General features: G+C 42.3%; 2 protein-coding genes, 1 long non-coding RNA gene, 1 other non-coding gene and 3 pseudogenes across 6 annotated transcripts; 2 read left to right on the top strand and 5 right to left on the bottom strand.

Moving 5' to 3' along the window:
- Positions 1 to 356: 356 nt before the first annotated feature.
- On the bottom strand, positions 357 to 1,740 carry LOC105740226 (annotated as a pseudogene).
- Positions 1,741 to 3,662: 1,922 nt separating this feature from the next.
- Positions 3,663 to 19,449, top strand: LOC115830438. 2 transcript variants are annotated; one of them, XR_004031383.1, is made up of 4 exons: positions 3,663 to 3,729; positions 5,899 to 5,999; positions 17,355 to 17,473; positions 19,404 to 19,449. It is a non-coding gene; the product is annotated as an uncharacterized LOC115830438 (long non-coding RNA). The 2 variants fall into 2 exon arrangements; XR_004031384.1 differs by lacking the exon at positions 3,663 to 3,729 and adding an exon at positions 4,274 to 4,339.
- Positions 19,450 to 26,051: 6,602 nt separating this feature from the next.
- LOC100589041 lies at positions 26,052 to 27,048 on the top strand (annotated as a pseudogene).
- Positions 27,049 to 57,534: 30,486 nt separating this feature from the next.
- LOC115836361 lies at positions 57,535 to 61,431 on the bottom strand (annotated as a pseudogene). Its single transcript, XR_004031382.1, has 2 exons — positions 59,278 to 61,431; positions 57,535 to 58,531 (listed from the first exon to the last, which is right to left on the bottom strand). The product of XR_004031382.1 is annotated as an uncharacterized LOC115836361 (transcript).
- A 21,243-nt stretch (positions 61,432 to 82,674) lies between these two features.
- Positions 82,675 to 136,673, bottom strand: ANKRD18A (ankyrin repeat domain 18A). Its single transcript, XM_030817434.1, is given in 21 exon segments — positions 82,675 to 83,208; positions 83,362 to 83,457; positions 85,091 to 85,149; positions 85,152 to 85,178; positions 86,018 to 86,071; positions 86,956 to 87,001; positions 90,859 to 91,081; positions 92,439 to 92,650; positions 93,249 to 93,530; positions 101,574 to 101,703; positions 103,917 to 104,029; positions 109,391 to 109,540; positions 111,127 to 112,044; positions 116,700 to 116,770; positions 118,714 to 118,767; positions 123,002 to 123,069; positions 126,284 to 126,421; positions 127,211 to 127,317; positions 131,604 to 131,777; positions 131,940 to 132,054; positions 136,114 to 136,673. Coding segments are annotated over 21 exon segments (3,516 nt in total). The 5' UTR covers positions 136,320 to 136,673; the 3' UTR covers positions 82,675 to 82,935.
- On the bottom strand, positions 124,491 to 124,593 carry LOC115836467. Its single transcript, XR_004031549.1, has one exon. It is a non-coding gene; the product is annotated as a U6 spliceosomal RNA (small nuclear RNA).
- Positions 136,628 to 137,844, bottom strand: LOC100587726 (translation initiation factor IF-2). The gene is given in 2 exon segments (XM_012508633.2): positions 136,628 to 137,706; positions 137,709 to 137,844. Coding segments are annotated over 2 exon segments (1,215 nt in total).
- Between the last annotated feature and the right edge of the window lie 6,335 nt (positions 137,845 to 144,179).

The raw sequence follows: 144,179 nt of genomic DNA, 5'->3' as shown, positions 1-144,179 counted from the left end.
GCTCCCTGCAGTCCAAGGCAACTTGTGCAAATAGAAGGAATCAAATGAAACTAGTTTCTGTACTTTTTTTTTTTTTTTTTTGAGACGGAGTCTTGCTCTGTCGCCCAGGCTGGAGTGCAGTGGTGTGATCTCAGCTCACTGCAACCTCTGCCTTCTGGGTTCACGCCATTCTCCTGCCTCAGCCTCCCGAGGAGCTGGGACTACAGGCGCCTGCCACCACGCCTGGCTAATTTTTTGTAGTTTTCGTAGAGATGGGGTTTCGCCGTGTTAGCCAGGATGGTCTTGATCTCCTGACCTCGTGATCCGCCTGCCTCACCCTCCCAAAGTGCTGAGATTACAGGCATGAGCCACCTGTACTTTCTTAAACAAGGATGTAGGATGCTCACAGGTGCCTAGGGGCACTCTCATCATGCCAGGTACTGCTGCAGTGCCATCTTTGCCTTGTCACAAAGGTCTGAATCTGGTGGCTGACTTAGTTTATGTAGAATATCTATGATGCCCATGTCTCACAATTTATCCTGGCATTCTTGTGAACCTTCCTCTTCATTCCATAGGAGGTTTGATATACAAAACATAGCTGGAAGCTGCAGTTTGACATGTGAATGGTCCATGTAATATTTGATTTTCTGAAGGATATCATCATTGGTCATAATACATTCTTTTGCTGTTGTCTCATCTTCTATATTGGCTAAGATGCACAGTATCTACTCTTTGACCTTAAAGTTATGTTCCCCTTCCAGGATAAGGATGACAGCTTGCATAATTTGCTTTCCATGAGTACTCATTATTTTATTATATGAAGCCAGGTCAAGAGGAGATTTCTAAGAAGTCCCAGTGTCTTCATCAGCACATTCAAATCTGAATCTGATAATAACCAGAATAGCTGTTCAGTACTCAAGCTTTGTAACATGTCTGCTTTTATTTTTTGTTCAGCCTGAAATGCCATATTCATTAAAGCCCAAATTCTGCTCACTCATAAAGCAGGATTTTTCACTCCAAAGTAGCTTTACAACTCCTGATTTTAAAATTGACTCTTCCCTTGGAGAAAATTCAAGAAGATTATATACTATGGAAGATGCTCCTACTAGGATTTCATCTGGTGCATTTTGTAAAACCTTCATTAAAGGTTTTCACAGAGTGTGATCCTAGAAACTGTTTTGAAGCTGCTGCACAGATCTGGATAAACGGTGCAAACATCTGACAGCAGGTAACCAGGTAACTGCATCTTGACACTAGACTCAGACAAGCCAGTCACAATTCAGTCCATCATATTTTCAGTCTCAGGGCTTTTCTTCTGAATGTCTTCATCATTTGCTCTAAGAGAGTCGTAGAGATTGAATGCAGCCTGGCAGAGTTCATGAGCATGTTTTAAATCATGATCAAGCCTTTTGATATCAGTAATGGCACTCAATGAGTTGGGATACTCGAAATAGTCAGCAAACATGGCGATGAGGTGCTCAGTTACACTAGTGACTCTCTGTAGCTCAATATCTGGTTCAATCAGACAGGCAAGTGTCTCAGCTCCTTTAACTCTCTCCTCTAGTAATCTCTTCTTACTGCACATTTGAACCAAATAAGGCAGTGTCTTTAATACAGTTGTTATCTGTCTGAATTGCTCCAGCTGTATACGTGTAAGTTAAACATTTTGCTGATGTAAGGTGCATCTCAGTATGCTTATCCCTCTGTAACATCGTCACAAAAATCTGTGATAACAATTCTCCATCAACCAAAACATTTACCAGGGTAAAACTGAGAAACATTTCAGTGCTTGTGTTTGGACTTTGTAGAAGAATGAGGTTAGTAGGTGAGCAATATTCTTAACTGCACCACGGCTAAATAAAATTGTTTGATGATCTGGCCCCTTTACAGCAGTGTGAGACGATCCGACAGATGTACTCCTGGATATAGTGGAACCTGCTAAGTAGTGCCATGAGGTGCGGTGTCTCTGTGGCATCTGTAAACAGTAGCTCCTTTGGAGTGACAGGACTGGAGAATTCCAGTAACTTTCATTCATGGTCTGAAAGGAAGCTCATGCCGATTGGGGTCTCCAACAGGCACACCATCTTGATCCTTCCCGCTTGGCTGCTCTCATTCTTTTTTATTCTCATTTTCTTTTATTTTTTATTCTCATTTTCTTTTCTGGCTAGGTTATTTCAAAAGACCTGTCATAAAGTTTCAGAATTCTTTTTCCTCCTTCCTCTTATCCTCCTTTTCCTCCTCTTCTTCCTTCTCCTGTGGTCTGTTGCCAGCCCCATTCTACTTCCGCTTCTTGTACTGTGGGTATTGAGCACATCCTGAGTGCTCCTACAGTCTGTGGCCATGTTGGCTGATGCCTTTACTCTGATCTAGTCCCAGTTGCTCTCTATCTTTCAGGGTCTTCTGGTAATTTCCATGTCCCTGATAGAGCCCCTTCTTGCTTTCTAGTATGGTTATGCATTCTCTCTCTCTTTCTCTTTCTTTCTCCTTCCTTCCTTTCTCTTTCTTTCTTTTCTTTCTTTCTTTCTTTCTCTCTCTCTCTTTCTTTCTTTCTTTCTTTTCTTTCTTTCCTATCATTTTGAGGGTTTTATATGGGATGAGGAGACTGGTATATATACTCTGTTTACCTCCCTAAAAGCAGAAGTCTGACTTTTACAGCTCTATCACCTATCTGACAGTTTGGGTCTCATCCACCCCCCCCACCACTTACCAGATGTTTCAGATCCATGGTTAGACATAAATGTGGAGCACTGGCATTTTAAAGACTTACTGGGGAATATGCCAAGCTTGTGGAATCCCCAGAGGAGTCCTCTTCTCTGAGACGTCTGAGGGAAGAGTAGGTGCTCTCTAGGGAAAGAAGGTCAGCAGATGGCTGGCTGGCTGGTGGATGGTGTAGGAGTTGGGAAAAGCGTGAACAAAAATGTGGACATATATGATAGAGTGTGTTGTGGTGGCCTTGTGGAGATCAGAGCAGAAAGAACAAAGTGTGGTGGGAGTCCCAGAAAGGAGGCATCTCTCTGAAGAGAAGCCATAACACTACTGCCATGTGTTTTAGACATGAGACAATGACAGTCCTGTCCCGCAGATAGTGGGGGCTGGAGAGAACAGAGTCTGCAGCCTGTAGTCCAGTAATCTCTCTCTTGCCCCAACAGCCCGGCAGCGGCTCAGGTGTGAGCTGATGTTTCTTGACCTTGACCAATGCTAATTTCTTGTGAAGGATGCTTTAGTCTCAGGGCCCCTCACTCACACAGGACCCTTCCAAGGCTCTGGGAGAGTGGGAAGAACCCTGATTCGGTGTTTACGTGGTCATATGTCTCCCTTAAAATATGAAAAAGTAAGACATTTTGTAGTATTACTTTAAAAGCATCCCCAAATTATATAAGCTTTGAGCCCCACAGAACTGGATTCTGCTCCTAAATGAAGGACTTAGTTTCAGTTAGCAGAGAAGTTGGATAAATAATCAAGCTGGAGAAAAAAATATGAAAGATTATTCCACTTAGGGAAGACACACTACAGGTGAGCAGCCTGGGCTCTGAGAAAGTGAAGTTTAAAAAGATCAGATGGTCTTAGCGGATGGTCTTAGGCCAAACTTATTGACAGTGATGTTCAAGACTAAAGGGTGAATGACAACAGCAATAACTGATGATATGAATGTGATATTTTTGGCCATTTTGCAGGACCAGGCTGTTAAATGGCACTTGTACCAGCTCAGTGGACATGGAGCTCTTCCTTCATTATTCCCTCATCCCATCAGTAAGTAAAGGCAGGGGAAGGGTGAGGAGGGCAGGAAAGGGCAGCTGGGCTGCTGCCAAACACAGATTCCCAAAGAGACCTGAATAGGTCAGAGGAAAGAGATCAGCTGAGTTTCCTTCTAAAATGTCTTACATTATAAACCAAAAATATGGCAGAAGAAGGCTTTATGGGCCTGAGAATCAGGCATATGGACTTTTAGGAAAGTGAAACAGGCTTTTCCAATGAAGTAATGATGGCTCTGAGGTCAGCTGGAAGACGTAGTTAAGGATATCGCAGACAGAAGGGGAGAGCACATGCAGAGGCTCTGGGGAGGGAGGGAGAAGGCAGAGTGGGAAGAGCTGAGAAGTTCAGCCATGGATGGAGTTAGGAATTGAGGCAGAGAGGTCTGGGAAGGGGGGTGGGGCAGGCCAGGCAGAGCCCTTTGGGGCTCTGTGTTCAGTTTTGCCTTCATTCTAAGTACAGTAGGAAATAATGGAAGTGTTCCAGCATGAAGGTGGTGTGATCAGATTTATGTTTTTAAATGATCTCTCTGATTGCAATGCGGAGATCGAGTTGGAGGTGGGCAAGAGATGAGGCAGGAAGACCAACTGGGAGACTTACAGGGATCCAGGTGAGACGTGATTTTATCACATCCTAGATGATGATGTCAACTCCAGAAGTTCAGGAGGTGAAAACAATAGGACTTGTAATGGGCTGGATAGGAAGGTTAGGGAGAGGGGGAGGTTGAGGATGACTTAGGTTTCTAACTTGCACAATGAAAGGACAATGGTAGCTGCCATTTACTTATTAAGGAACATTAGGAGAGATCCAGGTTTGGGGCAGATATAAGACATACTTGGCCAGGCACAGTGGCTCCTGCCTGTAATCCCAGCACTTTGGGAGGCCGAGGCAGGCAGATCACTTGAGTCTAGGAGTTTGAGAACAGGATGGGCAACATGGCAAAACCTCATCTCTACAAAAATTAGCTGGGGGTGGTGGCACGTGCCTGTGGTCCCAGCTACCCAGGAGGCTGAGGTGGGAGGATCAGCTGAGCATGGGAGTTTGAGGCTGCAGTCAGCCACGATTGTGCTACTGCACTCCAGCGTGGGTGACAAAGTGAGACCCTGTTTCAAATAAAAAGACGCATACTGAAGCTTTTGATAAAAGCTTTGAGAAGCTTTCAATACATTAAAAAGAAATATCAACTGTGTAGTTGGCTAAATAGTTTTGGAGCTCATGGACAAGGTCGGGGCTGGAGATTCAAATTTAAGTCTTCTGCGTATTTATGGTTATTAAAACATGGACATGAGGCTAGACACAATGGCTCACACCTGTAATCCCAGTGCTTTGGGAGGCCAGGGTGGGAGGATCACCTGAGGCCGGGACTTGGAGACCAGCCTGGGCGACATAAATGAGATCACCAAGAGAAGACCAGCTAAGATGAGTAGCCCTTGGACTGAGCTATAAGGAACTCTGCAGCAAGGGCTGGGGTAAAGAGTGATCCAGCAGAGGATGCTGAGAAATAATGGGGAAAAATCAAGAAAACATGGTTGATGAAGGCCTAGGGAAGAAAGTACTCAAAGAGGAGGGAATGGTCAACACTGTAGAATGCTGCTGGGAGATCAAGCTAGATTTGGACTTCAAGTATACATGGGACCAAGCCACAAAACGGTCGTCAGTGACTTTGGCCATAGCTGTTTCAGCAGAGTGATGAGGGTAGAAGCCAGGTTCGGGGGTTGAGGAGCCAGTGAGAGGTAAGGGAATGGAGACACAAGTGTAGACAATTCTCAAGAAGTTTCTGATAAAGGCAGGAGAGAGAAAGAGCATCAAGTTTGTGAGAACATGACTGAATCCACAGAAAAGCAGCAAAGACGGCTTTGCAACCTGGCAGTTATTACTACCTTTTGACAGAAGAGGAAACTGAGGTACAGGAAAGTTAAATCTCCCTCTCAACCAGGATGTCAGAGAGACCAGATTTGAACCTACATCTGTTCAGGGAAACAAAAGGGAAGGCTCAGTACAGAACATTCTGTAGCTCAAGGGTGCATGCAGTCAGCCCCCTGGCTCTGGAGTTTGAGGTGTCACTAATGTTCTGTGCACTCTGCTAACCCACACATTTGTTTACAGGGAGGGTCAGAGGCCATGCTGAGAATGAACATGCCCACTAACTCTCATCTTCTCTTCTTACAGCTCTTCATCATTTTGATCTTGTCCTTCCTCCAAAGACGAGAGCACTGTAGACAGAGAGATGATACCTCTTACCTGCTGGGGAACCGTTTTGGCATTATCATGTGAGTTGAGTCAACCCCTAAAGCTTGGGGTACCCTGTGGTTGGAGCCAATGCCAATTATGAGGTCAGATAGCTACCAGGACCTCTCCTCCACCTCTACCCCACTGTGCACAGCCTTGCCCCTCCATGCCCCAACCCAACCAAAGCTCTCAGAGTTCAGAATTGGTTTCCAAGCCATTGCAGCTATCAGCACCCAGGGCTGCTCAAATATGCTTAAATCATCTCACAGAGACACAGCCTACTATGGAAAAGACCTTCCCATACTTGAGACTATGGCTACCTCAGGAGGCAGGAGGGAGAGAGCTCCCTGTGAATGGAGACAGCAAAGCTTCTTGTTAGGATGGCACTATGGGTCATGCACCAGGAGAGCTTTCAGAGCTTTTCTAGCTCTGCCATTTTGAGTCTCTGCAGCTCATGTCACATTCTTCCTTGAGTTCTGATTGTTCGTTTCTCTGTTTCATCACTTCTTATAATCATCTTCATCATCATGCAGTTAACATTTATTGCACACCATCTGTGACCCAAGCACTGAACCATTTGCTTTGCCTACATTATTCTGACAAATCCTCTTGCCAATCTAGCATGGTAGAAGTTGTTATCCTCATGCAATAAATGAGGAAACTCAAGCTTAGAGAGGTTAAGTGACCTACCCACAGCCACACAGCTAACAAGTGACAAGACCTTTAGCCCAGATCAGCCTTATATTCTTTTGAATCCCCCCGGTGTTATAACCTGAGCAGGCTCAAGCTGTGGACATGCTGAGGTCTCAGCCAAGGGCTCTGGAGAAGAGAGAGAAAGCACAGATGTCAGAACTGAGGCAAGGGGTGACCTGAGCTGCAGGTGAGAGATTCATTCTGGATACCACCCATTGGGGCAGTCCGCACTTTCCAAGCTGCCAGGTCTGAGACCCATTGGTTGAGGCATAGGAAGAGACTGAAGCTGGTGGATAAAGACCTTCAGTTCTGCCCTAGACATTTAGCATGTAGGGGCTGGCACAGGACTTTATAAAGTAGGAGGTCCATAGCAGTTACATTCAACTACTTTGAATTACATGGATAGTGACACAATTGACGTGCTCCCTGGCTACTTTCCCACCTAAACCCCTGCTTGTCTGATAATTTTGGCCCACTATCTTCTCCGAGCAATAACCCCTCACGTGTGTGGCACTCTGCAGGTGATAAAGCAGTTCATCATTTGCTGTCCACAATGAATGTGATAGGGGCAAAGTAGGGGATTCTGTCTCTGTTTTAAAGGTGAGGAAACTGAGTCTCACATAGCTCTTAAGTACTACAGATGGGATCTTGATTAGAATTCGATTCAATTCAACAAAATGCATGTCCACAAACCTGCACTAAGCGCCTGCTCTTTCCAAGGTCCAGTGCTAGGTCCCCACCCCTAAGGGGTTTATAGTTTACCAAACAAGTGGAGAGCCACGGTTATAGGGAAGCACAGATTCTAAGTCAGAGAGGAAATAATATGACAGAGATAGACCCTGTCTCAAAAGGGTCTGGTGTGGTGGCACCCACCTGTAGTCCCAGGTACTTGGGAGGCTAAGGTGGGAGGATCGCTTGAGCTCAGGAGGTTGAGGCTGCAGTGAGCCAAAATTACACCATTCTACTCTAGCCTGGGTGACAGAGGTATGCTCAACAGGGACATGAACTTAATGCTGAGGGGACACGGATGGGGTAGCCTCACTGGCAGTGGGTGAACAGGGAGGCTTCCTGGAAGATGTGCTCCTTCTGCTGAGCCTTAAATGTGAAGGTGAGTGAGCCAGTGGGACTCCCTGCCTGCCATACCTGGCTCTCCCTTCCCTCCTGAGTTTTCATTAAGGCCCACTTTAAATGGCCCTTTTCATTCATTCAAAGAGACTTTTTTCTTCTCCCAAATGCAACTGCTTCCTCTGACCTATACAAAGCTGTCTTGGTTAGAAGAAACAGATATTCACTCAAGCTTGTTTACATTAAAGGAAGAGAAAGGATTTTTTTTTTTTTTTTTTGAGATGGGGTCTAGCTCTGTCACCCGGGCTGGAGTATAATGATATAATTTTGGCTCACTGCAGCCTCAACCTCTTGGGCTCAGGCCATCCTCCCAGCTTAGCCTTCCGAGTACCTGGGACTACAGGTGGGCGCCACAACACCCGGCTAATTTTTGTATGTTTTGTAGAAACAGGGTTTCTTGTTGTTTCATGTTGCCCAGTCTGGTCTCAAGCTCCTGGGTTCAAGCAACTCGCCTATCTTGGCCTCCCAAAGTGCTGGGATTACAGATGTGAGCCACCGCATCTGGTGAGAAAGGATTTTTTTTTTTTTTTTTTTTTTTTTTTTTACAAAGTTAGAGGTCTCACATAAACCAACAGAACAGGCCTCATGGGAACTGGATCTCTTGAGATGGGAATCTGTGGGAGACTGATTTTTTTTCTCTCTCTTTCTGCCCCTCTGTGTTACTGGTGCCTCCTCAGCACCATTCTACCATTTTCCTCTCTGACTTAGAATCTCTGCTTCCCTATAACCTTGGCTCTCCTCTGGCACTGACTCTGATCCCAACTTTTTATGACTTTCCAGACAAGTACTTTAACAGCTAACTCGTTCATGTCCTTAGGGTCACAGATTCAAAATATAAGATCAGACATCTGATCAGCCCATCCAAAGACAGGCCCATATTCCAGTCAGCTGTGGCTAGGAAGGCATGATTATGTAGAGGGGACAAAATTATATCTCTACCCTCTTAATTTTTTCAGCTGGGCCTGATAATTAAACTGACATAAGACAATAGGAGAAAAGTGTACACATTTATTTAATATACGTTTTAGGTGACACAGGAGCCCTTATAATGAAGTGAAGACCCAAATATACAGTTAGAGTTGAATACGTACACATTGAATTGGACAAAGAATAGTTAAGTTGTGAAAAAGTAACTAAGTTGTGCCGGGAGACTAGAAGACAAGAGTTATTTAAATAAAGTCTGTACCAAATTCTCTTGGCCTCAACTTCCTGTCCCTGATGATAAGAATGTTACTTTCTTTCTGTATAGGGAGAGCATTTTTTACATAGAAATTTCATCTCCTGTTTTTCAGAAATAACATGAAGGTCAGAGTGATCTTGTACCTGCTGTTTTTTGAATGTCTTTAACTCAAAATAGTCGATATGCCAGAGTGGCATATTTTAGGGTGCCTATTATTTACTTCTTCAAGCACAGACATAGCAAATGATACCTAGACCCTCATCAGGTATATTGGAAGGAAGAGTTCTCATAGAATGTGGCTGGATGAGGGCAGCCTTCCCCAAATCTGTCTTGGACATACACCTTGTTTTGGTCCTTGGGTCATGCTGTCTGTGTCTCTTATAGATGAAACTCATCCCATTTTGCTGTCAAGGCTTCTGGTGTCCTTGCTTGTATCTCCTGCTCGTCTTGGAGCTCCTCCAGAGCAAGAGTTTTGTCCTCCTTACTTCAGTACCCTGAATTCATGCTTACCCCTAGGCCTGGCACAGAGAGCCCCACAAAATGTCCGTTGCAATGAGCAGCTGACTATTCAATAATCCCTCCTCAGGGTGGGATCACTACTTTGGTGATGATCTGTGGGAATGTCTCAGAGCCACCTTCTGGCCTCACAAACTGTTTCTGTTGTTAGCAGGCCTCTGGACTTCATGGGCACTTTCAGTAACCGATGGTCCTATGGAATCACCTTTGGGGCCACAGCTAATAAGGTCATGTTTTTGTTCTCAGAAGGCTACCAGCCCCTGCAGATCCCGCAGTGGGCCCAAGGTACTGGGGATGCCTCAGACCTGCCGGAAACTGCATCATGAAAATTCTTGCTCTCAGAGACCACATGGCACACGCTCTCTGGGATCAGGGGATAAACTCTGTGAATGATCATGTTCTTGCCAGCCTGTTGCTTGCTCAAGGTCAACACCTAGCCCACAAATCTTCAAAGCTTCTTTGTGGGGCTTTCCCCAGTTACATTCAGAGGTCCTTTAGATATGATGTAGCAAGTCTTAGGAAGTAGGTTCTTCCTCACCTACCTGCCAAAAGCTCTCCTGTGTCATAGCCATGGCTGCCTTCTTGATATTGAGGAGCCCTATTCCTCCTCAAAGAGCAATGCTTATGTTTTTGGCCATTAGTCTGAGGCGTCGTCTTTCCCCATGCCTCATGCTCCATCTGAAAGAGTGTAACTCTAAGCCACAAGTTCACTTTTCCATGATACGATCATTCTCAAACCTCTCTGTCCAGTACAGTTCCCTCTCATGGGCTCCAAGCCTATATGATCAAATGCCCGCTAACAGGTCATTAGTCTTTAAGAAAATGCAAATTAAAACCAAAATAATGCATCATTACACACCTCTTAGAAGTACACAGTTTGAGAAGTTTTGGCAAATGTTTACATCAATGAAACCATCGCCACAATCAGGTTAAGGAATCCCAGAGATTTCCTTGTTCCCCTTTGTAATCTCCCTTTTTCTGCCCTCTTCTGCCGCATGGCCACTAATCTACTTAGTTTGCATTTTCCAGAATTTTGTATAAATGGAATCATACAGAATGTACTTTTTTTTGGTCTGGCTCCTTTCAGTCAGCATAGCTATTTTGAGATTCATACACATGTAACATGTGTTAGTAGTTTATCCTTTTTTCTTGCTGAGTAGTATTCCACTATATAAATTGAATACATTTTGTTTATCCATTCACTTCTTGAGTAATATCTGATTTATTTCCACTTTTGGCCATTGCAAATAAAACTGCTGTGAACGTTTGTGTGCAAGTCTTTTCATGTACCCATGCTTCAATTTTCCTTGAGTAAATACCTATGAGTAGAATGGTTGGATTACACAGACCATATAGTAGATCATATTTTTAAAGGCTGAATTACATAGATCATATAGTAGATCATACTTTTAAAGAAACTGTCAAACTGCTTTCCAAAGTGATTGTACCACTTTAGATTATCCCCATTAGTATGAGAGTTCCAGTTTCTCCAACACTGGTACAGTCAATTTTTAAATTTTAGTTTCTAAATGTAAAAAATTTAATTTTTAAAATTAAATTCATTTTTTAATTTAATTTTTTAAATTTTAAATTTTCTAAGAAGTGTATAGTGGTTTCTTATTGTGGTTTTAATTTGCATTTTTATAGAGACTAATGCTGTTGAGCCTATTTTTATGTGCTTATTTGCTATTCCTATACCTCCTTTGATGAAGCTTCTGTTCAAATCATTTGCCTATTTTCAAAAATTGGTTTTTTTGCTTTCTTTTTAGTGAGTTTTGAGAGTTTTAAAAATATATTTTGGGTATGAGACCATTATCATACACATATATGAATTGCAAATATTTTCTCCCAATCTGTGGCTCGAATTTTCATCCTCCTAACAAACTCTTTTGAAGAGTTGACATTACTTTTGATGAAATCCAATTGACTCATTTTTTTTCTTTTATGGATCAGGCTTATGGTGTCATATAAGAAATATTTTCCTAAGATAAGATCATGTAGATATTCTCCTGTATTTTTTTTCCAGAGTTTTATAGCCTCAAATTTTGCTTTGAGGTCTACAATACATTTTGAGCTAATTTTTTTTGTATATAGTATATAGTAGGAGGTGTGGATTAAAGTTTTTTTTGCCTTTGGATTGCCATATAAAAAGTATGCTAGCACTATTTGCTACAAAAGCCTGTCCTTTGTCCACTGATATGCCTTTGCACCTTTGTTGAAAAGCAATTGGTCACATATGTATGGGTCTATTCTTAGACTCTCTGTTTTCTCCTATTGAAATGTTTGTCTGTCTTTGCACCAATACCATACTGTCTTCATTATTATAGATTTATAATTAGTCTTGAAATCAGGTGGTATTAGTCCTTCAGATACATTTTTATTTCAAAGTTATTTTTGCAATTCTAGATTCTTTGCATTTCTACATGAATTTTAGAATAAATTTGTCAACTTATATAAATAATGCTGAAATTGGGATTACATCATTTGTACATTTTTAGATCCATTTTGGGAAAATTGTTATTTTAACAATAGTGAGTCTTCTGACCCATAAACACAATATATATCTCCTTTTATTTAGAGTTCATTACTTTCTCTCAGAAATGTTTTGTAGTTTTCAGTGAATAGATCTTTCACATCTTCTGTCAGATTTATATCTGTTTTATATTTTTTGTTGTTCATTGCTAATATATAGAAATACAGTTGATTTTTGTATGTTGATCTTATGTCCTACAAACTTGCTAAACTCACTTAGTAGTTCCAGTAGCTTTTTCTGTAGATTGTATAGTATTTTGTACATACTACATCGTATTATCTGTGAATAAAGGCAGTAGTTTTATTTCTTCTTTTCCAATATGGAGGTCTTTTATTTTATTGTTATTGTTTTTCCCAACTGCAGAGGGTGAAATTTCCAGTAAAATGCTCAATACAAGCGATCAGACCAAGCATCCTTCTCTTGTTCCTCATATTAGTGAGAAAGCTTATTTTTAAAAAAAACATTGATTTTGAACAATTATATTACTATGTGTCTAATTTTCTTGATATTTCTCATGCTTGGAGTTTGTTGATTTCTGCATTTTGATTTTTCCTCAAATTTAGAAAAATTTTGGGCATGGTGAGGTGGCTCACAGCTATAATCCTAGCACTTTGGGAGGCTGAGGCTCAAAATTCTTGAGCCCAGGACTTTGGGACCAGCCTGGGCAACTTAGTGAGACCCCATCTCTACAAAAATAAAAATAAAATTAGTTGGGCATGGTGGCACATGCCTGTATTCCCCGCTACTTGGAAAGCTGAGGCAGGAGGAGAACCTGAGCCTGGGTTATCAAAGCTGCAGTGAGCCATGATTGTGCCACTGCATTCTAGCCCGGGCTACAGAGCAAGACCCTGTCTCAAAAAAAAAAGAAAAAAAAGGAAGGAAGGCCAGTCTCAGTGGCTCACATCTGTAATCCCAGCACTTTGGGAGGCTGAGGTGGGTGGATCACTTGATGTAAGGAGTTCAAGACCAGCCTGGCCCACATGGTGAAATACTGTCTCTACTAAAAATACAAAAAAAAATTAGCCAGCTGTGGTGGCATGCACCTGTAGTTCCAGCTTCTTGGGAGGCTGAGGCAGGAGAATCACTTGAACCCAGGAGGCAGAGGTTGCAGTGATCCCAGAGTGCACCACTACCCTCCAGCATGGGTGACAGAGTGAGACTCTGTCTGAAAGAAAAAAAAAGGAAGGAAGGAGAAAGAAAAAGAGAGAGAGAGAAAGAAAGAAGAAATTTTGGGCATTATTTCTTTAAATATTTTTTCTCTCTTTTCCCTCCTTGAGGACTACAATTTTAGGGCATTGGAGTTGTTGCATAGTTAATTGATGCTCTGTTCCTTTAAAAAAACTGTAGTAAAATATATGTAACATAAATTTTTCATTTCAATCATTTTTAAATATACAACTCAGTGGCATTAATTACATTCACAATTTTGTGCAACCATTACAAATATCTATTTTCAAAACTTTTCATCACTCCAAACATTATTAAGCAATAGCTCCTCTTTCCTCCTCTCCTCAGACCCTGGTGTTGCAGTCTGGTCTCATGCTGCTATAAAGAAATACCTGAGACTGGGTAATTTGTAAAGGAAAGAGGTTTAATTGACTCACAGTTCCACAGGGCTGGGGAAGCCTCAGGAAACTTACAATCATGGCAGAAGGGGAAGCAAACAGCAAACATGTCCTTCTTCACATGGTGGCAGGAGAGACAATGAGAGCCGAGCAACGGGGGAAGCCCTTTATAAAACCATCAGATCTCATGAGAACTTACGCACTATCATGAGAATAGTATGGGGGAAAATCACCCTCCAATGATTCAATTACCTTCCACTGGGTCCCTCCACCACACATGGGGACTATGGGAACTACAAATCAAGATGAGATTTGGGTGGGGACACAGCCAAACCATATCACCCTGATAAGCTCTAATATACTTTCTATCTCTGTGAATTTACCTCTTCGAGACATTTCTTTTAAACAGATTCAAACAATATTTGTATTTTTGTGTCTGGCTTTCTTTCACTTAGCATAATATTTTCAAGAATCATTCATGTTGTAGCATGGATCAGAACCTCATTCCTTTTTACGGCTGATACTGCATTATATTATGGCTGGTAATCCATTTATCTGTTGACGAGCACTTGAGTTGTTTTAATCTTTTGGCTGTTGTTAATAATGTTATAGTGAACATTGGTACACAGGTATCTGTGTCCCCATTTTAAATTCTTTTGGTTATATACCTGACAGTGGAATTGCTGGGTCACTTGCTAAGTCAAATCTATGCTTACCTTTTTGAGGAATTGGCACACTGCTTTTCACAGTGGCTGCACCATTTTATGTTTTTACTAGCAATGTGCAAGTGTTCCAGTTTCACCACATCCTAGCCAACTCTTACTGTTTTCTCTCTTTCTTCTCTCTCTCTGTGTGTGTGTGTGTGTGTGTGTTGATTATAACCATCCTAATAGGTGTGCAGTAGCGTCTCATTGTTGTCTTGATTTCGTTTCCCTAAAGACTAGTGATGCTGGGCATCTTTTTTTGTGCTTATTGGTCATTTATATATCTTGTCTGGGGACTTGTCTGTTCAAGTCCTGGCCATCTTTTTACTGAGTTGTTTATCTTTTTGATGTTGAGTTGTAGTTCTTTATATATTCTGTATATTAAATCCTTATGTGATATATGATTTGCAAATGCTTTCTTATTCTGTAGGTTTTCTTTTCACTTTCTTGATAATGTCCTTTAATACATAAAAGTTTTAAATTTTGAGGAAGTCCAAATTTTGCTTGTGCTTTTGATGTCATGAAGTTTTTCAGTCTGACTGGTGAGAACAGGCACTATCCTGGCACTGTGTGATTTGCAGACATGTTTACCTCTTATCTTTTCAAGTGGTTTTTTCCTATACAACCGTGCTGGTCAGCACTCAGCTGAAGACTCAGGGGAACCCTCTACAGATCTCTGTCTTCCAGAACTCTCTCTTTGTGCAGCTCCCTCCTCTCCAATACTATCTCCTGCGAATTCTAGCTGTCTTTGTCTTCCCGGAGTCTCAGTTCTTTCTCCTCAACTCAGGGAAACTGCAGGGCTCTGTCTGGGTTTCCCCTGCCTGTACTACATTCTGCATTAAGGTAGGGAAATTTTGGGGCTCACCTTGTTTGTTTCCTGTCCTTCAGTGATGATTTTCCTTTGCTGCCTGAAGTCCAGTGTCTTGAAAGCAGTTGTTTTATATATTTTGTCTGGTTTTTGTTTCAGGTGGAAGTGTAAATATAGTGTGTACTTTATTTTCAGGTGCTCTTCATACATTCAGGATATCAATTTTCTGTTTGTTTTACTTTGGTCTTCATTTCTGAAATGATTTTTTTCTTTTATTTATAATTTTTTTCTTGAGTTATCTAACCTGTCGTCAAATCTTTCTTTTCTTTAATCACTTCCTTTTATAGTTTTTCAAATTCTGATTTATAGATTATTTGTTCATAGATGCTATCATTTTCTTAATTTTTTAAGCTTATATTGAAATATTAGATTACAGTTTCCATCTGTCTTACAGGCCTCTTTCTGGAGTGGTTTTGTGATCTGTAGTGTTATTTTTCTGCTCCGTATCCTTTTTTGAAATAATAACTTTGAATTTTTTTTTTTTTTTGAGATGGAGTCTCACTCTGTTGCCCAGGCTGGGGCACAGTGGCATGATCGCAGCTCACTGCAACCTCTGCCTCCCAGGTTCAAGCGATTTTCCTGCTTCAGTCCCCCAATAGCTGGGACTACAGGCACCCATCTGTGCCTCACTTTTAAGTGAAATAAGTTTTCTTATAAATTCAAGAAGGAAGGTTGGGTCAGACATTATTTCTTGCTTTGTGGCTTTGGAGTTCCCTTCTTTGTTTTCACAATGTGACTATATCTCTGTTTCTTCTATCCATCCATCTCATTATCATTATTATTTATCATCTACCTAATATCTATCATCCATCCATCTACTACCATCTGTCTACCATATACCTATCTATCTGTCTATCTATCTATCCATCCATCTCCTCATATTTTCTGAGTCTGCCTCTCTTTTCCACCCTTGTCCAGACACATTATTTCCTAGCTACTCCTCATTTTTGGATTCTACTGCTAGCAATTTATGCTCAGTAAAGGGCTTTGTCCTGGGAGGAGCCTTAGGTTATTAGTATAGGAATTTCCTGGGGCTTAGACAACTCCAGCATCTTCAGATCCTACTAAGGTCTGCTTACACTCACCTATGAATTGTGGCCTTCTGCTGCATTTTCTCGTTAATATCTGCTGCAAATTTTTGAGTTCTTCAGCTCTTGGGCCTTCAGACCCAGGAGCCTTTCTTCTGCTTCCTCTTACTCAGATATTGACATCAAATGGGTCTCGTCACCTAGATTTGTTGCAGATGTTGTCTGTGAGTCTTTAGTTTTGTCTTTCTAGCTGCTCTGTTTCTGTGGGGGGAAGATTAGAATGTTTTGCTGCTGCAACTGCTATCCTCACCACAGTTATTGTTTTTGTATTGATCTTTCCCACCGGCCCTCCAGCACTCACATTCACACATGTACTGACCAGCCAATTATCTCCCATCCTTGGATGTCCTTCCTTCCCTACTTCTCTCCATTGTAGTCTCCTGCTTATGTTGCATTGCCTCCAGGAAGCCTTCCCTGATACCCGAAGTGAAGTCAGTGCCTTCATCTTTTGTGTCCTCGCAGCAGGCTGAATGTCCCTGTCTTACAGGTCATTTCATGCCACTGACTTTCCCACCTGTCTCCCCTGTTGGACTGTCAGCATCTCAAAGCAAGAACCTTGTCCATTCCTCCTGTCCTGAGTGCCTGGCCTGGGACTCAGCTCAGAGTAGACACTTGGAAAAGTATCTAATCATTATGCATGATTATATTATACTGGGTGCTGTTAGTCCATCTCAGAGCCAGTTAGTGGCAGGATTAACATGACTGTTCCCTTGTATGTAAAGTGCGCTGTAGTTGACAAGCAGCTTTGCACATACCATAGCCCCTCTCTCTAAGTCTGGTGCACTTGCAGTCACTATTTTTGCTCGTTCATTTGTCTGTTTGTTTATGTAGTCTGTCTCCATCCGTCACACTGTGAGCTTACCAAGTACAGGGACCAAGTCTCCTTCATGTCAATAGTAAGCCCAGTGCCTGGCGCCGAATAGGGACCAGGAAGGGCCTGTTGTATGAACGAATGAAAGCCATTCCTGCATTCCTGCTGGTCCTAAGCTGGGGCTGTTCCATTCTTTTCACTGGGTCCTGAGGTCCCTGACTGGAAGTCAGCATGAGGTACCACAGCTTCCCTGGGACTCCCCCGAACCCAGTGGTAAGAGAAGCTCACAGCGTCTCTGGCCCTGTCTCCCCAGCCTTTGAGCTTCTGATTGGAGGCATTGAAGTCGGCCTGTCCCACTTCCCCTTCTTTGCCTGCCTCTCGTCGGAGTTCCAGCCGGTCAGCTCCATCCTGGGCTTCTGCTACTCTGATCTGGTAAGACGGTCTCTGCCTGCCCCCACTCCCCCAACTCCTTGTGTGTGACTGAACTCTGGGCACAGGGCTGGAGGTGATCTGGGAGCTCCCCTTGGAGGATACCTTTGCCCAGAACTGAGGCCCAGGGAGGGCAGGAGTGACTTATCCAAGGTCCCATTGTGGGGACTGCGCTGGAGGCTTCAGAAGGCCAGGCTGGCATTCTGTCTGCTTCACACAAGGCTGCTTGTGATTAGAATGTTTCTAGAAGTCAGGGATTTTGGATAACTCATTTCTTTTTTTTTTTTTTTTTCAAATAAATTATAATTTTATTTTATTTATTTATATTTCAATAGCTTTTGGGGTACAAGTGGTTTTTGATTACAAGGATGAATTGTATCACGGTGAAGTCTGAGATTTTAGTGCACCTGTCAGCCTAGTAGTGGACGCTGTACTCGATCTGTGGCTTTTTATCCTTCTCCCTGCTCCCGCCCTTCCCTCTCCTGAGGCTCCATTGTCCATGATACCACTCTGTATGCTTTTGCGCACCCACAGCTTAGCTCCTACTTAGAAGTAAGAATATGGTATTTCGTTTTCCATTCCTGAGGAAAACTCATTTCTGTAAACTGCTGGGGGCCCCACTGGAAGACTCAGGAGCCCTTTTCGAGGCTTTTCATCAATGCTGCCATAGCTTCTCTCGGGAGCCTTGGAGAAAGTTCCCGTGCCTTAGCTGGGCATTCAGGGCCATCACAGTCTGGCCTCTCCTTTTCCCTCCATCCCCCAACAATGTCTAGCATACACCTCCAGCCATGCAAGACCCCTACATTCCTTCATCCATCCACTTATTCATTCAACAACCATTGCATCCCTACTACGAGCCAGGAAATACACTGGAGAACAAGACAGACTTGCGTGGACCAGGTGTTCTGGCCTCTTTGTCTGTATGTCCCCATTCCCTGTGTGGGTCATGTCTAGAGATAAGTGTTCACTCCTGCTTCGAGGACAATCACTCCCACCAGATGAAAGCTTCTTGATCTTCAGGTTGAGCTCTGTGCCCTCAGTGCCAGGCACCAGACTTAGCACAAAGCTGGCACCAGAGAACAGTTGTTGACTGAAAACCCCTCCAACAATTCTACTCTCCAGCTGTGGAGACTCATTTCCTTGTTCCCAACTCCTTTGCTGGGCTCTTTCGCCCATCCAGCATTTTCTGTGAGGCTGGGATTCTCCCACTTAGTCAGAGATGACGGGCAGGGGCCTCACAAGGAACTGATACACCAATGGCTACAATCATAAAGTTTGTAAGTGATCTGCTTTATAGAAATTTAAATGGAGGGTATCCAGGGTTAGATGTGGCATAATATCATCTCATCAGCCTCTGACAGACGTTTGCCCAGGAGAGAACAGGGTGGTGGGAATCGCTCAGCACCTTGGGCACCATGGGAGTATGGCCCAAGCTGGAACAGAACCAGGAATGCATGTGGGGGGTGGGGTGGGGTGGGGTAAAGCATCAAGGCTCATGACTTCTGAGCAGAGTCTACAAACAGGTCACATAGAGGCAGGAAGATCCTCAGCCATGGAGTCAGGAGACCTGAGTCTGCCCATGCCCATGTGTGACTTGGATAAATCCCTTGCCAGCCCTGGACTTCCAGCTCCCACCTGAATGATGAGGGGAGGGAAGATGAGCTCTCTAAGGGCCTCCTGCTCTGCCATCACGGATTCCAAGACTATGTCCTCCATGAGGGCAGGTGAATGAATGAATTTAGTGTGTGCCTACTTTGGCACAAGCAGGGTGACTGACTGGGGAGAGATGTCCATGGAGGCCCAGGAATCAGCCGTCCCAAGGGGGACAGGTAGGTGTGGGTGGGTGGGATCTGAGCCATTTTCACAGGGACTGCTCCTGGGGCTGTGCTGGGAGGGAATCCCAAGGCCCCAAACTCTGTTTCTATTCCTGCAGGTGTGCTGTCACCGTTATTCAAGTTTCACAGTGTCCCCATGGGCAGGTAAGTCTCTATTGGCCTTTTTTGGGGTTTTCAGTCCTATCACCATGGTCAACTTGCTGTGTGATCTTGAACAAGCCTCTGTCACTTCTGGGGCTCCACTTCTTCATTTGCATAAAAAGGTAGTTGTTGTCGTTTGTGATGCTTCCATTTGTAGAGCACCCCATGTTCATCAACGTGTGCATTCACAGACAGGCGTTTTCTCATTTACTCCTCAGAAGTAAAGCTTCTGTTCCATTGGCCTGTGTGTCTGTTTTTGTACCAGGGCCGTGCTGCTTTGGTCACTGTAGCCTTGTAGATGGTTTAAGTCGGGTAGTGTGACGCCATCAGCTTCATTCTTTTTGCGTAGGATTGCTTTGTCTGTCTTCCACATAGCTAGTCCATCACAAGTTGTGCTAATGTGTTCTGCCATTTCTCAAACCTGTCTCTCCTCTCAATTCTTACCACCACCCTGGTTTTCAGACCATCAACATCTCTCACCTAAGCCGTATAGTAGCCTCCTGACTGATCCCTGACGCTTCAGTGTTGCCCCTCTGCCCTCACCACTGAAACACAGACTACCTAAAACAAATTATCCTGAGACTTCCCTTCTTAAAATCCTTTTTTGACTCTCTATTTCCTATTAAATAATGTCTATACTTCTTAATGTAATGGACAGGCATCTCCTGTTCCTCTCTGCTCTAGCTTTGTTACTGTAGTAATAGGTAAATGTTTACAATTTCCCCTGAAGTCCCTCTGCTATTCAGTGCTTCCGTGTATTTGTTCATTATGATCTTTTTCTCTGAAACTCCCTCACCACTTTTCCTCCTGGTTAATTATTTACTGTCCTTCAAGCCTAAGCTCAAGCATCATCTTTTTCAGAAAACCTACTTTGAAGTTCTAGAGTGGACCAATGGCCCCTTTTAATGCTCCCCATAGTCATAGTGTTGATCTCTATCTTTTCACTTTAAACTTGCTTTTAAACCTAATTCCTGAGTATAAAGTTTGTTATAATTTTAGTATTTGTATTTTTCTATGTCTTGTTCTTCTCTTTATGGTTTCTGTTGACTCCTGCTTATGGTAGTTTGACCCTTCAACTCTTTGTTAAATTTTATAAATAGCTCATATTTGTCTAAACTTTAACTTTGGGTTTCCTGAGAGACCAAAATTGAGATGATTTGCTTGGTTTCTGCTTGGCTCTGGAAACAGGACCAATCAGGAACCATTCTAGTTAGATTTATTGGTTTGAGTTTTCTTGGACTATGAGTATGGTGTAAATTCAAATTCCAGCATAAAAGTAAAGCTGGTTAGAAATGTTAGGGAAGACTATTAAAATTATTAATGTTTTACAATCCACCGCCTGCAGAGACTGATTTGCTTATTGGTTCACTTGTCATATCCTTCCAGCTTTGCCTTTTCCACTAAATATGTAGCCCATTTTGGTGCCTGGATTTATGTGGAGGTCTCAGATTCAGTTTCCTACTTTGTCAGGTTCAAATCCTGTTAGTCAGTTAACCAGAAAAATTCTAGATTCCCAGGAATGTGTCAGAGCATTTCAGTGTCTCTTATTGACATCTCATTCCCTGATGTCCCCTATTGCCATCTCATTCCCAGCTTTTTAAGAAAGAAAGTATTTTTATTTTCCTATTGATTGCCCCAATTCCTATTTACTACCTCAGGCAGCCACAAAGCTCTAGCCTAACAAAGCTCTAGGTTTTTGGTTTTGGCACACTTCCAGGGCATCTCTGGCTTCTGTGTTGACTGATGACTTTAGTTTCATCCCTAGATTGTTTGCGTGCATGCGTGTGTGTGTGCCTGTAATCATTTTGTACTTCCTTTACATTTCTGTGAGTTCAGAAATGTATTTAAAAGTGTATTTGGGGTCGGGCGCAGTGGCTCACACCTGTGATCCCAGCACTTTGGGAGGCTGATGTGGGAGGATCACCTGAGTTCAGGAGTTCGAGACCTGCCTGGCCAACATGGCAAAACCCCATCTCTACTAAAAATACAAAAGTCAGCCGGGCATGGTGGCGTGGACCTATAATCCCAGCTACTAGGGAGACTGAAGCAGGAGAATTGCTTGAACTTGGGAGGCGGAGGTTGCAGTGAGCCGAGACCACACCATTGCACTCCAGCCTGGGCAACAGAGCGAGACTCTATCTCAAAAAAAAAAAAAAAAAAAAAAAAAGTGTATTTGGAAGTGATGTCAGTAAAAATGGCAAGCTAGGAACCTTCTAAAATTCCTGTCTTCATAAAGCAACTCAGAAAAATAGAAGCAACTTTTTCAGAACTCTGGAAAATATCCAAAGGTTTCCTGTAATCTTGGAGCATTTATTCAAGCACATAGGCTGGATTTTGGTTAGAATAGTGAGATTTGTAATGTTCTTATTTGCTCTATGCTCATCACATCCTCCCAGCTCCATGGTAGCCTTGGAAACCAACATCCTACAATCTTGGTGAAAAACAAGCTTCTGGGAGCTATAGGAAGAAACAAAAGGGGTTTGGGACTCATCCCTTTTTCCCTCTCCCTCCCACCGTCAGACAGCATGGGCTGTACCGTGCATTCCTTCCTCTGGAGAAATGATGGTAGTTTCCACATCTGTGTAGCATCTCCTGCTCTGGAGATCACCCTGAGCCCTTGCATCTCCCACCAGGTAAGCCAAGCCCAGTCCAGGCCTGGCTGTGAGCCTGGGCCTGGCACTCAATTTTCCTGAGTCATTATTTACACAACAGAAATAATGAAAGTGTCTACTATGAAGGGATGCTATGAGGACTAAATGAGCTGTATACATAAAAGGCCTGGCCCAGAATGAGCACTCAGAGATGGTGGATGTAATTTTTTGTGCGAATAAAATGTTCAGACAGGTTCCGCAGGCTTCATCTGCGTAAAGTTTTAACAAGATCTCTGGATGCTCTCAGATAATTGTCTAGATTAATCACTTGAAAAGCATTACATACACACACACACACACACACACACACACTGTTTTGTGATCTGCTTTTTTCAACAAAACAAAATACTGGAACAAAATTTCATGTTTCAATTCTTCATCTAGATCATAATTGTAAATAGCTAATTGTGTGGTGATACGCAGTGATATTAATCAATCCGCTACTCTGAAACATTGAGGTGGTTTTCCACTTGTCATCGTTTGAAAAACTTCATGCCAAATGTATTTACGATATTATTCCCCTTATAATATTATTCCCTTGCCAGATTTTCTAGAATACATATCTAGAAATTGAATTAGTGATTCGAAGAATATGCATGTTTTCAAGGTTTTGATATCTGTTACCACTAGAACTTTGCTAAAATAATTTTACTGAGAAAGTGAGGTGGTACATTTTTGTATAAGGGTCATGTTTTTTATTTTTTTTAAATTGCAGCAAAATACACCGAAGAGTGCAGTTCAGTGGTATTAGACATTTATATTGCTCTGTTACCATTACCACCGCCCATCCTCACACTCTTTTCATCTTGCAAAGCTGAGACTTCTTATTTTTAACCTCTAAGTTTTATAAAATTAAATAGATTAAATAATATTTAGGGTTGGTGTGAGTGTGGAGAAGTGGGTCCCCTCATTTACTGGTAAGTTGATATAATTTTGTTGACCAAAAAATTGGGAATATTTATGCTTTGTAAAAAAGTACATACTGTTTGCCTCAATGAATCCACTTATAGTCTACAAAAGTAGTCACACAAGCATGGATATTATATTCACATATTCAAAGATTTTTGTGTAGCATAATTTATAATATAAAGAAACTGAAAAGAATCTATAAATTTATCAATAATGAGATTTTAAATTATGGTTACATGTGATGGTTAAGCAGAATGAGTTGTATCTGTGTGTAATGAAAAGGTGTGCAGGATAACTGTAAGTACAAAAAAACAAACTTCAGAACAATGTTTATAGTATGATCCTATTAAAAAACCAAAATAATAATACATTATTTGGCAAAACTCTCCTTCATAAATAAGGGAGGGATAAAGACTTCTTCACACAAACAGAGGGAGGAAGTCCATTAACACTAGACTTGCCTTACAAGAAATACTAAAAGGAGTTCTTTAAACTGAAAATGAAAGGCTGCTAATTAATCATATGAAAACATATGAAAGTCTAAAATTCACTGGTAAAGGTACATATATAGTCAAAAGTATTAAGAGTAACTTTACAATAACTCATTAAGTGATACACAACATAAAAGATGTAAAGTGTGATATCAAAAACAGAATGTGTGTGTGTGTGCAGAGCTTTTATACAGGATCAAAGTTAAGTTGTTATTAGCTTAAAATGGACTAGTATAAGATGTTTTAATATGCCTCATAGCAATCATGAAGCAAAAACTTAGCAGATACACTAAGATTAAGAGAAAGGAATCAAAGCATACCACAACTGAAAATCCTCAAATCCCAAATAAAGACAGCAAGAGAGGAAAAAAATAGTAAAAGAGCTGCAAAGCAACCAGAAAACAATGAACAAAATGACAATAATCCTTCTTTATCAATAATTACTTTAAATGTAAGTGAACTAAATTTGCTGATCAAAAGACACAGGGTGGCTTTATGGATTTCAAAAATACAAAAACAAGGCCAGGCCTGGTGGCTCACACCTGTAATCCCAGCACTTTGGGAGGCAGATATGGGTGGACTGCTTGGGGCTGGGAGTTCGAGACCAGCCTGGCCAATGTGGCAAAACCCCATCTCTACTAAAAATACAAAAATTAGCTGGGTGTGGTGGTGAATGCCTGTGGTTGCAGCTACTAGGGAGGCTGAGGCAGGAGAATTGCTTGAACCTGGGAGGCAGAGTTGCAGTGAGTTGAGATTGCGCCACTGCACTCTAGTCTGGGAGACAGAGTGAGGCTGAGTCTCGAAAAAAAAAAAAAAGAAAAGAAAAGAAAAAACAAGACCCAACTATATGTTGCTACAAGAGACTCACTTCACCTTTAAAGCTACACACAGACTGAAAGTGAAGGGATGACAAAAGATATTCCATGCAAATGGAAAGCAAAGAGCACAGGGGTAGTTATACTAGACAAAATAGGCTTTAAGTCAAAAACTAACAGGACAAAGATGGTTATTATATAATGATAAAGGAGTCAATTCATAAAGGGGATAGAACAGTTGTAAATAATACGCGCCCAACATTGGGTACACTTAAATATATAAGGCAAATATTCACAGATCTAAAGGGAGGAATAGACAGCAATACAATAATAGCAAGAGACTTTAATACTCCACTTTCAACAATGGATAGATCATTCAGACAGGAAAACAGTGAGAAAACATTAGACTTGAACTAAACTTAAGACCAAATGGACTTAACAGACATAAATAGAACATTCCATCCAATAACAACAGAATGCACATCTTCTCAAGCACACATGGAACATTCTCCAGGACAGAGCAAATGTTGGGCCACAAAGCAAATCTTAATAAATTTGAGAAGATATAGATCATATCAAGTTTCTTTTTGGACCACAATGGTATGTAACTGGAAATCAATAACAGGAGAAAAACGGGAAAGTTCACAGATACATGGAAATTAAACAACATGCTTCTAAGCAATCAATGGGCAAAAGAAGAAATCAAAGGGGAAAATGAAACATTTTGAGACAGAGAAAAATGGAAACAAAACATACCAAAACTTATGGGATGCAGCAAAAGCAGTTCTAAGAGGGAAATTTATAGCAAGAAAAGCCTGCATTAAAAAAGAAGAGGCCAGGCATGGTGGCTCACACCTATAATCCTAGCACTTTGGGAGGCCAAGGTGGGTGGATCACTAAAGCCCAGGAGTTTGAGACCAGCCTGGGCAACATAGGGGATCCCTATCTCCACACACACACAAAGATAATAAAACATAAAATTAGCTGGGTGTTGTGGTACGAGCCTGTCATCCTAGTTACTCGGGAGGCTGAGGTGGGAGGATCACTTGAGCCTGGGAGGTCAGGGCTGCAGTAAGCCGAGATTGTGTCTCTGCACTCCAGCCTGGGCAGCAGAGCGAGACCCTGTCTCAAAAAAAAAAAAAAAAAAAGGGATTTGGACTTGATGATTCTGTGGTAAACAAAATAAGTGAGGTGATGGAGAGGTTAATTAGCTTGATTTAATCATCCCATATTTGGTGTGTGTGTGTGTGTGTGTGTGTATATATATGTGTGTATATATATGTGTGTGTATATGTGTGTGTATATATGTACATATATTTACATATATGTACATATATACACACACACACATCACATTGTACCCCATAAATGTTTATGATTTGTCAATCAAAAATAAATGTTTATGATTTGTCAGTCAAAAATAAAGAAAAGCAATGTTGAAGAGCATTGAGAGAAAAGTTAGGCATTCGAAATGCAACATTTTTCTGAACTGTAGTTTTCTTATTTGTATAAAACACAACAAAACAAAAAATCATGTTGCATATCCTAAATATATATAATTTTTATTTGTCAGTCATACTTGAGTGAAGCTGGGAAGGTGCGGAGCTGGGTTGGCGCTGCCTGGGGAGAAAGAGCCGTGGCGGGATTGGTCTAGGAGGAGGCCTAGGCCTGGCCTGCGGTGGTGGGTCTTGCAGCTCCGGGGCTGCTTCCCACTCTCTCCTCTGCTTCAGCTTCGCCCACTTCCCCTTGCCAGCGGGCTAGGCACGGAGGAGAGCTGCCGGAGCCACGGAGGATGAGGTGGCCCGCAGTGCCAAGAAGATGGACGAGATGGTGCAGGAGAAGAACACGGCCGGAGCACTGGGTTTGTTAACCGAGCTTCAGAATATTCTGGAATTACTGCGGTCCACAGGAACTGGAATGTTACTTAATGTTAGTCTCAAGCAGAGTACAGATGAAGAAGTTACATCTTTAGCAAAGTCTTTCGTCAAATCCTGGAAAAAGTTACCAGATGAGCCATCAACTGAGAAAGACCCCAATGAAAAGCGAATAGAACCTGCAACGACATTGCAGAATAGCAAAAGAAAGTAGCTCCAGCAGCAGTGTAAGCAGCAGAAAAAATAAGACAAATGCTTGAGATATTTGTTTCATCTGTTCCTTGGCACAAAGCGCTTCTGATTCTGTGCAGATGAAGTACAGGGAGATGCTTGTTGCAGCTCTTCAAACAGGAGATGACTGCATTGAAATGGGAGCTGATGAGGAAGAATTAGGATCTCGAATTGAGGAAGCTGTAGATCCAGAAAGAGGGAGTACAGGCATGAAGTACAAAAATAGTGTCCAAAGTAAGATATCAAATCTTACAGATGCAAAGAATCCAGATTTAAGGAAAAATGCACCTTGTGGGAATATTCCTCCTGACTTACTTGCTAGAATGACGGCAGAAGAAATGGCTAGCGATGAGCTCAAAGAGACGCACAAAAACTTGACGAAAGAAGCCATCAGAGAGCATCAGAAGGCCAAGACAGGTGGAACCCAGCCTGATTCGCTCACATATGGCAAATGTAAAAAGAAGAATTTTACTTCCACACAGGTACAAGCCTGCAGTGCTGGTGAACCAATGACAACGTTTGTTGACTGTAATGAACGTGGAAATCAACAGAAGTTCTGTTGAGATGGAAAAATTGGCAAAATATCTGGACCACTAAGAAAACGGATTTTGTAATTAGCTTAAACCTAGGACAAGCAACTAGTTTTCCTGCAAATCAGATTTTTAGAGCAACATACATCCCGCGGGTTAGGCTTTGTTTTTGACCCAGTATCCCTTCCTTAAGTGTCTTCTGTAGTTCCTGATCAGTAGGGAGACCACAGGATAATTGTATGGGATCTGTTTTAAAACGTTTTCTTTCATTTTTATAAATAAGTCAATATTAAACTTTTGTAAGTTAAACTTCTTGCAATTTTTTTTCTTTCTTAAAGGAAAATATACCTTAACTTTTTTTTTTTTTTTTTTGAGACAGAGTCTCACTCTGTCACCAGGCTGGAGTGCAGTGGCGCAGCTCACTGTAACCTCCACCTTCCAGATTCAAGCTATTCTCCTGCCTCAGCCTCCCGAGTAGCTAGGACTACAGGTGCACACCACCACACCCAGCTAATTTTTGTATTTTTAGTAGAGACAGGGTTTTTCCATGTTGGCCAGGATGGTCTCGATCTCTTGATCTTGTGATCCGCCTGCCTTGGCCTCCCAAAGTGCACCACCACGCCTGGCCTTTTATTTATTTATTTATTTATTTATTTATTCATTGAGATGGAGTCTCACTCTGTTGCCCAGGCTGGAGTGTAGTGACACAATCTCGGCTCACCATAACCTCTGCCTCCTGGGTTCAAGGGATTCTTCTGCCTCAGACTCCTGAGTAGCTAGGTCTACAGGTGTTCACCACCATGTCCTGCTAATTTTTGAATTTTAAGAAGAGACAGTGTTTCACTACATTGGCCAGGCTGGTCTCTAACTCCTGACCTTGTGATCCACCCGCCTCAGCCTCCCAAAGTGCTGGGATTACAGGCACGAGCCACTGTGCCCGGCCAACTTCTTTTTAACAGTGTGAAATATACACAGTAGAAATTCTGTTATTCTCTGTTATTAGTACATAAATGGAAATACTTTTTTTCCCATATTGGCGTGTATCTACAAATATTAAAGGAGGAGAAAAGGTAATATACTTTTAGGTTTACCACATACGGTGTATATTCAAATAACATGTGACCAGCTTATCAAAATTGTACATAATATTTAAACTAACTTATTAATTTGATTTTCATTATTATGTCCAAAAGCTTGGGATGCTAGCTACTACTTTGCATCTGTAACTAACTATGATCCTCATTTCTTGTAATTTCTTGTGCTTGTATATTACTTGTTCTTAATAGATTTTACTTTGGAAACAAGACTTTGTTGAGATCAGTTTGGTTTTGTTGTTAATTTACCTGTTTGACTTCATAATGTATTTTAGTTTCGCAGAATAACACCTGTAGATTAGAAGGCTTTTCATAAATTCCCTCACAGGCAAAGAGGAAAACTTCCTGCTATTCTATTTCCCTCATAGGAAGACATACTGGAAAGAAAACGTTTAGCATCTTAGTATAGTGTAGCTATTGTGAACAGTTCATGACTTGATCTTGATACGGAAATCTGTACTGACCAATGATTAAGCTTAAGGATTGTAAAATCATTAAAGCTATGGTCTTTTCATGTGGAAGTTGATAGAAAATATTTTTGTCCTAAGTCTTATTTGCTGACTTTTTCTGTCAATGAGGGAGGTTGTTGAACAAACTGAATCTGTGGGCTATAGCAAGTAGCTTTACAGCAGATCTTACCATGAAGTTTTACTTTGTGTTTAAGTGGGTACCACTTTTTCTGTTTAGAATAATTAAAAAATGATTTTCACAGGTTCCTTGGGGTACGCTTGCTCTAGCACACCCCGAAGGCCACTGTTGCAAAGTATATTTTGTCATGCTGAATCAGCGTTCTATCACATACCTGTAGAAAGACCTCAGTACATGCTTTGCACTCTCCTTTGCGCCCTCTTCCAATTTCTTATTGCAAATCATTTTGATGTAATATGGAAAACAGCATTTTAAAATGTCCACGTTAAGAACTGGCCCACCAGTACCAACTCACCTCTATTTTGTTAGTTCATAGTTGAAGCTTTTGTTTTATTGTTTTCAAAAATAAAGTATATTTTTGGAAGAATGAATTTAAGAATGAAGAAAAGCTGTGAAAAATGCCGCAAATTACTATATATGTGTATTTTGATATGCAGATGTAGCAATATGCATAGAGAGAGTGTAGTAAAGTGGTCTTCAACTTGGGGAGATTTCGGACCAGGGGACATTTGGCAATGTCAATAGACATTTTTGATTTTCATGCCTGGGTGAATAGGCCAGGGATGCTGATAAACAACTCGTAACAAAGAATTAACTGGCTTCAAAATCAATAGGACTGAGGCTGAGAAGCCCTGGCTGAAAATTGCTATACGAATATTGGCAATGATCTCTAGCATTGATAGGGACATTAGGATGCTGTGTAGGGAACAATTTTTTAATTTTTTAAATTATTATTTATTTATTTTTAAAATCTGAGACAGGGTCTCACTGTGTTGCTGAGGCTGGAGTGCAGTGGTGCAATCTCGACTCACTGCATCCTCTGCCTCCCAGGCTCAAGCGATCCTCCTGCCGCGGCCTCCTGAGTAGCTGGCATTATAGGCATACATCACCACATCTGGCTAAATTTTGTTGCCTGAGGCTCCCACAGCGCTGGGATTATGGGAGTGAGTTGCTGTGTCAGGCCTTTTTGTCGTAATTTAAACAAAGTCCTTTTTTTCAACAGGTAAGTTGCTGGTTCCACACCTCTTCAAAAAAATATAACAAATGAAAGGTTTGAAAATATCTGGGTCGCTTCTCCACCCTCACCCCTATAATATGCTTTGTTGGTTTCTTTATTCACCCTTCCAGATATATTTATGCATACCAAACCAAGCAGAAATACAGCTTCTTCTTCTCTCTTTTTCTTTCCCACCATAAGGTACAATTATATTTGGTTTAGCACTTTTTTCTTTAACAATATGCCTTACACTGTTGTATTGACAGTTGTATTGAAGTCATTTTACAATCACATATATATATGTTGAGACAGAGTCTCACTCTGTTCCTTAGGCTGGAGTGTAGTGGAGCAACATTGACTCACTGTAACCTGTGTCCCCCGGGTTCAAGTGATTCTTCTGCCTCGGCCTCTTGAGTAAGCTGGGATTACAGGCGCGCACCACCACACCCGGCTAATTTTTTGTATTTTTAGTAGCGATGGGGTTTCACCCTGTTGGCTAGGCTGGTCTCGAACTCCTGACCTCAGGTGATCTGCCCGCCTCAGCCTTCCAAAGTGCTGGGATTACAAGTGTGAGCCATGGGTGCCTGGTCTTACAATCATATATATTCCTTTGAAATTAAAACAAATGAGAAATATTGAGCCTTGGTTGGGAGGGAGTTGGAATTGTGAAGAGGGGTTAGTCATTTTCATTCGCAAAGGTAACTGTTCCACTTCTAGCAGCTGGGAAGCTAAAGAATAATTTTAAAATTGAGACAAAAATAGCTATTGCAGGCATAGAAGTAGATACCAGTAGATGATGAATTTGCCTTCTCAGTACTGATGTTGCTCTGTTGAGGACGATAATTCCATGTCTTTAGACATCAGTGCTTTTTATCCAGGAATACCTCTCCAAAGCACTCCAGTGCTCACATGTCTGCTCCTACTCACTGCACTGAACTTAGAGGATCCACGTGCCCAAAGGGCAGGGCACCGAGGGCAGCCTCTTGTCAAGAGACAGTGGAAATTGAGGCCCTCAGTCCTTCAGCCCGTGGAACTGAATTATTCTGCCAACAACAGATTCTTCCCTCGTCCAGCCTATCAGACACCCAGATTACAGCCTCAGGGGGGTCCCTGAGCAGAGGGCCTGCTAAGCTGTGCCTGGACTCCTCACTCATAAACACTGTGTGATAAGAAATGTGTGTTGTTTTGAGCCGCTAAGTTTGTTGTAATTTTTATGCAGCAATAGATAACTATCACAGTTGTGAAATCACCACTTTTCACAATGACTAAGAGCCAAAGCAGGTGCCAATCACTAAAATTTCCTTGTCAAGGAGGGCACTGTAATGTCATTCCACTGGCGAAAAGAACTTGGAGCAGACTTCCTGAGTTTTAAGGAATCACAGGAAACAAAATCACCTCCACTACAAGCTGGGACCCGCAGCGTGTGTGTGTATGTGAACGATGGAAGCTGGGACCTGCAGGGTGTGTGTGTGTGAGCGATGGAGGCTGGGGTTTACAGGGTTGTGTGTATGTGAGAGATGTGAGCTGGGACCTGCAGGGTGCGTGTGTGTGAGAGATGTGAGCTGGGACCTGCAGGGTGCATGTGTGTGAGCGATGTGAGCTGGGACCTGCAGGGTGCGTGTGTGTGAGCGATGTGAGCTGGGGTCTGCATGGTGTGTGTATATGAACAATAGAAGCTGGGGTCTGCAGTGTGTGTGTATGTGAGTGATGGAAGTGCCATCCTGATGTGTGTTTCTGCTCCAGAATAGCTTCAGATCTGGGGTGTAGTCATTCTTGAAAATATTTTGGAAATAGATAGCAGTGATGGCTGTACAACATTGTGAATGTCGTTAATGCCACTGAATTGTAACTCGAAATACTTACGGCAAATTTTACATTACATATATTTATTACGAAAAGATAAATACAAAACAGTGTAGAGTCAAATTCTCAACAGTGCACAGCACATTCTCCAACCTCTAAAGGGAAACTTGCGTGGAAAGCCTGTGTTCTTTCAAATCCTGGCAGTGGAAGAGTAAATTTGTAAACACCTGCCAGTTGGGCAAAAAACAAAAAGCCCAGGTGTTGCCTTAGGTTTCTGTTTTTCCCTCCAGGTAGGAAAAGAAGGGGCCCAAGCATTCCCAAAGGTGAATTTCAGGTGGACCTAAAATGCTAAAAGTTTGTGTTGTTCTCTTCTACAAAAAGCTAAATTAGGTACTAGGGCTGGGGCAAAGCATTAGATAAACTGGAAAAAAGAAAAGAAAAACTCCTAAAAATAAAGAAAAAAAAAAAAGAAAAACCCATTTCAGATGTTGCGAGAGCCTCCCATCCCCCATTCTAGGCATTTCTTGGCAACTGTAATGTTAACTCTCAAATGCCAATTGCACTGTTGGAGGTTTGAGTAAAGTTGCAATGGAATGGAAAATTTTAAAAACTTGAAAGGGAGTTTTTAAAAGCTGGCTTTGTGTCTTATGGTTACTGCATCTAGATATATGATAAAAAACATATTCTGTGCTTGTAATTTCATAAACATTGGAGGAATCATCCTGGTCAGGAAAGCTGCCAAAAGCAAACAAAACCCAGGATGGTATACAACTGCCTTGCTTGTTGCAGCTGGTGAGGGAATTGAAATGCAAGTTTTTGAGTATTAAAAGGAAAATAATTTCCATAACTGACAATTTTTAGTATGATTTTCATCTATGGGAGCCTCTGAGAAAAGGGAGACAATATGAAAAGACAGGCACTCTCTAATTGGAGATACACTTTTAGAATTTTAAATATTAGTTTTAGTTTTTAGTTCCTAATGAGCTCTTGTAAGATCAGATGCCTGTGCCTTAGAGGCTGATAGTTTTCTGGCTTCTGAGCATATTTTTGAGTGGGTCCATTTGGACTCAGCAAATAACAAGCCAAACAGGGCTTAGGAAAGCCTTGCCCGTCACTGGGACCAGCAACATTGCTTTCCCACTCTTCAGGGCTGTGGCTTTGCTACAGAGGAACAAAAGCTGTTGGCTTTTTGTGGGGAATCCTAACTCACAGATCCTAATTGCCTGGACCCGACTCTGAGATGAAACCTTATACTATCTGCTGCTGGCTCTTTCAGCCTCAGCACAAACCGTGCTGAACGAAAAACTCTATAAGCACAATAAACAGAACTCAGACTCTGGTATCACTGCAGATTAGGACATGCCTGCATGGGATCCCAAACTATGAAAACATCATGGATGCTGGCTAGACTGTGTGCGTCACACACAAATGCCCACAAGAAAGGGCTTGTTCTCTTATGGGACCATCTGCAATCAGGCTTCTGATCAGCCTCATATGTCAGACCCAAAAACTAATTGCATTCCTAAACTTGCGATTTGTGCCCCAAACAAGTTTGGGGTGGACACATCACAGGTACTCTGTGTACCCACTCCTGGCAGATTGGACTCTTGACCCCCTTTGGGGGTCTTGCTGCTGTCTGTTGATTATTTTGTTTGGCTTTCTGGATTACTTGCAGCTTGCAACAACAGCCTTCCTTATGTTTCTCCTGGTGTACGCACTTCAGTAAAGCAAGTTGATCTGTGTAAACCCATTTTGAATTTTTTTTTTTTTTTTTTTTTGGGATGGAGTCTCCCTCTGTCGCCCAGGCTGGAGTGCAGTGGCGCCATCTCTGCTCACTGCAAACTCCGCCTCCTGGGTTCACGCCATTCTCCTGCCTCAGCCTCCCAAGTAGCTGGTACTACATGTAGGCGCCTGCCACCATGCCCAGCTAATTTTTTGTATTTTTAGTAGAGACGGGATTTCACCACGTTAGCCAGAATGGTCTTGATCTCGTGACCTCGTGATCCACCTCGGCCTCCCAAAGTGCTGAGATTACAGGCGTGAGCCACCGCACCCAGCCTTGAATTTTTTTTAAAATTCAAGATTTCATCCTAATTTCTGAACATGGCATGTCTTTTTACTTAAATTGCATAATAATGTTTTCCTGTGACAATGTTTTTATTCCTCTTCCAGCCAATCCTTCCTGACGACATGTCTGAATGAAAGTAAGGTATGATTTCAAAAATGTAAAGTTATGATTGCTGAAAAGGACACACACTGATTTTGCAATAATGAGAGGGAAAACAAAATCCTAGTATCTGGAAGGTCCAGGAAGGGGGAAGGCATTCGTGATCTCTGTTGTTCAAGGCCGTTCCTGAAAGCTCTCTCCTCCTGTGGAAGAAAACCCCCCTGTGCTGCCTTTCCTAGCTGCGGAGAATGTTTTGAATTCAGACTGATGGCCGAGGCAAGATCATGGGGCAGGGCAGACTATTGTCAAAGAAAACCAGTGTCAGACAGAAGTTAAGGCAGCAAAGGCAAATTTTATTCAGAAACTATCTCCGTAGGGGAAAAGAGACATCAGTACAGAACTGGGCTCTTCCAAATAGAACAAGCACAAGTAGGAATTTATGGCCAAGGGACAGGGGTCACTGGACACAAAATTACTGAGAGGAAGCATCGGGGATAAGGGGGGTTCTGGTTAAACTAACTTAATAGATTCTCTCTCTCTCTCTCTCTGTCTCTCATTTTGGCTGGAGCAAAACTTTACTGTTCAGGGGCTCTGCTGGGCCACAGGTCCTCAGGATACCAGGCTGCTCTGGCCTCCTCTAAGGCATTCAATAATATTAGTAATTAAATAGCAAAGCTCATCCCCCAACTGTAATGTAAAATAGAGGTCCCATTGTGATATTCCTGAGGAGTCTGGTTCCATGAGGTCAGGAACGCAAGAGGCAGAGGGGGCCCCCTGATGCAGAGCGGGTTAAGGCCACAAACGAAAAGGAGAAGGGATAGGGTTTGGGGGCAGCCGGGCTGGTCCAGGAACCTGGCTGGCTGCATGCAAGCTCCCTTCCCCTTCCCCCCGCACCCCCAAACTCTGTGGGTCTGGAGGAACCCGGGGGAGACCCTAGGCATGGGGATGCCTGAGGGTGTGCAGTCTGGCTGTGTGTCCATCCTACCCAGTGCTCAGGTCCTCGAGTGTTCTGGACCAGTCAGGGGGCTCCCAGGTGCATCTAGTAGCCCCTCCCATGCCAGGGCAGGGCTTTCTTTCATTGGAGGAGGAGCTGGGAAGGGCTTGACAGCGGGCCGGGCAGCCCATTGGTCTTAAGGCCAGAGTCCCCAGGTTGGCCACGTTTGCCACACAAGAGAAGAAGGGATAAAGAGGAGGAACTGGAGGATCTGTAGGCCCGGTCAGGAGCTAGAGGGTCTGGGGCTGGAGCCCGGTTAGGGGCTGGTCCAGTGGGGGTCCCGCTAGCAACAGCCTTATAGGTCCCGGCATTGGCCAGAAACTCCTTGTCCAGGCGTCAGAGCAGCCGCTCTGGTGTGTGCGGAAGACGCTGGCGGGTGTGGTGCTAAACTCTAAACGGGGGTTGGACTGGGAAAGCCAGGGTGCTTTAGGGTGGTGGGCACGGAGAGCCCGGGGTGCTCCTGCCCGAGCCCCGCTGCCCCTGTCTTGTGGCTCCCACGAGTGCTGCCCATCTCCATCCTTGCGCCCACCCTGCTCCTGCGCCCACCGGGCAAGGCTGAGGGTCGCAGCTGGGCTCCCCTCTCTCCTGAAGCTCCCCGGGGCCGACCCGGATCCAGCCGGTCCCAGAACTGGCTGCGGGGGGCAGGGGGCCGTCTCGGAGAGGCCAGGTGGTGGTGGTCCCCCCGTCTGGGTCGCTTCCTCCTGGCCTAGTGCCTCATCCTCGCTGTGGGCACCAAGGGGGCGGCTCTGGGTTGAGAAAGCTGAGGAGTCACTGTCCTCGGAGTAGGAGCGGGGATGCGGCGGGCAGCTGATCCCAGGGCCTGGGAGCCTCGGCCCCTGCTTTATGCTTTGTAAGCGAATAGGGGTCACCTAGGGCCCGGAGCGCCGGCGCTCTCTCGCGGGGACCAGGCTACCAGGGCAGGGGCTGGGGGTGGGCGACACCCTCTGCGGGGACAGGGTGCGGACCCTCGACGGGGGCGGGCGGTGGGTGGTGGAGGAGCGGCGGCGCGGGTCCTGACTGTCCAGGTAGCGCTCCAGCGCGTCGCCACACCCACCCGCGCCGTCACGCGGCTCCCCCGCACCCGCACAGAGACCAACAGTCCGGAGTCTCCCACGCGGAACTTCCCCTCCGAGGCCTTTATCTTGGGGAGCTGAGCGGGTGCAGAGGCCCAGTGTCTCCCTCGCCAGCTCGCGGAGCACTTCGGGCTCGCCCAGATCCGTGCGCCACTGGCCGATGAAGGTGGCCGCACTGTCGCGGGCCACGAAGAAGCCCAGCGCCAGCCACCCTGTGGGCCTGGAAGGTCACACTTCGGGATGCGCGGACAGCCTCATGGGTTCCCATAGACAGGCCAGCCGAGCCACTGTGGGCGGGGGCACAAACCCGGATCGCTGTGAGGACCCGGCAGGCGCTCACTCAGTGCAGACTAAGCCGCAGAGCACTGCACCGGCCTGTCACTCAGGCCAAATGGCTGGTTTACCTGCTGGCTCTGAGAAACCTCAGTGCCTCAGTTTCCTCATCTGAGAAATGGGTACAGTAAATTACCTGCTTGGTAGGATTCAATGGGATAATTTTTAATAAGCAACTTAGCGTCCGTAAATACTGGCTACGCACCCTTTTGTTTTTTTGGAGAGGGGATTAGGGGCTGGCTGGAGCCTCCCTCACAGGCAGAGAGGTGGCCACTGTGAAGGCCTGGGACCTGGAGAGATGAAGACAACGGCTGGGACCCCCAGTGGATAGGAAGGGAACCCAGGTCCCGACCTCGGGGTGGGTGACCTCCATGGTTCTGGGCTGTGCCCAGCCCACCTCCTGCGGGAAGGTCCCGGCTTTTCCCTTGATCCCCCTTCCCTAAGGGCTGTGCCATCAAAAAAGGACATAGCAGCAGTAATGGTATCAGTAACAGCAATGAAGTGGCTAGGGCTGAGTGCGTGGTGATATTATCTCCATTTTACAGACGAGGAAACTGAGGCGCGGAAAGGATAAGAGCTCGCTGGAGGTCTCAGAGCTGTGGGTGGAGCCAGGGCGTCCAGGCCGCGCCACGCGGCCTATCTCGGCGATCCAGCAGCCGAGCAGCGAAAGCCAGATCCCCCTCAACCAAGAAGTTCCCCAGAACCCCAGGCCGTCGTTTGTGGGGTCAGAACTGATGGCCCAGGCCCAGAGGGGGTGCAGGGCCGCTCAAGGTCACACAGCCCCAGGGAACAGAGGCTGCTAACGCTGCTGTCTGGCCCCGGGCAGGGAGTGCTGGGGGTCTCCCCACTTTCCTGGCTCATCCACCGGCCCCGGGGAGCATGGCCCCTGCAGGGGCAGGAGCCAGGCCCAGCCCGCAGCAGGGAGGCACCTGCAAGCCACAGCTGGATCTGTCTGGCCGCTGCGGCCTCCTAACGGCGGGCCGGGATGATAAGGATATTGAGGGTAGGGGCTGAGGAATTTGATTAGGTATCAAGTGTGATCAGAGACCTTGGTAGTGGTGGGAATTTTGCCTAATTTGACTCAACAGAGTCTTGAATAAGCAGGCCAAGGTCAGAGCCCCAGGTTGGTACCTTAACGGCTTAGAGGGGCCTGACTAGCGTGAGCTTAGCACCCTTGCAGGCTTGACATCAGGGTGTCCTGTCATCAGGGCTGACTCCATACTGAACTGCTGGGGAACTCTGAGACCCACAAAGGAACTGTGAGAAACACTTCTTCACCAGCAACTGTGCTCTTAACACTATACAACACATTATACAAGGCCTCCAAGGGGCCACTGTAACTCCAAACTCTGGTTAGTGAAATTGTGTCATTTAGATAAAACGAACAAGAAGAGGGCCATCATGTTTAAACATGTAACCAGCTGGAGTCCCTGGGGAGGGGGGACTTTCAATTTGCTTGGAAGCAGAGGCTCCCATTCTCACCTTGTCGGAACTTAAAACAAAGCGAGAGCAAGCAAAAAGATGGAGAGCCCTACCCAGAAACTCAAACAAAGGCAAATACCTCCACCAAGACAGGAGTTGTTTAGCGTGAATGAAGACTTGTGGCTTCAGGTTCCAGCAGGCGCCCAGATCTCAAAGCGCAACCAGCTTTTAGTGAGTATCTCACAGATGTGGAAGAGACCACCAGAGCCACGGAGGATGAAGTCACATGGCTTCCCCACTAACAAAAAGGAGGAATTAGCCGGTCAGGCCAATAAGTGTTTACTCAGGAATGTGGGTTGCAACCTGGGTACCAATCAGAAACTGTACCACCCAAGAGAGCAAGGGCTCACATTGATAGAAACTTATTTAGATTACATAAATTGTTTGCCAGATTATTTCGTAAACAAAGAATTCTTTAATTGTTAGTAGAAGAGTCCTTTTGCATCAGTGGGTCAGGAAAAACCTATTCACAGTTTGTAAAGACAAGAACCAGAGTTTGGAGTTACAATGGCCCCTTGGAGGCTCATTTGACCTTTACACACACACACACACACACACACACACACACACACACACACACACGTATTTTTAAGAAAACATCTTGGAAATAAAAAGGTTTGCATTTCTCAGAATGGATGGGAAGCATACTTTAATTAGCATTCAGAAGGGATACACATAAAAAAGACCATGAAATCTAAAAGAGTTTTCCCAAGACACTGTTTCTAAATCAGTAAAAGAAAACAAGCATTTAAATAAAAATCTTCAGGAGGCTGGGCACGCATGTTCCTGCAAGCCCAGCAACTCAGGAGACTGTGGCGGAGGGATCACTGAGCCTAGGAGTTCAAGTCTAGCCTGGGCTAAATATAGTAAGACACTGTCACAAAAAATAATAACCAAATCAAATCAAATCAAATCTTCAGGAGAACGTTCACACTCAGCCTCATCATATGCCCCGTCGGCAGAACTCCGACATTCCTATTCCCTCCCCTTTACAGCCACCTAAAACAGCTGAACCAAAACTTAGACTAGCAACCCCTACGATGGCCTTCCCTACCCCTGTCCCAATTCCTACATACCCCTTCCAATACTCCCCAAATAAAAAAGAGAATTTACTGATGGTGTCTTACACTCTGGTCCAGTTCTGAGTTGCCTGTGATACAACAGCCAAATGATTTGCCAAGGTGACTGAGGACCTCTCAGATTTGCCGAGGAATTCTCGATGGTCTGTACAAGTTATGTCCTAGAGTTTTCAATTTCTATCAGCTGATACATTTGCTGGTGGGACCAGGAGGAGGGAGACATTGGGCAAAAATTGGCAGGATGGGAAAAGCCTTCTGATGATTTATTTATTTATTTATTTACTTATTTATTTATTTAGATATGGTGACTCACTATGTTGCTCAGGCTGGTTTTGAACTCCTGAGTTCAATGATCCTCCCACCTCAGTCCCCTGCGTAGCTGGGACTATAGGCACACACCACTCATATTTGGCCTCTTCTGATGATTTAAATCAAAATTTGCTCCAAGATATAGAAAAAGCCAAATAATTGGTTGACACATTAATTAAAGTTATTCTCATGGCTTTTCTGAAGCCAGTAGATTGGAATAAAATTTTGGCTTGTGCTCAAAGAGAAGGCAGACTAGTTCATGGTTATTCCAATAAACTAGAAAGTAATATTTAAATAAAATTCTGGTTTCTCAAAAGAGCAGACTGATGCCACTTAAGTAGCACTTAACTCCATGTTTGTCAATGGTCTCAATGAAGATTTAACCATATTAGTTAAGAGAGCACAGAAAATTAAGAAAGATATTCAGGACCTGAACTTAGCTTTGGATCAAGTGGACCTGACAGATATTTACAGAACTCTTCACCCAGAAACAACAGAATATACATTATTCTCATTGCCACATGGCATTTACTCTAAAATTGACCACATAATCAGGAGTAAAACACTCCTCAGCAAATGTGAAAGAAATGAAATCATAACAAACATTCTCTCAGACCACAGTGCAATCAAATTAGAATTCAAGATTAAGAAATTTACTCAAAATCACACAACTACCTGGAAATCGAACAATCCACTCCTGAATGACTCTTGTTGATTAATGAAATTAAGGCAGAAATCAAGAAGTTCTTTGAAACTATTGAGAACTAAGATACAACGTACCGGAATCTCTGGGATGCAGCTAAAGCAGTGTCAAGGGGAAATTTATAGCACTAAATGCCTACATCAAAAAGCTAGAAAGATCTCAAGCTAACAACCTAACATCACAACAAAAAGAACTAGAGAACCAAGTGAAAACAAACCCCAAATCTAGCAAAAGACAAGAAATAACCAAGATCCAAGCTGAACTGAAGGAGATAGAGACACACAAAAAAATCCTTCGAAAAAATCAATGAATCCAGGAGCTGGTTTTTTTTTTTTTAAATTAATAAAATAGACCACTAGCTAGACTAATGAAGAAATGAGAGAAGATTCAAATAAATATAATCAGAAATGGTAAGAAGGATATCATCACTGACCCCACGGAAATACAACCATCAGAGAATCCTATAAACGCCTCTATGTGCATAAACTAGAAAATCTAGAAGAAATGGATAAATTCCTGGACACATACACCCTCCCAAGACTGAACTAGGAAGAAATTGAATCCCTGAATAAACCAATAATGAGTTCTAAAATTGAGGCAGTAATAAATAGCCTACCAATCAAAAAAAGCCCAGGACCAGATGGAGTCACAGTTGAATTCTACCAGAGGTACAAAAAAAGCTGGTATCATTTCTCCTGAAACTATTCCAAATAGTTGAAAAGGAGGGACTCCTCCCTAATGCATTCTATGAGGCCAGCATCATCCTGATACCAAAACTTAGCAGAGATACAACAGAAAAAGAAAACTTCAGGTCAGTATCTTCAATGAACATTGGTGCAATAATCCTCAATAAAATATTGGCAAACCAAATCCAGAAGCACATCAAAAACCTTATCCACCACAATCAAGTTGGCCTCATCCCCAGAATGCAAGATTGGTTCAACATACAAAAATCCATAAATGTGATTCATCACTTAAACAGAACTAAAGACAAAAGCCACATGATTATCTCAATAGATGCAGAAAAGGCCTTTGATAAAATTCAACATCCCTTCATGTTAAAAACTTTCAATGAACTAGGTATTGAAAGAACATACTTCAAAATAATAAGAGCCATATATGACAGACCCACAGCAAATATACTGAATGGGCAAAAGCTGGAAGCATTCCCCTTGAAAACTGGCACAAAACAAGGATACTCTCTTTCACCACTCCTATTCAACATAGTATTGGAAGTTCTGGCCAGGGCAATCAGGCAAGAGAATGAATTAAAGCGTATTCGAATAGGAAGAGAGGAAGTAAAATGATCTTTGCCTGCAGATGATATGATCCTATATCCAGAAAACCCCAATTGTCTCAGCCCAAAAGCTTCTTAAGCTGATGAGCCACTTCAGCAAAGTCTCAGGATACAAAATCAATGTGCAAAAGTCACAATTATTCCTGTACACCAAAAACAGGCAAGCGGAGAGCCAAATCATGAATAAACTCCCATTCACAATTGCCACAAAAAGAATAAAATACCTAGGAAGACAGCTAACAAGGGAAGAGAAGGGCCTCTTCAAGGTGAAGTACAAACCACTGCTCCAGGAAACCAGAAATGACAAAAAGAAATGGAAAAAAAATCCATGCTCCTGGATAGGAAGAATCAATATCTTGAAAATGGTCATACTGCCCAAAGCAATGTATAGATTCAATACTATTCCCATTAAACTACCATTGAAATTCTTCATAGAATTATAAAAAAAACTATTTTAAAATTCATATGGAACCAAAAAAGGGCCCCAATAGCCAAGACAATCCTAAGCAAAAGAACAAAGCTGAAGGCATCATGCTACCTGACTTCAAACTATACTACAAGGCTACAACAACCAAAACAGCATCGTACTGGTGCAAGAACAGACACATAGACCAATGGAATAGAATAGAGAGCACAGAAAGAAGACTGCACACCTACAACCATCTGATCTTTGACAAACCTGACCATAAGCAATGGGAAAAGGATTCCTTATTTAATAAATAGTGCTAGGAGAACTGGCTAGTCATATGAAGGAAATTGAAACTGGACCTCTTCCTTACAAAATCAACTCAAGATGGATCAAAGACTTAAATGTAAAACTCGAAACTGTAAAACCTGGGAAGAAAAATCTAGGCAATACCATTCAGGACATTTTGTGACGAAGATGCAAAAAGCAATTGCAACAAAACCAAAAATTGACAAATGGGATCTAATTAAACTAAAGAGCCTCTGCACAGCAAAAGAAACTATCATCAGAGTGAACAGACAACCTACAGAATGGGAGAAATTTTTTGCAATCTATCCATCTGTAGTGAACCTCCTCATGGGTCACACTTTGTACTGAATCTCTGAGCTCATCCTTTTCTTTCCCCAATGCAATTAGAAGCAATTAGCAAATTTTATTCTATTCATTAGTTTGACAAAAATATTATAACATATTAAATATATGGTCACCCAGTAGCTTGCCTTTTATGAGCTTTTGATTAAGAGTATCTAATGGTGACGTTGTGTGTGTCTCTGTTGCAAGATCATGCCAGTGCTGTCTTCACTAATGGAAATAGAGTAATTGATGTCTTTAAATCTAATCAGATTAGAGAACCAATTCCAGAAACCTCAGAGCCAATCCAGAAAATTTATTCTTAAGATTTTGTTCCTGTAGAGCTATTCTTGGTAGCAAACTTTGGATTAGCATTGTTGAGCGAAATAGAACCATTATGATGTGTGTGTATATGTTGCAGTCTTGAATCTGAAGGTAGCCTGGAGGCAGAACTCCTTTCTCCCTGGGGGGACCTCAATCTTTTCTGTTTAGGCTTCCCACTGATTGGATGAGGCCCACCCATACTATGGAGGGTGGAATGTAATGGACTTTACTCAAAGCCTCAAACTATGTTTATCATATCTAAAAAATACCTTCCCCACAACATCTAGACTGGTGTTTGCTGAAGCAACTGGGCATGTGTTAGTCAGGGTTCTCTAGAAAAGCACAATAGGGTATGTGTGTATGTATGTGTGTTTGTGTGTCTGTGATTTCTGTATATTTGTGTGTGTACATGTATATTTACTTAATTGATATTTGTTTAATTTTTGGTTACTTAGCTATTATCTATTTACTTATTTGGAGTTGGCTCATGCAATTATGGAAACTGGAGAGTCCCAAGATCTGCAGAGTGAGTTGGCAGGCTGGAGACCTAGAAGACCTGATGGTGTAGTTCCAGTCCGAGTCTTAAGGCCTAAGAACCAGAAGAGCCAATGGTATAGTTCCAGTCTACAGGCCAGCAGCGTCAATATCCTAAGAGCCAATGTTTCAGTTTGAGTCCAAAGGCAGGAAATAAAGAAAGCCACTGTCCTTCTTTGAAGGTCATTAGATAGCAGAAATCCTCCCTTACGTGGGGGTGGGTCAGCCTTCTGGTTCTCCTCAGGCCTCTCACTGATTGGATGGGGCCCACCCACATCAGGAAGGGCCATCTGCTTTACTCAGTCAACTGATTTAAATGTTTATCTCACCCAAAAACACCCTTGCAGAAACACCCAGAATAGCATTTGACCAAACAACTGGGCACATTGTGCCCAGTTAAGTTGACATATAAAATTAACCAACACAGGGCACTATAGTTTACTCTAGTTGACAGATGTCGCTATGACACTTGTTAAATCTCCAAGCAACATTGTGGATTTGTCTATTTTTTCTTTTCGTTCTCTCAGTTTTTGTATTGTGTATTTTGAAGTTCTCTTATTAGGTATAAACATCTTTATGATTATTGCGTTCCCTGGAGAAATGGCTTTTGATTAAGAGTATCTAATGGTGACATTGTGTGTGTCAAGTTCACACACAGCCATTCAGTAATGTTTCATTCCAAATACTCAGCTTTAAAGTTCAAGGATTTCCATTTTTTTTTTTTTTTTTTTTTTGAGATGGAGTCTTGCTCTGTCACCCAGGCTGGAGTGCAGTGGTGTGATCTCAGCTCACTGCAAGCTCCACATCCCAGGTTCACGCCATTCTCCTGCCTCAGCCTCCCAAGTAACTGGGACTATAGGTGCCCACCACCAAGCCCAGCGAATTTTTTGTATTTTTAGTAGAGATGGGGTTTCACCGTGTTAGCTAGGATGGTCTCGACCTCTGGACCTCGTGATCTGTCCACCTTGGCCTCCCAAAGTGCTGGGATTACAGGCGTGAGCCACCACACCTGGCCAAGGATTTCCTTTTTTAAAAAAATAGTTTTTAGTTTACTGAAATTTCCCATCTGCTCACTCCTTATGATAATATTTAAGTCCGTAAACTCAAAATAGCTCCTTCAAAATCTGTCTGCTAATTCCAAGATCTGTATCCTCTCAGGTATTTTTATGGGTACTTCCTCCTGGGATTTTGGATTCCGTTGTCCAGGTTCCCAGGTCTACTGGTTCATGACCGGATGCTGGACAGTGGGAATGCGATGTTATGTGGTTTCTGGATTATGTTTTTATTCATCTCTAGGACCTTGAGTTTTGTTCAGGCAGTCGAGTTACTGGAAACCCTTTTTGTCTGGCTTTGTTCATACTTTGATAGGCTGGGTTTATGATGACATTGAGCTTAATCTTAGGGCATGGTCCTTTTGCTAAGATGTAGTCTTCACTCTTTTATAGTTGCATTGAAATGCCAAGGTGTTCCTTAAGGTCTCTCCTCTCTGAGTAGCCAGAAGTGCTCACATACCTCTCAGCCCAAGCAGATGACCTCTGCTAGGCTCAGGAAGCCTCAGCCTGTGCAATTAGACTTGCTCTTGCTCACATTACATGTTGAAATCTGTGGTAAAATACAGAAAAATATATCTGCTCTGTCCTCAGTTCTTGACACAGTGCTCCTAAACTCTTGGAATATCCCGAGTGACAGGAGTGTCTTATGTCATTCATAACAAGCCCCTTTTCATCACACCTGAGCTTATGGTAATGAGGTGACTTAGGGTGAACCCCAAGACAGCCTCAGCATGGGACTAGTTAGTAGAAAGACCAAATTGTTAGAGAGTTGGAGCTTTCTGCCCTAATATCCAACCTCCAGGGAAGGTATAAGGGGTGCTAAAGATTGAACTCTCTGTAAATGCTCAAACAATTATATTCAGAGAGCTGCTGGGATGACAAACAGACACCCTGAGCTGCTGAGAGGGTGGCATGCCTGGGGAGGCATGGAAGCTCCACAGAACCCCCCTATACCTTGCCCTATGCATCTCTTCCATCTGGCTGTTCCTGAGTTGTATCTTTTAGAATAAACCAGTAAGCCTTAAGTAAAGTGTTTTCCTGAGTTCTGTGAGCCATTCCAGCAAGTTATCACACCTGATAGGGTGCAGTGCTTTGGGAATCCCCTGACTTTGTAGCCACGCTGGACAGAAATGTGGGTTACCTGGGGACTCAACACTTGCAACTGGCATCTGAAGTGAAGGGGCACTTGTGGGACTGAGTTCGTTTCCTGTGGATTCTGACGCTGACTCTGGGAGCTTAGTGTCAGAAGTGAACTGAGTCACTGGACAGGTGTTTGGTGTCTGGAGAGTTGGATAATTGGTTGGTGTGAGAAAACCCCCCACACATTTGGTGTCCAAAGTGTTGTGAGTAAAAACAGCACAAATTCCAAACAAGCTTTTGCCACACCTCTCCTTCCCACATACTAGAGATTCCACTTCTTAATCCTGACCCAGATTCAAATTCCTTCAGCAGCTCAGCAAGACCATTGCTCCGTTTGAACTTAATCTCATTGTGCCATGGCAGGAAAGTGTCCACAAAGCAAAGAGACAGAGGATAGAGGGACCAAAATCATGCATTTCTCTTCCCTCAAGGATCACTGTCCCCAAACGCCTGCTGTGTGCAATGCTTGAAAACAGTTGTGTCGTATGTTGTCAATTTTGATAGTTGTTTTTGAGTGCTAATAGCTTGGTATGATACTGTCATCAGCAGAGTGGTAGTCACAGGTATTGAGCCTTTTAGAATCACTGTGGCTGTCGTGCAAACAGTGGACTGAAAGAATTAAGATTAGAAGCAGTTAAGAGGCTTCTGAAATAAGTCCTGGGGTTGCTGGAATAAGATGATGCCCTCAGGGATAAAGAGAAGGAAGGAAAAATGTTAGGTACCTAAGAGGCAAAAATGGAAAAGAATCAGTTTTTGTTTTGGGGGGTTAGGAGAAGAAAGAGGTAAAGGATTCCTTCTATGGCTCCTGTGTGAGCATCCTGAGTTGGTGCTATCCAGTGAAACAGGTCAAGTTGATTCTCATATTCATACTTGCTTCTTACAAAAAATATTACATTTAAAAATGAGTAACAAGTTTCATTAAGTAAAGATTAAGTGTTATTAAATCATACACTGAGTTTACGCAGTGTCTATGTGCTCAGAAATTACACTCTTATGTTTTTACAGACACATACACTTCTGTGAAAATACTATAGGATGCACACACTGCTATGCAGAGCACAAACACACACGAGTGTAATTCTACAACACAAATGAACGGACGTTTTCAGAGACAGAAATCTATCTAAATCATCTTCTCAATGATCATTCTCAAAGGTGCACATCTGTTAGCTCTGACAGGATGGTGTCCTATCAGGGTCCTTTTCCCTGAGTTGAGAGTGAAGAGGATCTGTCACGAAGGGAGAAGTCACAGTCAGCTGGAATAAGGAGGCCGTCAGCAAGACAGGCTATCAGGCTCTCCTGGGTTTTCTCTGGAAGACTTCAGCCCACACCTCCCCTTCTGGACACTGAGTGGGAATAACGAGAATCAGAGGCCGCCCCAAACAACAGAGCTCCAAGTGGAGCTCAGGGGTCAACTCAGAGTCCTGCTCTTTCTCCCCCTCATTTGACCCCAAAGAGCAGCAGAGTACAGTGCAGTGGCTGTGAAACAGATTTTGAATTGATTGTGATATTCACGAGCATTTTTTTGGCAGGAGTCTCTTTTGAGTAGTGTTTTTTTGACAATTTTGGGACATTTAAGTTAGCAATGACATCAAGAATCTGATGGAAACCATAAGCTCTCACCACAGCAACATGTGCACACCCACAAACTCGGTGGCTCATGGACTCTCTGCAGGTCGCTGATGGTTCTTAGGTTAGGAAGGGGCTGGAGGCATCTCAGAATATTTATTTGCTGGTTACCTGATCCTACCATCTGTAAGTGTGCTCAAGTGAGTGGATAGGCATGGATCTGGAATGCAGAGGAACCCAGGCATGAAGCAGCAGCACAGGCAGCAACTTGCTCTGACAACACCTCCCTGACTTCTCTGACTGGGTGGGTTACAAAACCCAGTGGCCTGTCATTCTGACCATCAGGTCAGAAATGATTGGTGGTAAAGTTAGTCACTCAGTCACTTAGATAAGTGGGCAGGCAGTGAAGTCTGCTTCATAGACTACTTACTAAGTTTAGTTCCAGTGTTAGGCAAGCAGCTGAGATTCAACATCATTCATTTAAACATTTTCGTTTATCTTGAGATATTTTTTAAGTTCTCTTTTCATTTTCTCTTTGACCCACTGGTAGCTCAAGAGTGTATTATTTAGTTTCCATCTATCTGTGAATTTTCCTGTTTTCTTACCATTATTGGTTTCTAATTTTCTTCCATTGTGGTAGGAAAAGATACTCGGTATGATTTTCAACCTTTTTTTTTCTTTGAGACAGAATCTTACTCTGTTGTCCAGGCTGGAGTGCAGTGGCACAATGTTGGCTCACTGCAACCTCTGCCTCCCAGGTTCAAGCGATTCTCCTGCCTCAGCCTCCCGAGGAGCTGGGACTACAGGTGCACGCCACCATGACCAACTAATTTTTGCATTTTTTTAGTAGAGATGGGGTTTCACCATATTGGCCAGGCTGGACTCAAACTCCTGACCTTGTGATCCACCTGCCTTGGCCTCTCAAAGTGCTGGGATTACAGGCATGAGCCACCGTGACCGGCCGATTTTCAACTTTTTAAAATTAGTTAAGATTTGATTTATGACCTAATGTGATCCTGGGAAAGTTTTGTGGGCATTTGGGAAGAATGTATATTCTGCTATTACGTGGGAAGTTCTGTATGTGTCTCTGTTGGGTCCATTCGGAATATACCATTGATCAAGTCAGCTGTTTCTGTATTGCTCTTCTGCCTGGATAGTCTATTATTACAAGTGGAGAACTGACGTCTCCTACTATTATGGTATTGCAGTCAATTTCTCCCTTTGGATCTGTCAATATTTGCTTTATATATCTGTATATTTGGGTGCTAGTCACATAATTTGCAGTTTTTCAAATGGATTTTTGACTTTTCATCAGCTTGGAAGAGTTTTTTTTTTTTTTTTAGAAAATAGGCTAACTTTATTCGAAAACGATATGCGTAACTGCTGTTGAATTACTCGCTTGCATTTTCTTTTTTTCTTTTTGAACAACTTTTTTTTTTTAATTATACTTTAGGTTTTAGGGTACATGTGCACAATGTGCAGGTTTGTTACATATGTATCCATGTGCCATGTTGATTTCCTGCACCCATTAACTCGTCATTTAGCATTAGGTATATCTCCTAATGCTGTCCCTCCCCCCTCCCCCAACCCCACAACAGTCCCCCGAGTGTGATGTTCCCCTTCCTGTGTCCATGAGTTCTCATTGTTCAATTCCCACCTATGAGTGAGAACATGCGGTGTTTGGTTTTTTCTCCTTGCGATAGTTTACTGAGAATGATGTTTTCTAGTTTCATCCATGTCCCTACAAAGGACATGAACTCATCATTTTTTATGGCTGCGTAGTATTCCATGGTGTATATGTGCCACATTTTCTTAATCCAGTCTATCGTTGTTGGACATTTGGGTTGGTTCCAAGTCTTTGCTACTGTGAATAGTGCCACAATAAATATACGTGTGCATGTGTCTTTATAGCAGCATGATTTATAGTCCTTTGGGTATATACCCAGTAATGGGATGGCTGGGTCAAATGGTATTTCTAGTTCTAGATCCCTGAAGAATCGCCACACTGACTTCCACAATGGTTGAACTAGTTTACAGTCCCACCAACAGTGTAAAAGTGTTCCTATTTCTCCACATCCTCTCCAGCACCTGTTGTTTCCTAACTTTTTAATGATGGCCATTCTAACTGGTGTGAGATGGTATCTCACTGTGGTTTTGATTTGCATTTCTCTAATGGCCAGTGGTGATGAGCATTTCTTCATGTGTTTTTTGGCTGCATAAATGTCTTCTTTTGAGAAGTGTCTGTTCATGTCCTTTGCCCACTTTTTGATGGGGTTGTTTGTTTTTTTCTTGTAAATTTGTTTGAGTTCATTGTAGATTCTGGATATTAGCCCTTTGTCAGATGAGTAGGTTGCAAAAATTTTCTCCCATTCTGTAGCTTGCCTGTTCACTCTGATGGTAGTTTCTTTTGCTGTGCAGAAGCTCTTTAGTTTAATCAGATCCCATTTGTCAATTTTGGCTTTTGTTGCCATTGCTTTTGGTGTTTTAGACATGAAGTCCTTGCCCACGCCTATGTCCTGAATGGTATTGCCTAGGTTTTCTTGTAGGATTTTAATGGTTTTAGGTCTAACACTTAAGTCTTTAATCCATCTTGAATTAATTTTTGTATAAGGTGTAAGGAAGGGATCCAGTTTCAGCTTTCTACATATGGCTAGCCAGTTTTCCCAGCACCATTTATTAAATAGGGAATCCTTTCCCCATTTCTTGTTTTCGTCAGGTTTGTCAAAGATCAGATAGTTGTAGATATGCGGCATCATTTCTGAGGGCTCTGTTCTGTTCCATTGATCTATATCTCTGTTGTGGTACCAGTACCATGCTGTTTTGGTTACTGCAGCCTTGTAGTATAGTTTGAAGTCAGGTAGCATGATGCCTCCAGCTTTGTTCTTTTGGCTTAGGATTGACTTGGTGATGCGGGCTCTTTTTTGGTTCCATATGAACTTTCAAGTAGTTTTTTCCAATTCTGTGAAGAAAGTCATTGGTAGCTTGATGGGGATGGCATTGAATCTATAAATTACCTTGGGCAGTATGGCCATTTTCACGATATTGATTCTTCCAACCCATGAGCGTGGAATCTTCTTCCATTTGTTTGTATCCTCCTTTATTTCATTGAGCAGTGGTTTGTAGTTCTCCTTGAAGAGGTCCTTCATGTCCCTTGTAAGTTGCATTCCTAGGTATTTTATTCTCTTTGAAGCAACTGTGAATGGGAATTCACTCATGATTTGGCTCTCTGTTTGTCTGTTATTGGTGTACAAGAATGCTTATGATTTTTGTACATTGATTTTGTATCCTGAGACTTTGCTGAAGTTGCTAATCAGCTTAAGGAGATTTTGGGCTGAGACAATGGGGTTTTCTGGATATACAATGATGTCATCTGCAAACAGGGACAATTTGACTTCCTCTTTTCCTAATTGAATACCCTTTATTTCCTTCTCCTGCCTGATTGCTCTGGCCAGAACTTCCAGCACTATGTTGAATAGGAGCAGTGAGAGAGGGCATCCCTGTCTTGTGCCAGTTTTCAGAGGGAATGCTTCCAGTTTTTGCCCATTCAGTGTGATATTGGCTGTGGGTCTGTTGTAGATAGCTCTTATTATTTTGAGATACGTCCCATCAATACCTAATTTATTGAGAGTTTTTAGCATGAAGGGTTGTTGAATTTTGTCAAAGGCCTTTTCTGCATCTATTGAGATAATCATGTGGTTTTTGTCATTGGTTCTGTTTATATGCTGGATTACATTTATTGATTTGCGTATGTTGAACCAGCCTTGCATCCCAGGGATGAAGCCCACTTGATTATGGTGGATAAGCTTTTTGATGTGCTGCTGGATTCGGTTTGCCAGTATTTTATTGAGGATTTTTGCATCAATGTTCATCAAGGATATTGGTCTGAAATTCTCTTTTTTGGTTATGTCTCTGCCAGGCTTTGGTATCAGGACAATGCTGGCTTCATAAAATGTGTTAGGGAGGATTCCCTCTTTTTCTATCGATTGGAATAGTTTGAGAAGGAAGGGTACCAGTTCCTCCTTGTACCTCTGGTAGAATTCGGCTGTGAATCCATCAGGTCCTGGACTCTTTTTGGTTGGTAAGCTATTGATTATTGCCACAATTTCAGAACCTGTTATTGGTCTATTCAGAGATTCAACTTCTTCCTGGTTTAGTCTTGGGAGGGTGTATTTGTTGAGGAATTTATCCATTTCTTCTAGACTTTCTAGTTTATTTGCATAGAGGTGTTTGTAGTATTCTCTGATTGTAGATTGTATTTCTGTGGGATTGGTGGCGATATCCCCTTTGTCATTTTTTATTGCATCTATTTGATTCTTCTCTCTTTTCTTCTTTATTAGTCTTGCTAGCGGTCTATCTATTTTGTTGATCTTTTCAAAAAACCAGCTCCTGTATTCATTAATTTTTTGAAGGGTTTTTTGTGTCTCTATTTCCTTCAGTTCTGCTCTGATTTTAGTTATTTCTAGCCTTCTGCTAGCTTTTGAATGTGTTTGCTCTTGCTTTTCTAGTTCTTTTAATTGTGATGTTAGGGTGTCAATTTTGGATCTTTCCTGCTTTCTCTTGTGGGCATTTAGTGCTATAAATTTCCCTCTACACACTGCTTTGGACATGTCCCAGAGATTCTGGTATGTTGTGTCTTTGTTCTCGTTGGTTTCAAAGAGCATCTTTATTTCTGCCTTCATTTCATTATGTACCCAATAGTCATTCAGGAGCAGGTTGTTCAGTTTCCATGTAGTTGAGCGGTTTTGAGTGAGTTTCTTAATCCTGAGTTCTAGTTTCATTGCACTGTGGTCTGAGAGACAGTTTGTTATAATTTCTGTTCTTTTACATTTGCTGAGGAGAGCTTTACTTCCAACTATGTGGTCAATTTTGGAATAGGTGTGGTGTGGTGCTGAAAAAAATGTATATTCTGTTGATTTGGGGTGGAGAGTTCTGTAGATGTCTATTAGGTCTACTTTGTGCAGAGCTGAGTTCAATTCCTGGGTATCCTTGTTAACTTTCTGTCTCGTTGATCTGTCTAATGTTGACAGTGGGGTGTTAAAATCTCCCATTATTATTGTGTGGGAGTTTAAGTCCCTTTGTAGGTCACTCAGGACTTGCTTTATGAATCTGGGTGCTCCTGTATTGGGTGCATATATATTTAGGATAGTTAGCTCTTCTTGTTGAATTGATCCCTTTACCATTATGTAATGGCCTTCTTTGTCTCTTTTGATCTTTGTTGGTTTAAAGTCTATTTTATCAGAGACTAGGATTGCAACCCCTGCCTTTTTTTGTTTCCCATTTGCTTGATAGATCTTCCTCCATCCCTTTATTTTGAGTCTATGTGTGTCTCTGCACGTGAGATGGGTTTCCTGAATACAGCACACTGATGGGTCCTGACTCCTTATCCAGTTTGCCAGTCTGTGTCTTTTAATTGGAGCATTTAGCCCATTTACATTTAACGTTAATATTGTTATGTGTGAATCTGATCCTGTCATTATGATGTTAGTTGGTTATTTTGCTCGTTAGTAGATGCAGTTTCTTCCTAGCCTCGATGGTCTTTACAATTTGGCATGTTTTTGCAGTGGCTGGTACCGGTTGTTCCTTTCCATGTTTAGTGCTTCCTTCAGGAGCTCTTTTAGGGCAGGCCTGGTGGTGACAAAATCACTCAGCGTTTGCTTGTCTGTAAAGTATTTCATTTCTCCTTCACTTATGAAGCTTAGTTTGGCTGGATTTGAAATTCTGGGTTGAAAATTCTTTTCTTTAAGAATGTTGAATATCGGCCCCCACTCTCTTCTGGCTTGTAGAGTTTCTGCAGAGAGATCAGCTATTAGTCTGATGGGCTTCCCTTTGTGGGTAACCCGACCTTTCTGGCCGCCCTTAACATTTTTTTCTTCATTTCAACTTTGGTGAATCTGACAATTATGTGTCTTGGAGTTGCTCTTCTCAAGGAGTGTCTTTGTGGCGTTCTCTGTATTTCCTGAATCTGAATGTTGGCCTGCCTTGCTAGATTGGGGAAGTTCTCCTGGATAATATCTTGCAGAGTGTTTTCCAACTTGGTTCCATTCTCCCCGTCATTTTCAGGTACGCCAATCAGACGTAGATTTGGTCTTTTCACATAGTCCCAAATTTCTTGGAGGCTTTGTTCATTTCTTTTTATTCTTTTTTCTCTAAACTTCCCTTCTCGCTTCATTTCATTCATTTCATCTTCCATCAGCAATACCCTTTCTTCCAGTTGATCGCATCTGCTACTGAGGCTTCTGCAATCTTCGCGTAGTTCTCGAAACTTGGCTTTCAGCTCCATCAGCTCCTTTAAGCCCTTCTCTCCATTGGCTATTCTAGGTATCCATTCTTCTAATTTTTTTTCAAAGTTTTTAACTTCTTTGCTGTTGTTTTGAATTTCCTCTCGTAGCTCAGAGTAGTTTGATCGTCTGAAGCCTTCTTCTCTCAACTCGTCAAAGTCATCCTCCATCCAGCTTTGTTCCGTTGCTGGTGAGGAACTGCATTCCTTTGGAGGAGGAGAAGTGCTCTGCTTTTTAGAGTTTCCAGTTTTTCTGCTCTGTTTTTTCCCCATCTTTGTGGTTTTATCTACTTTTTGTCTTTGATGATGGTGATGTACAGATGGGTTTTTGGTGTGGATGTCCTTTCTCTTTGTTAGTTTTCCTTCTACCAGACAGGACCCTCAGCTGCAGGTCTGTTGGAGTTTACTAGAGGTCCACTCCAGACCCTGTTTGGCTGGGTGTCAGCAGCGGTGGCTGCAGAACAGCGGATTTTCGTGAGGCCACAAATTCAGCTGTCTGATAGTTCCTCTGGAAGTTTTGTCTCAGAGGAGTACCCGGCCGAGTGAGGTGTCAGTCTGTCCCTACTGGGGGGATGCCTCCCTGTTAGGCTGCTCAGGGGTGAGGGACCCACTTTAGGAGGCAGTCTGTCTGTTCTCAGATCTCCAGCTGCGTGCTGGGAGAACCACTACTCTCTTCAAAGCTGTCAGTCAGACAGGGACATTTAAGTCTGTGGAGGTTCCTGCTGACTTTTTGTTTGTCTGTGCCCTGCCCCCAGAGGTGGAGCCTACAGAGGCAGGCAGGCCTCCTTGAGCTGTGGTGGGCTCCACCCAGTTCGAGCTTCCTGGCTGCTTTGTTTACCTAAGCAAGCCTGGGCAATGGTGGGCGCCCCTCCCCCAGCCTGGCTGCTGCCTTGCAGCTTGATCTCAGACTGCTGTGCTAGCAATCAGCGAGACTCCATGGGCATAGGACCCTCTGAGCCAGGTGCAGGACACAATCTCCTAGTGTGCCGTTCTCCAAGCCCATTGGAAAAGCGCAGTATTAGGGTGGGACTGACCCGATATTCCAGGTGCCGACTGTTACCGCTTTCTTTGACTAGGAAAGGGAACTCCCTGACCCCTTGCGCTTCCCGAGTGAGGCAATGCCTCGCCCTGCTTCGGCTCGTGCACAGTGTGCTTCACCGACTGTCCTGCACCCACTGTTTGGCACTCCCTAGTGAGATGAAACCAGTACCTCAAACAGAAATGCAGAAATCACCCGTCTTCTGTGTTGCTCAGGCTGGGAGCTGTAGACTGGAGCTGTTCCTATTAGGCCATCTTGGCTCCACCCCCAGTCGTTCTTTTAACAGGCGTTTACTGTGTGCTTGCTCTGTAAAAGTCATTGGAGATAAAGCAGCGACAAAGTGGAAAAAAAATCCTGCCCTCATGAAGCTTACAGTCTAGCGATGAAGGAGAGAAATACACAAATAAGGATGGTATTTGGCATGCTAAATGATAATGACAGCTGCAAGAGAAATGGGGCAGGAAGTTGGTGGGGGTGGTGGTTTGGGGGTGGGTGTCAACACTGTTCCTAATGGATGATCACTACAAGTGATCTGGGGAGACATCATTGACAAGGTGACATTTCAGCAGAGATTGGAACAGAAGAGAGACCATCATTTGGGTATCAGGGGTAGCAATTCAAGGCAGAGGGAAGAGCAAATGCCAAGCCCTGGGGCAGGTGCATCTTCATGCATTCAAGGAGCAGCAAGGTGACCTTTTAGACTGCAGCAGAGTGAGTGAAGTCCCAGCTCTGGAGTTAGATCAGAGAGATAACCAGTGGCCAGCTCAGCCTGGACTTCATAGGTGATGGGCATATTTTGGCTTCTACTCTGATGAGTGGAAATATATTGGGGTTTTAAGCTGAGGAGTGACCTGGGAGGTTATTCTGGTGCTGGCTTGAGCACAGACTGGGTGCAAGGGCAGGAGAAGGAATATTGTTAGTAGGCATCCCCAGTCATCCTGTCAAGAAGTAATGGTGTCAAGAACAGATGAAGGCAGAGAAGTGGTAAGACACAGGCATATCCTGAAGGTAGGGATAGAGGCTTTGCTGATGGGATGGAGAAGAGGCAACAGGGGAATAAGTCAAGAAATACCACAAAGCTGTATTCTGAACACCTGTCAGGATGATGTTGCTTTCACAGCAAAGGGGTACTGAGGGATAGTAAGTTTGGAGGAGAAGTCTAAGGTTTGATTCTGACATGTCAATCATCTACATGAACAGATAGTTTGAGAGGAGTTAGTTTTCAGGGGCCTTTTAAATATCAAATAGAAATAACCAGTGCTCAGGAGGATATAAGGGTCTGAGGCTCAAAAGAAAGCTCATAGCTGCAGGTATAAATGTGATGGCTCATCGGGGAGTCAGCTGTCCAAGTTCTGTGCAGATTTCAAGGGGTAAATTCAATGATCCTGTTTGTGGCCATAGCCTTCCTCAGGCTTCCCAGTATCCACATTACCACAAAAAGCCTCAATGGTGATCTACTTGAGTCTGTCCCCACATGTTGGGGCTTGAGTTGTGCAGAATCCCCATCTTGCACCCTTTCTCCAACATCACAAGACCTCAGTTAGCCAAAATGTCCTGAAGAGGGCTGAGGAATTTGGTCTGAATCATCCCACAAATTCATGGTACAGGACATAAGTGCTGCTCTTGTCGCTGGCTCTAGAAAGATGATATCGGCCAGGCGCAGTGGCTGATGCCTGTAATCCCAGTACTTAGGGAGGCCGAGGCAGGCGGATCATGAGGTCAGGAGATCGAGACCATCCTGGCTAATATGGTGAAACCCCGTCTCTACTAAAAATACAAAAAATTAGCCAGGCATGGTGGTGGGTGCCTGTAGTCCCAGCTACTCGGGAGGCTGAGGCAGGAGGAGAATGGCGTGAACCCAGGAGGCAGAGCTTGCAGTGAGCTGAGATGGCGCCATTGTACTCCAGCCTGGGTGACAGAGCAAGACTCTGTCTCAAAAAAAAAAAAAAAAAGAAAGAAAGAAAGATGATATCAACCAATGTTTTACCGTTAGACTTTGCTTTGGATTGGGATTTTAACTCTGGGATCTGGCTCCAGGTCTCTTGCCTTCCTCTTTACCAGGTTAACTTGGGATGGTTAGCCATCCCACCAAGTCCTCATGTTTCTGAGAGTCATTCCCAGCCATATCATCCTATTAACCATTGAATCCACTGTCTACCACTGCCCAAGGCTGGGATGCCATTTTTTTTTTTTTTTTTTTTTGGCTAGCTTCACTGAAATATAATTGACAAATAAAAATTATGTCTTTAAGGTGTACAATATATTTTGATATGTGTATACAGTGTGAAATGATTACCGCAACCAAGCTAATTAACATTCCCATCAACATACATAGCATTTTTTTTTTTTGAGACGGAGTCTCACTCCGTCACGCAGACTGGGAGTGCAGTGGTACAATCTTGGCCGACTGCAACCTCCGCTTCCTAGGTTCATGCGATTCTCCTGCCTCAGTCTCCTGAGTTTTTTGTGGTGAGAATATTTAAGATCTACTCTCTTAGCATATTTCAAATATACAATACATTATTATTACTAGAGTCTCTATGTTCTACATTAGGTTTCCAGAAAGTTACTCATTTTATATTTAAAAATCTGTACCCTTGAACCAATATCTCTCCATTTTTCTCACCCCTTGACTGCTGGTAACCACTCTTCTACTTTTGGTTTCCATGAGTTCGACTTTTTCAGATTCCATGTGTAAGTGAGGCCACGTAATATTTATCTTTCTGTGTGGCTTATTTATTTCACTTAGCATGTCTTCCACATTCATCCACATTGTCACAAATAGTAGGATTTCCTACTATTGCTTGAACCCAGAAGGTGGAGGTTGTAGTGAGCCAAGATCGCACCATTGCACTCCAGCCTGGGTGACAAAAGTGAGACTTCATCTCAAAAAAAAAAACAAAAAAAACTTGGAAAAGAAGTGAGGATTTGAGGCTTGGCACAATGGCTCATGCCTGTAATCCCAGCACTTTGGGAGGCTGAGGTGGGTGGATCATTTGAGGTCAGGAGTTCAAGACTAGCCTGGCCAACATGGTGAAAGTCCATCTCTACTAAAAGTATAAAAATTAGCTGGGCATATGCCCAGCTACTCAGGGGCTGAGGCAGGAGAATAGCTTGAACCCAGGAGGTAGAGGTTGCAGTGAGCTGAGATCACACCACTGCACTCCAGCCTGGGGAACAGAGTGAGACATTATCTCAAAATAAAATAAATAAATAAAAGAATAAAAAGAAATGCAGATTTGGGACAATGGGGACACTTAGCTGATGCACAGCACAGGTGAGCAGTCCTCCTTTTGTGACCATGAAGACACAATTCCCAGGAGCCCACCTTGGGGTCTCCTAGAAAAAGCATGGGGGCTGCTCACCAGCTGCATGTCCACCTTTCCTTTCCTGCACTCTCAGGAAGACGGGAGTTCTGGATTCAGCTGAACTGAGTTCAAGTTCAGACTCTGTGACTCACTGGCTGTGTAATTCTGGGTAAGTTACTTGCTCTCCTTGAGTCTCGTATCCTCCATGGTAAAATGGAGAAGTGGAGTTATTGTAAGGATTTGAAGGCAAGGCAAGAGTTAAAGAAAGACACACACACACACACACACACACACACACACACACACACACACACAGAGAGATTGGCCGCTTCAACAGCAACACAGATTTATTACTAGCAAAACCCTGTGGAGGGGGAAACCAGCTTAGTGTCAGTGCCCACTGCCACTCACAGGCTGGGGTAATCATGGGGCTGGGAGGGAGGGCTCTGGACAGTATAGCTTGCTGCCCAGTAGATGATAAGGATGTTCCTGAAGTCAGGCTGTTGGGCCTTTGCCCAGCAGGATGTGTTAATGAAGTTTCTGCAGTCAGGTGGTTAGGATGCTTCTCACAGCCCGAGTTCCCATGGAATGTTTTCTTCTGACCAGGATCTGCAAAACAGCAAGGGATTTACCAAATAGTGCAGCTAAGACTAACAGTAGCCTCTCCCAGGTAGACAGTTCTTCAACAGTAAACATCCCTTGAGCACCTACACTGTACCAGACATGGTGCTAGGACCCAGGCCACAGGAGGAACAAGACAGATGAGGCCCCTGCCATCCTGGTGCTCATGTCTGATGAAGGAAGCTAACAGGTCGTAAGACCAGGTCAGATGGTGGTGGTAATGAAAGACATTACCAGAGTGAGATGAGCTAGAAAGAAACTGAGGGAGCTGTTCCAAACGCAGTGACAGGGACAGACCCCTCCAAGAGGTGACCTTTGAGCAGCAACCTGAGAGATGTGGGGTGAGGGGAGCCATGGAAAAGGAGCTGCCCCTGAAGCCATCCCAGGAGTAAAGACCCAGCACGAGGTGGGCAACAGAATGGCCTGACCTGTGCGTCCTTCATGCTTCCTTCCTCAGTGGTGGCCAAACAGAAACATGGGGCAATTCCACGCAGGGTCCATGGAGGGAGCAGAAAGCAGCTGCAATGAAGAGCCACGGTGGGGATGAAATCTGGCCCAACAGTGAAGCTAGAAGCAGGTGCTGCTTACCACTCACCACAACACAGGTCATGAAGCATAACCAGCCCCTGAAGGCACATCCAGGGCCAGACCAGCTGGCTGGGCTGCCAGCATCCTAGTAGAGATCCCAGGAGATCATCAGATAAGCTGGTTGAAGGTGGGGGAGAAAAGGAAAGCTTCAGAAAATTCCATAGGACCCATGACACTTAGCATGAACTTCCCCTGAGTGGGATCTGTTTGGCATTGCTGGTTCTAAAGAGTTGGTCCCACCACCCCCACCTGCCCAGTGCCCGACCAGGGGAAAACCTGGGGTAAGGTCCACAGAAACAATCCCTGTGGAACGGGAAAGGGTGTTCTCATGCAAAACCAATGGAGGAATCCCACAAAACACCACTCATAAGGAGCAGAGGGGCCTGCAGGGAGAAACAGGATTCTGCTGCTCATTGGGGAATCTGCTTTTCAGCAGGAAAGGGGAACATGCAGGATACAGAAGCAAAGTGGACCCTGAGCTGTGGGGTTAGGGGAGCTGGTGCTGACACTGTCAGGGATGAGCCACAGTAGGAGGCTTAGAACCCCTTACTTAGAACACAGTAACTCAGAGGGCACCTGAGTGTAACCTGAGATGGTCCCTGAAGACTTTTCATCCAAGCAGGATCCCTCCCTTGCCATCTCCAGACCTGCCCCACAAGCTCCCTCCCTGGTCTCCTGGCTCTTGTTCACTCCTTCCAGGAAGGCTTCCACAGTCATCTCTAAAACGTGGCTGACTGTCCCTCCTTTATCCAGAACCTTCCATGGCTCCCCAGAGCCCTCCAGATCAAGTTCAAGTTCTTTGATCAGACACTTGATCTCAAGCTGCATTCTACCTCCTGAATTAAGATCCCAGAGATGCCCACCTTGCTCAGCACAAGTGCATCAGTGAAGTCCAAAGTCTTGAATGTGGACTTAGCCTTGAGGACATCAACACCCTGGCTACTGAGGGTGCAGTGCTGCTCCAGGATGATGGTGTCTAAAGTTGTGCACCAGGTCTTAGGCCCTGCAGAAGCATCACCCCTCAGGAGTGAGGTAGTACAGGAAGTCCATGCACAGGCAGATCTGCTGGTGCCATTGCACTATAAGGGCATGGAGCTCCAAGATGGTGGCAACATAGTCACTGCAATTCCTACGGGGTAAGGCTGGGGAGAGGAAGTAGCTGCATAACACATATGATACCCTGGAAGCACTTCCCAGCCAGAGTTTCAGGACCACATTACATCCAGATACAGGTGCCCTCTGAGCACACTTCTCTCTCTGCCTCCCACTCTGAGCTGCCTCCTGGCCCCACATGGGCAGCCTGGCCCAGGGCTTGGAGCCCAGCAGGTGTTCAGTCCATGGTGTTGACTGTTCCCTGGGCCAGGAGAGCCCTTGGTGACTCTGTGACTCCTCCTGTGGAACTTCTGACTCTGCCTTGGGACCTCCCAATTCCCATGGGAAGCCTCCATGGCTCTGGATTGCCACACCTTGCCTGGGATCCTCCAGCCCCATAGGCCTTACTTGATGCCTTAGCCCTCCCAGAACATGACATCTCAGAATGTGGCTGATGTCCAGGGCCATATGTGGATGTTTGCTGGGGGCCTCTTGCTGTTCTCCTTTATGGTCTGTAGGGCAGGGCAAGGCCAAAAGGAGAAACCAATCCAACCTCAGAATGGACAAAATGCTCACTGCCACAAAGGGCAACCACCTACAGTCAGCAGTGCTTCTGGAAAGAAAGGTCTCATTCTGCAAAACGCTCCTTGTTGGCTTCTTTCTGAAGCCAGGGAAGGGTACCAAGCCCAGCTTACCTGCGGTGCCTACATTAGCATCTGTGCCTAGGATGTGCGATGGGCCCCTGCTCCCACTGCAGGGTTGACGTTCCCTCCAGCTGGAGACCTGGGCTCCTGACACCGCCTGGCCTGTTTGTCCTGCTCTGGATGAGGGTGGAAAGGCTGTATCTGGTATTTTCCTAGGTCCTTAGTTTCCACCTTCTAGACATCCAGCAGAAGTGACCATGCCCAGCCCCACACCTGAAATGGGACTCCCTTGTAGAGCAGCTGAGACATCTACAGACAGAAGAGTGCTCTGGTGAGACAGGCCACAGGGGTCCCCAGGGAGGGTTGGGGGCCGGAAGATTCTGAAGGTTTCCAGTCTTGGGCTCTGTGGTTCCTCAAAGAGGTTAGGTTTACCTAAAACCAGGCCTCCCCTCCCACGATTCAAAGAGTGGATGAGTGCTCTGCGTCAGGAACTCTGATCTGGACCTATTTTTTCATTTAGATCACCAAGAGACAACCCCTAACCTCTGAGCTAGGGATGGTCCAAGCTCTGGCATGAGATTTTCTTCTAGCAACGTGATGCTTACAGGGACAGGTAGAAAAGCTGGTGATCAGGCCTGCTGTCCTCTGGGTAAGGACAGTGTGCCACCCACCCTCTGAGAGGCCGGTGGTGCCAGGCCACAACACTGGGTGCCTGTACCCCTGGCTCTGCAGACACCGGTCATGGAGGCCCTCCCCTTTTCATATTACATTCTTGCTGCTCCTAGATTTCTTCTAGTCATTAAACAATTTGGGCCATTTTTCTGTGCATCCGATCTGACATTTTTGCTCTCAAATGAAACATGATAAAGGAAGCCAAGCCGCCAGGATTCCTGGAGGGGACCTTGGGTGCTGGGTCTTGGGCTGCAGGGCCCTAATGGGACTGAATCAGAAGGAGCCAGGGAAGGGCAAACACTGGGGCTGAGGCCCTAGGACCCAGTGGCCATTGGCGGCCAGGCCTTATGGCCCCAACACACCCTGTCCTCAGGCCACAGACACTATGGGCTTCGATCAGGTCCCAGCCTCCCAGTAGTGTCCTGGTGCTAGCAGGTGCTGACCCCTGAGCCACAACCACAGTTCTGGGTTTTGGGTTTTGGTAAAACCACCTCAGGGGCAGAGTTCTGGGGTCGGGTTTGGCAGGAACCATGGTGCCTCCCAGAGATGGTGTGTCACTCCTACTTGCCACAAAATGTGCACACAGGCTGTCCCACTGTCCAGCCCATCCGGCTGGAAAGGATGGAGGAAGTCAGGGAACAGGTAGGGTGGACATCTGGGGTGCAGGGAGAGGCAGGTGCATGCTGGGAGGTCAGACCCTTCGAGGGCTGTGGGGGCATCAGGTGGAGTGGGCTCCAGGTGTACCCTCAATGCACTGGGCAGGTCTCAGGCCAGGCTCCCTGGACCCCGGCTGGGTGATGTGGTCACTCCCTGGGGACTGCTGTCAGGCCCTGGCCACCCACCCTGGGCAGCACCGTCCCATCTCAGGACTGGACTTTCTGAGTCCTGAGACGGGACAGTACTGTCCAGGCCTGACAGACTGGGAGGACCTATTAAGTCCTCCATCCCTAGACCAGCCTCACACACAGCAAGGACAGTCTCTTAGCTCTACCTTCAGGGCACTGACTGATCCTGCTCACTCTAAGGCAACCAAGGCAGAGCTGAGGACCTGTGCCAGGCTGGGAGCCAGGCCCCTCCCTAAATGGGCCTGAGGGAAGCACCATCCCTGTCCCAATCCGCTGCAAGTTTCAGCCCAGGAGACACATAGGGAAGGGAGGACGGAGCCCCTCTGCTGGCTGACACTGGAAAAGCAGGACCCGGGAGAAGAGGGAGCGCAGGGCTGGCAGGGGACACTCCAGGCCAATGGAGAGCTCCGGCTGCACCATGGGGCTGCCCCTCCTGGGCTGGAGGCTGTGCCCTCTGCAGGATCTGAGAAAGTCCAGTCCTGAGATGGGACAGTGCTGCCCATGGTGGGTGCCCGGTGCCTGACAGCAGTCCCCCAGGGAGTGACCACATCACCCGGCTGGGGTCCAGGGAGCCTGGGCCGAGACCTGCCCAGTGCACTGAGGGTGCACCTGGAGCCCACCCCACCTGATGCCCCCACAGCCCTCACAGTGTCTGACCTCTCAGCATGCACCTGCCTCTCCCTGCACCCCTGCTGCCCACCCTGCCTGTTCCCTGGCTTCCTCCATCCTGTGCAGCCCATAGACTGTGACCATCTATCCGGCCACTCTGGCCCTTCCTTTAGCTTTGTCCTCTCAGAATCTCTGAGCAAAATCTCCCAGGTCCATCCAAACACCTGCTTTGTCCAGTTTTGACTGGGCCTTTGGGCACTACTGGGCCATCCCAACTGTCCACAGGGCCCTCAATAACGTGCATTGCACCTGACATCTCCCAGCAGTGCTCAGCAGCTCCTGCTGACCAGGTCCCTGCTGGCCCTATCCCGCACATCAGGTCCTCCCTGACCACACCCTCACTGATTAGAACCCCATGACCAGGCCCCACTAACCAGGCCCTTGCTGCTAGGCCCACAGCGTCCAGGACCCCACTGACCAGGACCTTACTGACCAGGGCCTCACTGACCAGGTCCTTACTGACTAGGCCTCATTGATCAGGTTCCACTGATGATGACCCCATTGCCTGGCACCACAGATGGGGCCCCACTGACCAGATGCCCCTGACTGTGACCCTAGTGAGTAGGCACCACTGAATAGGCACCCACTGCTCAGATCCCCGCTGACCAGGTCACCCCATAGACCAGTGCTACAAAAGCCACCACTGAATGCACTCTCTCTGAACAGGCTCCCACTGATTAGGTTCCACTGACCAGGCTGCGCTGACCAGGGCCCCACTGACAAGGGCCTCACTGATGAGAACATGGCCAGCAGGCCCTGCTGACTAGGTCCCATGTGACCAGGTCTCCACTGAATAGCACACCTTGACCTGGTCACCAGTGACCCAGCCCATGCTGACAAGGCCGCCACTAAGCCCCAGCTGACCAGGTCTCCGTTGACAAAGTCCCGCAGCCTAGTTTTACACTGACCAGACACCAAACAAGTGGCTGCCACTAGGTCCCCACTCACCAAGACCCCACTACTAGATCCCCCTAATGAGACCCTCTCTAAGCAGACCCCCACTGACCATGCCCCCAATAAATAGGCCTCACTGACCAAGTCCCAACTGACTAGGTCCACTGATGAGGCCTACACTGATCAGGGCCCTCATAACCATACCAGAAGGCCAAGTGACAATGAGATATTTCATATGGCAGGAGTAGGAGCAAGACAGAGGGAGAAAGGAGGTGCCACATCCTGTTATACAACCAGATCTCATGAGAACTCATTATCAGGAGATCAGCATCAAGAAGATTAACCATTGGTGAAGGAAGCACCACTCACACCACTGCCCACTGTTTGCAGGCAGAAGCCTCCTGCAGAGGCAGAGCCTCTTGGGAAACTTCTACCATGGCAATGCAGAAGGAAAAAAATTTGGGCTTGGAGCCCCCACAAAGGAGGTCACCATCCTCCAGACCCCAGATTCATAAGCCTACCAACAGTTCACACCCTCAGTATGGAAAAGCTACAGGCACTCCACACCAGCCTAGCCCAGGAGAGCAGACATGGGGGCGGAAGCCTGCAAAGCTGCAGGTGCACTGCCCTAGCAGAGGTTTCCCATGAGCCTCTGCCTCTGAAGCAGATTACTCCCCCTTCCTACTACCTAACACCCTCCCACCACCCTACTGCCAACCTACTTCCCACCGTACCCACCCCTTTTCCTTCCAACCCCAACCCCCTCCTGCCATGATTAAATCACCTCCCACCAGGACCCACCTCCAACATTAAGGAGTACAATTCACAGGAGTTTTGGTAAAGAAACACAGCCAAACCATATTATTCTGACCCTGATACCCCAGAATCTCATGTCCTTCTCACAGAGCAAAATACATTCATGCCTTTTCTAAAGTTTCCAAAAGTCTTAACTCATTCCAGAATTAACTCAAATGTAAAAAGTTCAACATCTCATCTGAGACAAGTCTACAGTCCCTTTCACCTATGACTCCCTGAGCTTAAAAGGATGTTCTTTTCTTTCAGGGTACAATGATGGTACAGGCATTGGGTAAGCTTTCTCAATTCAAAGGGAAGAAATTTCCCAGGAAAAAAACACAAGTAGAACTACATGCCCAATGCCAAGTCTAAAACCTAGGAGGCCAGTATCCATTCAATCTCACAGCTCCAAAATCATGAAGAGAACTCACTATCATAAGCACAGCAATAAGGAGATGGTGTTTAATCATTTGTGAAGGATCCGCCCCCACCACCACTTTTCACCCCTCACCCCCACGATAATCCCCTCATTCTCCCTACCCCCCACTTTCCAACCCCCACTCTCCACCATGATTAAATCACCCTCCACCAGGCCCCACCTTTAACTTTATTATTCTGTCCCTGGCTCCCAAATCTCATGTCCTTCTCACATTACAAAATACAATGATGCCTTCCTTACAGTCCCCCCAAATCTTGTATCATTCCAGCATTTATACAAATGTCCAAAGCTTAAAGTCTCATCTGACACAAGGCTACAGTCCCTTAGGCACATGAGCCTCTGAACTATAAAGCAAGTTAACTACTTCCAAGGTACAATGCTTGTGCAGGCAATTCTCAACTGAAAGGAAGAATTTTGCCAGAAAGAACAAAACACATACACGACTTACAGGCCCCATGAAACTCCAAACCCAGAAGGCCAGTCATTCAATCCTACAGTTCCAAAATCACCCTTTTTGAAACCTTGTCCCACATCCAGGGCACAGGGACATGAGGGCTGGGCTCTGAAGGCCTTGGGCTGCCCTGTACCTGTGACTTTGCAGGGTTTATGCCCCACAGCTGCCCCCATGGGCTGGGCAGGTGTTGAGTGCCTATAGCTTTTCCCGACTGATGGTACAAGCTGTTGGTGGGTCTATGAATCTGGGGTCTGCATGACGGTGGCCTCCAGTGTGGGGGCTCCAACCCCATATTTTCCTTCTGCACTGCCCTAGTAGAGGTTCCTTATGAGGCTCTGCGTTTTGGGGATGCTTTTTTTTTTTTTTGAGACAGAGTCTCGCTCTGTCGCCCAGGCTGGAGTGCAGTGGCGCGATCTCGGCTCACTGCAAGCTCCGCCTCCTGGGTTCACGCCATTCTCCTGCCTCAGCCTCTCCGAGTAGCTGGGACTACAGGCACCCGCCACCACGCCCGGCTAATTTTTTTTGTATTTTTTTTTTTTTTTAGTAGAGACTTGGGGATGCTTTTGTCTGGTCACCCAGGCATTTCCATACATCTTCCAAAGTCTACAGAGAGGCTCCCAAGCCTCTAGTCTCATGATCCATCCACCTAGTGGCTTAACACTATGAGGAAGTTTCCAAGGCTTCTAGCTTGCACCCTCTGAAGCAGTGACCCAAGCTGCATCTGTGCATTTTCAGCCATGGCTGGAGCTGGAGCTGCAGGGACGCAGGCAGCAGTGGCCTGAGGCTGCACATAGAGGGGGGTCATAGGACTGGCCCAGGAAACCATTCTTCTCTCCTAGAGCCCAGGGCCTGTGACAGCAAGGGCTGCTGCAAAGGTCTCCGAAATGCCTTCAAGGGCTTTTCCCTATTGTCTTGGCTATTAACACTGGGCTCCTTTTTATGCAAATTTCTGAAGCCTTCCTGAATTTTCCCCCTGAAAATCAGCTTTTCTTTTTGACCACTTGGCCAGGCTGGAAATTTTCCAAACTTTTGAGTCCTGTTTCTCATTTAATATAAGAGTTGGGACTCATTTAATATAAGTCCCATCCAGAAGTCATTTTCTCAGTCACACATCAGAGCACAGGCTGTTCCATGCAGACAGGACACCTCTTGAGCTTTGCTTCCTAGAAGTTCATTCCACCAGATAGGCACTAAGTCATCACCCTCAAGTTTAAAGTTTCACAGATCTCCAGGGCAGGGTCACCATGCAGCCATGTTCTTTGCTACAGCAAAACAAAAGTAACATTGGCTTCTGTTCCCAGTAAGTTCCTCATTTTTATCTGAGACCTTCTAAGTCTGGTTTTCACTGACTATTTTCCTGTTAGCCTTCTGATCACAAGTAGTTAACAATTCTTTACAAAGGTCCAAACCTTTCCTAATTTTCCTGTCTTGGAAGCCCTCCAAACTCTCCTGATCTCTGTCTGCCACCCCCTTCTGAACCTGCTTCTACATTATCAGCTATCTTTGTCGCAGCCTGGCAATGTGGTAAAGGAAGACAAGTCCATTTTCAGGGAGAAAATTCAAGAAGGCCTCAGATACTTGAATGAAAAGAAGCTGAGTGCTGATTGCCAAGATAACAGGGAAAAGGCCTTGAAGACATTTCATACATCCACTTCCCAGTACTAATTTTCTCTATGATCATAAAGAACCTCATGATTCTGCAGGCTGTAAGGAAACATACCGGCTTCTGAATCTGGGAGGACTCAGGAAGCCTCCCAATCATACCAGAATGTCAAGGGGCAATGAGATGATTCACGTGGCAGGAGTAGGAGCAAGGCAGAGAGCGGAAAGAGGTGCCATGCCCTATTATACAAGCAGATCTCATGAGAACTCACTATCACAAGGTCAGCATCAAAAAGATGGTGCTTAACCATTGGTGAAGGATTTGCCCCCCACCCCCAACTCCCACTGTTTCCAGGCAGAAGCCTGATGCAGAGGCAGAACCTCTTGGAAAACCTCTACTAGGGAAGTGTGGAAGGAAAATATGGGCTTGGAGCCCCCACACAGATGGCCACCAACCTCCAGACCACAGATTCATAGACCCACCAACAGCTCACACCCTCAGTGTGAAAAAGCTATGGGTAGTCAACACCAGCCCACCCCATGAGAGCAGCCACAGGGGCTAAACCCTGTAAAGTCACAGGTGCACTGTCCTAGTAGAGGTTTTCCATGAGCCACTGCCTCTTCAGCAGGTTACTCCCCCTTCCTACTACCCACCACCCTCCCACCACCCTACAGCCAACCCATTCCTCCCCACCCTGCCCACCCTTTCTCCTTCCACCCGCAACCCCCTCCCATCCATGATTAAATCCCCTCCCCCAGGCCCCACCTTCAGCATTTGGGATTACAATTCCACATGAGTTTCACAGGGACACAGAGCCAAACCATATTATTCTGACCCTGATACCCCAGAATCTCATGTTTTTCTCACAGAGCAAAATACAATCATGCCTTTTCAAAATTTTCCAAAAGTCTTAACTCATTCCAAATGTAAAAACTTCAAAGTCTGATCTGAGACAAGGCTACATTCTCTTCTGCCTATGAGTCCCTGAATTCAAAAGGCATTTCTTTTCTTTCAAGGTACAATGATGGTACAGGCATTGGGTACGTTTTCTCAATCTAAAGGGGATAAATTTCCCAGAAAAATAACACAAATGCAAGTCCAAACCCAGGAGGACAGTATTCACTCAATCTTAAAGCTCCATAATCATCAAGAGAACTCACTATCATGCGGACAGCATTAAGGAGATAGTGTTTAACCATTTGTGAAGGATCCGCCTCCCATCCTCATCTTTCACCCCCACCCCCAAAATAATCTCCACCATTCTCCCCACACCCGTACCTCCAACACCCATGCTTCACCATGATTAAATCACCTTCCACCAGGTCTCAACTTTCACATTCCCCATTACAATTCCACATGAGTATCAGTAGGGACACAGAACCAAATCATATTATTCTGACCCTAGTTCCCCCAAATCTCGTATCTTTGACACACTGCAAAACACAATGATGCCTTCTCTACAGTCCCCCAAAGTCTTAAGTCATTCCAGCATTTACTGAAGTATCCAAAGCCCAAAGTCTTATCTGACACAAGGCTGCAGTCCCTTCTGCCCCTGAGCCCCTGAAATACAAAGTAAGTGAACTACTTTCAAGGTACAATGATTGTACAGGCATTGGGTATGAATTCCCAGCCAAAAGAAAAAACTTTGCCAGAAAGAAGCACAAAATACAGATGAGACTTACAGATCCGATGCAAGTCAAAAACCCAGCAGGCCAGTCATTCCATCGTACAGCTCCAAATCATCCTTTTTTCAATCCAAATCCCACACCCAGAGCAAAGGGGTGTGATGGCTGGGCTCCCAAGGCCATGGGTAGCTCTGCACCTGTGGCTTTGCAGGGTCTTTCTCCCACAGCTGCCCTCATGGGCTGGGCTAGTGCTGAGCACTTGTAGCTTTCCACACTGAGGGTGCAAGCTGTTGGTAGGTCTATGAATCTGGGGTTTGCAGAATGGTGCCTCCCTGTGTGGGAGTTCCAACTCTATATGTTCCTTCTGTAATGCCCTAGAAAAGTTTTCGCACGAGGGTCTGCCTCTTGGAAAAGCTTCTGCCTGAAAACCCAGGTTTTTCTATACATGCTCTGGAGTCTAGACGAAGGCTCCCAAGGCTCTCGTCTTTTGCTCTGTGCACCTGCTGGCTTAACACTATGTAGAAGCCACCAAAGCTTGCGTCTTGTAACCCTGAAGCAGTGACCCAAGCTGTACCTGTGCATCTTTCAGCCATGGCTGGAGCTGGAGCTGCAGGGATACAGGCTGTGGCTGAGCACAGCAGTGGGGCCTTGTAGCTGGCCCAGGAAAACATTCTTCTCTCTCAGGCCTTAGGGCCTGTGACAGCAAGGGCTGCTGCAAAGGTCTCTGAAATGCCTTCAAGGCCTTTTTCCCATTGTCTTGGCTATTAGCACTGGACTCCATTTTATACAAATTTCTGAAGCTGTCTTGGATTTTCCCACTGAAAATCAGGTTTTCTTTTTGACCACTTGGCCAGGCTGCAAATTTTCCAAACTTTTAAGCTCTGCTTCTCATTTAAATATAAGTTTCTACTTGAGGTCATTTATTTGGTCACACCAAAGACCACAGGCTTTTGGACACAGACAGGATACCTCTTTAGCTTTGCTGCCAAAGTTCATGCCTATGATTTAGATACACCCTAAATCATCACCCTCAAGTTCAAAGTTTCATAGGTCTCCAGGTTAGGGGCATCATGCAGCGATGTTCTTTGCTAAGGCAAAACCAAAGTAACCTTTGCTCCTCTTTTCAGTAAATTCCTCATTTTCATCTGAGACCTTGTAAGCCTGGCCTTCACTGTCCATCCTTCTGTCACCCTTTTAATAATAACTATTTAACAAGTCTCTACAATGGTCAAAACTTTCCTTCATCTTCCTGACTTCTTCCAAGGCCTCCAAACTTTCCAACCTCTGGCTCTTACCCTCTTGTGAACCTGCTTTTACATTTTCATCCATCCTTATTGCAGCCTATCAATGTGGTAAAAAGAAGAAATGTCCATTTTCAGGGGAAAAATTCACAAAGAGATCCGATGTCTGCATGAAGAGAAGCTGAGTGCTGATTGCCAAGACAATAAGAAAAAGGCTTTGAAGGCATTCCATAGCTCCACTTCCAAGCACTAATTTTCTGTAAGATCATAAAGAAAAGAGGTTGAACTGGCTCATGGTTCTGCAGGCTTTAAAGGAATCATAGAGGCCTCTGCTTCTGGGGGGAATCAGGAAGCCTCCCAATCATACCAGAAGACCAAGCGGCAATGGGATGTTTCATATGGTAGAAGTAGGAGCAAGACAGGAGGAAAGAGGTATCACACCCTGTTATACAACCAGATCTCATGACAACTCACTATGACAAAATCAGCATCAAGAAAATGACGCTTTATCATTGGTGAAAGATCTGTCCCCCCCAACACCCCCACCCCACCACTGTTTCCAGGTAGAAGCCTGATGCAGAGCCAGAGCCTCTTAGAAAACCTCTACTAGGGCAGTGCAGAAGGAAAATATGGGCTTGGAGCCCCCACACAGGAGGTTACCATCCTCCAGACCCCAGATTTATAGACCCACCAACAGCTCCCACCCTCAGTATGGAAAAGCTACAGGCACTCAACGTCAGCCCAACCCATGAGAGCCGCCATGGGACTAAACCCTGCAAAGCCAAGGGTGCACCGCCCTAGTAGAGGTTTTCCATGAGGCTCTGCCTCTGCAGGAGGCTACTCCCACGTCCTACTACTCACCACCCTCTCACCACTTTACTGCCAACCTACTCCTCCCCACCCTACCCACTTCTTTTTCCTTCTACCCACAACCCCCTCCCATCCATGATTCAATCACCTCCCACCAGGCCCCACCTCCAACATTTGGGAATACAATTTCCCATGATCTTTTGTAGGAAAACACCACCAAACCATATTACTCTGACACTGACACCCCTGAATCTCATGTCCTTCTCACAGAGTAAAATACAAACAAGCCTTTTCAGAAGTTTCCAAAAGTCTTAACTCATTCCAGCAGTAACTCGAATGTAAAAAGATTAAAGTCTCATCCAACATGAGGTTGCAGTCCCTTCTGCCTCTTGAGTCCCTGAATGTAAAAGGAAGTGCTTCTCTTTCAAGATACAATGATGGTACAGGCATTGGGTAAGCTTTCTCGGTCCAATGGGAAGAAATTTTCCAGAAAAATAACACAACTGGGACACAGGTCCAATGCAAGCCCAAAAGCCAGGAGAGTATGTATGCATTCATCACGAGAACTCACTTTCACACAGACAGCATTAAGGAGATACTGTTTAACCATTTGTGAAAGATCTGCCCCCCCAGCCCCATCTTTCACCCCCAACCCCAGCATAAACCCCCCAAACTTACCACACCCTCACTTCCAATCCCAACTGTCCACCACGATTAAATCACCATCTACTAAGCACCACTTTTAACATTCCCTATCGCAATTCTACATGAGTTTTGGTTGGGACACAGAGCCAAATCATATTGTTCTGCCCCTGGCCTTCCAAATCTCATGTTACTCTCACTTTGCAAAATACAATGATGCCTTCTCTACAGTCCCCCAAAGTCTTAACTCATCCCAGCATTTACTCAAATGTCCAAAGCCCAAAGTCTCATCTGAGACAAGGCTGCAGTCCCTTCTATCCCTGAGCCTCTGAAATACAAAGCAAGTTAACTACTTTCAAGGTACAATGCTTGTCCAGGCATTGGGTAAGCATTCCCAGCCAAAAGGAAGAAATTGCCAGAAAGAAGCACAAAATACAGATGGGACTTACAGACCCCATGCAAGTCAAAAACCCAGCAGGCCAGTCGTTCCATCATAGAACTCCAAGTCGTATTTTTTGAATCTACATCCCACATCCAGAGCAGAGGGTGGTTTGATGGCTGGTCTCCCAAAGCCTTGGGCAGCTCAGCACCTGTGGTATGGCAAGGTCTTTCCCCAAAGCTGCCCTCATGGGCTGGGCTGCTGTTGAGTGCCAGTAGTTTTTCAACACTAAGGGTGCAAGCTGTTGGTGGGTCTAGAATCTGGGGTCTGGAGAATGGTGCCTCCCAGTGTGGGGGCTCGCACCCTATATGTTCCTTCTATACCGTCCTTGTAGAGGTTTACCATGAGGCTCTGCCTGTTGGAAAAGCTTCTGCCTGGAAACCCAGGATTTTCCATACATACTCTGGAGTCTAGAAGATGAAGACTCAAGTTTCTAGTCTTGTGCTGTGTGCACCTGCTGGCTTAACACTATGTGGAAGCCACCAAGGCTTGGAGCTTGCACCCCTGAAGCAGTGACCCAAGCTGTACCTGTGCATCTTTCAGCCATGGCTGTAGCAGGAGCTACACGGATGTATGCAGCAGTGTCCTGAGGCTGCACACAGCAGCGGACCATGGGGCTGGGCCAGGAAACCATTCTGTCCTAGAAAACCATTCTTCTGTCCTAGGCTTCAGGGCCTGTACAGCAAGGGCTGCTGCAAAGATCTCTGAAATGCCTTCAAGGCCTTTTCCCCGTTGTCTTGGCTATTAGCACTGGGCTCCATTTTATGCAAGCTTCTGAAGCTGTCTTGAATTTTCCCACTGAAAATCAGCTTTTCTTTTTGACCACTTGGCCAGGCTGAAAATTTTTCAAACTTTTAAGCTCTGCTTCTCATTTAAATATAAGTTTCTAATTGAGGTCATTTATTTGGTCACACAGAAGACCAGGACACAGACAGGACACCTCTTGAGCTTTGCTGCCAAAAGTTCATTCTGCCAGATACACCCCAAACCATCACCCTCAAGTTCAAAGTTTCACAGATCTCCAGGTTAGGGGCATCATGCAGTGACATTCTTTGCTAAAGCAAAACAAATGTAACCTTGGCTCCTGTTCCCAGTAAACCCCTCATTTTCATCTGAGACCTTCTAAGCCTGGCCTTCACTGTCCATCCTTCTGTCACCCTTTTAATTATAACTATTTAACAAGTCTCTACAATGGTCAAAACTTTCCCTCATCTTCCTGTCTTCTTCCAAGTCCTCCAAACTCTCCAACCTCTGGCCGTTAAACAATTCTCAACCTGCTTCTACATTTTCAGCTCTCTTTGTTGCAGCCTGTCAGTGTGGTAAAAGAAGAAAAGTCCATTTGCAGGGGGAAAATTCATGCAGGCTACAGATATTTGCATGAAAAGAAGCTGAGTGCTGATTACCAAGACAAGAAGGAAAAGACCTTGAAGGCATTCCATAGCTCCACTTCAGAGCACTAATTTTCTGTAAGATCATAAAGAAAAGATGTTGAACTGGCTCATGGCTCTGCAGGCTTTAAAGGAATCATAGAGGCTCCTGCTCCTAGGAGGAATCAGGAAGCCTCCCAATCATACCAGAAGAACAAGTGGCAATGGGATATTTTATATGGCAGAAGTAGGAGCAAGACAGAGAGAGGAGAAGGTTCCACACTGTTATACAATGAGATCTCATTAGAACTCAGTATCACAAGGTCAGCATCAAGAAGATGGTGTTTAACCACTGATGAAAGATCTGCCCCCTACCACCCCCCCACCATTTCCAGGTAGAAGCCTGTTACAGAGGCAGAGCCTCTTGGAAAACCTTATGAGGGCAGTGCAGACGGAAAATATGGGCTTGGAGCCCCCGTGCAGGAGGCCACCATCCTCCAGACCCCAGATTCCTAGACCCACCAACACCTCACATTCTCAGTGTGGAAAAGCTACAGGCACTCAAGAACAGACCAGCCCATGAGAGCAGCCATGGGGCTAAATCCTGCAAAGCCACAGGTGCACTGTCCTAGTAGAGGTTTTCCATGGGCCTCTGCCTCTGCAGGAGGCTACTCCCCCTTCCTACTACCCACCACCCTACTGCCAGCCCACACCTCCTGACCCTACACACTTATTTCTCCTTCCACCCCCACCAACCTGCCATTTATGACTCAATCACCTCCCACCAAGCCACACCTCCAACATTCGGGAACACAATTCCCCATGAGTTTTTGTAGGTAAACACAGCCAAACCATATTATTCTGACCCTGAGACCCCCTAATCTCATGTCCTTCTCACAGAGCAAAATACAAATGTGCCTTTTGAAAAGTTTCCAAAAGTCTTAACTCATTCCAGCAGTAACCCAAATGTAATAAGTTCAAGTTTCATCCAGGACAACGCTGCAGTCCCTTCTGCCTATGAGTCCCTGAAGGGAAATGGGATTTCTTTTCTTTCAAGTTACTTTCAAGTTACAATGATGGGTAAGCTTTCTCAATCCAAAGGGAAGATTTTCCCAGAAAAATAACACAATTGGGACACAGGCCCAATGCAAGCCCAGAAGCCAGCAGGAGAGTATTCATTTATCATGAGAACTCACTATCACACAGACAGCATTAATGAGACAGTGTTTAACCATTTGTGAAGGATCTGCCCCCTGTCTCCATGTTTCACAACCACCCCCACCATGAACCCCCATTCTTCTCACACCCACACTTCCAACCCCCACTATCCACCAAGAATAAATCACCTTCCACCAAGCCCCAGCTTTAACATTCCCCATTACAATTACACATGAGTTTTGGTAGGGGCACAGAGCCAAATCATATTATTCTGCCCCTGGTCCCCCAAATTTCATGTCCTTCTCACACTGCAAGATACAATGATGCTTTCTCTACAGTCCCCCAAAGTCTTAATTCATCCCAGCATTTACTCAAATGTCCAAAGCCCAAAGTCTCATCTGAGACAAGGCTACAGTCCCTTCTATCCCTGAGCCTCTGAAATACAAAGCAAATTAACTATTTCCAAGGTACAATGCTTGTCCAGGCATTGGGTAAGCATTCCCAGACAAAAAGAAGAAATTTGCCAGAAAGAAGTGCAAAACACAGATGGGACTTACAGACTCCATGCCTAGCAGGCCATTCATTCTAACCTACAGCTCCAAATAATCTTTTTTGAAACTACATCTCATATCCAGAGCACAGGGTGGTGAGATGGCTGGGCTCCCAAGGCTTTGGGCAGCTCAGCACCTGTGGCATGGCAGGGTCTTTCCCCAAAGCTGCCCTCAATGGCTGGGCTGCTGTTGAGTGCCAATAGCTTTTCAACACTAAGGGTGCAAGCTGTTGGTGGGTCTATGAATCTGGGGTCTGGAAAATGGCGCCTCCCTGTATGGGGGCTCCAACCCTATATGCTTGTTCTGCAATGCCCGAGTAGAGGTTTACCATGAGGTTCTGCCTGTTGGAAAAGCTTCTGCCCGGACACCCCGGCTTTCCCATACATGCTCTGGAGTCTAGACAAAGGCTCCGAAGCCTCTAGTTTTGTGCTGTGTGCACCTGCTAGGTTAACACTATGTGGAAGCCACCAAGGCTTGGAGCTTGCACCCCTGATGTAGTGACCCAAGCTGTACCTGTGCATCTTTCAGCCATGGCTGGAGCTGGAGATGAAGGTGTAGGGGTGCAGGCAGCAGTGTCCTGAGGCTGCACATAGCAGTGGGGCCATAGGGCTGGCCCAGAAAAAACATTCTTTTTTCCTAAGCCCCAGGGCCAGTGACAACAAGGGCTGCTACAAAGGTCTTTGAAATGCCTTCAAGGCCTTTTTCCCATTGTCTTGAATTATTAGCACTGGGCTCCTTTTTTATGCAAATATCCAAAGGCTTCTGGAATTTTCTCCCTGAAATCCAGCTTTTCTTTTTAACAACTTTGCCAGGTTGCAAATTTTCCAAAGGATTAAGCTGTCCTTCTCATTTAAATATAAGTTTCAACTTAAGGTCATTTCTTTGGTCACACATAATACCACAGGCTATTCAATGTAGGCAGGACAACTCTTGAGCTTTGCTGCTTAGAAGTTCATTCCACCAGATAGACCCTAAATCTTCACCCTCAAGTTCAAAGTTTCCCAGATCTCCAGAGCAGGGACACTGTGCAGCCAAATTTTTTGCTAAGGCAAAACAACAAAACCTTAGCCCCTGTTCCCAGTAAGTTTCTCATTTTCATCTGAGACCTTCTAAGCCTGGCCTTCACTATCCATCCTTCTGTCAGCCTTTTAATCACAGCTAACAAGTCATTACAATGGTCCAAACTTTCCCTCATCTTCCGTCTTCTTCCAAGCTCTCCAAACACTCTAACCTCTGGCCATTACCGAATTCTGAACCTGCTTCTACATTTTCAGCTATCTTTGTTGCAGCCTGGCAATGTGGTAAAAGAAGAAAAGTCCATTATCAGGGGAAAACTTCAAGAAGCCTTCAGATGTTAGCATCAAAGAAGCCCAGTGCTAACAGCCAAAAGATTGGGGAAAAGGCCTTGAAGGCATTTCATAGCTTCACTTCACAGCATTGATTTTCTGCATGTACATAAAGAAAAGAGGTTGAACTGACTCACAGTTCTGGAGGCTGTAAGGAAAGCATAGTGGTTTCTGCTTTTAGGAGGACTCAGGAAGCCTCCCGTTTATACCAGAAGGCCAAGCAGCAATGAAATGTTTCATATTCCAGGAGTAGAAGCAAGACAGAGAGAGGAAAGAGGTGCCACATCCTGTTATACAATCAGATCTCAAGAGAACTCAGTATCAGGAGATCAGCATCAAGAAGATGATGCTTAACTATTGGTGAAGGATCCACCCAATACCCCATATCCACCCCCCAGTGTTTCCAAGCAGAAGCCTGAGGCAGAGGCAGAGCCTCTTGGAAAACCTCTACTAGGGCAGTGCAGAAGGAAAATATGGGCTTGGAGCCCCTATGCAGGAGGCCACCATCCTCCAGACCCCAGATTCATAGACCCAACAACAGCTCACACCCTCAGTATGGAAAAGCTACAGGCACTAAACAGCCCAGCCCATGAGAGCAGCCACGGGGCTAAAGCCTGCAAAGCCACAGGTGCACAGTCCTAGTAAAGGTTTTCCATGAGCCTCTGCCTCTGTAGCAGGCTACTCCCCCTTCCTACTACCCACCACCCTATGGCCAGCCTACTCCTCCCCACCCTCCCCACCCCTTTTTCCTTACACCCCCACCCTCCTTCCATCCAGGATTAAATCACCTCCCACCAGGCTTCACCTCCAAAATTCGGGATTACACTTCCACATGAGTTTTTCTAGGGAAACACAGCCAAACCATAGTATTCCGAACTTGACCCTTCCAAATCTCATGTCCTTCTCACAGGGTAAAATACAATCATGCCTTTTCAAAAGTTTCCAAAAGCCTTAACTCATTCCAGCATTAACTCAAATATAAAAAGTTCAAAGTCTCATCCGAGACAAGGCTACAGTCTCTTATGCCTATGAGTCCCTGAAGTTAAAATGGAGTTCATTTCTTTAAAGGTACAATGATGACACAGGTATTGGGTAAGCTGTCTTAGTCCAAAGGGAAGAAATTTCCCAGAAAAATAACACAAATGGGACCACAGGCCCAATGCACATCCAAAACCCAGCAGAACAGTATTCATTCAATCTCACAGCCACAAAATCATGAAGAGAACTATCACAAGGACAGTATTAAGGAGATAGTGTTTAACCATTTGTGAAGGATCTGCCCCCCACCCCTGCCTTTCACCCCCAACCCCACCATAAATTCCCCCAATTCACCCCACCACCCCCACCTTCCAACCTCCACCCTCCACCATGATTAAATCACCTTCCACCCGCCTCCACCTTTAACATTTCCCATTACAATTCCACATCAGTGGGACACAGAGCCAAATCATATTATTTTGTCCCTGCCCCTGCAAATCTGTCTTTCTCACATTGCAAAATACAATGATGCCTCTCCTACAGTCCCCCAAATCTTAACTCATTCCAACATTTACTCAAATGTGTAAATTTAGCCCAAAGTTTCATCTGAGACAAGGATACAGTCCCTTCTGCCCATGAGTCTCTGAATTATAAAGCAAGTTAACTACTTCCAAGGTACAATGATTGTACAGGCAATGGGTAAGCATTCCCAGCCAACAGAAGAAAAATTGCCAGAAACAAAAACAAAACACCGATGGGACTCACAGGATACATGAATATCCAAAACCCAGTAGGCCAGTCATTCAATCCTACAGCTCCAAAATCATCCTTTTGGAATCTTGTCCCACCTACACGGCACAGGGGTGTGAGGGCTGGGCTCCCAAGGCTTTGGGCAGATCTCTCCACCTGTGGGTTTGCAGTGATCAGTCCCCGCAGCTGCCCTCATGGACGGGGCTGGTATTGAGTGTCTGTAGCTTTCCCACATTGAGGGGGCAAGCTGTTGGTGGGTCTATGAATCTGGGGTTTGAAGGATGGTGCCTCCCTGTGTGAGGGCTTCAACCTGATATGTCCCTTCTTTCCTGCCCTAGTAAAGGCTTCCCATGAGGCTCTGCCTCTTGGAAAGGCTTCTACCTGGACACCAAGGCTTTTCTGTAGATCCTCTGGAGTCTAGACAGAGGCTGCCAAGCCTCTAGTCTCTTGCTCTGTGCACCTCCTGGCTTAACACTATGTGGAAGCCATCAAGGCTTGGAGCCATCTCAGAAGCAGTGACCCAAGCTGTACCTGTGCATCTTTCAGCCATGGCTGGAGCTGGAGCTGCAGGGATGCAGGCAGCCGTGTCCTGAGGATGCACACAGCAGCCGGGCCGTGGAGCTGGCCCAGGAAACCATTATCTCCTCATCCCCAGGGCCTGTGACAGCAAGGGCTGCTGCAAGGGTCTCTGAAATGCCTTCAAGGCCTTTTCCCCATAGGCTTGGCTATTTGCACTGGGCTCTTTTTTTATGCAAATACTTTAAGTGCTCTTGAATTTTCCCCCTGAAAATCAGCTTTTCTTTTTGACCACTTGGCTAGGCTGCAAACTTTTGAAATTTTTGAGCTCCACTTCTCATTTAAATAGAAGTTGCAACTTGAGGTCATTTCTTAGGTCACACATAAGAACACTGGCTGTTGGACCTAGAGAGGACACCTCTTGAGCTATGCTGCCTAGATGCTCATTCCACCACATACATCCTAAATCGTCACCCCCATGTTCACAGTTTCAGAGATCTCCAGGGCTAAGGCCAATCAAATGTTACCTTGGCTCCTGTTCACAAGATGTTCCTCATTTTCATCTGAGACCTTTTAATTCTGGCCTTCACTGTCCATCTTTCTGTCAGCCTTCTGATCACTAGTATTTAACAATTATTTTCAGTGGTCCAAACTTTTCCTCATCATGCTGTCTTCTAAGCATTCCCAACTCTCCCGACCTCTCTCTTTTACCCACTTCTGAACCTGCATCTACATTCTCAGATATCTTTTTCATAGCCTGGTAATATGGTAAAAGAAGAAAAGTCCATTTTCAGGGGGAAAATTCAAAAAGGCTTCAGATATCTTCATGAAAAGAAGCTGAGTACTGGTTGCCAACACAATGGGGAAAAGGCCTTGAAGGCATTTCATAGCTCCACTTCACAGCACTAATTTTTTAATTCTTTAATCATAAAGAGGTGTAATTGGCTCACGGTTCTGCAGGCTGTAAAGGAAGCATAGTGGCTTCTGCTTCTGGGAGGACTCAGGAAGCCTCCCAATCATACCAGAAGGCCAAGGGGCAAGGAAATGCTTCATATGGCAGCAGTAGAAGCAAGACTGAGAGAGGAAAGAGGTGCCCACCCTGTTACACAACCAGATCTCATGAGAACTCAGTATCACAAGGTCAGCATCAAGAAGATGGTGCTTAACCACTGGTGAAGGATCTGCCCCCGCAACCCCCACCTCCACCTCCCACTGTTTCCAGGCAGAAGCCCGTTGCAGAGGCAGAGCCAGATTCATAGACCTACCAACAGCTTGCACCCCCACTGTGGAAAAGCTACAGGCACTCAACAGTAGCCCAGTCCATGAGAGCAGCCGTGGGGGCTAAAACTTGCAAAGCCACAGGTGCACTGCCCTAGTAGAGGTTGTCCATGAGGCTGTGCCTCTGCAGCAGGCAACTCCCCACTCCCACTACACCCCACCCTTCCACCACCCTACAGCCAGCCTACTCCTCCCCACCCTGCCCACCTCTTTTTCCTTCCACCTCACCTGCCTCCCATCCATGATTAAATCACTCCCACCAGGCCCTCATCTTTTTGTCATTTTCCAATCCCTCCAAACCCTCCCACTCTTTGTTTGTTACCCACTTCTGAACCTGCTTCTACTTTTTCAGGTATCTCTATAGCAGGTTGGCTATGTAGTAATAACACAAAACCTGATTTCAGGGGGAATATTCAAGAAGACTTCAGAAATTTGCATATAAAGAAGCCATGTGCCAATGGCCAAGACAAATGGAAAAAGGCCTTGAAGACATTTCACAGCTCCTCTCTGCAGTTCTAATTTTCTATATTATCCTAAATAAAAGAGGTTTCATTGACTCAGGGTTCTGCAGGCTGTGAAGGAAGCATAGTGTCTTTTGTTTCTGGGAGGAGTCAGGGAGCCTCCTAATTATACCAGAAGGCCAAGGGACAATGAGCTGTCTCCTATGGCAGGAGTAGGAGGAAGACAGAGTGAGGAAAGAGGTTCCCACAGCCTGTTAAACAACCAGATCACATGAAAACTCACTATCAGGAGAACAGCATCAAGGGGATGGTGCTTTATCATTCGTGAAGGATCTACCTGCACCATTTTATAACTAAATCTTTTTCCACCTAGGCCCCACCTCTAACGTTAGGGAGTATAATTCCACATGGGTTTTGATAGGGATATAGAGACAAAACATATTATTCTGTCCCTGACCCCATGAATCTCTTGTCCTTCTCACATTGCAAAATACAATCATGCCTTGCCAGCATGAGTCTTAACTCATTTCAGCATTAACTCAAAGTTACAAAGTCCAAAGTCTCATCTGGGTCAAGGCTACAGCCTCTTTTGCCTATAAGCCTCTGAAATAAAATGCAAGATCACTGCTTCTAAGGTACAATGATGGTACCGGCATTGTGTAAGCTTTCCATATCCAAAAGGAAGACATTTTCCAGAAAGCTTCTTATTGCTATCTGAGACCTCCTCAGCCTGGCCTTCACTGTCCATGTTTCTGTCAGGATTTTGGTCACAACCATTTAACCAGTCTCTAAGATGGTCCAAACATTTTCTCATCTATCTGTCTTCTTTTGAGGCCTCCAAACTCTTCCAACCTCTGTCCATTACTTAGTTCCAAAGCTGCTTCCACATTTTCAGTTATCTTTATAGCAATGCTCCAGTCCTTCTTTGCCATTTTTTGTATGATTCATTTTGAAAAAGAGGTTTAATTGGCTCATGGTTCTGCAGGGTGGACAGGAAGCACAGGGCTTCTGCTTCTGGGAGGCCTCAGAAATCTTTCAATCTTTGTGCAAGGCAAAGAAAGAGTGAGTTGTCTCACACGGCAAGAGGAAAACATGCAGAGTAGTGAGGTGACATAGAGTTTTCAATGACCAAGTCTCATGAGAAGTCACTCATGATTGTGAGGACAGTAGCAAGGGGATGGTGCTAAACCATTCATGAGAAATTTGCCTTCAGGATTCAATCACCTTAGACCAGGATCCACCTTCAACATTAGGAAATATAATTCAACATGAGATTTGGTGGGGACACATATTCAAATTGCATCATCAATCTTTGAATATAAAGACATCCACAGCAGGCTTTATCTAGCCAGCTTCTTTGATACTCTTCACAGGGTTTGAGATCTACAGCATATACACTAAAATATTCATACTTCAAAAAGCAATAAAGTAAGTGGTATCATTCTTCCAAAAGTTACAATGGTAGTGTAAGAATTCATAGCATGGTTTAGGTCATGTTTGCTACTGTTTCTATTCTATCGCCATATTAACTGTTTCCTACACAATTCTATATTCAGCTGAGTTTCAATTGAGAACAAAGCCATCCTTGAACTACCACCAATACCTGGCACTAGCTCTTTGCTAGTGTTATTATTCTTCTGTAGAAAGCATCCTTGAACTGGAAACAGTGCACAATCGAGTATCTAGTCACTCAACACTATCAATTCCTGGGTGACCTTTTAAAAAATAGTATCTCTTGTTGCAAGAAATGCTGCATCTGTGAGTCCATGTTTCTCACTGGAATTGGATGGAAGTGGTGAATTTCAGCCACAGTGTCCAAAGAAATTCTGTTCCTGTGATTCTGACGTCATCAGCCTCTGCACCTCTGTCTTCCCTTCTGCCACATGTTGCCTGCTCTCCATGACTTTGGTAAGAGATTCCTTGGATGATGTCCGGGATGTTGACCTGGTGTCCCTGAGACAGCACTAACAGGTCCATGCCTGGGTCTAGTTCTTGGCTGGGCTGATTGGCAAAGAGCTCACCGACGATGTTGAAGGCATCTCTGGTGAAGTGATGGCCTGGTCCAGCTCCAAGACCTGGCTGAGGCTGAAGAACTGGCCACCTTCTGATGCTCTTTCTTAAAGCTGTCACTGTAATCTGCTTGCATGTCAACTCATTGGCTGAGAAGTTGAGCTGAGTGCCCTGTGGTCCATCTTCTTGGTGAAGCACTCAAAGCCGTCAATTTTGCTCTCCCACTCCTAAAGGTTGAGGGCCACCTTGAGGGTGGGAAGAAGCTGGAATTCACCACCTCATCCTTCTCAGCCTTCCTCTTGCCCTGTCTCCAGGCTGTCTCTTCAGTGCTGGTGTGGCACATCAGGAAGTGATGGAAGATGTGGCACTGTGCCCGCACCCAGAAGCTGGCCGTGTGGTTCATCCACCAGATTGGGCCCTTTCTGCACTTGCACATGGAGTCCTTCTCAAGATGGCCTGTGGTCTGCCTCTTGGCACCCAAGAAGCCCACAGTGCTGTAGGAGCCCTCATGCATGGACTGGAGCCCCAAAGGCAGCACACACCCTGCTCCTGAGCCTGTTGCTCATTTCCTGTATGTGGCTCCATCTGCAGCAAAGTGGTTACACTGAGGCCTGTGCATGCCAGGCAAGGCCAAGCTGGCTCAAAGAGCAACCAGCCACCTCTGCAAGGGTGTGCCAGGAGCAGGTGGACCAGCCACCAGCCTCACTCACTGTCAGTCAGGGTAAATCAGTTATTCTGCCTTGTAGGTAGGGCCCCAGTGCCATCTGCTTTTCCTCAGGACTCCGCTCCATCAGCCGTCAAGTGGCAGCCCCTCAGGCTGTGGGAACCTGGCCACCCCTGATTCCTTGAGTGGGTGAGGCTGGTGGCTGGTCCACCTGCTCCAGGCACACCGTTGCAGAGGTGGCTGGTTGCTCTTTGAGCCAGCTTGGCCTTGCCTGGCATGCACAGGTCCTGGGTACTGACACCCTGCTCTGAGTGAGCTTGTCCTGTCTTGGGCCAAATTCTAAGTCTGGCCAGGGCCACAGAAGGCTGAGTCCCCTGGGTGGTAATGCTGACTGCTGCTGGGGGGCCCATAGTGCCCCTCCCCTCCCAGGGTCCAGGATAAGGCCCGACTGAGCCAGGACCCTTTAGGTATGGATCTCGTTCCCCAGCAGGGGACCTCTGTCCCACAGGTTGGATGAGAAGATGCTGCTGGCTGCCAGGGTTGTTTGGATGCCACATTCACCCTTCCCTCCAGGGACATCAAAGTTTCCAGCTTCCCCTTTGAGAATGACTTCCCAAGGCCCAGGTGCCATCTGGGGCTGCAGGGCAGCTGGCTTCATGCTGCCCCGGCTTCTTCCATGTTGTGCTGGTCACTACCCACCAAGGGGGGTCAGATGCAGGCACCAAGTAGGGAGGTTTTCTCTGGACCTGCGTCTTGGTTATCATGGAGCCAGACTGGGCCTGGTGACAGGGCCATGATGGGGTTGTCCTGGTGGTCCTGGGGGTGTCCAGAGGAGATGCAGAATGGAATTGCTGCAAGGATGAATGAGATGACTGTCAGCACAGAACAGGCACCCGATGAGTGCTCAGGGATTACCCTCAGTAGCTGCCCAGAGGCCAAAACCACCCACCTGATAGCGACTGTCCCCAAGCCAGGAGGAAGAGAAGAGAGCAGGTCCCACTCACCTGAGTCTGATCAGTCAGCTATGTTGAGATGTGCCTCTCACCTAGAAAACAATTCTTCACACAGAGCCACTCACAGAGACTGCTGTGTATCTCTAACTGCTCCACAACACAGAGGCGATGGGGACTCAGCAAGAGTGACATCGTGGGGTGACACAACCCACCACAACGGGAGCCTGCTTGGGTCAAGAGGGCCCAGAGTCAGTGTCCTCTATCCCTTGAACTGACATGTGTGCACGCATTGTGTTTGTGTATGCGTGTGTGTGTGTGTGTGTGTGTGTGTAAGGGTGTGTTTGTTTGTCTTGCTTCTCTGGCCAGGCCTAGCTGCTCCACTCACAGGTGCACCCAGGTCCTCATCATTCTCACCACCAGGGCCCAGGGCCAGGATTAGAGCCTTCCACAGGTGCTCCCCAATTTCTGCCCTCCCCACCGAGGGTGCTTCTGGGGATGCAGAGACAGGAGGGGCACCCAGCAGAGCACAGAGGGCTGGCACCCTCTCTAGGTGGAACCCAGGTCATGTGTAAAGTTGGAGGTCTGCCAAGCAGTGCTGAATTCAACACATCTTCTCACGTTCTCTTTCCAGCTACCCTCCAGGGTGCCCTGACTCACCTTCCCTACAGATGGAGGCAAGGAGACTCCACAGACAAACCCCCTGCCTGAGGTCACACATCGGCTAACTGGCCAGGTTCCTACTGACCAGGTGCCCCCAACGAGGCCCCTAATGAACACTCCTCCATTGACCAAGTCCCACTGACCAAGTCCCCACTGACCATGTCTCCCTAACCAGGCCCCCATTAGTAGGCCTCATGGACCAGACCCCACTGATCAATTTCCCACTGATCTGGTCCCCACTGACTGGGTTCCCACTGACAAGACACAATTTACCAGGTTGCTGCTCACCTCACCCCGACTGAATAATTCTCCATGGATCAGTCCCCAGCTGACTGAGCCCCCTCTGACCAGGCTCTCACTGACCAGGCTCCAAGCCACTAAGGCCCCACACTGACCAGACCCCTAATATACTGAATACACCCCACCGACCAGTTTTTTGTTGTTTATGTTCCAACCGATCAGGCCCCACTAATAAGACCACCACTGACCAGGTCCCCACTGACTAGGCTTCCAATGACTAGGTCACAAGGTACCCACTGGGTGAGCCTTCACTGAGGAGGCCACCGTTAACCAGGTCCCTGCTGATCAGGTCCCAACTGACCAGGTCCTGATGGCTAGGTCATCTCTGACCATGGTCCACTGACGAGGCTCTTGAGCAGCTGTGTTCCAAGTCTCATTACAATGCCGCCATCAGCTCACAGACCCTGCCTCCCTGCATGTGTGCCCAGGGGTCAGGCCCTGGGGGTTTTCTTGGGCCGCAAGGCCTCTCCTCCAAGACATAGGGAAGGGAGTCAGCCTCAGGCTCCAGGTACCCAGCTTCACACTCACCCCGCAAGGCCCTCTGGGCCCATCTCAAAGGAGACAATGAGGTGGCCTGGCACTGCCTGGACATGCCATCTTCCCTATTTCTGAGTGTCAGAGTGGGAGGAAGGGAGGGACATTTGGCAGACAAGACACCCTGTGCTGCTGGGTCTCCCAGGGCCCTTCCCGCAGAGCCCCGATCTAGAGACACAGCACAGAGGCTGCAGGGAGACTAATCAAGAACCCTTGAGCCTGAGCTGGGGACCACATGAGGACTGTCCCCAGACAGCTAGAAGGCCCTTTGCTAGTTTCTTGGTACCTCAGTGGATGCGGCAGCGGTTCTTCTGTTGGGGACTAGTGAGCGCGTGATGGGAAGGCTCGCCTGTGCTTCCTCGGTGGCTCCAACTCTGCTTCTAAGAAAAATTACTCATTCTAGGGCTGCCGCAGAGAAAATACAACATTAGTTTAGAACATCCTGTGCCAGAAAGTAAAAAAGTGCTGACAGAGTAATGGGGACAAATCAAAAAGACATAAAGTGAGCTTGAAATGTCTACCGCTGGCCTAATCTTGGGGAACTGGAGCACCAGAATCGTGAGTTTCCCTTCTCCTTTATTTATTGGTTTTATTTCTCCATGTAGAACAAAGAAGAAAATAAGAAAAATAATCATCTGGCAACCATCACAGTAATACTTGTTCAAACACAAGTCATCCATGAAATGCTAAATCTAGTGGGTTTTGAGGAGTAACCAGATATTTACAGAGCTTCAAAGTATCTCCACACAAAATACTATTGAACTACAAAAAGGAAATCATAACACTAGTATGGACAAACCTGGCAGATACTCTTTAAGTCTCCTACTATATATGGTAATAAAAACTGTAAAATGCAAAGAAGCTTTCGATGACCTTTACTAAAGTATCAGTGATGACTTGGTTGTTTGGCTGTTTAAACAGCTGACATTCAGGCAATTCAAGTAGGCCAAACTCAATAATACTGGTGTTCATTTGCAAGATCCACTTAAAACTTAAGGAGGCTAAAAAACATCATTTAAAACAACATAAATATACATCATACTTGATATGAAAATATTCTACTTTAGTAAAGATTGTGATGTTTTATATTTTATGAGAAACAATTAAAATTTCATGTAAATAGCCCAGTAATAAAGTTTTATGATCTTTTAAATCATACAACTTTTCCTTAAGATTTTATGGTTAAATATTCTCTTCATTAGATGTGGCTTACCAGTGGATTCTAGAGAAGAAAGTAGACGGGAGCAAGTGCCCAACACAGCAAAAGCTGGAAAGAAAAAGAAAGGATTATGTTCTTTACCTAAAACATTTCAGTTAACGAAGTGTAAGTTTAAAATGTAGAGTTGAGAATGTTATCAGAGTTAATACTAGAGCCAGCACTGGAATTACAAGATGAAGATGGCATAGTCCACCTCCCAATAGTCATATGCTATAACCTAGAAGACAGGCAGGTAATGTCCATATAGAGTCATAGATACCATGACAGGTAAACAGCAGGGCACTACTGGAACATACAGAAGGGACATCTAGCCCACTTTTGTGTCAATATCATGGGCTTTCTGGTGGAGGGGATACATAGGTTGATGACTGAAGGACGAGGAAAATCTTGCCAGATAGAGGGAAGAGGCGAAGGCAAAGAGCCTGCGTAACAAAGAGCCCTGCGGAGTTCTACTCTGTCCACTTTGGTGCTAGAGCAAAGGGCAGAGTGCAGTAAGTGGCGAGAGACAAGGCTGAGTAACCTGACAAGAATTACATTGACGTGGGTGTTTTTATTTCATGGTGAAATTTTTGGAATTTTTCCTGAGAAGAGATGTAAGCCAATTGATGCCTTTGTTTTTGGAGAATCGTTTCAGTGTGCCGGCTGACAGTTCCAAGAGGATGGCAAAAGTGAAGAAATTATAGAGCCAGTAAAAAAGTGATGGATCCACTTCTTGGGAATTTTTTAAGCTATGGAACATGATGAATTAATGGTGCATAAGTATACTCTTCACTGTGAAAGTTTTTGTTTCCACATCTTTCATTAGATGTGTGTAAGAAAAAGATACTGAACGTAGTATCTACTAACCCAACAATGAAAAGGAATGCCATTTGCTATTTACACTTTATTACTAAAATAAACCTAAATTTAATTAATACATTTTGGCAACATACTTTTCTTTGTTTCTGTAATTATTTGTTCTACACAGTCCGGCTCCATCTAAAATAAGTAAAAAAATAATAATAATAATGTTTAAGTTAAACGAGACATTATCATGAGATTAATATATCACTTACAAAATGTGGCCTTTAGTATTTTTAGTGACTAGACATAACATGAAGTTTGCTTAAATAGAAAAATAATCACATAAGTAAAGTAAAATTTCTACTTATTCTAAGTTTAGATAATAGAGGATGTATCTGTGTAATGCTGTTTAGAGTAATCTGACAAAAATAGATAATATTGGTCTATTGGATATACATAATTTTAGAAAGGTGGTGTTTTATTAGTACAAAGGTTAAACAATGGCCGGGCATGGCAGCTCATGCCTGTAATCCCAGCAGATCACGAGGTCAAGAGATCGAGACCATCCTGGCCAACATGATGAAACCCTATCTCTACTAAAATTACAAAAATTAGCTGGGTGTGGTGGTGCATGCCTCTAGTCCCAGCTACTCGGGAGGCTGAGGCAGGAAAATGGCTTGAACCTAGGAGGTGGAGGTTGCAGTGAGCCGAGATCGTGCCACGGCACTCCAGCCTAGTGACAGAGCGAAACTCCATCTCAAAAAAAAAAAAAAAAAAGAAAAAAAAAAGGTTAAACAATTAAAGTCATATTTTGCAATGAATGTATTGCTTTGAAATTCTTAGCAAAACTCTGTCCTTTATAAAAGTTTAATCCATTTTTTTACTTCAATAAATTTTTTCTTAAAAAGAAATTTACATTCTTTACTTACTGAAAAAAATTTGTATGGTAAAGTTTTCTTTTTTTTTGTTCTAGTTTGTATTCTAAATTAAAGTGGTACCTGTGTAAGTTTCTTCCAAAAGTATAGTGAGGAATGCTGAGGTTTGGAGTACAATTGAACCCATCACACAGGTAGTGAGCATAGGACCCAAGAAGTAGTTTTTCAACCCTGGCCCACTCTGTCCCTCCTCATTCTTATTTCCCAGTGTCTATTGTTCCCATGTTTATGTCAATGGGCACCTAATGTGTAGCTCCCACATATGAGTGCAAATGAGATATTTGGTTTCTGTTTCTGCGTTAGTTTGCTTAGGATAGTGGATTCCAGCTGTATCCATGTTGCTGCAAAGGACATGATTTTGTTCTTTTCATGGCTGCATAGTATTTGGTATATATGGAATTTTCCAATCTACCTTGGATTTTCAATCTACCTTGGGTGCACCTGGATTGACTCCATGTCTGTGCTATTGTGAATAGTGCTGCAATGAACATACATGTGCATGCATCTTTTTGTTACAATGACTTATTTTCCTTTAGGTATACCCCTAGTATAGTAATGGGTTGCTGAATGTGGGATTACAGGTGCCTGCCTCCACGCCTGGCTAATTTTTGTAGTTTTAGTAGAGACGGGGTTTCATCATGTTGGCCAGGCTGGTATCAAACTCCTGTCCTCAGGTGATCTGCCTGCCTCGGCCTCCCAAAATGCTGGGATTACAAGCGTGAGCCACCACACCTGGCCAAGCACAAAGCTTTTAACAGAAAAATGGAAATGAACCTTTCAGTGTTTTGTTTATTTAATTCATAAAATGCACTTATTTTGGGTTCTATTAAATAATAAATATATGTTGTTAAGTGTTTGGTTGCCTGTCATTCACTTGTGATTATGGGTGGAAAGAGTTAAGTTGGTGCAAAGAAACTTTAAAAGTGATATGGGCTGGGCACAGAGGCTCACCCCTGTAATCCCAGCACTTTGGGAGGCTGAGGTGGGTGGATAACAAGGTCAGGAGTTCGAGACCTGCCTGGCCAATATGGTGAAATCCCATCTGTACTAAAAATACAAAAATTAGCCAGGTGTAGTGGCAGGCACCTGTAGTCCCAGTTACTTGGGAGGCTGAGGCAGGAGAATCACTTGAACCCAGGAGGTGGAGGTTGCAATGAGCTGAGATTGTGCCACGGCACTCTAGCCTATGCAACAGAGCGAGACTCCATCTCAAAAAAAAAAAAAAAAAAAAGTGATATTGAGAGGTGACAGCGTGCTGGCAGTCCTCACAGCCCTTGCTTGCTCTCGGTGCCTTCTCTGCCTGGGCTCCCACTTTGGCGGCACTTGGGGAGCCCTTCAGCCCACCGCTGCACTGTGGGAGCCCCTTTCTGGGCTGGCCAAGGTGAGAGCTGGCCCCCTCAGCTTGCGGGGAGGTGCGGAGGGAGAAGCGCGAGCGGGAACCGGGGCTGCGCGCGGTGCTTGCAGGCAAGCTGGAGTTCCGGGTCGGCGTGGGCTTGGCGGGCCCCCCCACTCGGAGCAGCCGGCCGGCCCTGCCGGCCCTGGGCAGTGAGGAGCTTAGCACCCAGGCCAGCGGCTGCGGAGGGTGTACTGGGTCCCCCAGCAGTGCTGACCCACCAGCACTGCACTTGATTTCTCACCGGACCTTAGCTGCCTTCCTGCGGGGCAGGGCTCGGGACCTGCAGCCCGCCATGCCTGAGCCTCCCACCCCCTGCATGGGCTCCTGTGTGGCCCGAGCCTCCCTGACAAGCGCCACGCCCTGCTCCACAGTACCCAGTCCCATCAACCACCCGAAGGCTGAGGAGTGCCAGCGCACGGCGTGGGAGTAGCAGGCAGCTCCACCTGCAGCCCCAGTGCGGGATCCACTGGGTGAAGCCAGCTGGGCTCCTGAGTCTGGTGGAGATGTGGAGAACCTTTATGTCTAGCTCAGGGATTGTAAATACACCAATCAGCACCCTACGTCTAGCTCAGGGTCTGTGAATGCACCAATCGACACTCTGTGACTAGCTGCTCTGGTGGGGCCTTGGAGAACCTTTATGTCTAGCTCAGGGATTGTAAATGCACCAATCGGCACCCTGTCTCTAGCTCGAGGTTTGTGAGTGCACCAATTGACACTCTGTATCTAGCTGCTCTGGTGGGGCCTTGGAGAGCCTTTGTGTCGATACTCTGTATCTAACTGATCTGATGGGGAAGTGGAGAACTTTTATGTCTAGCTCAGGGATGGTCAAAGCACCGATCAGCGCCCTGTCAGAACAGACCACTCGGCCCTAACTACCAATCAGCAGGACGTGGGTGGGGCCAGATAACAGAATAAAAGCAGGCTGCCCAACCCAGCAGCAGCAACCCGCTCAGGTCCCCTTCCACAGTGTGGAAGCTTTGTTCTTTTGCCCTTTGCAATAAATCTTGCTACTGCTCACTCTTTGGGTCCACACTGCTTTTATGAGCTGTAACATTCACTGCGAAGGTCTGCAGCTTCACTCCTGAAGCCAGCGAGACCACGAGCCCACCGGGAGGAACGAACAACTCCAGACGTGCCATCTTAAGAGCTGTAACACTCACCACGAAGGTCTGCAGCTTCACTCCTGAGCCAGCAAGACCACGAACCCACCAGAAGGAAGAAACTCTGAACACATCCGAACATCAGAAGGAACAAACTCCAGACGCGCCACCTTAAAAGCTGTAACACTCACCGCGAGGGTGCGCGGCTTCATTCTTGAAGTCAGTGAGACCAAGAACCCACCAATTCCGGACACAATATGAACCACAAAAAAACTATAATCAAGTAGAGTAAGACAAAGCATTTCAAAGTATACCATCAGTTATTAGGCAATAACATGCATTTTCTAAAACCTAACTTAAATGCAGCTTTTAAAGAAATTTTAAATGTGTCAATTTAACCACATTTATTGAATAAAGTTAACAAATGGGTGTCTCTTGAAAATGAGAGCTCCAGGGAATTAAAAAATATAAAGTTCCCATTTCCTTTCTGTGTTAACACAGCTAATTATTATCTTTACTTAACATGCATGAGTCAACAGAAAACTCAGTATTTCACCAAATTATAAACAAGAATTATATTAGAGAAATGAAACCCAAAAGAGAAACGGTCATATAACTAACCTCAGTCAACGAGTTCTTGCAGTTATTTGAAGGCTGTGGGTTTGAAGTAGGAATTCTTATGGCCGTTTTGGGACTATATTTTCTGTCAAGTCCTATACTATTAAGATTTTAAACACAAGGTAACTCTGGGTCTGGCGTCATAGGAAGAGTGCTGAGAAAATATTTTATCTGCTGCTTCTCCATAAGGAGCATGGTGCTGATCATTGCTATTTTCTCATCCGATCTGTAAAGAGAGCAAAGACAAATGCTTACTATTTCATTTTTCCTTGAATGATTCTTAATGACTTGCATTTTTTAAAAAGTTGCCCTGAGAGTAAACCAAATTACCCATTAAACAGTGTTTTCACACGAAGATGTGTGAGAGCATACCTCTTGTAAGTAATGGTAATTTTTAAATCATTCTAAATAAGTATATGTGTTTCTAAGGTGATTTCTACTGAACAAGCAGTTCAAAGTAGACAGGGAAGAGAAATGGCTATCAGTGATGTACGGCTCAACAGGTAACCTAGCTGCCTTCCAAAATAGCTCTACTTATAAGATTCTAAAGATTCCTTTAGAAATACTTGTATTTAAAGGGTAACTAGGTGGGAAAATGGTTATGTTAATTTGCTTGACTAGAAGAACTACTTCACTATAAATAATTATATGAAAACATTATGTTGTACTCCTTAAATAATGTAGATTAAGAAAACTAAAATGAACAAAAATAATCTAGAAATACTTGTGTTTAGTAAACCAGTTTCATGTTTCACCCTTGTACATTTCACCCATTATCTAAGAACACTTAACTATTTGGCACTGAGGAATAACTCAGAGCAACAACTCCTGGGGGAAAACTAGACTGTTTGGTTGGTGATTAAAAAGAACTAAAGCATCTCTGAAGGCAATTAGCCCTCAACACTGTGACCAAGGCACTGGAGGTGGGGCTTGTTCTTTCTGCCTTTCACACACCCCTTCAGGTTGAACAAGGTGTTATTTTTGAACCACCCTGTGGATTACACTTCTTTTCATTCCTGTGATGATTATTCCCTCTTTCACAAGGATGCCTTTATGTAACTCCTTGAAAATGTTACACAAATAGTCTTTCTTGAGGCACCCTCTAGTGATAACACCTAAAGATCACAATCAAAAACAGTCCCTGCCTGAGTGCCAGGATGTGCCCAGAGTAGCAGTATCACTTGACACTTTGGGTTTAGGTTGTGATCTACCAAAAAATAAATTAAACTCATTAATATTTCCATTTAGGGAAATTCTGACAAGTAATTTTATAACAAGATCACTTTATTAATCATAAAGCTTCAAAAATACTTAGTGAAAAAAACTAACAGGTCAGGTTAACTACATGAGACTTTTCACGGGAAAAAAGCCACACAAAAACAAAAAAAGAGAAGAGAGACAGAAACTATCCTTGATGAACATTTTAAAGGTAGGATTATTTACTAACATTATTTTCCAAAATTACATTATGAAATTAGCATTCACTTCCCACTGATCTCCTGAAGCCATCTCACTAAAAATTATGCTTTCAAAACAAATTAATGAGCTTAATTCATTTTCTATGAGTATATGTTTTGACTTACTTCATTAATTTTTTTGACATGGAATGGTTAGCTTTCAATGTTATTGCCAAAGCTTCCTTATATTCTTCTAATTCAGTTGTAACCTCTTCATAAGCAGTTTTCATTTTGGAGAATTTACATTCCACATCTTTAAGTGTGAGTTCCTTCTTTTTTAGTAAAGCTGTATTATCCCTGTTTAACTGCTCTAATTGTTTTTCATTTTCTGCTCGTTCCTAAAACAAATGAAAAGAATATACTTTTAAAACAAATAAGTTAATTACATGTTTGTTGCCTTTCATTTTGAATCAGTGATTCGAAGAGCAATTTTGAATATGTTAAAAAGAGGCTGAAGCTTAAAATATTTATCAGCAATATCAAAACTAATAACTGAATTCAGAATTAAGTCTGATTTATAAAAATTTGAAATCATAATTATGTTAGTATTAATGTAATCTGGTCCTATAAAAAGTAATAGAATCCATTTATAATTTTAAAAAGTGAACAATGAACAACGTAGCTTAAGACCAATTCAAAAGTATCATATAATTTCTAAATCACAGTTTTCTCTTATGCCAACTGGTCTTAATCATCAAATTCCCCCTTTTACTCTATAGTGAGAATCATTACTTTGAAAGATTGATTTTGTTATAATAATAATGGAAATTTAAATATTTAAAAGGAAAAAACATCACTTTTTTTTCTAGAACTCTACAAAGGAAATTGCCGTAAGAGAGGCAGAGGAAACACAATATATACATATCCAAAATATAGTTTGCAGTGAAATAAATGAAAGCCCATTACAGATAAACTTACTTGATTTTAAAAACTAACCTGTGACTGGATTTCTACTGATTTTTCTATTGCCTGCCTTGTCCCTTCATCCAGCTCCAGTTTATATTCTTGTGCTTTACCAAGTTCTACCATATCTTTTTCCATATGTGTCTTAAGATTTAATACTACTTCTTCCAACATCTTTTTATCCTTCTCAAGTTTTTCACATTCCTCTTGTACTTTTCTCATAGATAATAACTCCTGATGAAGAACTTCATTGTCTTTGGCCAAATTGACACATTTTGAAGATACAGCTTCCTTCTCGGCCATAAGATCATCAAACTGCAGTAATAAAATAATAGAGCTTGATAATGAAGTAGGCTGAGAATAATCTAATACAAAACCAATAGTAAATTTTGAAATGCATTGACTTGCAATAAAATGTTATCTATAATGTAGTAGATTCTTCAACTGTGAACCCTTAAATTACTCAGAATTTTAAGAACAAAGTTAAAGCTACCATAAGTCACAAAAATATGCTTTACTGTCATCATCTTTGCCACAGAACTTTTGCACTTGCTTTTACTTTTACTTTTCTGATAATTCATTCTTCTTCCTCCTTAAATGGCACTAAGTTATCTCTTAGTAAAAAGTGTCTAACCCTCTTCCCTCATCATCATTCCCCAAATTTGTCAAAAAAACCTTTCAGAGATATCATATTGAGTTATTTAGGCCAAAGTCAATAAATGGCTCTCAGAATGACTTTGAAAATAATATAATACTCTACGCTAGGCATGGTGGCTCATGCTTGTAATCCCAGCACTTTAGGAGGCTGTGGCAGAAAGATCACTGGAGGCCAGGAATTTGAGATCAGCCAGAGCAACATAGTAAGACCCCCATCTCTACAAAAAAACAAATTTAAAAAATTAGCCAGGCATGGTGGCTCAGGCCTGTAGACCCAGCTAGTTGGGAGACTGAGGCAAAAGGATGGCTTGTACCCAGAGTTCAGGGCTGCAGTGAATTATGACCACATCACTGCACTTCTGCCTGGATGATAGACGAAGACCATATCTCAAAAAAACACAAAATAATGAATCCCGTAAATAAGGATTCTGATGCCATAAGCCTTTCTCTAAACCGCAAATGTTTCATGCTAATTTGAATTGCATTTTAAGAAGTAATGATTCTTGGGGTAAAGGCCATAGAACACAGCACCCAGAAACAAATCCACATATTTACAGCCAACTTATTTTGGAATAAGGTGCCAAGAACATACATTGGGGAAAGCACACCCTCTTCAAATGAATGGCACTGGGAAACTATCCATATGAAGAATGATACTAGCTTCCTATCTAACACCATACAGCAAAATAAACTCAGAATCGATTGAAGACTGAAATGTAAGGCCCAAAATTATCAAACTATTATAAGTAAACATAGGGAAAATGCTTCAAGACATTAGTCTGCACAAAGATTTGTATGGGTAAGACATCAGAAGGCTAGTCAAATGGTACTACAACTGAGTGAAGAGAAAACCTGTAGAATGGAAGAAAATATTTTCAAGCTATTCATCTAATAAAAGACAAATATCCAAAATACACAAGGAACTCAAACACCCTGACAGTAAACAAAAATAATCTGAGTTCAAAACTAGGCAAAAGATCTGATTAGATATTTCTCTTTTTTTTTAAGAGAAAAAAAAGAAATACAAATGGCCAATAAATACATTTAAAAATGTTCAGTATCACTAATCAACAGGGGAATACAAATCAAACCTACAATGTGATATAATCTTGCTCCATTTCGATAAATGGCTATCATAGAAAACACAAAAAAAAAGTGTTGGTGAGGTTTCAGAGAACAGTAAACTCTTACATGCTGTTGGTGGGAAGGTAAATTAGTAGAGCTACTATAGAAAACAACATGAGGTTGTCTCAAAAAACGAACAATGGAACTGCCGAGGGACCCAGCAACCCCACTACTGGGTATTCAGGCAATAGAAAAGAAAACAATAGATCACAGGGATACTTGTCCTCATATGTTTATTGTAGCACTATTCACAACCTACATGTCCATCAACCTACATGCATAAAATCAACCTACATGTCCATCAACAAATGAATGGACAAAAAAATTGTGGTACACATACACAATGGAATATTCACCATATAAAAAAATGAAATCCTCTTACTTGTAGCCACATGGATCAGTCTGGAGGATGTTATGTTAAGTGCAGACACAGAAAGATAAATACTGCACATTCTCACTCATTTGTGGGAGCTAAAGAAAAATTGAGGGCTGGGCAACATGGCTGATGCCTGTAATTTCCTAGCACTTTGAAAGCCCGAGGCAGGAGAATCACTTGAAGCCAAAAGTTCCAGAGCAGCCTGAGCAACATAGAGAGACATCTCTACAAAGGAAAAAATCAGACAGGTGCAATGGTGCACGCCCATAATCCTAGCTGCTCAGGAGGGTGAGGTTGGAGGATCACATGGGCCCAAGAGTTTGAGGCTGCAGTGAGCTATGATCAAATCACTGTCTCTAGTCTGGATGACTACAGTTGCCCAGAGCCCAGACTACACTAGCAAGACCCTGTCTCTTAACAACAAAAAAGCTCATAGAAGTAGGGGAGGGGAATCTGGTTAATGGATACAGAATTACAGTTAGATAAGAGGAATGAGTTCTGATGTTCTGTGGCATTGTAGGGTGAATATGGCTATGATTTACTGAATATTTTTAAAAAGCTAGAAGATTTCAAATGTTCACAATTCAAAGAAATGAAAAATGGTTGAAGTAGTAAGAAGTAGTAAATATGCTAGTTAGCTTGATCATTACGCACTATATAAATGTATCAAAATGTCACTCTATAGCCCATAATTATGTATATACATGTCAATTAAAACAAAAGAGAATCTATATTCATTCCATTAAAATAATAGAATATGGGCCATCCTTACTGATGGCCTTCTCCTAATGAATACAATGCAGTAAAAGGGATGCCATGTGGCTTCCCTATCTCAGACTGCTTTCCCTTGGAACTCAGCCCCCAGATTGTGAGAGAGATCAGTCCACAAAGACAGCCTGGGAGTGCCAGTGTCAGTGTTCATGCTGCCTGCTCCAGCTGAGGTTCCAGCCAATGGCCAGCATCAACAATCAAACACATGGATGAGCAAAGCTTCAGATGATTCAATTTCTCCAACTTCCTAGGGAAGCTGAGGGGAGCAGCAACAAGCTGTCCTGGCCAATTTTTTTCCAAACCACAGGTTCATGAACAAAATAAATGTTTTTCTTTTAAGCCACAAAACTCTGGGTAATTGTTAGAAAAATAAGTTTTAAAAAGAGACAACAGGGAACATAACTTATGTAGCAGAAAAGAGTCTCCTTTAAAGTAGGATCTAATAAATGTTGAGATTAATTTATTGATGACAAACATTATTGAGAAGCAGCAGATAACCAGGAGGGAGATGTAAGCTGCTGAGGAGGAACTTTTCCTAAAACCCCCTTCAATTAAGAACTCTGATAATAAGGCAAGGGTGTCTGTCTCCTTACAATTTCCCCACAAGTTAGGAAATAAGACTGCAAAGCAAGAAGACGTATGATTTGAAAAACAACTGGAAATACTTGGTTACATAACCAAAATCAGATATTTACCTGATTTCAATTAATGAAAATTCTAAAAGAAGAAGCTTTGAGTATTTATTAATCAATCTAGTATTTGATTTTCATTTTCCTTTTTCTCAATGAGGAAATAAGGAGAAAATTATGGAATGACTTTTACTCTTCACAGAAGTAAAATAAACACAGCATACTTTGGGTGTTAAGACATCAAATGCAATTTCTCCTTTACCTTACTTCACGTTTGTTTGTATGGAGAAGTTAAGACCATCTCATCTCTATATTATACCACAATGCTTCTCTATGGCACACAACTTGGCTCTGAAATTTTGAAATTCAAAATACTAATCTACTATTTGTCTCTGATAAATTGCCCGAATATTACCTGATTTTTAAGTGCTGCACTCCTAAAACTTTTTCTTGGAATGAGTTAAACTTTTTATTCCAAGAATCCTCTACTGAGCTAGAAAGCAGAGCTGTGCATCTCTGTTTCAGTAAGAGGAGGTCAATACAGAAACTGTGGTTTCTGAGAATGCAAGATCTGCACCAAGAAAAGGATTAGCCACAGTGTTACACAAGAGAACAAGCTGCCAGCTGGAAAGAGGATCTGCAAACTGAAAGATGATGACTTCACTTGATTTCCACTGAGGAAAGCTGGCAGCTCGGACTTAAACTTCTCCTTCCTGGATGGTAAACATCTGTGGATGATTCTATGAATTATAATGAGTTAGTAAAACATAAGGCACTAAATAGTAGACTATTTCAGCAGATCCTGTGACCAAAACTTACTAAAAATGAAACTACAGAGGGAGGCACTGGATAAGAGACTAAAGGTTTAAATGGAGAAAAAAAGAAATAGTGTGTCTTGTAAGCCTGACTTGCCATCATGTCTTAGAGTAAGTAAGCTATAAGCTGGCCACAGACTCCTTTGAGACACAAAAGGTGAAGTTAAAGATATTCTACTACATTTAATTTTTATTATGACATAAGACAATTGGTAATATGCAACATGATTGAAAAAATCTTCTCAGTCAGTTCAATTTGGTCCTGGTATAAGAATAGACATAAAATAAGAATAGACATAAACTAAGAATTGATCATCTAAAAATAAACCTGCACATTTACAGTCAATTGATTTTATACAAGGTTAACAAAAAAACAGAATGGGAAAAGAGTAGTCTTTTCAATAAATGATATTGGAACAACTGGGTATCCAGTGCAAAAAAAATTATAAAGTTGGACTCTCACCTAATACCATATTTAAAAATTAACTCAAAATAAAACAGTTAACTGTAACAGCTAAAACTATAAAACTCTCAGAAGAAAACATTGGTATAAATCTTTGTGACTGCATTTGGCAGTGTTTTCTTAGCTATGACTCCAAAGGAAAAATGGATTCAATGAACTTCAAAATTGAAAACTGCTGTGCTTGAGAAGACAGTATGAAGAAGTGAAAAGGTAAGACACTGAGTAGAAGAAAGTATCTGAAAAGCGTGTATCTGATAAGGGACTTACATATATAGGCTATATAAAGAACCCCTACCATTTATAAATAACAAGATAACCCAATTTAAAAAATGGGCAAAGAATTTGAATAGATATTTCTGTAAAGAAGATATAAAGATGCATAATAAGCACATTAATAGATGCTTAATGTAATTAGTCATTAAGAAAATGTAAATCAAAACCACCTTGTGGTATCACTTCACACCACAGGATCAAATCTTTGTTCAATAAAAAAGAGAAAATAAGTGTTAGGAAAAACGTAAAGAAATTAAAGCCCTTATCCAATGCTGCTGGGGATGTAAAGTGGTGCAGCCACTTTGGAAAACAAACTGGCAGCTGCTCCTCAAAAGGTTAAGCATGAAGTTACCATATGACCCAGAAATTCCAGTCATAAGTATATACTCCAGAAACATAAAAACATATGCAAGCACAAAAACTCATACATAAATGTTTACAGCAGCATTATTATTATATATTTTTTTGAGACAGAGTCTTGTTCTGTAGCCCAGGCTGGAGTGCAGTGGCGTGATCTCAGCTCACTGCAACCTCTGCCTCCTGGGTCCGGGTTCAAGCAATTCTCCTGCCTCAGTCTCCTGAGTAGCTGGGATTACAGGCACGCACCACCATGCCCAGCTAATTTTTGTATTTTTAGTAGAGACAGGGTTTCACCATGTTGGCCAGGATGCTCTCGAACTCCTGACCTCGTTATCCACCCGCCTCGGCCTCCCAAAGTGCTGGGATTACAGGTGTGAGCCAACACACCTGGCCTACACCAGCATTATTAATAAGAGTCAAAAAGTGGAAAGAACCCAAAGGTCCATCACTTCATGAATGGTTACATAAAATGTTTGATGTATCCATACAATGGAATATTACTCAGCAATAGGAAGAAATTAAGTACTGATACTGATAGACGCAGGAGACAGCAAAATGCCTAGGCAGATATGGAAGGGTCCCTGGAGAATCTCCAGGCCCACAAGTGTCTACGCCAGATAAAACTTCTGGTGCAGATAAGGGAACCTGCACAGGGGCTTGCCTGGACATGCCAGCAGCAGACTGGAGGCCCACATGCACTGGGGGGTTGGGGTGGAGCCACCAAGAATTCAAGCCTTATGCAGAAGAGGAGCCTGGCCTCTTCAGCTCATGTGTGCTGGTCCTGGTATTCAATTGTGAGGTGGAAATCTGTTTGCAGGACCCCTCTTCTTTGCTGAGAGCTTCCCTTTCACTTAATAAATCCTGTCCTTCTCACCCTTCAATGTGTCCACATGGCTAGTTTTTCCTGGTCATGAGAGAAGAACCTAGATTTAGCTGACTAAGGAGTGAAAGCCCTGCATCAATACCTGCTACAGCATAGATGCAGCATGAAAAATTATGCTAAGTGAAATAAGCCAGTCCCAGTAGACCACTTGCTTTTTATTTCAGAGGCTTATAGGCAAATCTATACAAAGAAGGTGGGTGGTTCCCTAGGGCTGAGGGAGGAAGGGAAAACTAGTGAAGATCGCTAAATGATGTGGGATTTGTTTTCAGGGTGATGAAAGTGTTCTAAAATTGATTGTAATGATGATTACATAACTCTGAAAATACTAAAATTCAATGACTTATATATTTTAAATGAGTGAATTGCATGGTGTGTTAATTACTTCTCAATAAATCTGTTACACCCCAAAATTTATTTGGTACTAGTGATCTGAAGAGATGGGCTGCTTGGTTTCAGATCACTGGCCAGGGTTCAAGACATAAGAGAATCAACAGCATGTCTTTTGTATAGAAAAATATATACATATATATTTTTTAAAGTATCCTTTTTATTAGTATCAAGTCTGTAAAATTAAATGAATAATCTTTCACTGCTTAAAGTACTGAGAGATTTATATTGAGGAGCAAGACCTTGTATTCTTTTGCCCCACTTTCTATCTAAAGGGTCTGGGAATCACACCCTTCAAACAATCAAATCTCATCAGATGGGTTTTATTAACTCTTATAATGTGGTTTACTTTCTAACCTGATTCTGGTACAGCATCACAGAGAAGAAGCTGAAAAAAAATCAAGTATTTTACCCCCAAATATATAGTTTTTGACATATTTTGAAATGGCTGTTGCAGGGCCAAGAGATTCAAATGGCCGTACAAAGCTGTCTCCTGTGGGGGAATTTGCATCTGTAAGAAGTCTTCATTAATGTAGCCCAATCTCTCCCCTTGTAGGTCTTCCCAGATCTAGGGAAGATTAACTGAGATCCTGATGCATTTAAAGTCTGAAAAGATATACTTACCCTCTATTTTCTCTGAGGGCTGCCAGCTAGGAGGCTTCATCTACATAATAAGAACCTTAACCTCCATAATGACCTTATCTTAATTAAGGCCTTCCTTTATACCTATTTCCAGTTTTAGACAACAGATTTTCTTTATCAATTGTCACCTGAAGAATCCTTAAAACCCACTTATGACTTGTTAGCCCCTCCTTTTTGATGTCCCACTTTTAGGCTGAGCCAATGTATGCCTTCCTCATATTGATTTACAATTTTCCCTACAACTCTGTCTGCTGGAAATGTACAAAACCAAACCGTAATGTGACTGTCTCATGAAACATTCTCCAGAGCTCTTGAGATTGGGTAATCCAGGGCCACAGTCACCATACTGGCTCAGAATTAACCTCCTTAAATGTATTTTGGCTGAATTTGGGCTTATCCATCATTAATATTTCTCCAAATTACATAATTTTAATCCCCAAGCTGATTTAAAATTACCTTATGTTTAAATATAAATTATTGTATTATAAAGATACATGTATTTGTATGTTCATTGCCGCACTATTCACAATAGCAAAGACATGGAATCAACCCAGATGTCCATCAATGATAGACAGGATAAAAAAATGTGGTGTATATACATCATGGAATACTATGGAGCCATACAAATGAATGAGATCATGCTTTTTGCAGGGACATGGATGAACTCAAAAGCTGTTATCCTCAGCAAACTAATGCAGGAACAAAAAACCAAACACTGCATCTTCTCACTTATAAGTGGGAGCTGAATGATGAGACCACATGGACTTGGGGAGGGGAACAACAAACACTGGGGCTTGTTGGGGTCAGGAAGAAGAGCATCAAGATTAATAGCTAATGCCTATGGGGCTTAATACCTAGGTGATGGATTGATACGTGCAGCAAACCATCATGGCACACATTTACCTATGTAACAAATCTGCACCTCTCGCACATGTAATCTAGACCTTAAGATAAAAGAATAATTTTTTTTTAATTACCTTCTGTTTTAGCTTCTTAAACAGAATATCCATTTTCACTTGGTCTTTATTTAAATCTGCATGGCAACTGAAGTCTTCGTTTCCAAATGCATTTAACATATTTATTGTCATTTCTAGGCATTTCTTATATCTGCAGAAATGTAAGAACTGGTAAGTCAAGTATTTTTAAAAGTAAATATTTAATAATTGTTTAAACAGATATTATGTTATGGCATATCAAAGAAACAAATCTATAAACTATGATCCTCTCAGTTGCAACTGAACATAGTTTGAAAGCATTCTATATGAAATTATAATCTTAGACAAATAATATGAAGAACAATTTTGTGGTATATATAGCAGGTAAAGTGATAATAGCCATACAGTTTGTTTTTTTTTTTTTTTTTTTTGAGATGGAACTTCATTCTTGTTGCTCAGGCTGAAGTGTGATGGCGTGATCACAGCTCACTGCAACTTCTGCTTCCTGGGTTCAAGTGATTCTCCTGTCTCAGCCTCCCAAGTAGCTGGGATTACAGGCATGTGCCACCATGCCTGGCTAATTTTGTATTTTTAGTAGAGATGGGGTTCACCATGTTGGTCAGGCTGGTTTTGAACTCCTGACCTCAAATGATCTACCTGCCTTGGCCTCCCAAATTGCTGGGATTACAGGCATGAGCCACCACACCTGGCCTAACCATAGTTTTTTTTATAAATAAACTATTCATATCCATTTTGGATATGAATAATGTATTAGTAAATATAGTAAATATAAGGCATAACCGAGAGATGAGTAACCAAGATTTAAAAAAAGTAAAACACATATATGTTTGAAAAAGACACAAAAATACATTTTGATATCCATTGGCCACAGTCTATAAGAAGAAAAAAAAGTACACACAAAAAGCACAAGGACATTATTCAATGTAGAAAAAGAGAAGAAAACATCTTTAATGTCTGAATTGAGGAGAAAAAGAAAACAGGCAGTTTTAGAAAAAAGGAAAGTGGAGACAGATATGTGATGATTTAAAGACTTTGAAGAAGAGATCTAGAGATCTTTACTGACATAATGTCAACAAAATGAAAGATACAAAACCATGTAGAGAAAGACAATGACAGAAAAATGTTGATTAGAATCAGAAAACTAACTTAAGTGCTCAGTAAATACATAGAAAAGTAGCTGTGTTCAGGGCTTCAAAGACACATTCCCCTTTTTTTTTAAATCTGTGATCAAAACATGAATGCTCATTTTACTCTTTCTTTAGGTTATTTTTTTATATATAAAATTTATTTCTGTAAAACAGAAGTTTAATAAGATGTATACTTCATGTATACAAGGGAGGTACCCATATAAAATGAGTAAATTTCCATATGTTTTATATCTAAAAGAAAAAGAAAGAAGCAGAAACAAAATACAAGCTATATATCAAGATAAATTTTGATGTTAAAGAAGGATACAAATAGGTCTTTAAAAAATTTGAATGCAGCAGAGAATACTACAAAAGGAAGAAAAGATGACCAAATACAGCAAAAATGTCTTCAGAAATAAAAGTTCAAACTAGATAATGAAGAGTGCACTTGACATTACATGTCCAAAGCGTTGTCATTATTGTTTTCAAAACCATTAAAGAATACATTGCTAAGCGCAGTGGCTCATGCCAACTTTGCGAGGCCGAGACGGGTAGATCATGAGGTCAGGAGTTCAAGACCAGCCTGACCAACATAGTGAAACCCCATCTCTACTAAAAATACAAAAATTAGCCAGGCGGGTGGTGCACACCTGTAATCACAGCTACTCAGGAGGCTGAGGCAAGAGAATCACTTGAACCCAGGAGGCAGAGGTTGCAGTGAGCTGAGATCGCGTCATTGCACTCTAGCCTGGGTGACAGAGCCAGACTCTGTCTCAAAAGATAAATAAATAAATAAATAAAAATAAATGTAATGTTTTGGCATTCAAAAAAGTTTCAGATTGTGTTGTTTCTTTTTTCACATATTTTTAATATAAATTTTTTCATCCCAACCTCGCCCCAGCAGCTCAGCTGACTCCCACCCCCTGTTTCTCCCCTTCCATTGGACTCTATGACACATGGTCTCATCCAGAGATCTATTTTTCATCACTTATTGTGTTTTTACACTAAAATTTGATTTTTTAAATAATTCCAACAAAAAAGTCCAAGGGTCATAAGACTCCCGCTCATATGCCTATAAAGTTGTGTTGTGAGTTTCTGAAATACATTTTAAAATAGAATTCGTTTAATTATGAAAATGCAGACATAAAATGAATTTGTATCAAAGTTTTAGTCAAGTAAAGTTAGAGTTAAATCAATTACTAAATGGTTAAAATGTTCTACAATATGAAAACCATACCCAGTTGCCTCTTCTTCTAATTCATGATTTTTCTTTCTTATTTGATCCACATTATAGTCCAGTGATGATATTAACTCAAAAAGTTTTCTGAATTCTTCATGTTTTTCTTCAGGCTTGAAAAAAAGTGTTTAAAATTATTTTTGTAAAATCTAGAGACCCTCTTCTATCTTAAAAATATTATTTCTCATAAGTTGATGAATAATATGTATTTAGGCAGTTGTATAAAGTGCATTTTATAAACCTGATGCCAATAATGACAGATTTCAAAACTAGTCATTTTCTTAAAACAGCTAAAAAAGATTCACACTTTCATCATTATCTTTTCTGAAATTTAAACTGCCAAAAATGTTTGTTAAAAACGAGAATTTTTACACATAAAATACTAAGGGTTAGTAAGATAAATTAAGAGTAGTTATATTTACATTTGAGTTTTTAAAGATGCTCTAGAAACATTGTCATTAATAGTTTAAGATATTCCAAGTTAAATTACATCTTACTAAGATGATTTTTAGAAAACTCTTATCTAGTTCCCATTACATTTTTGATCCTCATCTATCTTCAGGCTGAGCTAAATACTGTCATTCTCTTTAAGTATTCACCTGTAGGTTTCAGTTTTTCCCTGTCTCTTAACCATCTCTCTTTAAACAAAGTTTATTTTTTCTATAATAAACAAATAATAACTTTTGTCTACTTTTTGTGGCTTTTCTATTATCCTGTTTCTCCCCTTCCATTGGACTCTATGACACAGGGTCTCATCCAGAGATCTATTTTTCATCACTTATTGTGTTTTTATATTGAAACTTGAGATAAACCAGTGCAAGTCTCTTTAGAGCAAAACCTAGATAACAGACATCTGGGTTGCCTGGCAAAGGCCTTGTGTAATCGTAAGTTATGAACCTGTCACAATTTAATTAATTGTTCTGCCTCTGTATTCATGCTTTCACACCAGTGTAACTGTAAGCCTGCTTCAAGCTAGCCCACCCTGTTTTTGAAGTGTGTATAAAAGCCAAGTGCTGTCTTTGTTCTGGGCCCAGTTTGTCAGATGTTGAGTCCACTGCGTCTGAGTACACTCGATAAAGATATCCTCCTGTATATACCCCAAGGTCTCTCTCTGGTCCTCCTGATTCTGCAACAGCGTGATCTCCACTCACTGCAACCTCCACCTCCTGGGTTCAAGCAATTATCCTGTCTCAGCCTCCCGAGTAGCTGTGATTACAGGTGCCCGCCACCTTGCCCATCTAATTGTATGTATTTTTAGTAGAGATGGTGTTTCATGATGTTGGCCAGGCTGGTATTGAGCTCCTTACCTCATGATCTGCCCTCCTCAGCCTCCCAAAGTGCTGGAATTACAGGCGTGAGCCATCATGCCCGGCTGCTACTCCTCTTTTTAAATTCTCTCAGAACTCCTAAAATCTCAAAACATTAACCCGGATTCCCTAATATAAATTTCCAGCTCTGACCTTTTTACTGAGGCCTCTTCCCTCTAGTACACATATTATAGACAATATTCTCAACCACACACTCATACATTGCTACTTGGTGCAGATTACTTTTGTAGATAGTGAATCTTGTCTATTTTATGTTGATTCTTATGGATGTTACTTTGAGTACAGTGTTATTTTCTAATATTGAAGGGGGCTGTCTCACCCTTAGGATATTCACCAGTATACTTTGTCTGTCCTTCCTTCCTTCCTCTTTCTTTCTTTCTTTCTTTCTTTCTTTCTTTCTTTCTTTCTTTCTTCTTCTTCTTCTTTCTTTCTTTCTCTTTCTTTCTTTCTTTCTTTCTTTCTTTCTTTCTTCTTTCTTTCTTTCTTCCTTCCTTCCTTCCTTCCTTCCTTCCTTCCTTCCTTCCTCTTTCTTTCTTTCTTTCTCTTTCTTTCTTTTTTCTTTCCTTTCTTTCTTCCTCTCTCTCTCTCTCTCTCTCTTTCTTTCTTCTTTTTTGGACCAGTATACTTTGTCCGTTTTTTCTTTTTCTTTTTTTTTTTTTTTTGAGATGGAGTCACACTCTGTCATCCAGGCTAGAGTGCAGCGGTGCCACGTTGGCTCACTGCCACTTCCACCTCCTGGGTTCAAGTGATTCTCCTGCCTCAGCCTCCCAAGTAGCTGGGGCTACAGTTGCACACCACCAGCTAATTTTTGTATTTTTAGTAGAGACAGGGTTTCGCCATGTTGGCCAGGCTTTTCTTGTGCTTCTGACCTCAGGTAATCCACCCACCTCAGCCTCCCAAAGTGTTGGAATTACAGATGTGAGCCACGGCACCCAGCCCTTTTTTTCTTTTATAATGAAAACTTTCCCATGAGAAACAGATTATCAATTGTTTGCCTTTGTTTTCTTTTAAAGAATTTCCTTTTCCATAGAGATATGGCACGATAAACATCTTGTTCTAAAGTTTCTTTTGGGGTACACTCAACTATGTCATTGGGAAGCTCCAGTCAAGTAGAGATCTCCCTTCTTCCTAATTGAGATTCTTCATCTCAGACTGGTGTCCACCAAATGTCTTAATCCAAATAGTCTCCTGCTTAGGAATTCATGAAATAAGAACCTTCTGGAGACGTTAGAGACTATTGACTGAGATGGTTTAAAGCTGCCCCTTATTATATGTTTTACTCCCAAGGCAGACATCAAAGTGGCTAATAATTCTATGTCTGATGTCTAACTCAATTCTATGGGAATCTATACAAAACATTTTATTTATGAGACAGTGTCTCGCTCTGTTACCCAGGCTGGAGTGCAGTGGCTTGATTACCGCTCACTGCAGCCTTGATATTCCGAGCTCAAGCGACCCTCCTACCACAGTCTCCAATGTAGCTGGGATTACAGGCATGCACCACCATCCCTCAGCTGTTTAATTTTTTTTTTTTTTTGGTAGAGTCAGGGTCTCACTTATATTGCTCTGGCTCGTCTCAAATTCCTGGGCTCAAGCACTGTTCTTGCCTCAGCTTCCCCAAGTGCTAGAATTATTGGCATGAGCCACCTCACCAACCATGTGTTCCATGGAATGGTTTGAGAGGCAGTTCTACGCAGAAGCTAGAAGGGCTGGGTCTGAATCCCAGATCTCCCAGATACTAGCTGTGTGACCTTGAGCAAATTAATTTTCTGTGTCTCTGGTTCTTTATCTATGACATGGAGAGAATAATACCATCTACTTCACTGGGATGTTGGGAAGATTAAACCAGGGACTGACATGAAACACTTAGAAGAGTACATGGTGCATGGTGAGATACAGATAAGATTTGCTTAGAAGCACTTAGAAGAGTACATGTACATAGTGAGCTAGAGACAATATTTGCTATTAGCATTATAATTTTTACTGTTTTTTATATGTTGACTATTGTATGTGTTAGGCAGGTGGCATTCCAATTGAAGTGGTCTCCTATAGATGCACTGAATCATTCTTCACACCACTGAAAGTGGCAGCAAATGGGGAGCATAAAATTTGTAGCTTACTTTTCTCTGTGTGTGACTCAGTGGGCAACAGTCATGTATGTACTACAATGTAAACAGCACCTCCTGGATTGTGTAGTACATAACCAACATGACCAGCAGAGACAGGCTGAGCCACGGAGCTGAAAACCCTGGACTCTATTGCTAAATTAAGTCTTCTGAATCCCCTCCCAGCAACTGTTGCTGTGGCACTGCCTTCAGGAGTACTCTGCTGAGCACTCAGATTAGGGGGCTGTGCTATCCTTCATCAGACAAGCTGCAGCCCAAACTGTTCAGCTGACAAACTGGCAACCATCCAGAAATACAGTTTTGGCTACATTGTGAAGGAAGGCAAATTTAGATTCTTTTTTCATACTGAGAAAAACATGAGCATTTGATTGAACAATTCTCCTCTATTAGACTAATTGGTTTTAATTTCATATTTAATTGCTAAAAATACACTTAGAATAAAAGATTTACTGTGTTAATGTCTCAAAGAAGAAATCGTTGGTATGGTATATTTTGTTCTATGCTGAAAGCTGCCAAGCTAAGATATTTTCAATTTATACAAGGATAGGTGACATACATGTCATATATTATTTGCCCTTTAAGCAAATTTATGTTAAGACAAAATTATCTTCCATTAAAAATTAAAAGCCATGTCAAATTAAGGGCTAAGTTGTTCTGCAGACTGGGCAACAAGTGCTGAGATGTAAGGTCTGTGAGAGAACAGTCAGAGAAAGCTTCATGAAGAGGAAATTGCCTGCCAGGTCTGAATGAATGAGGCTAGATGAGCAGGAACTGAGAAGGCAGGAAGGACAGCATGGGTAAAACTGGTGCTGACATCTGCCCAATGAACTCTGAGGATAAAGTCCAATGCAGGGAAATAAAAACATATGTCCATACAATAACCTGTAATGAATGTTTCCAACGGCTGTTTTCATAATAGCCAAAAAGTGGAAACAACCTAAAGATCCATCAGCTGATGAATGAATGGAAAACTGGTGTAGCCATGAAATAGACTATTATTTGACAATAAGAAGGAATAGACTACTGATATGTGCTACAACATGGATAAAATTCTGAAAATATTCTGCTAAGTGAAAGAGCCAGTCAGAAAGGACTTCATATTGTATGACTCTATGTATATAAAATATGCAGATCATGCAAATCTATGGAGACAAAAGTGGATGGTGGTTGCCTACAACTGGGGTAGGTGGAGAGACATGGAGTGGGGTTGCAGTCATAGCTAAGAGATGTGGGGTTGCTTTTCAGAGTGGTGAAAATGTTCTAGCATTGATTGTGCTGATGACCACATAACACTGTGAATATACTAACAGACACTGAGTTGTACATTTTAAATGGTTGAACTGTCTGACATGTGAATTATCTCTCAGTGAAACTGTTTTTAAAATCCCATGGTAGGATCCAGATAATTTTCTGAGCTCTCTATTTTGGATGTACATGCTCTATTAGATCTGAGTATTTCTACACCATTACAGAATATTTTAAATGAAAGGAAGATGAAGGCAATGCCTAACTTTTCAAGTAGTTTGTAAATTAACCTAAAATGTGTGCACTTCAAAGAACAGTATGATGGCCTTTCTGTACAAGTTAACCTAGAATCCATGAAATGAAGAGGCACAGCTTCTGTGTCCATTCACAAAAGTGAAGAAATAAGATAACTTTCTGGAATATTCCATTAAACATTCTCTTCTGACTTAATCTGGCTTGCCTCACCAAGACATTAAGGAAATTATTTAAAAATACTGTTTAAAAGGAAAAAAGTCAATTTTCTGTGAGGAATGATGTATCATTCTCAACTTTCCCAAGAGTAGATATTGTAAGAGAAAACATATGCAACTATTTTTCAAAATGGCAGAACAAGAGCCAGAGTTGAAGAAGTATGTTATAAAGATAATAAAATGGTAATGGTCAATTATAATGAAAATACAAAATCAAGCTGTCCACTGAAATTAGTATCCTAAAACACTTTATATTATTCAACCAGCTACAGATTAACTGTCTACATGTTAAATTCCATACATACTTGACTTTCTACTTGAAATAATTTCTTCTTTGAAGTCCGTGTCTCATCCAAATTAATATGACAATGTGATGTACCTTCCAGTGGAGACTCTGACATTGAAAATTTTTTAAGATGATCAGCCAGTTCTTCTTGAAGTTGTCTCACGATCACCTGACAAAATATTTTTATCAATTTTATAAAGTGCCTTATTATTAAATTATGTTAATAATATTTAACTCTAGCATACATACTTTGAAAATTATTACCACACACACAGATTCACTTTCTTTCCCTTATATGTACACTTTCTTCCTTATTACTGAATTCAGTGAGGGACACAGAAGGTGTTATCTTCCTGCCAAATTGTTATTCTCTTACATGACAGATTGATTCAACCCGCTATTCATTCACCTTAGAACCTCAACTCAACCTGAGTTCCTCACATGTTCAGTTGCCTGTTGAAATCCTTCCAACAGATTCCTATCTTAGAATAAAAGTAAAATTCCAACGGCCTTCAAGGCCCTAGGTAACATGGCCTCTACCTCCCTCCCTGACCTCAGCTCCTACAACTCTGTCCCGTACAAACTTCAATCCCACTCTCCGTGAACTCTGCCACCCCTCATTAGTCTGAAAATGGGGATTCAATGTCAAACTCATAAATCACAGACAGCTACAAGTATCTTTGTACTGGAAAGAGTTATATCCAAATGATAGTCATTGAGACTTAAAATGTAAACTATGAGTTAATTATTCATAAAAATATTCACAGTAAATTATAAATACCTACCAGTGGAAACATTACATCAAATATTTTTTTGCTAAAATTTATCGCATTTATTCCAAATTTTGATTTTATAACAAGTAGAAGTCTTTAAAATACTAAGTGGTCAGAAAAATACATAATGTGAGACTGACATATTGTCAGACTTAAGTCACATTGGTATGAATCAAAACAAAGTTATACCAACTAAAATACACAAAAAAGAGAGCCACTGAAGGAAAAGCATCACAAGACACAACAACACACTTCAGTTCATCTGGGAAATCTAGAATTAAGTGTCAAAGCAGCTTACTTAATTGAATCTTAATTTCAAAATACACATTTCATGTACAAGCATTTCCACTTACCCACTTCATTATGGTCTTAAAATGTGGCAACATAAAGACATTACATTTATTATTTCAGTAGTATAAGACTACATACCTTATCAACAATGCTCTGTATCTACTAAAATTTCATAGGTGACATAACGTCTTTACTCAAAGGAAAGCATCTGTCAGCTCCACCTTTTATTTCCTGGAAACAAAGTATGTTTCCAAGCTGATACAGTAAACACTTTTTTTGGTTTATTAAAACAGCTTCATTGAAATATGATTTTTATTAAAACAGCTTTGTTGAAATATGATTTATAGAATTTATCTGTTTTAACAAATAGTTCAAAGATTTTTAGTAAATTTACTGTGTCATGCAACTATCTCTACATTTCAACTTTAGAACATTTTCATCACTCCAGGACAATCCCTCATGCCTATTAGCAGTCACGACCCACTTCCAGCCCCAGGCCTACACAAACATTAATCTTCTTTCTGTCCCTATACCTGTATTTCCTGGATGATTCATGTAAATGGAATTATACAGTATGGTAGACACATTTTCATCTATTCATTTTTATATTGAACTAGGTTCAACATATAGCCAGAATGAAATGTTTAAATTTTCTTTCCAGAAGGTTATAAATAGTTTTCTTCATACTTACTTCTCCTTCTGCTTCTTCTTTTTCATACTGAAACAGTTTTTCTTTTAAATAATTATATTCATTCATTAATTCCTTATTTTTTTCTTCTAGAAGGAGATCTTCCTTTCCGTTCTCAAGACAGCCTCCTTGGATATTAATGACTACCTCTTTATTATTGCCTTCCTTAAGAGCATCCTTTAGTAGTTCAAGCAAGAGATTTTTGAGTTCTTCTTGATGTATTCTCTCCTCTAAAGAGTTCTGCTTTCCAGTGGATTGACTCTCCTTAGCTTCCTCATTTGGATGCATCTGTTTCGTTTCCTTTATTTGATGCTGCGCTTGCTTTAGGTCCAGCTGTACACTTTCTAAAGCCAATGTCTTTTCCCTGAGAGCATCTCTTGTCTCACAGAGCTTAGCTTTTAAGGTACTGAACTTCACCCGAGCTTTAGAAAGTTGTTTAGTAAGAAACTCATTCTCATCTGTTAGTTGAGAAATATTAGAACCCATTTTTTCTTCTCTGGAAACTTCATCTGCTCTCAGTAAAACTAGTTCTAGGTCTTTTCTTTCCAAAATTTCATTGTACTCATTTGCAGCAGTGGCCAGCCTAGAATGGAGGGATTCGACTTCAGCTTCTAGTCTTTCTTTGTTGTGTTTTTCCTTCTCCAATTTTGAATTCAGCCTTGAATTTTCAGCTTTCAGATCACTGAGCTCTTGTGAATACTGGGCCATTGTTTTTGTTATCATTTCTTCATTGAGTCTTACACTCTTTTCAAAGTTAGCATTTATTTCTGTAATACTTTTAATTTCATGAATATATTCTTTTTCCTTTCTGAGATTGTCATTTTTTATTGTGTATAATTCCTCTTTGAGCATAGCAATGTCTCTCTTCGACATATAATTTCCATGCATCACATCCTTCTTTTTTCCACAACTTTGAGAATCCTAAATAAAACAAAAGAAATATTTAGCTAGCACTCAATAAAATAACATCTGATGGTTATTTCTGAAGTGAAAGAACAACCTGTATATTCATGCAATTAAAAGTTGCTGTAAGTGGATATCCAACTGGAGAAAAAGTTGCAGCAAAACCTTAAACCTCAGAGAACATACATTTCAAAAAGTTCAAAAATTTATTTGAAGTCAATGAATCCATAAAATACACACACACACACACACAGACACACACACACTAGAGAATTTTTAAGAATATCAGAATTGGAAAAGCCTTTCTCTGAATTACAACAAACTCGAAGCATAAAGTTGTTAAACTTTTTGACTAAATTAAAATCTTGGAAAAAGAAAATTGCATTTATACTCTGATATCTAACCCAGACACCACCCTATAGTAACAGCTTTACCTCCACGTCTATTTTGACAGATAAAATCTCTCAAAGTTTTAAAAGTTCTGTTGCCCTGATCATATTCTATTGTGATTTGACTCAACATTTTTTAGTCAGTTGTAAGAATTACATTTACTGCATCATAAATCTAGACATTTAACTGAGCACTTCTACATATATACATTGATGAACTTATTTATTTATCACAATCCTTAAAAAAGAGAGGTTAAAAATATAAGCAAGCTGCAGGATTTTCCTCAGGGCTTCTGACTCTACTTCTAGTTCTCCATCAGATCACGGTTACTTCTGTGGTGTAAATATATCAACACAAAAACAGAGAAACAAAAAGACACAGGCATAAAATGTGTCTTCTGCCTTTGTCGCCTGGATTCTCCACGGAATTGCCAGATTGAGAGGATGTGACCTTGTGGGGCTTCAGAAACAGAAAAGAAGTTTTCCCTTTTCTGCACTAAGCTTATTTTTTCCTTTGGATCCTGGGATACCAAAAAAGTGAAGGCACTCACTGAAATAGAGGAACCAAAGTTCACCACAACACAAGGAGCCACGTGAAACTGCTGAGTTGCTAGTGCAGAATCCTGGAAAATGAGATGTTCCTCAAGTTTACATTCAATTACCACAAAAGTTTATAGCTGGAAGATATACAGTATAGTTGTCCACTCTAGCCCCATTATCTACTTGATAATGGAGGTAAAACCAAGAAATATTAAGTAACTCATCCAAAGCTCCTAAGGTGGCATTACCTAGTATTTCATGGCACCAAAAGGGAAGATACAATTATATATTGTGGAATTACATAAATTACCAGATAAATACACCAAATTTGTCAAATAAATTAAAACTGTGACTTTGGCAAAGCAATTTAATGGCTCAGAGGGTGGTGGGGGGCCTCATCTGTTTTTACTTTGAAAGAGGAAAATCTCTAGATTTTTGTCTATCTTTAGAACAAAATGTACAGAACTCAGCCTTCTACTATAGAGTCAAATGCTAAATTTTTGGCTGAGGAGTTATGCTACTTATATGATAAAATCATACATGCCAAAACCTACCATATTTTATTAAACAACATCATGTAAAAGTCTGATTCAACAGAAACATTGGAGAGTGGTGATTTTCTTAAATATGTGAAAGTATATATTTGTTTCCAAAAATATTTAAAGTGGCCATGATGGAAGTATAAGTTTAAACAGTTTGAGTCAAACAGATAAACTTGCATGCATGAAAGCACATTAAACAGACTTCTTTGGCTGGGAATATTTGTTGCAACTCTCAAGGTCAGATACATTTTCATGTCTCTTCTCAGTCATTGCTTCCCTCCTATTGTATTACCATTTTATAATTTAAATAAATGTAATTCATCTTTAAATGAATATAGAAAAAAGAATCTAGACATTATTTCTTTAGCAATTTCCCTTATGCTTATCTGGTTCAGAAGGTCACATGGTATATGGCTAAATAATTTTCCCAGCCCATATGCCACCTGGAAGACTCACAGTGAGACTTAGATTGATGAATGAGCAAAGATTATGGGAATGTTTTCCAGAACCATCATTTAGATAGCAGCACTAATCTACTTTGACACATAATTACACATTTAGATAACCCCACTGTAACTATACACATGAGATTTTCTTGAGTAGAAAACCAGAACGAATCAGATAACATTAATAAGAGAAGCAGCAAGGGAACCTCTTTCTTTTTATAGTTGAATTTTTTTTCTTCAAAGCCAGGAACTCTACTTGTAACAAGCCCATCTCATTCTTAAGCCTTTGCATATCTTGCTGTAAGTCTTCTTCTAGATATGCCGCTGATGTTCTGTCACTATGTGGTGGAGAATGACTCACATTTTCTAATTCAGGTTTCATGCTTTTATAGATATTAGCAGTGGGACTGTCATATGTGGGTCCCTGAAACACACTTGCCAGACCCCTTCTAAGCTTTAGAAGAGCTTCTAAGTTCCATATGGCTTGTGGAACAAGCGCTGTATTGGTTCTTGGTTTTTGTAAGTGTCTGTAACAGCAGAAATACTGTAGCTTTCTATCCGTACCACATGCTTCCATTCTTTGGAGTGAGCAAACCACAAATCAAAAAGACTTTTTGGATCTCTAGACTGAGGACAATGTCTAATGTCTAATTTCCAATCTGTGGTATTTTGGGTTATATTTTCTTGTATTTGCAGATTAAACTCTTGGTCTTCCTTCATTTCAACCATAACTACTGGGTTCCTTAATTTTTCAATTTCTGTATCATTACAACAATTCTCTATCTTCTTCATCTCTGTGAGAAACAGGCTACATGTCTGGTTTGTTATAATTTTTATAGTCTGATTTATTTTCATTTGAATAAAGCTTAGAAGATGACTGGCAAGTGTATTTGAGGGACCCAGAGAATAAATACAACGACAAGACCTGAGTGAGATGGGCTCCTCCTGTTCAGGCAATGCCTGGAATACTACAGTTAGACACTCCAGGTGCATCTGCTTCCTCACCATCAGGGATATCATTCATCAGATTACGGGGCACTCCCTTTAAGTTTGTCCCTCTTTAGAGTTACAATGTAAGAGCTCTTCCTCAAGACAAACAGTAATTTTGGATTTTTCAAAACTTTCACCAATCTTCAGTTGAACTTTTTTGTGATGAATTTTTTTTTTTTGAGATGGACTTTCACTCTTGTTGCCCAGCTGGAGTGCAATGGCATGATCTTGGCTCAACACAACCTCTGCCTCCCAGGTTCAAGCAATTATCCTGCCTCAGTCTCCTGAGTAGCTGGGATTACAGGCATGCACCACCACACCTGGCTAATTTTGTATTTTTAGTAGAGACGGGGTTTCTCCATGTTGGTCAGGCTGGTCTTGAACTCCCGACCTCAGGTGATCCACCTGCCTCGGCCTCCCAAAGTGCTAGGATTACAGGTGTGAGCCACCGCACCCGGCATTGTAATGAATATTAAAGGAAGTCCTGAATATATAGATATATCCTCTTTATTACAATTCTTACTCAGTTCTGGTTCTTGAGGCATTTTTTTCCAGGTGCAAAAGTAGAAAATTAATTTGATTCTTTTGTTTCTCAGATGTCTTTTCTGACAGGGTGCATGTTTTAAAATTAATTTTATTCTAAATTAAGTATGAACAAAGAAAAAATAGAAAATAATTAAAATTGAACTGTGAAACTTATTCTGTTTTACTACCCCTAAGTTACTGGGTTATAACTAAGAAGTAAAAAATAATTTGCCTTGGCTTAATATAGGAGAAAAACATGAACCAGGAAGCTTAACTCTGTTTGTTTGGAGTAAACTTAATTCATTATCAATTAAATCTGACAGAAATGGGTTCACAGATGATATGTAGTATTCTAAAGGCTTTCTCTCTTGAAAAGATTTTTACCTCAGCATACTCTAAATAGTGAACCCCTACAGTGAATTCATATTTCTGAGGATTAACTAAAGAGTAGGCAAATGCTAAATTATTAGAAGCCAAAATGAATGCCAATCAGAAAGAGAAGAACATTTTTAGATTCTACTTCAAATGTTATACTGTAATATGATAGTGTTATCTAGATAGGTTATCTGCGTATATCCAGGTCTAATATATTCTAAGCTCCATTAATGACAGTGGGTTAAAAATTTTAATAGCATTTTCTATTTATGTTAAAACAAGAAAGTTATCGTTTGTACCCTGACACCAAAGGTCCCATTCTGGAAGGCATAATTCTCTCAATAGGCAGTTGGGTTGCTTTTATGACCCCATCCTCTCCCTGAACATAGACACTGAAGGCAACCAGAAACCAAAAAACAGATGAAGTCTTTAACCTCAGCACTGGTGACCAGCAACATGAAACTGCAAAGTTTGAACCACTGGGAATGACTTCTTTAACATGAGGTGAACTCAGTGGCCATCACTGTTCAATTGTTCATAATTTCTCTTGCTTAGTAATACAACTCAATTTTTGATGTTACCTTCTTTATCATGAAGAAGGTTACAAAAATAAAAGAGCAAAGAGAGTTCTGGAAATTTCTGGCCTCAATTCCAAGGGTACAGATAGCTGCGAGTTACTACAGACTATAAGAATATTTTAAATTTTATAACAGGCTAAAATGTTTTAAAATTCAATATGAAATTATGCTCTGTTGGATTCTAAAAGGGATAGTCTAAAAGGTCACTGCATTTGGACTATGCTATGTTATTAAAGAAAAACAAACAAACAAACCAATATTAAACCAGAAATTTAAATTGTTACATACCTGTGGTTGTTTATTTTCACTTCTTTCAAGTCTTTCTTGCTTTTCCTCTGAAGCCACTGTTAAGTTGTGTTCTGCTGACAAATCCATATGTTTAGTTAAAATGAATGACTTAAAATAAAGACTATCATCTTTATAAAAATTGATACAAAACAACATATACTTTTATAAATTGAGAGTTTAAATGAAGCTTAATGTTTACTGGAATATTTACATTTTTAAGAAATACTTCTAATTGTCTAAAACTTTAACAAGCCACTTGGGGAGACACTAGATATCAGCAGGTTCAAGCCATGCAAAAGTCTCAGGGTCACCCAAAAATTATTCCACCCAATAAAAAAAGAAAAAACTGCTGGAAACAAAACATAATGTAAAAATACAGTAAAAACATATAAAGTAACACTTTACTATTCTCTACTTCATAATAGTATCTTTTTAACAACATGATAAGTAAGTTGTTATTTACTAATAATTTGCAAAATTTTTTTTACCATTATATCTTTATACTGTACACCCTGTTTTTTACATCTGAAATATTTTCCTCTACTATTCTGACAAATTTATTTTTGTGTTTTAAGACTCAGAATGCAGGCTGGGCACAGTAGCTCACACCTGTAATCCCAGCACGTTTGAAGGCCCAGGTGGGATAACTGCTTGAAGCCAGGAGTTTAGGTCCAGCCCGGAGACCATAGTGAAACCCTGACTCTATAGAAAATTTGCCAGGCATGGTGGTGTATGCCTGTAGTCCCGGCTACTCAAGAGGTTGAGGCAAGAGGATCCCTTAAGCCCAGGAGTTTCAGTTTGCAGTGAGTCTCGATCATACCATTGCACTCCACCCTGGGTGACAGAGCAAGAACTTGTTTCCAAAAACAGAAAAAGAAAAAGGGAAAAAAGGCTCAAAATGCTATGTGAAGTCCTCCCTGAATCTGGCTTTCTCCACATACACAGGTGTCTCCTTCCTTGGGGCTCTCAGTACTTTTTGAATTTTTCTAGTGTCACTTCACCATCTGAGCTGCATATCAGCTCTTTGCATGTCTATTTCCTTTGTTGCTAGACTGTGGCAATCATCTTTGTATAAACAGTCTTTATTTTACTAAATATTTATTGAGTTCCTGCTAAGTGGTAGGCATTGGGGTTTAAAGAATGAGAATAAAAGCTGTCAGGGGTGGCTTTTCTAGAGATCACGCCTAAGCTGAGACTTAGTGAGGTTCACCAGACTAAAAGAGGCAGAGGGCAGGAATGATAACACCTCCCAGGCAGTGGCAAGAGAGGGAGGGAAGCCTCCCAGAGCGTATGTATTTATCTACATGAGAAGGATGGTGACAGGGGCATCACCAGCAGCTCAGTAATGCCAGAAGAAGGGGCAGACAGAGAAAGGGCTGCAGATGGAGATGAAGCCAGTTTCTGAAAGCCTTATATAAACCAACTATTACTGTCATTTCTTAAAGTTTTTTAAAAAGCAAAACAAATTAGAAAAGCATAATTGCAGGAAAAAGACCAACATTTTATTTTATTGTATCTTATCTTATTTGACTTGATTTTTCTTAGAGATGGGGTCTCACTCTGCCACCCAGGCTACAGTGTAATGCTGCTATCATAGCTAACTGCAGGCTCAAACTTCTAGGCTCAAGTAATTCTCCTGCTTCAGCCTCCCAAGTAGCTGGGATCACAGGTGCACAACACCACACCCAGCTAGTTTTTGAAAAAATAGTCACGGGGTCTGGCGATGTTGCCCAAGTTGCTGGACCTCCAAGCCTCAAGGGATGCTTCTATCTCGGCCTCCAACACTGACGAGATTACAGGCAGGAGCCACCATCCCCGGCAACACCAATATTTTCAAATGAATAAACTGGAGCTCTGTCATTTTATTTTATCATGGATGGGTGAAAACTTTGTAATAGACTCATGTACTCCATGGATTTGTTACAAGGAAACTATAGCATTAACTATGGCTGAAGCTTCCCTTGTCTCCCAGTCTCTTTACATGGTTAAGAGTAGAGATACTCAAGTGTCTTACCTTTTGCACCTTCTTTTCTTTTTTTCAAATTTGCAGACTTCATAGTTGCTGTTTCTGTCAAACATGCAAGCTTGTTAGATATTCCTTCTGGAAAACATCATCCCTCTGCCTCCTTACCTGGCAAAGTTTCACTTATTCTGCATGCTTACCCTAAATCCTACCCATTTTTTTTAGAAGCTTGCACTCATCACCACAAATTTAAAAGTGAATGGCATCTAATGAACATAATAAATACCTAGTAAATAATAACTATATGCTCCCAGGTGACATCTATCCTCCATCTACCCTCTGCATAATGGGTCAGCACACTGCAGACCACAGGCCAAATCCTGCCTACCATATGTTTTTTCTCAATGAAGTTTTATGAGAGTACAATCACGCCTATTCACTGACATGCTACCTATGACTGCTTTCACACTACAATGCCAGGGTTGAGTAGCTACAACAGAGACCACATGGGCTTCAGCTGCTTAAATCATTCTTGAAAAAGAGAGAGAGAGAAAGAGAGAGAGAGACCACATGGCCTAAAATATTTCCTATTTGTCCCTTTACAGAAAAAGCTTGCCAATCCCTGCTTTATACCCTGAACAGAATGCCTTGTATCTCAAATTGAATCTAATGCCTCCCCTGCTTACAATTTTCCAATGAATTTCTAGAGCAAACACTGCTGGCTCCCTACCCAAGAGCAGTTCCTTGTTGTTTCTTGCTGGAGAATCACAAATCTATTTGGATATTTATTATCCCAATACCTCTCCCTCCTCAGCTTCAAAAGATAAGTGATTATTCTAAGCTAATCGCATAACTACATTTGCTTTCCCAGTGCCTGGTTTAGGAATGGGCATGTGGTGTGACCCAGCTAATAAAATATTACAGAAAGGGCTGAGCACGGTGGCTCATGTCTGTAATCCCAGCACTTTGGGAGGCTGAGGCAGGCGGATCAAGAGGTCAAGAGACTGAGACCATCCTGGCCAACATGGTGAAACCCCGTCTCTACTAAAAATACAAAAATTACCTGGGCGTGGTCGCATGTGCCTGTTGTCCCAGCTCCTCGGGAGGCTGAGGCAGGAGAATTGCTTGAACCTGGGAGGTGGAGGCTGCAGTGATCCGAGATCGTGCCACTGGACTCCAGACTGGTGATAGAGCGAGACTACATCCCCAAAGGAAAAAAAAAAATTACAAAAAGTCCCCTGCATCCTTCTGAGTTTTCTCCCAATTTAAAAGACACATGTGAAGAAAAGCAGCCCTCCCAGCCTTTAGATAATATCTTGTGAGAACATGATGTTTGGAGCTGTTGCTAAGTAGCCAACCATGAAGGGAAACATGAACAAGACACTGCCAACAGCATAGATGAAAGAGGAACAAGTGGGATCCAATAATATCACTGGACAACCAAAACAAGTCTGGTTCTTATTGTTTTGGCCACTGTTAGGTCTTCTAGTATTTGCAGCCAAAAGCATTCTACCTCAGAAGTTTCCCCTGGCCTACAGGATAAGATCTACTTATTTCTATACTATTAAAAGTCTTTTATTTAACTGGTTTCTAGACACAGGTAAAACAACAACAAAATCTTTCCTAAGCTTGCCTTCACTGACACATACTAAACATAATAAATACATAATAAATAATACCTATAAGCTATTTTCACCTCATTACTCCATTTTTTTTTTTTTTGGCACTAGTAAATTTGAACCGTTCATAAACTCTTCAAAGTTCACTCAGGTGTCCTACCTTTTGAACTTTCTCCTTGTGTTTTAGAACTTTCATTCTTCGTGGCTGCTGTTTCTGTCAAACATGCAAGCTTGTTAGATACTCTTTCTGCCAAGCATCATCCCTCTGCCTCCTTACCTGGCAAAGTTCCACTCACTCTACACACTTACCCTAAATCCTACCCACATTTTAGAAGATTGCATTCATCACCACAAACATAAAGGTGGCTGGCACATACTGAACATGATACATATGTAATAAATAACTATAAGCTCCCAGATGACATTGGACACACAGTAAGCACTATTTCAGGTAGTAAATAAAATAAATAACAGTGGTAACAACAATCTCCTAACTCTAGTTTTTAAATGCATTTTGTAACATTGGAAAAATGCTTAGTCTATAACAGATACATGATAGTTATTATTTAAGTGGACAAGTATTTGAATGAATTAAAATATTTTTCTTAAAAATTCTGTTGAAAAAACACAAAAATTAAATAGTTATCTATATTCTATTATGAGCACCTTAAAGACAAAAACTATGTCAATTCCATCTTTGTCTCCTGCAATTTGCCAAACCTAACTTATAGAAGTGGTTTGATAAATATGTACTAAATTAAAGGTGTCTTTATACAGTTCAGATTGTACAATGCATTAGGTGTTATATTTTTGTTATTGTGAACCATTTTTATAATTTTATTATAATTTTTTGAGCCTAGAGTTTGGCTATTGGAATATTTATTATGATTATCTCTTGCCTAATGGTAACAGAGTAACTTTTTTTTTTTTTTTGAGATGGAATCTTGCTCTGTCACCCAGGCTGGAGTGCAGTGGTGCATTCTTGGCTTACTGCAATCTCCACCTCCTGGGTTCAAGCAATTCTCCTGCCTCAGCCTCCCGAGTAGTTGGGAATACAGGTGCCCACCCCCATGTCTGGCTAATTTTTGTACTTTTAGTAGAGATTGGGTTTCACCATGTTGGCCAGGCTGGTCTCAAACTCCTGACCTCAAGCGATCTGCCTTCCTTGGCCTCCCATGTGCTGGGATTACACATGAGCCACCACGCCCAGCCTGGTAACAGATTATTTTGTTCCAATAAAATTACTATTATTGTGATAACTATCCAGCACATAAAAAAACACAGCTTGTTCTAGGAAGTGAATATATCTCATGAAGTTCCAACTTATGGTGAATAAATAAAAAATAGACCTGGTTTGTATAAGAATATGTAACATAACTTCTGCTTTTTGGAAAGGAATTACTTTCCTGTCTTCTGCATTCAGTAGGTATCTTCAAAAACAATCTTCTATTTGTATGGGTGCACACTGGCTCAGTTTTATGGTTCTTATTGCCATTTGTTTATGGTATCAGAAAGGGATATTTGAATTCCTAGTTCTAAAGACAGTTACTTTCTTAGTGACACAAATTCCTGTGTAATGCAGTTGACCCTTGAACAATGAGTTTGAACTGCAGGGGTCCACTTATATGCAGATTTTTCTTCTGCTTCTGCAACCCAGAGACAGCAAAACCAACCATTTTCTTCCTCCTCAGCCTAATCAACCTGAAGATGATAAAGATGAAGACCTTTGGGAGGATTCACTTACGTTTATGAATAGTAAGTATATTTTTTTCTTGTCTATGATTTTCTTTATAACAGCTTCATTTCTCTAGCTTACTTTATTCTAAAAGCATATTATATAATAATGCAACTCATACAAATACGTGTTCACTGACTGTTTATGTTACCAGTAAAGTTTCCAGTCATCGGTAGGTTATTAGTAGTTACGTTTGGAAGGAGTCAAAGTTATACTCAGATTTTCAACTCCACAGGAATCAGAGTCCCTAACCCCCACAATATTCAAGAATCAACTGGAATTAACATTTATTTACTAAATGCAAACCATTTACTATAAAAAAATAAATAGAAGATCCATTTGCATAACAAGTCCAATTTGTAACAATGTAATTATAGAGGAAAATGCAACATATTAATCTAATTTCTTATTTATATTAATACAAAAATATGTATAATTTCAGGGATCATAAGTAGGTAAATGAATTTTTTCAGACAATACTGTTTGAGACTGAGAATTAGCTACAACTAACTTCTTAAATAACTCTGAATTCTAAACTAAATAAATTTTAAAAAATTTGTATATAAACATACATATTTTAAACTGCTTTTTTATGATTAAAAATATGTAATCTTACTTTTTTTGTTTTCTTTGGAGATAGAGTCTTGCTTTCCCATCCAGGCTGGAGTGCAGTGGTGCAATCTCAGCTCACTGCAACCTCCACTTCCTGGGTTCAAGTGATTCTCCTGCCTCAGCCTCCCGAGTAGCTGGGATTACAGGCACCCGCCATGACGCCCAGCAAATTTTTGTATTTTGAGTAGACATGGGGTTTCACCATGTTAGCCAGGCTGGTCTCAAAATCCTGACCTCAGGTGATCCACCCGCCTCGGCCTCCCAAAGTGCTGGGATTACACATGTGAGCCACCATGCCTGGCTGGTAATTTTGCTTTTTTAAAATCAGTAAGATGACCAAGGGAAATCAGAAATTTACTATCAGAAGTCTTACCTTGATTGTCATTTCGAAGACGATTTTTAAGTATCTTATTTTTATGTTCCAAAATTTGTTGTTCAATGCTATGCATAATAAATGTAATAAACAAAATTAGTATTTTAATAGTGATATGAAAAATCTTTACCAAACAGATTAAATTCTTAAAGCATTTCAGACAATATCAGAGCTAATATCAGAACTCTAATGTCCAATACACTTTAAAATTTTAAGCTCTATAAACTTATTAAGCTTCTAATTAAAGAAGAAAAACAGGAAGTACTCATAAACTGAGAAAAGCATAGCTCAGTAAATTAATTCTAGTTAGCTAGCTTAACACCCTGGAAACTGTCCTGCATTCAGAGTAAGTCCTCGCTCTGTAACCAATAGGTATTTTGTTTTCAGACCAGTTGCTTCTCTTAAGCTCCATGGCTTCTTCTAAAAAATAAAGATTTTACTACTTGACTTCACTAGGTCGTTAGGAGGATGTAATTAGATAACATGCTTAAATGTTCAGAGAAATAGTAAAGCAATGGAAAAATTTATTCTTGAACTGCATTGCTGAAACCATTTTGGAATCTCAAATAAAACCTGATGAGTGGCCCGGCGCGGTGGCTCACGCTTGTAATCCCAGCACTTTGGGAGGCCGAGGCGGGCGGATCACGAGGTCAGAAGATTGAGACCACGGTGAAACCCCGTCTCTACTAAAAATACAAAAAATTAGCCGGGCGTGGTGGCGGGCGCCTGTGGTCCCAGCTACTCGGAGAGGCTGAGGCAGGAGAATGGTGTGAACCCGGGAGGCGGAGGTTGCAGTGAGCCGAGATCGCACCACTGCACTCCAGCCTGCGCGACAGAGCAAGACTCCGTCTCAAAAACAAAAAAAAAAACCTGATGAGTGTTTTTCCATAGGTTCTAATATTTGAATGTCACAGTTTTCAAAGAATATGCTAATTTTGGTTATATTAGTCCTATTCATTGTGGCTTGTAGTTCAGAGCATTTTAGCTAGTTCATAACTTGTAACTAAATTTATATATAAATATATTATTATCTCATTAAAACATATAACCTAATTGTCCCCTATTACTGAGCTCATCAATCACACCAAGGGCAGAAAACTAATAGGTGTCAAAACCCAGCTGGGACAACTACCATTCCTTCTCTACCTCCTCAAACTCAGAGCCAGCAGGTCTGTGTTAGAGGCTGCATCTTCTTGGTCCTCTCCGACTGACATACAAGACAAAGCCCTGCTTGTATTGTTTTTCAGTTCCATGAAAGAGATACAAGTTGATGTTCCCTCATTTCCAAGTCATGTACTAACAACATATTTGCATGTAACATCCCATGTGCTACTCAGCTCTGTTCTCATTTCACAGATCACCTTACATGAATACTTTTATAATGATCATAATAACAATTTCCATCTCGGGTGTCTCCTGTTTTGGTTTGACTCACATTGTTTCCTAGAAGCTAGTTAACAAATAGTCAAATGACCTTCTGGGGACTGTGCAACATGTGGAATGCTTTCTGAATTTGCGTGCCCTCCTTAGGCAGCAGGCATGCTTATCTGTTCTGTATTGATTCAATTTTAGAATATGTGCTGCTGAAACAAGTATAAAGCCCTGTTTTATACATGGATACTGATGAGTCATGGGTAAGGCTTAGCTCTGTTAAATCCAAATTACCTACTTTAGATACAGAGAATTCTATTGAATGACTTCCTGTGAGGTAAAATTTTAAAATATCTTAAAAACTTGAGGTAGAGATTCAAGTAGCCTGAGAGATTTTCATTATTATGGAAACACATTACTTGAGGGGCCAACTCCAAGTTGGTGCCCATTACTCTATTGAAGGATAATGTGGAACCTTCTGCTATCTAACAAAAGCTGCTACACAGGTCAGAAAAAAGCCTCAAGGTACAGATGTGATAACAAAAGGCAAAGGGACCTCTCCTCTCTTCCTGCAACATTATTTGAACATCCCTAACTGTTGAGTACAATCCCAATTAATATTTGCTAGAGAAAAAATGGACACTGGTCTCAAAGGATAACATACCATGAAGGTATAGGCTAAGCCTAGCCAAGAGGTGGACTACAAATAAGATTTTTAGTGTTGGGGGAAGGTCAATTTACTCACTATGTGTGTGGGTAGAGCCAGGAGGCCTCACTGCCAGAGCAGGGTGCTGGGAACAATGGCTGAGCCTATGTACATGAACTAAAAAACACTGTAGCTGTGGGCCGGGCATGATGGGTCACGCCTGTAATCACAGCACTTTAGGAGGCCGAGACGGGTGGATCATGAGGTCAGGAGATTGAGACCATCCTGGCTAACATGGTGAAACCCCATCTCTACTAAAAATACAAAAAAAAATTAGCCAGGGATGGTGGCGGGTGCCTGTAGTCTCAGTTACTTGGGAGGCTGAGGCAGGAGGATGGCGTGAACCCGGGAGGGGGAGCTTACAGTGAGCTGAGATTGTGCCACTGCACTCCAGCCTGGGCGACTGAGCAAGACTCCGTCTCAAAAAAAACAAAACAAAACAAAACACTGTAGCTGTGGACTCTGTGTATGAGTCACCATGAAGAGTGAGGGATCTGAATCAGTAAGGGCATCCTGGTGGCAAAAGTCAATCATTACCAGATTGCAGGACCAGTTACAATGGTAGCAATACAGCAAGTGAATCAATGGAAACAACAGAATGACTAGAATGGCCTTTTCCCCCCTTCTGACTTGTAAAGCAAGACTGTCTTCCTTGGGCTTAGGGAACCCCTTAGCTTTTTGAAAAATTCAAAGGAGGAAGGCATAGGAGATAGCCCCAGGGGATAATACAAGATTTTCTGCTAAAGTGGACATTTCAAGACCCAATAACTAATTAGAAAAGTCAGGCCAGGCATGGTGGCTAGCAGTTTGCAAGGTCGAGGCAGGAGAATCACTTCAGCCCAGGAACGTCAGTAACATAGTCAGACGTTGTCTCAAAAAAAAAAAAAGAAAGAAAGAAAGAAAAAGTAAAAGATGTGACATTATTTCTATCTCACATATAAGGGTTATACTTGGAATAAAATGAACAACACTGAGATCCCTAGGGATAAAGGTCTTTAAAACTCTGGAAAGAATCTTGCACTCATTGCTACTTCTGACTAGTCTAGATTTCTGTTTGATTTCTGGCTAAAAAGTGGACTAACTTGTTGCCATTCCAAACTACCTCAACCAAATTATGAACTGTCACCTAATATATAAGATGCAATAGTTGTAATTATTTTAAAACTTAATTTAGTGCTAACCGGTCTTTGAATATAAGCACATACCTTCTCAAATCACAACAAACAGCATAATCCTCGGCCGTTTGGCCAAACGTGTCTTGAGAAAAGATATTTATATTTTGTTGAAGGAGGAGGCTGATGATACTTGACGAGCTACGCTGTACTGCAAGTATGAGGGCTGTTCTAAAATAATAAAGAAATAACAGCATTCAAGAACTTTAATAAAGATATTTAATTGGCAAATTGGATACACTTTACCAATTTCATCTTGCCTGTCAGGATAGACATAATAACCATTTACATGTACCAGCTTATGTGTATAAGCATCTTGGGTGCTCAAGTGTTCATCTTGGTAAATTACCACTAAGGCTAAAAGGCAGGGGCAACAAGCAAGCTTCATGTCCCATTGGGATATGACATAATACAAGTTGCTAATTTATAGTCCTTTGATGGCCAAGAAACTGTGCTGAGGTCACTTATCTAAAGTAGGCAAAAATTTAGATGAAGATTTTCCCATTGCTTCCCTAGTCTGATATATTGTAATTCAAAGTCAGCTAGGGATCAAATAAGTAAGAGCTATCTGCAGACCGAAAACAACAGCAACAACAATAATAACAATAATAATGATAATGGTAATAGTAGTATTTGTAAACTGAAAGTTAAAGTCTACACTTTAAAAAATTAATAAAATACGAAACCCCTTTAGCTAATATAAGATTACAGGACCAAAAACATCAAATTACAAATAACAGTCTATAACAGAAGATGAATCCTACTATATACAGTTTTTTATGTTGCTCAGTCCAAATAACTGCTTTTCTACCTGATTATTCGTGTTATTTTTTACTATATGCCAGTAATTATAAGTTTAATCTTATTAACATTTCTGACTTGAGTGACTCTTACCACTCTAGAATACTCAGGTTTTTAGGAAAACAAACAAACAAACAAACAAACAAAAAACTACTGCACCTTCTGAAATTGTCAACGGCATGTACATTTGCCTGGTTTTTCAACAAAAATTCCACCATATGCTGTCTCCCAGAATTTATAGCAAACAAAAATGGAGTGTTTCCCTCCTGTAAGAAAGCAAAAACAATCTATAATTCACAAAATTATGTATTTCAGAACTGAACTAAAAATCTTCTATAAGATGCTATGAACTTAAACATGCAATATAGAGAGAAAGTAAATGCAAAGCAGTCCCGTCCTTTTCACTCCTCTGTGCTTTCCCACACACTGCCTTGCGAACACCCCTCCTCTGCCTCCCCACGTTAACTTCGGTCATCTCCAAAACTCCCTTTATTTACCAGTCCCCAAAATCCTTGCTTCTGTCTCAGCATTTAGCATAGTACATTGTAATTATTTCATTGTTTCCCACTGAAACCAAGAGTTTATTGAGGGTAAGGGCTGTATCTTTTTTCTCTATAACCCTAAAACCTAAGACATAGTAGTGAATGCTTTAAGTTTTTAAAATAAATTAATGATCTAAAATATTATCTCTAGAGCAGTGTTTCTTAAACTATATTTCAAAGAATATTTGTTTTACCAGAAGAACTGTACCCCAACAAAAAGACTCCATGATCATCTGCATTTGAGAAGTATTACAAAACTATATTACATGGCCAACAATCTAGAAATCCCTTGAACTTTGCCTAATCTCAATTTGACAATACTTTTTGTGGCAAACATTAACATTTTAGGAACTAGAGTTTCAGGGATACAGTTGCCAGAGCTTCCCAATACAAGTGGAGGTTTCCTCTGGGTGGCACAAACTTGCCTGATTTACTTCTATCAATGGTGTCAGGATGCCCATGTCAGGCACTCCTGATCCAAAGAGGCCACTAAGGAAATGAGCTCTGAATTAAGAGAGATTGGCTTCAAATGCGCTTATTTTCCTTATTATTAAATAGTCCATGGGATTTTTCCTAATACAAGAGGATAGATTTTTATCTTAACTATTAGAAAGCTCAGTATGTTCTGTGTAAGAGAGACCGGTTAAAAATTTTTGAAAATAAATATTAAAAAGCAAAGCTCAGTAAGAAATTCTATTCTCAATTATAATGATAATCCTGGGATGCTAATGCAACTTTACTTTTTAAATCCATTTGTATTGATTTGCATTTTAATTGCTATTTAACATTTTTTTTTACTTTAGGCAAGATATAAATCAGAAATAAAAATACAATGGCTTATCAAAAAAAGTTCTAATACTGATGTATAGGGTTTATTTCTAGCATAACAAAAGCCAGTAAGTCACTTGCATTTTTTTCTTTTTCTTTTTCTTTTTCTTTTTTTTTTTTTTTGAAATGGGGTCTCACACTGTCACCCAGGCTGGAGTGCAGTGGCATGATCTCCACTCACTGCAAGCTCCACCTCCTGAGTTCACACCATTCTCCTGCCTCAGCCTCCCAAGTAGCTGGAACTGCCGGTGCCTGCCACCACACCCGGCTAATTTTTTGTATTTTTAGTAGAGACGGGGTTTCACCGTGTTAGCCAGGATGGTCACCATTTCCTGACCTCGTGATCTGTCCACCTCAGCCTCCCAAAGTGCTGGGATTACAGGCATGAGCCATAGCACCCAGCCATCACTTGCATTTTTAAGGGACATTGCTGAGAAGAAAGATAGAATGTCTGCAATATTCATAATCTATCCACTTCTCAGCAGGAATAAACTAAAAAGGCTTCTAGGCATTCTTATGAGCAGATGACTATTTGTGGTATAGATATAAAAAAAGAGTTAAAAAAACTTCTGAATTCTAAAATTCAACTCTATAATTGAGGGACTTATATAAACTATAGACTATATATTATGAACCAATATATGCTGTCTTGAAAACCTTGAAGTCTTTATGAAAACATACTACAAAAAAGGAGTTGTAAACTCAAATACTTATAAGGATGAAGGAGGTTACCTAAGTAAGTGAAGTACTCAGGTGACACAGTAGCAAACTGGAGAATATGTGCCTCCTACACAGGGCAACCTCTGCGCAGCAGACCAAGCAGTGATGCGGTTCAGGGGACACCAGATTTGATTCTTAAGCCTGAGGTCCAGATTTCTGCATGAGTCCACTAAAGTTTACATGTTGACTCAATTCAAACAGGCAAAGAACAAATCTATATGCCACATTTAGACTATAGCCCTTGTGTTTTTATATTTGCTATGAATGTGTTGCTAAATGATTGTGTATAAACTAAGTATTTGCATGTGGAACTTTTTCTTTCTCTAGTATCATATGTTTAATAAAAAAACTCAGGCCCTGATATATACATAATAAAAACTGCTGTTAACACTCATGATACCCACCTCAAGAATTTTCCCAACATTTATTCATTTGCAATCTATGTGTATATAATTTTCCCAGATTGTTAACCAAATAGATAATTAGCTCATAGGAATGCTGAAACTAAACTATTAAAAGAATTCCTATTGTATTCTCACTGACTTCAAGGATTTCAGTGTTTAAAACTGACATCCTGATAATGCCAAAGCTCTATAAACTTAATAGACTTACTGAGATAGTCCCTAATACAACTGCAACTGAAAAAAAAAGGTTCAAGATTTGCTACTGATCTAATTGAGAAAATCTCACTTCTAATGAACACTTGTTGACACATAATCGCTTGAATGGTGACAAAGGAACATGAAATTGTGAAAGGGTCAGTCTCTACTTATTGAAAGATTACCCACAAGTAAATTGCTAAAGACTTTCTGAATGACAGTGAATGATTCATGGTGGGAAGCAAAAGGTGTTATTCTGTAAGCTGAGAGATATTGCCAATGATATTTCCTTTCACTTCCCAGTCACAAAGATAGAGAAAGACAGATAAATCAGGTTAATGTTATTGGAAAAGAGAATTTTGAAGAAAGTGGCACCTATCAAATGCCAACTGTTTTAGAGATTTCTTATGTCTTTGAGATACAGGAATTTATATACTGCACTTATCTATTCTGTGCTTCTTAATTAGGAGTGTATTCGAACACTGAGGTTTTTTTTTTCTTTTGCTCTTGTTGTTGGAAGAGACAAGAGTCTTACTATGTATTTTTAGTAGAGACGGGGTTTCACCGTGTTAGCCAGGATGGTCTCCATCTCCTGACCTCGTGATCTGCCCACCTCAGGCTGGACTCAAACTCCTAGGCTCAAGCAATCCTCCCACCTCAGCCTCCTGAGTAGCTGGACTACAGGAACATGCCACTGTGCATGGCTTCAAGAAAATATTTTTAACCATACATGTTCAGAATATATTAGATCTATTACATCAAAATCCTCAGGGGAAAGCCTACACTTGTAGACTTTTAACAAAATTTCCCCAGGTCACTGTAATGCACAATTCTAGCTGAGAATTACTGCAGCAGACAATCACTTCAGTTTCATCTCTCACCCACACGGCCAATATCCTTTATTAGCTTGGGATGTGGCCAGAGAGAAGAGTATGAGATAGAGTTATGTATTAAAACTCCAGTTCATTTTCCTGGGTGTGGGTATTACAGGGACAAGCAAACTCAAAATCCCAGTTGATTGTGCTATTTATAAGCTGCTTATTTCCCACCTTCCCACCAAGATATTCTAGATTTGAAAGGAGAGTTTAGACTCTTAGCTAAGTGGCTGTTTTTGCAAAGATGGGTAATAAGTCAGTTACTAACTTGTTCCACCCTTTGCTGAAGTGTTTCTCACTTCATTACCACCTATTCACTGCCAATCTGGTTTCCTCAGAGTCCTCTAAAAATTAATCTTTAGGCAAGTTTCAGTCACTCTTTTTACCAAACCAAAAATGATTACCCCAAAGCTGAAGAGCGCTTTGTCTCAATACATAAACTGGAAAAACAACAAACTAAAAAACAAAACCTCTTCTTGGCATTTTCCCTCATTACCTAATTTCCAAGTGACCTGCATGTTTTTGATTGCTCTCCTTTTCCCTTCCTATTTTTCCCTCTTAAACCTTGCCCATGAAAGATACATCCATTTTTTTAGAAAACCGTCAGCAGCAGCAGCAAGACTTCCATTTATTGTAAGTTGCTTTGGTTTTGAGTTTTAAGATAAAGCCTATTTCCAGGGCAATTTTTTTTCCTGTGATGTTTTTACACTAATTAGAAAAAAAATACACCTGGGGTAGGAAACAAATACTTGAAAAGAAGAAGTTTTACCTTAACGAATTCACAAATACTTCCCATAAGTGCACTAAAATAGCTGTGCCCTCTAATGCTTCTTTAAAAGTATCAATATTTAAAGTAAAATTTTAGACAATTAAGTTATTTCAAAACACTTTCATTCAGGAAAACTTGAGTTCCAAATATGAAAAATTGACTCTTACCTATGTCAATGTTAAAACAAACATTTTGAAAAGAAAGTTGATTGATCTGTACCTCATTTCGTGCTTCACTATTTGCATGGTGGGAAAGCAGTTTTTCTGCCAGTGAAGTCCCCTGATTATACACAGCATAATGGAGAGCAGTGTTGCCGTAGATATCCTTAATGTTTGGATTGGCACCATGTTCCAGGAGAATAATGGCACAAGCCTCTTCCTGGCAGTGGACAGCCTATTAGTGTTAGATAAAAAATTAGACTATAAATTCCAATAATTCAAAATACATATCCCACAGGTTCCACCAACTAGCTATATTTAAATGAGACAAATTCATTTTAATTCTATGTATTTAAATCAAATGCATTTCATGCTGAAAGAGTTGGCTACTATATACCTTCATTAAAGGCGTCCTTCTTAGTCTGTCACAGACGTCAATCTGGCATCCTTTGCCCAGCAAGAGAGTGACCACTTCTACACGGCCAAAGGCACAGGCCAAATGTAGAGCAGTCCTAGGAGAGCAAGAGGAGTTTTCAGGAAATGTAGTGCAGTATCTCAAAACCTACAATGGTTCATGTAATTGTAAACATTGAATGGCGTGTAATTCCTCTGCCTTCAAAACAAATAATTTTCTTTTGAAGAAAGTACAATATTTATTAGCTCTTACTTCTCCCTACCTTAATGAAACAGCAGCCTATTTGGATAGAATGAGCTTGGTGTTTGGATTCAGTTCAACTAGGGTTTGAGTTCCACTTTGAACTCGGTCACATACCAGCTATTGCTTAGCCTTTCTGTGCCTGAATTTCCTCATTAATAAAGATGACAACAGCAGCTAGCTCACAGGACACCACTGTGATGCTTAAATGAGACTCTATGTAAAGCATTTAGAACCATTTCCAGAACAAGCAACGACTCAATAATTGTTAGATTGTTGTTTGTTGAGACACAGTCTTGCTCTGTTGCCCAGGCTGGAGTGCAATGGTGTATTTATGCCTCACTGCAGCCTGTAGGCTCAAGCAATCCTCCTGCCCAGCCTCCTGAGTAGCTGGGACCACAGGAGTGCACCAGCATGATCAGCTAATTTTTAAAATTTTTTTGTAGAGTAGGAATGTCACTTTGTTGCCCAGGCTGGTCTCAAACTCCTAGCATCGTGGGAACTTCCCACCTCAGCTTTCCAAAGTTCTGGAATAACAGGTGTGAGCCATGCACCCAGCCAGATGTTATAATTATTACTATTACTACTACTTAACAAAAACATTTTAATTAAGTAAAGTGATACAATTATTGCTATTTTGCAGGATGATTTAAAGATTAGGTCACATTTTAACATATCTGATATTGGAACGGTATTTATAATTCATAATTTTTTATAACTATAATTGGTAACATTTAAAAAATCATCTTATTAATATAGAAAATAGTAGGGTATCACACAATCCATGAGGCCTTACATTAAGTAGAATACTGTACACACAGCAGGTCTAGGGCAGTTCTAGCCATCTAATTGACACTTAAATACATTTTAATTCCTAAAAGTACCATGGGGAAAGAGCACTGAAATAACAACGTATTTTTTAAACAAATTACTTCTTACTTTGATTTTTAAAAATGTGAAGCTGGCCGGGTGCAGTGGCTCATGCCTGTAATCCCAGCACTTTGGGAGGCCGAGGTGGGTGGATCTCTAGGTCAGGAGTTCAAGACCAGCCTGGCCAACATGGTGAAACCCCGTCTCTACTAAAACTACAAAAATTAGCTGGGTGTGGTGGCAGGCACCTGTAATCCCAGCTACTCAGGAGGCTGAGGCGGGATAATCGCTTGAACCTTGGCAGCAGAGGTTGCAGTGAGCTGAGATCACACCACTGCACTCCAGCCTAGGTGACAGAGTAAGACGCTGTCTCAAAAACAAAACAAAACAAAACAAAACAACAACAACAACAACAAAAAACCCGTTAAGCTAAAGGAAACTCTTGATCGAGATGAACAGGTATGGCTCATTTTAGTCAACAGTTAGATTTACAGAATATATGCAAATCAGACTTTCCAATGATTAATATTAGGATTTAAGACTGATAAGTTTTCAAAAGGGCAGTTAAAGCTTATCTTTTATTGTTTTCTACCTTCAGAAATGCTTTTGCTTGAAAGGTGGGAGGAAAAGCTTCAATAAGATTAAGTCCTACTATTCCCATTTTAAATCTCTCATCTTGCTGAGGCAGAACAGGTAAACATAAAGTTTTTAAGTATGGAAGGATCCTGGGAGATAGCGTAAAATGTCTGCTACATAACATATTCAGGTTATGTTTGATGAATAAATGGATTGATAGAATACAGTTGGGGAGCTCAATATTTTTAAATACAACTTCTAGAAACCAATATTTTTGTGATAGTAATAATATTTGCTATTTGTTATTTTTATAAGACTACAACTATAATGAAATGATTAATCTATCATTGTTGCCTATATGTAATGAATCTATACATAAGAAAAACATATATACATAATGAAGTATATACATAAAATCTGCAAGCAGATAAAAAGATTCCCTTTTTACTTCTGAAGAAGCTAAAAGTTCAAACAAAATAACAACCCTCACAATAATAATGATAAAAAATAGTGAGAAATTATTTTTATCTGTACAAGATTCACATTTCTCTCTTCCCAAAATTTATTCCATTAATAATAAATTTTTACTAGAAATTTTTTAAATGCTCACTTCAGAAATCAAAGGTAAGAAAAAGGAACAAAAAACTTTAAAATACAAATGCTCAGAAGTTACAAATTTTATCCTATTTTGTACATAGTTTTGCCTAACACAAGACCATAGTATGTTTGTGTGTATGTGCAAGCAAATGATTTGTTTTTCCTTACTGGCTGTAACAAAATGCATCTTCACACATCAACATACTTCTCTACCTGTTGCCACCTTCAATGGCCACATATCCATTCTATGGGTTCTTGTTAACATAAATGCTGGGAAAAAAAGTGCATGTATCTCTATTTTTTGAAGGTATTTTAATACAATGGAATTGATGGGTAAAGGGCATATACATTTTTAAAATGTGGTAATTATCTCCAAATTATCCACTTGAAAAGTCATCAGCAACTTAAACTTCAAGCAGCAGTGTAAGTGCCACTGTTCTTTATTCTCACAAACACTGTGGATAGAAAACAGTCTCATTCCTCTTTTAACTTAAATTCTCTTATGAGAAACACTAAGGAATTTTTCCTATGTACATAAGTAACTTGTGGATCTGCAAAAAGTACTTTGCTCACTTTTAGAGTTCTTTTCTTGTGGATTTGATTGGAAAGAATTCCCTGTAAAATAAAGATGTGCTTTTTATCTGTATATATATATATATATATATATATATAACTGATATATATAACATTATATTAGTAATATGTACAATTTGTCATACATATAATCAGTAATATATATGTTATATATAATAAAGAATAAATTCCCTGTAGGATGAAGATACACTTTTCATCTGAATACATATTTTTATATATTAGTAAAAATATATATAGTAAATATTTTTCAAGTGTGTTATCTTTTGTTAATTTTTTTCTGATACACAGGGGATTTTAATTTTAGTTTGCTAAATCAACCTTGAGAATGCCTGCTTGTGAGGTCATTCTTAGGAAGGCCTCTGTTAACGTAAAATGTACCTGTATAAATAAGTCTTTGTGTTTTCTTCTGGTACTTTTCTCATTTTGCATATGTAAAAATTTCAGTCTGAATTCCATCAGGAACTCATTTTTGTGACATAAAATTTCATTAGTTTTCTTCACATAGCAGGCATTTTATTAATAACTCATCCTTTCCTACTCATCTGAAATGTTACCGTTATCAATCCCTGTGTATATATCTTACATATATTTCAGTGTTTTTGATTTCCTATTCTGTTCCATTTATTTATATGTGTTTTTAGCTGTTAGTAAATAATTAATTGTGGGAATTAATAGCACATTTTGATATCTAGAGGAGCAAGTCTTTTTTCACTCCATTATAAAAATTTTTTAATGTCATCACAATAGAAAAAGATAGACAGCAGGTGTCATGCAAAAATGATAAAACCTTGATATTTTCATTCGGTTTATGTAAAACTGATAAACATATTAAGAGCTCACATTTTGAGAAAACTGAGTCTTCTCATCCAACGAACCCACCTCCCACTTCCAAGTGTCCCTCTAAGAAGCCCCAGTAAAGAACCTATCCACCTAAGTGGATTCGCATGTAAAACCGACACAGGGTTTAATCTGAGAACTCTTCGCCTACTGAAAATGGCTCATGGTATTTTTGACATGGGAATGAGTTCTCATTAGGCACCTCCCTATCGTGTATATGGCTCCATGTTTTAAACGTGGATATACTTAACTTTGTGAGTTAAATCACTCAAATTATCCACCAAGCGCTACAGGCGGGAAATCGCCAGGGATGGAAGGCAGTTGAGGCTTCATTTGGCTCCGCGGCTCTAGGGTCCCGGCGACCTCCAAGGCCCCCGCCTCAGGGACTGCGGGGAAACCGGGCCTGGGGGCGCCCTCCCACCGCGGGCTGAACCCCCGCTACCTGTCCTTTCTGTCGCGGGCGTCCAAGTTCTGGAACCTGCGAGTCAGGCAGCGCTCCACCTCCGCGGCGTCGCCCTTGATGGCCGCCCTGTGGATCTTCCGCAGTTCCCAGTCCCCGATGTGGTACCCCGGACCCGGGTACTCTTGGTCCATGGAGCTCAGGAGCGCCTGGCCCAGGCGTCTCCCGAAACTAAAGAGCTTCCTCATGGTGGGGACTTCTCAGAGCCCACCACCCCGTCCTGAGCCGCCCTGGCTCCTCCTGGATTTTCCACTCCCACCCAGCTCCAAATGCGCGATCCTCCTCCCCACCCCGCGATCCACCCCTAAATCCAAGATCCACCCCCCAACCCCGCGATGTAGTCACAATTCGCGATCCGGCCCGGTCCACCACAGCCTTCAGCAGCGACACTCGCAGCCTCCGACCTCTCAGACCGAGTGAGCTCGACTAAGCCGTTACTCGCGCTCCGGCAGCTGGGCGCTCTGACTTCTCCGACCGCGTGAGACCAGCAAAGCGGTTAGGCGCGCGCCTGCAGCTCAGCGCCAGCCCGGACTCCGGAAGCCGCTCTCGAGCACGCCTGGCCAGCAGAGGGCGGCTGCAGCTCGGGCGCAGGCGCCCCTGGCTTGCGGGTTTTCCTGGGCTCCCGCGGGACGTCCCGGAACCGCAGGCGCCCATTACTTCCCGCCTGAGGGCCGGCCTGGCCGTGACTCTCGCCCCTCTCCTCCTCCGAAGAGAGATCAGGGCCGCTCCAGGGGCCGTCCGCAGCCACCGGGGATGGGGCTGAGGGTCGCTTCCTGCCCCGGTGCAGCCGCCGCCGGGCAGACCGCCTGGGTTGGCCACAGCCGCGGCGACATCTAGCCCCGGTTCTGCGAAGCAGGGCGCGCCAACCAGCTTGGGAGTTGCCCGGCGCCTGTAGCTGAGTGCCCAGGCGGTGGAGCACCGCCTGGGCGGCCTCTGGATCGCGAGTGCCCCTGGCCTGAGAGCCCGCCAGACCCTGCCCCCGCCCGGCTCCTCCTCTGCCAGAGCTCGAGACCTCTAGCCAGGGGCCCTCTGTAGCCACCGGGGATGGGGCTGAGGGCCGGTTCCCGCCCCTGTGCAGCTGCTGCAGGGCAGACCGCCTGGCTTGGCCGCAGCCACAGGGACATCTGGCCCTGGTTGTGAGATGTGGGGAGTGCCGGCGGGCTCGGGAGTTGCCTGGAGGCTGCTGCCTGCACACAGAAGGCGGCTGCAGCTTGGGTGCCCAGGTGGGCTGTAGGTTCATGGCCTGGTCGGCCTCGGGATCTCCAGCGCGCCCAGCCTGAGGGCCCCCAGGCCATGCCTCCCGCCCACTCCATCTGAGGGAGATCGGGGCCTCCGGCATGGGCACTCGGCAGTCACCCCGTGTGGGTTTGAGCAGCGGGTTCTCAGTTCTTGCTCCTGTGCAGCCGCCGCCGTGCAGAATGCCTGGCTTGGCCGCAGCCACTGGGACACTTGGCCCTGGTTCTGCGATGCTGGGAGCGCGAGCGGGCTCGGGGGTTGGCAGGTAGCTGCTGCCTGCACACAGAGGGCGACTGCAGTTTGGGCGCCCAGACGGCGGAGCATGGTCTGGTTGCCTCTGGAATGCGTGCGCGCCAGGCCTGAGAGCCCCCCTGGTGGTGCCACCTGACCCGGTCTTCCTCTGCTGGAGCCTGGAGCAGCTGGAATGGCCACTCTGCAGTCACAGGGGATAGAGTTAAGTTTTCTTATCCCACGCATGCACACAAGAAGGTAACTATTCTGTGAGGAAATTAACATGTTAATTGACTTCATTTTGGTAATCATTTCAGAATGTGCATATAAATGCATCACATGTACAATTTTTATTTCTCTATTACACCTCAGTAAAGCTGAAATAATTAACAAGATTGAAAGGATAAACCCACAGTTCTATACTAACAGTTGGACACTTCAATACCTCATTTTAATTAATGGATAGAAAAACCAGACAGAAGCTTCATGAGAAATACAAGACTTAAACAACAGTATAAGCCATTGAGAGGTAATATACATATACAGAACAGTCCGTCCGACAACAGCAGAATATACATTCTTTTCAAGTCTATATGGAACTTTCTCTAGGATAGGCCATATCTTTGTCCACAAAATATGTCCTAATCATTTTTAAATTTTGAAGTCATACAAAATATAATTTACAACCACAATGGAAGAAACAACAGATAAATAAGTGAAAACTGGAAAATTCACCAAAATGTGGAAATTAAACAATACAGCCTTAAACTACCAGTGAGTGAAAAAATAAATCACAAGCAAAATTATAAAATATCTTGAGACAAATTAAAATAAAAACAAAACATACAAAAACTTATTGAATGCAGTGAAAGTAGAGTTCAAAGGAAAATGTATGGATATAAACAACTACATTTAAGAAAAAAATCTCAAATCAATATCCTCACTCTATACCTAAAGGCAGTGGAAGAAAACAAAAAAAGACTAAATCCAAAGCTAGCAGGAGGAAAGAAAGAATAAAGAGCATAATTAGAGCATAAATCAATAAAATAGAAGGTTGGAGAGCAGTAGAATAAATAAACATAGATTCTTTGAAAGATCAAGCTTTTCACTGTATTGACTGAGCAAAAGATGGAAGACTAATTATTAAAATAATAAATGAAAGCAGAGCCACTACTACCAACTTTACAGAAATACAAAAGGATACAGGAGTATACTTTGAACAACTGTCTAACAACAAATTAGGCGGCCTGGATGAAATGGATGAATTGCTAGAAAGACACAAACTACCAAAGTGGCTCAAGAAGAAAGAGAAAATCTGAATAGACCTATAACCTAAGAGATTGAATTAGTAATCAAAAGTGATTAACAAAGAAACATGTATAGAAGTTCCCTTCTATGCCTAGCTTATTGAGTATTTTTATTATAGAAGGGTGTTGTATTTCATCAATGTTTTTTCTGGATCAATTGAAATGATCATGTGCTTATTCATTTTACTGTTACAGTATATTACGCTGATTGAATTGCCACCACACCCGGCTAATTTTTTGTGTTTTTAGTAGAGACGGGGTTTCACCGTGTTAGCCAGGATGGTCTCGATCTCCTGACCTCGTGATCCACCCGTCTCGGCCTCCCAAAGTGCTGGGATCAGCGGCGTGAGCCACCACACCTGGCCTGAATTAATATTTTAACACTTTTATTAAAGATAAGAGCCTTAAAATGGTATAATTCCAATTACTCTCCTTTGTCCTTTATGTTAGTTTTGTCACCTATTTTTTTCTGCATGTTTGTTGTGAGTTATCAGGAATTAGTGTTGGATTTTGCCAAAATTCTTTTATGTCTTTTGACATGATTCTATTGGTTTTCTACTTTATTTTATTTCTATGATGTACTATGTTCATTGTGTTTTAGATAGTAAACCAAATTTGCATTACTAGTAGTATTAATTCCAGAGACATGTAGTGTATGATCGTTTTACATACTGTTGGATGTAATTTGCTTCCAGGTTGTCAAACACGTTTGCAGGTAAACTTATGAGAGATATTGTTTGGCACTTTCCTTTTCTTCTGATATCTCCATCCTGCTTTGGCATCCTGCTAATACTGGCTTTCTAAAATGTTTTGGCATATCTTCTTTTCTGTATTTGCTGGAAATGTTTGTGTATGACTGATATACTTTCTTCCTTAAATGTTAGATGGAATTCATGGGTTAAGGCATCTAGCACTACACTCTTCTTCAGGGGGAATATATTTGATTACTAATTCAATTTTTTTTTTTACTTTATATACATCTATTAAGATTTTCTATTTGTTCTTTAGTCAATGTTGCTACTTAATGTCTTTGTCGGAATTTGCTTATTTCATTTATGTTGCTAAACTTGTTGACATTAGTTGTTCATCATAATACCTTAAATTCTTTTAAAATTTCTGTTGAATCTGTTGTGAGGTTCTATCTTTCATTCTTTTTTTTTTTTTTCTCAGAGTCTCGCTCTTGTCACCCAGACTGGATCCAGCATCCTGCTACTGGATATATAGATAAAAGAGAAGTATTATATCTTTGAGATACGGAATCAACGTAAGTGCTGCTCTAAGCATACAAGTGCAGGTATCTTTTTTATATAGTATTTCTCCTTTATGTATATATCCAGTAGCAGGATTGCTGTATTCCATATCTTTACAATAGCAAAGATATGAAATCAATCTAAGTGTCCATCAATAGATGATTGGCTAAAGAAAATGTGGTATGCATACAGTGGAATACTATTCAGCCATAAAAACAATAAAATCCACAATATTCTCATGTAACAAATCTGCACATGTATCCCTATGTCTAAAATAAACTTCAAAATTTAAAAAAGAATGAAATTATGTCTTTTGCAGCAACATGGATGGAAACAAAGTTCATTATCTTAAGTAAAATAACAGAAACAGAAAGTCAAATACTGCATGTTCTCACTTATAAATAGGAGCTAAATAACACATACTCATGGACACAGAGAGTGGAATAATAGTCACTGGAGACTCAGAAGGGTGTGTGAGTGAGAGGGGTGAGGGTTGAGAAATTTTGTAGTGGATATAATGTGCACTCTTCAGCGAATGTTTACACTACGAGTCCAGACTTCACCACTACCCAGTATGTCCATATAACAAAACTACACTTGTACCCCTTAAATTTATACAAATACAAATTAAAACATGCATGAGAGAGGACCTTAATTTTTCTTTTCTCTTTCTCTCTTTCTTCTTTTTGACAGAGTTTTGCTCTTGTCACCCAGGCTGGAGTGCAGTGGTGTGATCTCGGCTCACTTACAACCGCTGCCTCCCGGATTCAAGTGATTCTCCTGCCTCAGCCTCGAGAGTAGCTGGGATTCCAGGCCTGTGTCACCACTAGTAGAGACGGGGTTTTAACATGTTGGCCAGGCTGGTCTTGAACTCCTGACCTCAGATGATCTGCCTGCCTTGGCCTCCCAAAGTGCTGGGATCACAGGCATGAGCCACCGCGCCTGGCCAAAATCAGTTATCAATTAATTTTCAAACATGTAACTAGCAGGGGTTCAAGTAATGGGGGGACCATTATTGCATGCTTTGAAATTTGAGGGTCTCATTCTGCTGATTAATCTCTAGGGAACAAAAAACAAAACAAAAAGCAGAACAAACCAAAAAAGTCTACAATGCCTATCAGGGAATGCTTAAGGTTTGTACCAGTGTTGTTTTTTTTTACAGTGTGCTTGACACAGAATTTTGTTTTACTTGATGGGCAGGCTGTGATCTAATTGTCTAGTTGTGACCAATTTTTCCCTAGATGCATAAATTTTTTTCTGAGACTGGCAGACCACTAGAGGTCACCTTGCCAGCTTGTGTACCGGTTAATTAATCCTTACCCAAGAGACTTTTTCTTCCAAGACTTTTTCTTCCAAGACTGTCCTAATAGTTTTTTAAATTTTTTCTTCTTTTTTTTTTTTTTCTTTTTCAGACAGAATCTTGCTCTGTCGCTCAGGCTGGAGTGCAATGGCACAATCTCGGCTTACTGCAACCTCTACCTCCCAGATTCAAGCAATTCTCCTGCCTCAGCCTCCTGAGGAGCTGGGACTACAGGCGTGCCCACCACGCCCAACTAATTTTTGTAGTTTTTCTAGAGAAGGGGTTTTGCCATGTTGGCCAGACTGGTCTGGAACTCCTGACCTCAGGTGTTCCACCTGCCTCGGCCTTCCAAAGTGCTGTAATTGCAGGCATGAGCCACCACACCTGACCCCTAATGGCTTTGAAAGGGTTGACTCATCCCCACCTTTATAGAAAGTAGATTTTGCTCTCAAGAAACATTTAGGGCCAGGCGCAGTGGCTCACGCATGTAATTTGGGAGGCTGAGGCAGTAGGATCCACTAAGGCTGGGAGATCAGGACTGGCCTGAGCTATATAGTGAGACCCTGTCTCTACAAAATACAAAAAATAAAAAAATTAGCCGGGTGTGCTGGCATGTGCCTGTAGTCCCAGCTGCTGGGGAGGCTGTGGCAAGAGGATCACTTGAGCCCAGGAGGCCGAGGCTACAGTGAACTATGATTGCACCACTGCACTCTTGCTGGGGTGACAGAACAAGACCCTGTCTAGAAATATGTATATATTTTACACTAGTACCTTATTAATTTTTTAAATATGATTTTCTGCAGAATCCCAGCAATGTCTTTTTTTAAATCTATGATCATGAAAACATAACATTCTCATTGATTCTCTTAACATAATTAATTGTATTAATGGATTTCCAAGTGTTGACTCTCACTTGCATTTCTGGCACAAAAGGCAGTGGATTATGATGTGATGTTTCAATGTGCTGACACAATGGCTTCTAATATTTAAAAAGTTTACATCTATATTCACATGTCCTATACTTTTGTAATACATGGCTCAAACCAAGGTAAGATCTCATATCACCTTTACGCACCCTTCCTGAAAACTATTGGGAAGATTGACTAAGACTTGAATAGTTTAGGTAGCATCAGGTTATCAGTTAGTTTACTAGTAGAATTTCTCTCTGGATCATATGAACTTGGTGCTTCTGTGTATATGAGGGACTCTGATAAATGTCTCTGTTTCTTTTATAAATATTGTATAATTTAGAATTTCTATCTCTCTAGGCGTAAATGTTAATAAAATATATATTTATAGAATATATAACATCTACATTTGATTGTTTATTTACATTGGAACGCCCAACATTGTTTCCATTTATTTTTCATATCAGTATTTGACTTCAAGTTGCTGTTTGCACTGTAATCTGTTCACATATCTTTCTCAAGTTCCTCGCATGATCCCATTTCTCTGTTCACAGTGAAATGATAGTTTGGCTCAGGAATCTGAGGATTAACAGAAAATTGGGTTTTCTGTAGGGGACCATCTCAGGAAAGCACAGACTCTAGTAAGACGCGTGTGCTCGGTGTGCTCTGCTGCTAGCCCCTCAGTCTAGACTCACACCTTCCTGCTCCCTCCCTAGGAGCCTCTTCCTGTTGCCTCCAGGGATTATGGAAAGCAAGAGCCTCTGCCAAACACTCTCATCTTGCTAGAGATGCCCGCTAGAATGTGGGGAAAAGAAAGCGAGATCAGACTGTTACTTTGTCTATGTAGAAAGAAGTAGACATGAGACTCCATTTTGTTCTGTACTAAGAAAAATTCTTCAGCCTTGAGATGCTGTTAATCTGTAACCCTAGCCCCAACCCTGTGCTCGCAGAGACATGTGCTGTGTTGACTCAAGGTTTAATGAATTTAGGGTTATGCAGGATGTGCTTTGTTAAACAAGTGCTTGAAGGCAGTATGCTTGTTAAAAGTCATCACCACTCTCTAATCTCAAGTACCCGGGGACACAATACACTGTGGAAGGCCAAAGGCCACAGGGACCTCTGCCTAGGAAAGCCAGGTATTGTCCAAGGTTTCTCCCCATGTGATAGCCTGAGATATGGCCTCGAGGGAAGGGAAAGACCTGACCATCCCCCAGCCCCACACCTGTGGGTCTGTGCGGAGGAGGATTAGTGAAAGAGGAAGGCCTCTCTGCAGTTGAGATAAGAGGAAAGCATCTGTCTCCTGCTTGTCCCTGGGCAATGGAATGTCTCTGTGTAAAACCCGATTGTATGTTCCACCTACTGAGATAGGAGAAAACCACCTTAGGGCTGGAGGTGAGACATGCTGGCAGCAATACTGCTCTTTAATGCACTGAGATGTTTGTGTATGTACACATCAAAGCACAGTAGCTTTTCTTAACCTTGTTTAGGACACAGAGACCTTTGTTCATATGTTTTCCTGCTGACTCTCTCCCCACTATTACCCTATTGTCCTGCCATATCCCCCCTCTCCGAGATGGTAGAGGTAATGATCAATAAATACTGAGGGAACTCAGAGACTGGTGCCAGCGTGGGTCCTCTGTATGCTGAGCACCAGTCCCCTGGGCCCACTTTCCTTTCTCTATACTTTGTCTCTGTGTCTCTTTCTTTTCTCAGTCTCTCATTCCACCTGACGAGAAACACCCACAGGTGTGGAGGGGCTGGCCCCCTTCATAGAAAATTGTACTTGTTTTTGGTAATTGGTAACTGGGACAAAGTT

Source organism: Nomascus leucogenys, chromosome 8 (assembly GCF_006542625.1).
Source record: "Nomascus leucogenys isolate Asia chromosome 8, Asia_NLE_v1, whole genome shotgun sequence".
NCBI classification, from domain to species: Eukaryota; Metazoa; Chordata; class Mammalia; order Primates; family Hylobatidae; genus Nomascus; species Nomascus leucogenys.
This window is presented reverse-complemented; position numbering and strand designations above follow the sequence as displayed.